General features: G+C 36.9%; 12 protein-coding genes, 1 non-coding gene and 5 pseudogenes across 16 annotated transcripts; 10 read left to right on the forward strand and 8 right to left on the reverse strand.

The window, feature by feature from the left end:
- Positions 1 to 1,318: 1,318 nt before the first annotated feature.
- LOC121250052 (filament-like plant protein 3) lies at positions 1,319 to 7,799 on the forward strand. Of its 3 annotated transcripts, none has more exons than XM_041148973.1 (6): positions 1,319 to 1,406; positions 1,926 to 2,086; positions 4,235 to 4,415; positions 5,202 to 6,556; positions 7,044 to 7,179; positions 7,652 to 7,799. In XM_041148973.1, exons 2-6 carry the CDS (start codon positions 1,976 to 1,978, stop codon positions 7,672 to 7,674), a joined length of 1,806 nt encoding a protein of 601 aa, XP_041004907.1. In that variant the 5' UTR covers positions 1,319 to 1,406; positions 1,926 to 1,975; the 3' UTR covers positions 7,675 to 7,799. The 3 variants fall into 3 exon arrangements, with proteins under 3 accessions (XP_041004907.1, XP_041004906.1, XP_041004908.1); XM_041148974.1 differs by lacking the exon at positions 1,319 to 1,406 and adding an exon at positions 1,455 to 1,837; XM_041148972.1 differs by lacking the exon at positions 7,652 to 7,799 and having other exon boundaries at positions 1,322 to 1,402; positions 7,044 to 7,604.
- Positions 7,800 to 8,986: 1,187 nt separating this feature from the next.
- TRNAQ-UUG lies at positions 8,987 to 9,058 on the forward strand. The gene has a single exon. It is a non-coding gene; the product is annotated as a tRNA-Gln (tRNA).
- Positions 9,059 to 9,826: 768 nt separating this feature from the next.
- LOC121248501 (fatty acid amide hydrolase-like) lies at positions 9,827 to 20,885 on the reverse strand. Its single transcript, XM_041146983.1, has 20 exons — positions 20,686 to 20,885; positions 20,050 to 20,159; positions 17,986 to 18,046; positions 17,669 to 17,862; positions 17,217 to 17,346; positions 16,824 to 16,901; positions 16,561 to 16,708; positions 15,741 to 15,853; positions 14,610 to 14,685; positions 14,432 to 14,503; positions 14,097 to 14,151; positions 13,598 to 13,669; positions 13,388 to 13,468; positions 13,042 to 13,145; positions 12,858 to 12,950; positions 11,317 to 11,385; positions 10,981 to 11,045; positions 10,766 to 10,827; positions 10,580 to 10,675; positions 9,827 to 10,142 (listed from the first exon to the last, which is right to left on the reverse strand). Exons 1-20 carry the CDS (start codon positions 20,783 to 20,785, stop codon positions 10,080 to 10,082), a joined length of 1,842 nt encoding a protein of 613 aa, XP_041002917.1. The 5' UTR covers positions 20,786 to 20,885; the 3' UTR covers positions 9,827 to 10,079.
- Positions 20,886 to 23,793: 2,908 nt separating this feature from the next.
- LOC121249811 (alternative NAD(P)H-ubiquinone oxidoreductase C1, chloroplastic/mitochondrial) lies at positions 23,794 to 30,997 on the reverse strand. The gene is given in 12 exon segments (XM_041148616.1): positions 23,794 to 24,107; positions 24,217 to 24,320; positions 25,679 to 25,755; positions 25,930 to 26,334; positions 26,672 to 26,697; positions 26,700 to 26,883; positions 27,008 to 27,101; positions 27,528 to 27,711; positions 27,822 to 27,888; positions 28,394 to 28,489; positions 30,166 to 30,359; positions 30,711 to 30,997. Coding segments are annotated over 12 exon segments (1,620 nt in total). The 5' UTR covers positions 30,760 to 30,997; the 3' UTR covers positions 23,794 to 23,967.
- An 8,722-nt stretch (positions 30,998 to 39,719) lies between these two features.
- Positions 39,720 to 41,801, reverse strand: LOC121249814 (annotated as a pseudogene).
- A 752-nt stretch (positions 41,802 to 42,553) lies between these two features.
- Positions 42,554 to 43,394, reverse strand: LOC121249248 (uncharacterized mitochondrial protein AtMg00810-like). Its single transcript, XM_041147963.1, has 2 exons — positions 43,094 to 43,394; positions 42,554 to 42,729 (listed from the first exon to the last, which is right to left on the reverse strand). The coding sequence occupies exons 1-2, from the start codon at positions 43,392 to 43,394 to the stop codon at positions 42,554 to 42,556; spliced, it is 477 nt and encodes a 158-aa protein (XP_041003897.1).
- A 455-nt stretch (positions 43,395 to 43,849) lies between these two features.
- On the reverse strand, positions 43,850 to 46,537 carry LOC121249249 (serine carboxypeptidase-like 45). Its single transcript, XM_041147964.1, has 7 exons — positions 46,324 to 46,537; positions 45,836 to 45,937; positions 45,471 to 45,566; positions 45,045 to 45,137; positions 44,533 to 44,603; positions 44,089 to 44,436; positions 43,850 to 43,996 (listed from the first exon to the last, which is right to left on the reverse strand). The coding sequence occupies exons 1-7, from the start codon at positions 46,535 to 46,537 to the stop codon at positions 43,865 to 43,867; spliced, it is 1,056 nt and encodes a 351-aa protein (XP_041003898.1). The 3' UTR covers positions 43,850 to 43,864.
- Positions 46,538 to 47,199: 662 nt separating this feature from the next.
- Positions 47,200 to 51,717, reverse strand: LOC121249813 (serine carboxypeptidase-like 45). The gene is made up of 10 exons (XM_041148617.1): positions 51,189 to 51,717; positions 50,873 to 50,974; positions 50,497 to 50,592; positions 50,071 to 50,163; positions 48,732 to 48,802; positions 48,287 to 48,634; positions 48,067 to 48,194; positions 47,864 to 47,956; positions 47,633 to 47,750; positions 47,200 to 47,527 (listed from the first exon to the last, which is right to left on the reverse strand). Exons 1-10 carry the CDS (start codon positions 51,439 to 51,441, stop codon positions 47,378 to 47,380), a joined length of 1,452 nt encoding a protein of 483 aa, XP_041004551.1. The 5' UTR covers positions 51,442 to 51,717; the 3' UTR covers positions 47,200 to 47,377.
- A 4,086-nt stretch (positions 51,718 to 55,803) lies between these two features.
- LOC121249250 lies at positions 55,804 to 70,142 on the forward strand (annotated as a pseudogene).
- A 1,038-nt stretch (positions 70,143 to 71,180) lies between these two features.
- On the forward strand, positions 71,181 to 72,176 carry LOC121250777 (annotated as a pseudogene).
- An 11,657-nt stretch (positions 72,177 to 83,833) lies between these two features.
- On the forward strand, positions 83,834 to 85,466 carry LOC121249251 (annotated as a pseudogene).
- Positions 85,467 to 89,997: 4,531 nt separating this feature from the next.
- On the forward strand, positions 89,998 to 91,596 carry LOC121249973 (protein DOG1-like 3). The gene has a single exon (XM_041148859.1). The coding sequence runs from the start codon at positions 90,507 to 90,509 to the stop codon at positions 91,368 to 91,370; it is 864 nt and encodes a 287-aa protein (XP_041004793.1). The 5' UTR covers positions 89,998 to 90,506; the 3' UTR covers positions 91,371 to 91,596.
- A 260-nt stretch (positions 91,597 to 91,856) lies between these two features.
- Positions 91,857 to 99,846, reverse strand: LOC121249252 (annotated as a pseudogene).
- A 1,079-nt stretch (positions 99,847 to 100,925) lies between these two features.
- Positions 100,926 to 103,888, forward strand: LOC121249968 (15-cis-zeta-carotene isomerase, chloroplastic). Its single transcript, XM_041148855.1, has 4 exons — positions 100,926 to 101,570; positions 102,427 to 102,573; positions 102,682 to 102,891; positions 103,401 to 103,888. Exons 1-4 carry the CDS (start codon positions 101,094 to 101,096, stop codon positions 103,734 to 103,736), a joined length of 1,170 nt encoding a protein of 389 aa, XP_041004789.1. The 5' UTR covers positions 100,926 to 101,093; the 3' UTR covers positions 103,737 to 103,888.
- A 2,017-nt stretch (positions 103,889 to 105,905) lies between these two features.
- Positions 105,906 to 113,767, forward strand: LOC121249969. The gene is made up of 4 exons (XM_041148856.1): positions 105,906 to 106,277; positions 108,688 to 109,604; positions 111,892 to 111,966; positions 113,423 to 113,767. Exons 2-4 carry the CDS (start codon positions 108,702 to 108,704, stop codon positions 113,537 to 113,539), a joined length of 1,095 nt encoding a protein of 364 aa, XP_041004790.1. The 5' UTR covers positions 105,906 to 106,277; positions 108,688 to 108,701; the 3' UTR covers positions 113,540 to 113,767.
- A 1,278-nt stretch (positions 113,768 to 115,045) lies between these two features.
- Positions 115,046 to 121,316, reverse strand: LOC121249970. Its single transcript, XM_041148857.1, has 2 exons — positions 120,196 to 121,316; positions 115,046 to 115,444 (listed from the first exon to the last, which is right to left on the reverse strand). Exon 1 carries the CDS (start codon positions 121,119 to 121,121, stop codon positions 120,201 to 120,203), a length of 921 nt encoding a protein of 306 aa, XP_041004791.1. The 5' UTR covers positions 121,122 to 121,316; the 3' UTR covers positions 115,046 to 115,444; positions 120,196 to 120,200.
- A 1,149-nt stretch (positions 121,317 to 122,465) lies between these two features.
- LOC121249966 (aldehyde dehydrogenase family 3 member H1-like) lies at positions 122,466 to 129,057 on the forward strand. 2 transcript variants are annotated; one of them, XM_041148852.1, is made up of 12 exons: positions 122,466 to 122,587; positions 123,343 to 123,444; positions 123,538 to 123,790; positions 123,993 to 124,061; positions 124,172 to 124,268; positions 126,208 to 126,414; positions 126,582 to 126,697; positions 126,780 to 126,884; positions 126,958 to 127,130; positions 127,232 to 127,322; positions 127,795 to 127,944; positions 128,490 to 129,057. In XM_041148852.1, the coding sequence occupies exons 1-12, from the start codon at positions 122,490 to 122,492 to the stop codon at positions 128,727 to 128,729; spliced, it is 1,701 nt and encodes a 566-aa protein (XP_041004786.1). In that variant the 5' UTR covers positions 122,466 to 122,489; the 3' UTR covers positions 128,730 to 129,057. The 2 variants fall into 2 exon arrangements, with proteins under 2 accessions (XP_041004786.1, XP_041004787.1); XM_041148853.1 differs by having other exon boundaries at positions 122,531 to 122,703.
- A 526-nt stretch (positions 129,058 to 129,583) lies between these two features.
- Positions 129,584 to 132,768, forward strand: LOC121249967 (aspartic proteinase Asp1-like). The gene is made up of 8 exons (XM_041148854.1): positions 129,584 to 130,110; positions 130,187 to 130,301; positions 130,755 to 130,981; positions 131,408 to 131,644; positions 131,838 to 131,976; positions 132,066 to 132,263; positions 132,394 to 132,463; positions 132,544 to 132,768. The coding sequence occupies exons 1-8, from the start codon at positions 129,866 to 129,868 to the stop codon at positions 132,651 to 132,653; spliced, it is 1,341 nt and encodes a 446-aa protein (XP_041004788.1). The 5' UTR covers positions 129,584 to 129,865; the 3' UTR covers positions 132,654 to 132,768.
- The last annotated feature ends 5,631 nt before the right edge of the window (positions 132,769 to 138,399 follow it).

The raw sequence follows: 138,399 nt of genomic DNA on the forward strand, positions 1-138,399 counted from the left end.
AACAAATAAAAAAAAAAAAAATCTATTTACAAGCTCACTTATCAACACACTCAATTCATTATTGATTCTTTTTTATAATTATAACGAGTTGCGCTATAAGTACGTGGTACATGAATAATCTGAATAAATACGTTTTTTCTAAACTTCGGTACACCGTTCCATGCAATGTATATTGCATATCAAATGATTGAGACAAAAAAAATCCAAGCAGAAATTGATAACTATCTAGAAGAAGTATTCTCTTGAAATAATTTGATAAGCCAATCTTAGAACATGTTTTTGAAAAGATATACAAAGCAAGTTGTGGGAACAATAAAAACAACATAGATATTTTTATGGAGATCGATGATTGATTAGTTTTCTAGTCAAGCTATAGATGATGGTACCCATGTAGTTGTGGAGAAACAGTTGCAGCCAAGTCCCATAATTCAAGGGCGGGAATCATGCAGGTTCCGTTTGAAAAAAGAAAAGAAAGCTCAATGCAATTATAAGCGTAGGAGTGGACTTTTGTAAGGCCCGCACTCCTCACTACACGTTCGCAATGGCCCTACAGAGAAGCAGGCTAAAACAACAAATACGGAGTACTATTATTCTGCACGCTTCCTTCTTCAATCCCTACGTTGCGCCCGACATTCCACAGGTCTGTGCACATTGTTTGGTGTTCTGTGTAATCCAACAGCTGGCTAATTTGGATGGTAGAATATTTTTATAATATTTAATTATTATTATTTAATTATTATTTATTATTTATTTATAATTATTTATAGAATATCTGAGATTATCTTACTGTATAAATATAACCGTAGGCTCTATTTAGAATTTGAATTGAATTGAAATTAATTTAATTTTAAACTGAATCTAATATTCAAATATCGAATTCTCAAATTACTAAACATATCTTAATTCAAAACTTCTTTATACGTAGAACTCATAGTTTTTTTTAATTCAATACCTTTTTACACGCAGATCCATAATCTTTTTTAATTTTTTATAAATACATCTATACTTATCTTAGTATCTAAACTATCTTAAATAATCTCTACAAAATTCATTTCATCGCCTCAATTTACTATTATTCGTAAAAAAAAACACCCAGCTCAACTCTGCTTAAAATGTTCTTTAATATTTCGGTTGCACCCCCTTTAATCGCGGGGCATCGCTTTTTGTTTAGTTTTTTTTAGATGGGACTCTGAATTATAAGCAAATTTGATATGGGTATTCTCTCTTTCTTACTTCTGCGTGATATTTTAGGTGGGTCTTGCTGTTTCCCAGTTTTCTTTCGGATGTATTGAAATGGGTATTGTCTATTTCACAGTACTGTGTGGTCCTCCCTCACTTTCTCTCCCGCTCGCACACAAGGCACTCGCGCACACATCGTATGGCTTAAAATTTAGAGCATTTGGTAGGTGCGGATTGACGCTTTGTTCTGATATGGTGTTTCAAGTAATTATCATAGAAATAATCTTCAAAGAAAATTTTAAATGCAACCTGTATTCAATTTATATTTTGATGTTGCATTTCAAAATACCCACTCCTTTCCGGCTTGGTTTAGAAAAGCTCAGGTTAATTAATTAATTAATTTTATGGAGGTTGGATTTGATGGGAGAGTGAATTGTAAGCAAAGCTAATAATTACCGCAATATCCATCCTTCTTTGTTTGAACAGTATACGGTTTCATCTATTTGCTTCTTTTGGTTTGTTTACGATGTTTGGAAGTCGTGAATTTCCCAAACGAACCAAACTCACTTGCTAGACACTACTGGGTTTATAGTTATGGATGATATAAGCGTTCCCAGATTTGAATCTTTCGATCTTCGTTAAGATTTCAAGCACAGAGGTTCAGATTTAGTTCTCCCTGGTATTGTTTTTTTGCAATGATATTTCTCGATGTAGCACTTATGGTTGGTGGCTTTATGAAATTGCAGATGAAGTCTCTGTGACAGGCCGCTGAGGTGCTGCTTTGTTGGGATTCAAAATGGACCGGCGGAGCTGGCTATGGCGAAGGAAGTCTTCAGAGAAGAGTCCCGGAGAGACCGAAAGCTCAGGATCGTTATCTTCTCATTCTGAAAGGTTCTCTGACGAGCAGGTAGGTGATAGTAGCATTGTGGTGTAGATGAATCCGTGCCATCCCTTTTGGTGAATTCGATTGCTGAGTTGAATGGAAAAATGGGATGATCTTATGCCGTAATAGACCGGATTTTGTAGTCCTCCAGTTACATAGATAATGATCTTTTCTTTTCCAATTCACTCTCTCTCTCTCTCTCTCGTTTGGTAATGACGGATTTTCTGCACAAATATATTCATGGTATCCTGTTGTACAAATGTCCCAATATTCATGCCCACCATAAATCAGCAAATCAGAAACCACTCTTTCTTCTTTTCTTTTTTTGATTGTCACTAGGTGTCTGGAACAAAGTCCCGACTAATCCCACGATGCATAAGCCATCGGCAAGGAGTTTTCCGTGAGTGCACCTAGGGTAACTCAAATGGAAATTCCCCCATCCGATGACCCCTATAAATTGTTTGGACCCAGCGGTTTGAACCTTAGGCCTGGAGGGAGCATACCACCAACACCAATGCATTTATCACTTGAGTCAAACCCCTAGGGCTCACTTCTTTCTTCTTTTCTTCACTGTCATATTATAGTAGGTCATTGAAGTTGCTGTGCAGAAGGTTTGTTAATGGCACTGATATTCCTTTTGTACTGTATTTTAATTTTAGTGTTCCCTTGGATATTCATAATGACTCTGGAAAGTTGGTGTAACTTGTGTACCAAATTTTTTTTTTCATTGGGTCAAATCATCTTCACCGGCCAGTGGCGTTTGATCCCACCAAGATATGTGTCCATAGTTTTTTCCCAGCATGGTGTGGTACTTGCGTTGATAGGAATTTTGTTCTGTCTGAGGCTAGCTGAAGTGAGTCAGAATATTAAGAAACCTTCTGAATTCATCAGAACCTGCAGCCTAATCTTGACTTGAGAGTATTTCCAGAACTAGGGCTTAAAGCAAAAGTACTTCCAGAACTAAGAGTTCGTGTGTTTCGTGGAAATTTAGAAAATATGGGGCTTGCCTGGAACACTTTCATGTGTGCGTGTGGGGGGTGCAAGTGTTATTGGAATATCTCTGTTGTGCATAGCGCTTTCCAATATTGTATGTCTATCTATGACTGTGATTATCCTATCATTTGATGTCTTTGTATTACTTGCCCACCTCCTTGAATACCACCTTAAGTCATGGTCAAGAATCAGTTAAAAACACTTTTTCTGTAACTGCCCAATTTCATTGGATGTTGATTTTTTTTATTTGACTGGTGAAGATGCTTTTGTATTCAAGATACACTGCTACATGAATTTTGTTAAATTTGGCAAAAGATACTCATAAAAGAATAATGTGTGGCCAAGAATAGGAGTCAGATTTGCTGTAATGCTGAGGTATGATGAAAACCTTAAAAGATAAGTTGATCAAGTTTTCTACTGGAATTCTGTAAGTTTATCCCGCTATTCCTAATCATGTGCCTGCTATGTAGTTTCTGGTCTCCTTTGCAATTGGATGGAGTTAAATTCCATTTTTTGAAAGCCTTATTACTCAATTCAGTATACCATAGTCAGCAATATAGATCATCTTCAGTGAATGGAAGAAGTGCATGAGTTTTATCTCCCTTATATTGGATGTTTCTCTGCGGTGTATGTTTTGTGATGGGTAAAACTGTCCAGGCCAAAGTGACAACAGAAGCAAATCTGGTGATTATAAAAGCAAGTTAATGTCTTGAGTTTGTCCAGGGTTTTCATCTGTATGGGTATATGAGGCAAGTTAAAAGATGGCAGTTTAGTAGTTGAAGTATAAACCAAGAAAAGAAAAACTGTAATCAGTGGGTTGGGGGGGGGGGGGGGGGGGGGGGGGGGGGGGCTTCATTCATACATCTATGAGTCTGCAACGAATTTGCTCTCTGGTTAATTGGTTCTAGGTGATTAGTTCTCATAATATTCAGTGCCCCGTTGGATTAATCTGTGGCATTGACTCTTAATTTTCCTCACAGTTGAGTTGTTCAGATTTGCTTATATGAAATATGTGGAGTTGTGTGCATCAGTTAATTTTCCTTTGAAGGATGATGACCTTTGTGATCTTAAACTGTTGCAATGTTCTGTTCCTTTTGCATGTTTTAGATTGGTTTTGTCCTCTGAATGATGTGGAAAGAGAAAATCTTATCTTCTTTTGAAATTATATTCTCATGAAAGGCATATCCATCTCAAAGTACCCAATCACCGGAAGTCACATCTAAATCTGCAAACAATGATGAAGAAGTTAACAATAGTGTGAAGACCTTAACGGAGAAATTATCTGCTGCTCTTCTAAACATTAGTGCCAAAGAAGAATTGGTAAAGCAGCATGCCAAAGTTGCAGAAGAAGCTGTCTCAGGTGTTCCATCTTGAACTGTAATTTTTCATGCAACCTTTTTTAGGCATTGTTAGCCAAAAAAATGATAGAAAACTTATAATGGGAATTAGGCTAAAGTATTTCATATGGTCACAAAAGATCGAACTTGTGTGAAAAATAGATCATTAGGGTCAGACCATTCTGAATGCCCAAAAAAAGGATTTTAGAGAAAGATTGCGTTAGAAAATATTTGAGGGAAGTGTGAGAGTAATGTATAAGCAATTAGAGATCTTTATGGCATCGTGTAATGATGTTTATTTCAAAGCTGCGTGTTTTGTCTCGTCTTTCTTATTAAATCATATGTCTAAGTTTTCATGAATTATTAACGCGTTATGACATAAAGTTTTTGCTACAAAATTTTGGGAGTCAATTTTTTAAAGTTGGAGGAGATATTTACCAATTTTAAATAGTTCTTCTAAGTCCAAGATTATGGGGAATCCTTTTTTAGGGTTCATACTTTTTTGGGCAATAATGTTATTCTGTTCCTCAGTCATTCACTCATTTCAGATTATAATTTTTCCATGTTGACCCTATGTCAGTCACGAGTACTTCAATTGTCAATTGACTCACAGGCATTATTGTTAACCTTTTAAATTGTTCAGGGAGTAAAAAAATCTTGTTAAATTTTCTTGGGGATGAGATTGAAACTTTGGCCAAATTCAGGGACCTAGCATATTTAGCCTTCATTTTGAGTTTATTTTCTCTTGCTACATTAGTTTACCAGTGCTTTACATACTAGTTTCTTCAATTACATTTATGCAATGCTAGGCTGGGAGAATGCTGAAAATGAAGTACTCTCTTTAAAGCAACAGCTTGAGGCTGCCAAGAAGAAAAACTCAGCTCTTGAAGATCGTGCCTGTCATCTTGATGGAGCACTGAAGGAATGTGTGAGGCAGCTTAGACAAGCGAGAGAAGAGCAAGAGCAGAAGATCAATGAAGTTGTTGCAAAGAAAACTCATGAATGGGAATCTGCAAAGTCTGAGCTTGAGAGACAGCTTGTTGAACTTCAGGTTCAACTTCAGGGTGCTAAAGCTGAAACTACTGCCTCAGTTGGTTCTGATCTTCGCCCAAAGCTTGAGGCTGCAGAAAAAGAGAACTCAGCCCTCCAACTTGAGCTCCTTTCTCGGCTGGAGGAGATAGAAATCAGGATTATGGAGAGAGACTTGAGCACGCAAGCTGCTGAAACAGCCAGCAAACAACATTTAGAAAGCATTAAGAAGGTGGCCAAGCTTGAAGCTGAGTGCCGCAGGCTAAAAGCCATGGCTCGTAAAGCTTCCCTTGGTAACGATCACAAGTCGTTTTCTGCCTCAAATTGTGTAGAATCTTTTGCAGATAGCCAGTCAGACTGTGGGGAAAGGCTACTGGCAGTTGAAACTGATATGTGCAAAATTAGTGGCTTGGATCCTAATGAATGTGAACCAAACCGTTCTGACTCATGGGCATTAACTCTAGTCTCGGAATTTGATCATTTGAAGAACGAGAAGGTTCTCAGAAGAAACCTTATGGTCCCTTCAATAGAAATAAATCTCATGGATGATTTCCTTGAAATGGAAAGGCTTGTGGCAATGCCAGATACAGAAAGTGGCAGCTATTGCCTTGAGACAGGGCTTGCTGTGGATCAAGTCAATGCTGGTGAAAGCCATATAAAAGCTGAACTCGAAGCCATGATTGACAGGACTGCTGAACTGGAGGAAAAGTTGGAGAAGTTAGTGGCAGAAAAAGAGGAATTTAAGATGGCTTTAGCTGAATGTCAAAAGCAGTTTGAGACATCACGGGGTCAGCTAAGAGAAGCAGAGCTGAAATTGGTGGAACTACAGACTCAGTTAGCTCTCGCGGACAAATTAAAGCAGGCTACAGATCAAGAAGTAAAGGCCACCCAAACAAAGCGGGAAACAGCAGAGTCGCAACTCAGAATTGTTGAAGCTGAGGTCAAATTCTTGCTTTTGAAAGTTAGTTCATCAGAAGAAGAGGTTGAGAAGGAGCGTGCTTTGTCTGCTGAAAATGTGGCCAAGTGTCAGAAATTGGAGGATGAACTTTTAAGAATCAAAAGAGAAGCTGAGATCTACCGTGATACAGAGCTGCGGTTAGTGAAAAGCAATGATGGTGAATTGAAGATGAAGCAGGTCAGTTTTCCAGGACAAAAATAATACATTTTCTTATTTAGCACGAAGTAATAATAAAACGATATCTCTGAAAATAAGTAATCTCAAGTTTTCAGTTTTCATATATTTTAATGTCTTGGGAAACAGGACCATGCCTATGAATGACTTTATTAGTTTGTGATTGGATTGACTTCTGATTCATTCGGCTGGCTATGACCTGTTCCAAATGTTATCAAAGGAAAGGAAGTTCAAGCTGCAGCCTCGATTATCTCTTGATTGAAGAGTACTTTTGAACGATAATTAAACTATTTTTCAGGAGTTATATCTAGATAGACCCTTAAAACTGCTAAATTGAATTGGGACCATGAGAAATGTGGGATCCCTGTCAAATCCATGTCTGTCTTTGATTGACTTGCAATTGGTTGCTGGGGGTAACAAATAAGCAATTTTGTATACAACAACTACTTTCCTCAATACATTGGTTTTGATGTCTTGAGGCTTGTGACAGGAGAAGGAGCTTGCTGTGGCTGCTAGTAAATTTGCAGAGTGCCAAAAAACGATAGCATCGCTAGGCCAGCAGCTGAGGTCTCTTGCAACACTGGAAGACTTCCTGACTGACTCTGAGAAGCCACTAGAACTCACAGGTGAGGGAACTAATGGTCTCAAAAACGGCAGAGAACCATTGAAATTGTAATTTGGCGACCTAAAGTTGCCAAAAAAAGATTCTAAATCGATAAAAATAGCCACTGATGATTCAAGTCTTTCAAAGAGTGGCAATGAAGGGGAGTCATCATTCTCAGTAGACCCAATTATTGCCTCGACCCGAAATGGGTTTGGAAAGTTTTTCCCTAGAAGTAAGAGTGTGAATCGAAATGAAAATCAGGGAGAATGATAAGCGAAAGAAATCAAAAGAAAAATAATAGGTTTGAGTTTTTCATTGTAAAGCTGCTTTATTTTTTCTTTACTACCAAACACTAGCAAATGCTTGTGATAAAACAAGATTTTATTTTCATAGAAGGTGATTCTTGGGAAACAGAAATTTCTCAATGAAGATATAGCTATACATAAATACGATTGTTTTTATCTACCTTTCGGCTCTTGGTTTCGATTTTTCAGTGTCTCAAATATCATTGATGTGAAGAATGGCTAGTGTCCCACACGATCAATTCTGGAAGGCTGACTGAGCTACATGGGTTTAGGGGTTTCAATTCTTACCATTTGCAAACCCAGAAAAACCAAGGAAAAGAATAATTGGAACTTAATATGCATTGGGGTTTGGTTCGTATGTTAGGAAATGTAAACCCTCTGCAACCTTAAGAACCAATTCAATAACTACCCCAGTGACTCCTATAAGAGCACTAGTAGTGGAATCAATAAAGTTTGGTCAAAATTTAGTTAGAAAATTCACTTTTATAAATTTAGTTAGTTATTTTTCAACGACAGCAAATAACAGACTCAACAAATTTATTACTATTCTATTAAAATATTAATTTTGATATTTTTATTTATTTTAATTCTAATTATAATTTAAATATTTATTCGTTATTTTATGGTTGTATTAATATTTATTGTTGCATTAATTTTTAGTCATAGATACAACAACTTGGTAAATATCTGACACATCAGCAACATCGAAAAAGAACAACTTCAAGCCCAAGCATATTAAATCATCTATGAGAAATTGGCAGTCTGGCTAATTCGTGCTTCAAGTGGAACATGCAAAACGAAAGCACGAGGGAGATGAATTTTTATATCAAAATAATATTTTGGCCAGCAGTTGGGCTCTTCAGATTTGACTAGTGAAATTGAAGAAAATTAAAAATACTGTAATTTTATTGAGTTCACTATAATCTATTTTTATGCAATCTAATTAAATTTTGATAAAATTTTAACTTCGTTGGTATTTACTTTAATATTCCATGACTTCCCAATTTAGTCCAGTGTCGTTTTAAGATTAAGGTTTCGTTTGGATTCGAAGATGAGTTAAGATGAGTTGAGATGGATTGTAAAAAGTAGTGAGATGAGTTGCAAATAATAATGAGATTTGTGAGTTAAAGTTGATAAATAGTAATGAATAGTAGTGAAATGAGTTGAAATGAATTGAAATGAGTTTAGATGGCTTACGAATACAAACCGGGCCCAAGAATAGTAGCACCTAATTAAGCAGTAGTTGAGCCGTATATTTCTAGTTGGGTAATGCTGTTTAATACGTTAGACCGGTTGGAGTTTGTGGATTATTTTTTTGTTCAAACCAATTGCACGTCTTCTTCTTAAAAGCTGTTTGAGGATTAATTTTAAGTTTTTGCAACTTCCCATACCAACTGTTTTCAATCTTTAATTCTTAAAATAATATGAAAAACGAACAACAAATAATAGTAGAGACAAGTTATTTCTTCGATTCATTAAATCTCTTTATTTAAATAAATAGACAACAGTTAAACCGACATCAAAGGTTCTATGGTGTAGTGGTTAGCACTCTGGACTTTGAATCCAGCGACCTGGGTTCGACTCCCGGTAGGACCTTTACATATTTCTAATTTTGTTTTTTTTTTTGTTTTTTTATATTAAAGTTGCCATTCTGTTTATTCTTTTTGGGTATGATCAAGGAAAACTGGTAAAAGTTTCCTCTTAAACGAGTTTTCCAAGCAAAATCTGAAACACCTGCATAATGGAAAATCATTCATTCTGATTGTTGCCATGGAAAAAAAGGGTTTGTCTATGATTCCACGACTTTCATGAATGTGATTTTTTTTTTATGGTAAAAGATTTTCGGAAGCTTTTGCTTGAACTTGAGGGTCTCAAATGAGACAGAGAAAGACGCATGAAGTACTGCATCAGCATTTTATTGTTCATGAGAAGAACCCACCATAATCAAAACAACAACCCATTATCACTAAGAGAGCACGTTCTAACCCAAATATGTTATCAAACACCCCATACAAAGTAGGTTAGAATCATTAACTGAAAGCGATGCCAAAGAATTAAACCGACCGATCTGGTTTTTGGTCCTCGAAAAATCTGTTATGCAACATTCAGATAGCAGTAATATTTGTAGTTTGAGTAGGTTTCTTTTCATCTATACATGATGGTTTTGCATTCTTCCTATGGTTACTTGGATTTTTCGGGGTTCAGTTTAAAAAGAAAAAACGGCGTCGCTACCATTCAAATGCAGAAGGCATAACAAGACCCTAACACATGAATTTGACAGTCTAATAGTTTAAGATTTGAACACAACGACATAGATATTCAGCTGTCATACGATTGCAAGCTCTTCAACCGAATAATGCTTACTTTTCGAATGATGTTGCATATTATTGTTAATTGTAAAAGTAATACGTACCTTTTGGGTAAATGCCACGTACTATGGTGATTTCATATTTAAAAACATAACAGCATAATAGAGAAGTTCAACAAGTGCTCGCAAAAAAAAAAAAAAAAAAAAAAAAAAGGAATGAAAGAGAAGTTCAGTGGACATCATTATCCAGTGTAGAGTTGCTCATGTGTGTGACCATCTGTAATCATGTTGTAGACATTCCCTACGCACTTAATCCCTATTGAGAAGATCATGGAAGACCTCTGGCTTTCTGTATTCTGACATGCAGAGGGCCTGCCATGAAATTAGCTCTACATGTTAGGACACTGAAAAAGTACTGTAGTCTTCCCCTTCATCAAAATGCATATAGAGTAATTCTACAAACAACCGTGAAGTGTGTAAACGCCGCGTAATTACTTTGAAAAAGAGTGGAGTCTACTATTAAAAAATTAATTTTTTTCATGTGGGTCTCATGTCTTATTCACTTTTTTCAAAACGATTATGTGATGGTTGCACAATTGACGGTTGCAAATGTCTTTTCTCATTCATATAATGCCTTTCACAGATGCTATACATAAGTAGAATCTAAAAAGGTTAGCAGCATGTGAATATTTTTTGAAAACTGAGTTATTCAATATCCTTGATCTGAGCATAAATAACAAAGGATAGAAGAAAAGCGAGAAACAGAAAGAAACTTCCAACTTCTTCACTGTAAATATTTGGTAATCTACCTGCATGGCAGATGCTATGTGAATTAATGTTGGTTCAGACCATGGCCTCCCAATAAACTGCATGCCAATTGGCAAACCAAATTTGTCATATCCCACCTGTTGATGAAGAGAATTGATCAAGCTTGCTACTAAGAATAGCATACCGGAAAAGATAGCAGAAAGACAAAAAGGATGATAAGATCAGACCGGAACAGTCACAGCTGGCAGTCCAAGAAAATTTCCTGCTATTGAATACCGAACTAGTGCAGCTGAAATGGTGGCAAACTTAATCAATTCCGTTTCTTATTTTTTGTCTTCCATAATTTAGTTAAATGTGCATGGATGCTGAAATGCTTCTCTTCAAATGCCAAACCTTGGTAGAATGGAAAATTTGAGAAACTAATTTAGTAGGCATTGAATACCTCCATTTATGTAGTCGAGTTCACCAGTCTCTACTGCATCATCCTTTATTGGGTATGCAGTTACACTGTCACATTAATCAGAGAAAGTAAACATTAGATATTACTGGAGGAACAGTGAGGTGAAAACTAAACTAAAAGGTGTCTTCTTTTTTCTTGTCAATATAATCTCTGTCATGCATCTTATGATTGGCTTAATATTTGCCTTAATTGAAGGCCATGGCTTAGAATGTACAAAAGCAATCAAGTGGGGAAAAATGAGTTGCTTCAAAGTTCTAACTTTAGATGACAGGTGACTTGGAGAAACGAACTAGATCTGACTAAAGCAGCAAAGAATACCCTGTTGTTGGTGAAACAATGACATCTGCCTGAGCAAATATCTTCATGTGAAACTGCATCTGGCGGTTCCTGTGGATAGTCAAACAAGCTAGTGTCCAGATAAGAATGAAATTAGAACAAAATGTTCAAATGCTGTAGTTCTAATCATGTGGATGCATACCTACGAAGTAAGGATAACTAAAATGTTTCAAAGCACCCAGCTTAGATGCAGTTTTAGTACATTTCTCAAATATCTGGAATGGAATAAGTGCAAGTGCATGTGCATTGAAAAAATTATCTAGTAGAATAAAGAGGAAAAACAAGAAGCACTACCTAACATGCGAGAATATTAGCATATGAACCAAAAAGATTTTCATCTTTCCTCGTATTACATATAATATAATCTGCATGTGTAGAATTTTTCTTAAAGCTTTTACAGAAGAATAAAAATGCTGTAAATATGAGCGTCAAATGATGATCATGCAATGACAGATAAATTTTCAATATGATCTCAAACATACATGCACTTTTCCTAAACTTCATGTCATGTAATCTGCAGACTCTCCTGGAAATTTTTTGAACTTTAGTTACTTCTTAAAGTTCGATATTTTGTTTCACCTGAGCACTCAAAACTCAAATAACTTTTAATTTTGGTTGCAACTTCAAAATCCAGCAATCCAGCCTGCGGGCTGTCTGATTAAAAATTTGACACTTTAATAAGCCTTTTACAGGGGGCCTGACAAGTATATTGGGAAATTAGCACTATCATTATAACTCTTATGGGTTTGAACCTGGTTTTTCCTTTGTTTCCCATACCATAAAGCTTCTTAATTCGTAAACCAGAATATAAGTCCAGTCATAAGTTATAGGCCCTAAAACCATGCCAATTTGCAACATGATCTTGGCAAATAATATGAATTGGAACCCTGATCCACCCCATGCCTATCGTGAACGGCTTGTTTGGATACAGAAATCACCTCACCTCATCTCATTATTACAACTTTCCCAAATTTTCACACAAAATATAATAAACAATTCAACTTTTTCAAATCCCAAAACAATAATAATATTAAAAAATAATATTCTAACAATATTTTATTCAACTCATCTAAAACCATTTCATCTCATCTCATTATCCAAACGCCTTTTTCTATGCACTTGGAAAGCTTTGGCAACTAATTTCGAGCCCTTGTGCCATTTCCACGAAAAATGAAGAATGTTGAAACTTGACATTAGTTTATTTACAAAGTAGACATGAGACAAAGATATAGAACATATCATCACTGATGCAATTAAGCAGATAGCTTCATTATCAGATATAATTTGTAAGCAGAGATGATGATATGTGAACTAGAAAACTTTAGCAGTCCAAAAAAGCAAATAATTGCCAGGAAGGTTCAGTAATTTTTATCTCCTTACTTCTATGATTCGTTGTTATTGGCAAATTGCAGCTTCAGATATTTGTATAGCTGATCAATTCTTTATGACTAACATGTTTTCCCACTTATGGTACCTTTTCATGTCATTTAAATTAATAAAAAAAATTAGGTAAAAAACACTACCTAATTTGCTGTGCCTTTATGTACTCCTTGCTGCTGAAAGCACCATATACGCCAAGTCCTACCCTTATATCCCATCCTGATTCTGCAGGATCCCTGTAATGTGTTTCTAATGTCAGCCTTTTTTTTTATTTCTCACTCTTTAAAAGACAACTGTGAAGAAAATGCAGTGCTGAAGACAACATACAGCTTTTCTAGATGAGAACTAAGGGAAGTGCTGCACTCAGATGCAATTGTAGAATAATGTGCCAGGCGCATCGATTCTATTTCTGGGATAGTCACGTCTACAACCTTACAGACGAGAACTTGTCAGTTTAGAATGAATGAATGACTATTGTATTAATCAACTATTTTATTGACAATAGTCGCCAAGACAAGTATAGAATTTAACTTTCTTGCAAAAAACCTATTCTACAATATGAATCTTTGTAAGAGGGAAGTTGACATTGGATAGGAAGGTGCAGACAGGGCATTACTCAGTAGCAGCATCTCAATAAATAATTATAAGATAGGGAGCATTTGATTGCTAATACCTTCCAACCATAGTGCTTCTTAAGCTTGTCAAGTGATTGAGAACAGCATATTCTTATATCGTCACTGCAATCATTAAACCACTAATTGTCCAATTAGTGGTTTGAGTTTAAGATTAAGAACAGAGATTCGATATAAATTAATGAATCATCAACTTTAATATTATCTATTATTGATTTTTATATTATAAGCTTGAGAAACAGGGTACTAACCTCCGCATACTTTGCCAATTTGACATCAGAGATAGGTTCAGTTGAGTTGAGCAATGGAAAATACACTTTTGGCTGGAAGGTTTTCCAAAAAGAAAAAGGTCAGAATTCAGATTCATTTGGGAAACCATCGTTAATTTAATGAAGGGAGGAATAACATAGAAAGAGAATTCTAGATAAAAACATAGATAGCAAAGCCAATATGGTAAAGATGCAATCTAAAACTTGAATTGTACGCTAATTGAATTGCCCCCACAATCACAGCTTTTTTTAGTAAAAAATAAGCAAAGAAAAAGGCATTGGCATTGTCCCGAACGTTTGAGAAATGTAAGCTCAATTAGATTATCTTTTAGTTTAGAAGTCCCCATTTGAGTCTATTCCTAATGAGTGTATGCATGTTTCTACATCAATTCGAAAGAAAGCATTATATGCAATATGTTTGGATAAATGCATAAAATATAAAAAGAATCTACATTGTCAAACGAATGCAACATGTTCTTACCTGTACAGAACTTGTGGGTTGATCCGATGGAAGTCGTCCACTCATAGCTGCATAACTGTAAATATTAAAAGTTAAAAAGAAATGCTTGGTCTACACGGAAATCTTACAAAGACAAACTTGCAAACTTACGCAGCTTGATATGGTACCTTAGATTGTAAAACATTTTATTGTAAAGCATATCTAACATATCACACTAAACGATATCATTTTATAATTTTGTTTTTGTAAAATCTTTATCCAGCACTTTTCTACCATCAAACCCATATAATTAAGGAACCAACAGAGGAAAAATAAAAAGCCACAGCCAAATGAACAAATAAATAAGAAATACTGACACAATAAATGCGTCCTCAATGGTGCCTGCTAGGATTCCAACCATCCCCACTGTCCAGTTTAGAGGAAAAACACTGAAAAAAAAAAGCATGTTCTTGAATGCTCATAGAACTTCCAAATCACATGAGAGAGAGAGAGAGAGAGAGAGAGAAGATAATTCATGTAAAAGTTTATATTCACCCAGAATGAGGTATGCGCCCAAAAGTTGGTTTCAAGCCAACAACACCACAGAGAGCTGCAGGCATTCGCACAGATCCTGGACAAAGACAGATGAAGAATTCAGTTATTTAATATTATTCACATGATATGCAGATCTGTGTCATACAGAATTTTAATGTCCAATGAGTTGTAGTTCACAAAGCACCTCCTCCACCTTAAAAGGCATGCAGGTTGTAGGGTGAGGTTGTGGGTTTCAGACAAGGCGGCACTCCTGAACTACATACACGTGATACTCTTATCCTTTCATAGGATCTCATGCCATGTCGTGATACTGACATAAGTAATTTTAATTATATGACATGTTGTGATAGGATATGAGCACCACGTCATCGTCATCCGTACTCCCAAAGTAGCTAATAATTTTCCATTCAAGACCCAATTGGTCCATCTGTAATTTACTAATAAATAAACTCTTAATTCACATAATAATAAATTTAAAACTGTTCATGAGAGGGTGAAAATCAGTTAGATTATGTCAGTAGTTGAGTTAGAAAATAGTGAAGTTAGCCATGATTGAGTCACAATAAGCATGAAGTTTATTGCCAATTCTAGTCAAAAACCAGGAAAAATATACCTAACACTGAACATCAAAATTAAACAGAATGGATCAGCCATTTTATGGTGGACTCCAGTCCAGAATAGATTATTTACTTAATTCTCTGCATTATTAATCACCATTTTTTCTATATTTTTCCTAGCTTCTTGGTATGTGTTTAGCCACTTACGACGATTACTGATCTTAAAGCCTAAAGGTCCAACCGTACCAACGAATATATATAATAGCATCCCAACAGTACTGTTTAATTGACGCATATACACGAAAATGGAAAATGGAATCCTGGTGTAAGAATCCACTACGAAGCCATTATCCATGTGAGTGGAGTTCAATGCAGTTTTGTTTAGCATAATTATTCCTGTAAAAGGGTGGAAAATTATCTATATGGATCATGGTTCTGCTATATATTAATTCTTAGAAAATAAACATTGACATGGAATCCACACAGATCAGAACAGCAAATGCGGGAAAGGGGAAACATGCATGCAGGAGTTTAATTTGCTTCTCAGTAAAGGATTTTGAAGTAGCTCATGTACCTCCCCCATCAACACCAAGGGCAGCAGGGCACAATCCTGAAGCCACTACAGCAGCAGATCCGCCAGAAGAACCTCCGGAGATCTTGCTGATATCATATGGATTTCTAGTAGCCCTACAGCAGTCATTAATCATGAAGTCAATGATTCTGAAATGAACAGGCTAAGGAATTCGATGCTGAAAAAGATCTTTATAGCTAGCCCCCTATTATGGAGCAAAGTATAAATGACTGACAAAGACTCTTTTATACCGAAACAATCAGTCACTGAAAAGCTAACTGTAAAATCAACATGAGTGCTGTTTGATAAAAAACAGTCTCGATCCATCTATCTCATTTTATTTTATTATTTTAAATTTTTAAATAAAATATAATAAATAATTTAAATTTTTAAAATTTTAAAATAATAATAATAATTAATAATATTTTATTCAATTCATTTAAAATCACCTCATTTCACTAACCAAATGACCATTTTGCAATATCAAGCTGCCTAGCTCAGTTTATAACATCGAAATTTAAATTTTTAAAAATTATAATTAAGTACTTTTGTCAACCTCAAATTAAAAGTTTAACGAATTGATTGATATGTGTAGTTTATATGTCACGTATCAGTCTTTGATTGGTTGACTTGGATATTATTGTTATGTGTCATTTAATTATAAAAAATTGACCCGTGACCTCCCATTAATTTTCTAACAATATATAGATTGACAAAGGTACCTAATCACAAATTTTTTTAAAATTTAGAAATTAATTTTGAGAGAGTACAAATTGAGGCATTTTGAATTGCAAAAAGGTGAAACACACGTGTACGTCCTTACCCATAGTGAGGATTTATCCCACTTGTTCCGGCCCCAAGTTCATGCATATTAGTTTTACCAACAAGTATGGCACCACACGATCTGAGGCGCTTAACACAGCATGCATCATCCGTACAAGATCGAACTTTGTGTAGCCACTTTGTTCCTCCTGGAAAAAACAACTTTTACTTTTATGAGAATATTAATTTACTTTTGGCTTGACTGACACACATACCTACCTAGTACTCTTACCCAAAAACTATATATATATAGCAGTAGTTTACCTGTAGTAGGATATGGAGAACAATCTATTTCATCCTTGATAGCAATCGGGATCCCATCTAGAAAGGATATTGGTTGTCCTGGAGATCATCATGACCATATATATATATAGATAATGAGATCAATGATCAGATGAAGAATAGATCATGCACTTCCTAATGTTATTATTCTGGTGAAGATGCATACATATATATATATATATATATAGTTTTGCTGCATGCATGCAGAGATATAAAACTTCAAGCATGTTCTATATATATGCAATAGTTCCTGAAAGCTGCAGCTAGCATTTCCAGTACTGTTCAAATACTATGGCAGTAGCTGGGGAGTCATGCTAATGAGCGCGCATTAATTCATCAAGTGTTGGAGTAATCATGATTCATTTTGGCGTATACCTCGTTCATAACGAAGTGTTGATTCAGTTGCTTGCTTTAGGATGTCTTCAACATTATAGTTGATAAAGAATGACATCTGCAATGGAGGACTAGAAGATTCACGTACAGCTTCTATAAACCGCTCTGCGACCTGTACAATCGTCGGAAAAGTCAATCCCTTTTGACTTTTGAGGGTACGTACGTAATATACAAGAATTCAGTAAGATGACACGAACGGCCTTAATTTATGCTAATTCGCAAATCTTCTGGGTCTGCGGTCTGCCAAAATATTTATTTTATAGGAAGGGCATGATGCATATACAGTTGCTAGCTACGGCCATGCACACATGCATGCATGCACAGGCACAGAAGAAGAAATTCATGACAGCATACGATCTCAAAACACTACTCTTTCCAGGATTTCATCAATTCATGTGTAATGTTGGTTTAGTTAAAGTTGGCGCGCAGCATACCATCCGAGGAGTTATTTCTCTAGATCTATAGGCTCTTGAATAGTCCAATATTGTCCAGCGATGGAAAGAATCTGATTTAACTGTACGATTTTCTGATGAATAACGAGGCAAACAATCCATTGCCTGCTGAACTTGTTCTGGAGGAGACAAATCAGAATCTATGCACTTGACTTCCTGTTGATCTTTTAGATGATCTGCAGTCATAAGTTAGCCGAGATTAGCTAGCAAAAAGATGGATCCTGCTTTCCCGAGAAAAACTCATTATATTTTTATTAGTTAAAAAATTTGTGGTTCATTGCTTTTTTTTTTTTGTTGACCTTCAAAAGGATGCGATGGAACGAAGAGAGGTGGCTCCTCTATCTCTGCATTTGTTATGAACTGCAAAAGTTGAAACACACTTTTTAAACGAATGGCACGTCATGAGATAATTCTGGCAAGGTGGAACTTTCACAAACGACTTCATACACATGACGACGTTACTTGGACATGATATATATACACACACACATATCATTACTCATATACACGCATAATAATTTTTTATATAATTATGTCTTAAAATGAGGATATTTATATAAAGTGATGATATTTTTATAAGTTATTTTATAAAAATATTTTCATGCAGCTTTGATCTCCTTTCTCAAGGCATTGCATCGATACTAAAAAAAAAAAAAAGTCATTGTATCGAAGGAACACTAAAACCCTATATCTACTCTCAGTACGGAACATTTTAATTAGCTACCATGGAAGATTTGTTTATCCGCCATGATACATGCACGTACGGAGAGGAGAACACTAAAAAAAATATGACAAAAATTATATATTTTCTTTATAAAATTTAGATTTCTTGGAGTTCTTGACTGAAATATATATATATATATAGAGAGAGAGAGAGAGAGAGAGAGAGAGAGAGAGTTGAGAGCGAATTAAAGAAAGGAATACACGAAGTGAACTTGTTCGAATGAATTGTTTGGCAGTATTAAATGCTTAAGAAATAATGCTAGCTATAGGTTGGGAGTAATGCTAGAAAATGATATAGAGTGTGCAAGTCCTTTGGAAAAAGCAATTAAGCTCTACTATTAAGAATTTTTTTTTTTTGTTTTCATATGAATTCTAAATTTATTTGTTTTTTTAAAAAGAGGGTGTCAAATTTATACATTTTAAAACTGTAAATATTATTTTTCATAGATTAAATATGATAAATACTAATCTCACAAATATTGAAACTTTAAAATGATTAATAGACTATTAAAATTAAAAAATAATGGTTAGGATTCAAAAATATTTATCATTAAAATTCTCTATATTATCGTGATCAAGGCCAATAGAGAAATTTTCTTCAAATGAAAAGCATTACTTTAAATTATTTTGCACTTTTTTTTTTTTTTTCTCAAAGCGTTGTACGTTCAATGTACATGCACCTAATTTTGTTTTGGCAGTAATACTTCCTTTAAAATTGGTCCCCGATCCCCGTACACTCTTTTCTGTTGTCAATAATAAATGGGGGAGGCCCAATTTGCAGGAGCCACTAGCCTTACCGATACAAACTAATGCCCGTTTGAAACTTTTATCGAGGTTCATATTAATTTAAAATTTTTTTATATTTTCACAATTTTTTTCAACTCAACATATTTTTACACGCGTAATTCACGATTTTTTTCAACTTCCCATAAATATGTTTAAGCTTATTTTAATATCTAAACATATCTAAACTCATCTTAAGTGGATCTTATAAAATTTATTCTACCATCTCAATTCGTTACTATTTATAAAGTACTCTACTTAGCTTATCGTTCAAACGAAACCTAATACTTTCATGATATAGGGATGGGTAAAAATAAAATGGAAGTTTTGGAAGTAATTTGAAAATAGAAATGTCAGCTATTCATATTCATTTATACATAAAAATAAATAATATGATAAAAATGATAAATTCAAAATTAAGGAAAAAAAGCATCACTCTCTTCAGTATAATCATTTTGGATAAGTAATTATAAAGATCTTCACATGTCAGTACCAAAGCACTAGGCCGGTTGGAACTAGAAAGTTAAAAAAAAAAAAAAAAAAAAAAAAAAAAAAAAAAAAAAGGATTTCGGGAGAGGGGGAATTATTTTTTGTAGAATTTACTTTATGAAAATACCTCAAAAGACCTAAAAAAAAAAAAAAAAAAAAAAAAAAAGGAAATTTTTGGGGGCTAGAGTTCCAAAGGGATACGTAGTTCGGCCTGATCTGCAAGAACATAATGCTTGGTCGACGTACAAAACTCATATGTTGGTTTGATATGCAGAGGAAGAAGATGAAGGGTTTCCCTCGAAATGCCAAAAACCTCAGAAACTGAAACTAGAAAGCCATGAAAGAGCAAGTTTATCGTACGTACTTACCTTGTGAATTAGATTGTTTTTCTTCAATATGTACATCAACAATGTCCCAAAGATCCTCGACTCCAGAAACCAGGCGAAGATCTTGACCAGAAGACCAGCCATTCTAGGAGCTATATATGTAGTAAAAGAGTCATGCACTTCAGTAGGAAATTTATGTGCAAATCATGTATATAACAGTAATTAATAAAAGCCTTGCCCCGGTGCATGGCATTTAACCTTTTGAGTTAGGAGGTTTCATGCATGGAATTCAGGCTCCAAAAATGGAACACCATGATTATGAACCGTCAAAGTTAATATGCAATTTAAGTTTGATCATCTGCAACTGCATGCCCTCTGATCAGGATTGTACTTTTGAATAAAAGAGAGAGAAATAAATTATCTGACAGAGAACACATGATGATTTTTTATAAGTGTCGCCAGAAAGCGGCCTCGATCTCTTTTGTTGCAGAGTCTTTGTTCTTCAAGATTCATCAACCCACAACACATATACTACTCCAGCTCATAATTAATACGATTTCAAGACGTTGGTATATAGAGAAAACAACACGAAGAGTTCTGAGAATCCAAGTACTTCATGATGGAAATAAATATGTGATAACAGATAAGAAGAAGAAGAAGAAGAAGATGATGATCGACCTTTGACGTTGGCTCGAACATAGATTTGATCACTGTGAGGACCAAGATCAACCTCTTCCACAGGCTTGTAAACGACGGTTTCCTCCTTGAGCAACCCCATAATTAACTAAGACAGAATTCTAAGATGTTCTTTTGGCTTACAACCTATACATGATGGCTAGCTGTTGTTATATAGACAGAAAGCAAAGATCAGAGACTGGGCGGAGGACGCAAAGAAAGATTTGGCTTCCCAACAATTAATAATAATAATAGATGCATACTATAATGGAACTCTTTAGGCTGATAGATGTGTGTACATTTAACAGCTAGACAATTTTAGGGCAGTTCAAAGCTACAGAGGAATACTTTATTTATAAATTGATGTGACTATATATAACATGTTAAATTATAAAATTACTTTTATTGTAAAATAAATTCAACGTATTATATGAAAACACGTCAATTTGTAGTAGTTCAAATACATATATATATATATATATATATAAATATATATATATAAAAGAGTGCAAGCTTACAATATTAGTGGAAGTTGTTCATGTTTTGGGAGGGGGGGCACTGTGGAATCGGTTGGAAAACATCATACAACTTTGTTGGCTAAATACTAAATATTAATCCTATTAACCCCCCCAATGTAACATTTAATATATATTCTTCTACCATAATTAATTGTCAATTGATGCGAAGAAAACAAAGGAAAAGAACGATCGAGTACGTACACAATTACTTTAAACTTTTTTGTTTTTTTGTTCCAAGCAAAACTAACTTTAATTACACTTAACGCACAATAACTGAGATATTACATGCTAGAAAGTGACAAGGGAAAACAAAAAATCGACTCTGATTTTATTAATAAAAAATTATAAAATAGGTATTTGGTGTGTTTTGTCGATCTTACTCGAAAACACCGTTTTGACTTAAAAGCTTTATCTTGTACTAATGGTTTTTTTTATTACAACTACCCGCTTTCACAGGTGTTAGAAAATAACAAGAGAAGTTTATAATTTTAAAGGAGTTTTAAACTGCCGTGCACGGTACATCAAATTTATTTTTCGTAAAGAAAAATTATACAATCTAATATATTATATCAAACTTATACATCGTTTTATTAATTTACTTTTATAGTTTATATTTATTCCTTAAACAACAAATTTATTCATGATTATCAGTTTCTTTTTTATCATCCTCTCATCATTTCATAACGTAGCATTAGATGATTAGATCCTCCCATCATTTGATGATGTATTATTATATTTTATTTGTAAACTAATTATCTAATATTACATTATGAGATGATGAGAAAGAGAATGATGAGTAGTATTAGTCTAATATCATATCAAATTTCCATATGATCTACCTCTAATTCTACTTGCTAAATTAATGGTAATGGACCTCCCTTCAAGCATGCATGTAACTTATATTGCTACTTATTTTAAACATATAGCTAGCTAGCTACAAAATAATTAACCGCCTACGCACACAACATTTATTTCAATTAGATGATAAGAGCTGGAAGCTTATTGAAAAGTGAAAAAGACGGCCGCCCCCAAGATCAGTAATTATATCAAGAACTAGCATATATATATATATATATATATATATATATATATATATATATATAAGAAACCTCCAGATCATGATGTTTGTTTGTTAAACTCCACGTACAATTTGCAAGTTTCCTTTGCAGGTTGGATCTAATCGTACGTGAAGATCAGGTATCAAGATTTTTAGACAATTATTAAGTATAGCCAATAATATATATAATTATTGGAAGCATTCCCGTCAAAATCATACGGCCTGATCTTCATATCTTCAACCAACCCTTCTCCATCAAAACTAATTCATGAGCTGTGTTTTTTAGTTCTGTTTGATCAAAAGAAAACGAATGATAATTGATGACATGATGATCTTTTATACTGGGTACGTGTTGACAAAGTGTCTCCTGAAACAGGCCCGAACCGCATGCATGCGCGCAGCAGAGTTTCTTAGGCGTATCAGTAGTGTATAACTTGCTGTAATTAGGTGATCAATGACGTTCGATCCAGTACTACTGGATGGCTTTACAATTTCGGCATTACCTTAATACAATCCTTTCTGCATATATATTTACAATATCTTTGAAAGTCTGGTCTACAAGTGAGAGGGAGTGTTAAGATATAAAATAAGTAAAAAAATCTACCTCTTCTCATTAGTTTAAGCTTTTAGGATAAGTGGTGATTTCACAGACTTGGAGGTTGTGCGCACAAGTTCAATAATGTTTCTTTCCCCTCTTTTTGGGCACAAGTTCAATGATTTGCAAGCATAGAATTTAATTCTTAGTTGGCGCCACACCATTATCACGTTTCATCGGTGTAGGACAGTTGGATCCAAAATTTAATGGAATATTGCATGTGAATAATTTAAACTTTTGGGAAGCTGAGAAGAGAATCTTGTATCAAAGCTTCTGTTTGTTTAGAATTCAGAATTATTGTAAAGAAAACCTTTAAGAAAAAGGAAAGGAAAAGAAAGATAAACCGGCCTAGGCGTGGAAATGCATGCTCAATGTACAGGAAGTAGTTTGGAACTTGGAAGACAGTAGTGTGGTCCTCAATGATAAGTGAACTCCGTGAAGAGCCTACGTCCATGCATTATTCTAACTCCTTTCATTAAAGTGAAGAGTAAGCCTTTAATATCTTGTCCTCAATAATTCTAAATACCTCTTTCCAGATATAGATTTGATGCATTAGCACGATTGGTCATGTGTATAGATATTTCTTCTTCAAAAAGGAAGAAATAGACATGAAATATATTAATTACGACTAGGTTTGGCGCATTGTAATATTGTCTTTAGACTATTTTGGCACTGATCAAAAGAAAAAGAAGTTTGGGGAGCAGGAACTGGAGAGGGATCCTGACTCCCTGCGTCCTGAACACTGGTCTTTTTTTTTGGTAACTTCCAATTGATTCGATGTCTCTTGAACCTATCTACAACCTTGCCTTTCATCTCATTGACGCACAACATCAAGACATAACCTCGAAGAGAGCAAAAAAAGAGAAAAAGGGAAGTTCCTAGTTTCATTGTGGAAGGCCAATTTCCAAGATTTCATTCATGTCATACTTGGGAATACCCAATTGATATAAGAAAATCGGTCAAATTTATGCTCCAGTACTGCTGCCAGGCAGAGATAGTATCCCAGCCATAAAACATTTGAATCCCATCTTATCCGGGAAATATGTAGTTTTATAAGTCATGTAACAAACCAAAAATATACTGTACAACCAGAAAGAGATGGACAACATTCTGGTCTATGAGCCGGAGAGAACCTTTGTTAGATTGTTTTGTAGCGAGGCAACTGATTCTATAGCAGATTTTGTAAGCCAGCTGAGTCCCACTTTAAGCCTATGCTCATCTGTTGGTAATCTGATCAAGTATGCTATTTTCCTTGCTGCAAAGACGGGGGGAGATCCAATGTTCTAAATATTACAGAGAGCAAAGAGGTGAAGGAGGCAAAAAAAGCCAGGAAGGCTGTAAGAAAAGCCAGGAAACGAAATTACCAGTATGACCTATAGGACCTTCTAAGGTAAGCCCCTCTATGAAACTTGGTGAAATAGCAGCATCATTTCTCCCCAGAGTCATCATCTCACCCAAATTCTGAAACCTGGTAGCAAATGTGGCAGGTTATATACATTTGATGTTTATATTAATAATTCTTCAAAACAAAAAACGAATTGGCGCTAGCATATGTAATACGGATAAGAGTACTAATACACCCAAGAAGCTTAACATCGTACAAAAAAAAATTACTATATTAGCAATACAACTATAGAAATGTTTTAAGATGATAGAACTGTATGGATGTCCACCTATCCTATTGAAATCAGGCATATTCCATGAAAACCAGACCCGGCATACTGGCATAACCCAAAGTCAAAATCCAGAGGATTGGGCATTTACCATGATACAGAATCGAATATGCCACACAGAACAAAAAATAAATGCTTGTGGTTCTAGCGTCGGATACTTTCCAATATCAATTAACAAAATTAACTCTCACCAGATTGATTAGACGATACATTAAGCATAAGCATGTAGTGAAGTTCTAATCAACTGCTAAGACATCTATAATCCTCATTCAAATGAAAATTAGTCACATTGTCTAAGGGTGGGGGAGCTTTAGGCTACACAAACATTGCTGAATCAAGCAACCATTTGCAAGGCAAACATGAGACTGAGAACTTGTGTAGTTCAACCAACATTTGCACGCTCGCTACTGCTTGATGTAGGAAAAAGGCTAATATTGAGCACTGCTCAGAAAATCTTGATAGGCTAGTGCAGTACATGGAGGGATAGGTAGAATTAAGGATTATGGACAGAATGAAGCACAGACTGGTTATGGTCTAGGAGTATTAACTTATAAAGTTTGTGGTAAAGGAGTCCGGGATGTGAATGGTTCAATAATTGGAAGGTTGCATCTTAAAGCTCGCGGAAGTGGAGAATAGTAAAGATGCTGAAAATAAAGAGAATAATGAAAAATTAAAGGAATCAAAACCAGAAGCTAAAGACTTTTTAGGAGTCGTGCTTAAAAGTACCAATGAAGTCCCAATTATTCTTTTGACAAGTAATCCAATGAAGTCCCTATTATTGCACAAAAATACAGAGATTGATTAAGATTTCTCTAGAATATAATATTTTCTAATTGTCTCTGCAGGACTACCTCATTTCCAAAGCATGACCAAGGAAAAAGAGAGATGCCCTAAAATTTCACTTCCCACTTAGACAAGTGAATCACCAACAGACCCTAAATATTGAATATTTGCTCTAAATCTTAGGTTGTTCAAACCAAATTATTGAGTATCACCCCCACAAAACAAGTTCCCTTGTCTGTAGACCCAATACCCATTAAACCCCACTCCCTATAATTGCCCTGATTTGCCAGTTTAGATCAATAGAATCTGAGAGAGAGAGAGAGAGAGCAAACTTGCGAGTATGATACTAGAAAGTGTATGGGCGGCCAACCTAAATGGCAAAAGAGGACGGTCATTGATTGCTGCCCACAGATTCCACCCAGTAAAGTCTGCTTGCTGAAATGCAACCTGCGAGGTGTTCGGAAGCAATTCACCAGATGTAAAAATAACATTAAGGGAGTATAACATCTACAAACCTTTCAGCTCAAACGTTAATTAATCCATTAGATTAGGAAATACCTATTAGAAAAGACTTATTATATCCATTAGATTAGGATATTAGAAAAGACTTATTTAGTACACCTGTGCTGTGGCTGGAAGAAGCTTTCCATTTGAGTCCCTTAAAGAAGAAGAGTCACCAAGGGCAAATATGCGAGGATGGCCCTTAACACGAAGAGTTTCATCTGTTTCTGCCTGTCCCCGGCCATTTAGGGGAAGCTCATGGGGTTTATCATGGGGTTCCAGCTGAGGAAGAGGAGGTTTAGATCCAACGGTCCATAATACTAAATCTGCCTCCAGGATTTGACTCTGTAATCCCCTTTGAGCAGGTTGAAGTTCCAATGTATATATCTCATGATCATGTTCAGCAGCAATGCCAGGAACTGCTCCACTTCCAGTCATATTTTCTGAAGCTTCCACATTGTCCACTCTCCGAATACAGCGGACAAAATAACCCAATAGCAGTTGAACTTCCCTGGAAGAAAGAACCTAGAACCAAAAAAATAAAAATGAAAAAAATAAAAAAAACAATGTCGAAATGTATATGTAATTTAACTGCATTATAATGCGAACCTTGCAAAAAAGATTGGAACACACTCAGAAATGAAAAATATGATCAACTATACCATCAGACAGAAAAGAGACAAGTTTGTCACTAACTGAAAAAGACGGATTCTCAGGAGTTCAGTTTGAAATTACTGAGCAAATATGTATCAGTCCCCATGACCAGGAAGATATTGCAGCTAAAAGGACTACTCTGAACCCGTTATTCAATGTTATACAAATGTACTCCAAAGAAACATGCGAACCAAACTCTATGACTTACTTTCAAAGCAGCTTCCCTATTTCCAGGGGGGCAGTTGGGCATATTGTGGTTTCCACATTGATTGCTTGCACAATTCCTCTACTCTGCAGCCTCTCCGCTACTGTGGCTGCTAACTCCACTCCAGAGTAACCACAACCAACAACAGCTACACGAATTGGAGAGAACTTACCAAAGTTCCTCCTCTCCAGTCTTCTTAACTTACTGTCAACCTTCTGCTCCACAAGGTTATTGTACATGTAAAGGCAGCAAACATCAATTTATTCCAACAAAGAAACCCCATCTGTTTGCGAAGGGATTTCAGAGAATGAAAATATTTCTTTTTAATCAAACACTCACGCGTGCATCCTCCAGGTTGGAGAATGGCAATGCAAATTCTGATGCTCCTGGTACAACATCAAGTTTAGATTCAGCTCCCAAAGCAAGAACCAGCCTGGCTGCCCAGGGTTATCAACAAAAAAAATGGTCAAATCAGCAGGGGCAAACTCCTTTAATTAAAAAAACACGAACAAAGTCTATCTACTTCATGCTAACAGAGAAATCCATATGTTCAAAACGAAGTATTTACATTCACACAGGCTTCTCATTCATATGTTTTTGGGACACTTAAGACCAAAATACATTGGATCCTACTCAGACTTACCCGACACCACAAATAGTACAGAGAGGCATTAAGGGACCTATTCAGTAAGGTCTCTCAGGGATCACAAAAAAACTAACAAACCAAGCAGGTCATGACAAAAAGCAACACCTATCATATGCCTTTCAGGGGAAGAATAAAGAAAACACGGTTAATAAACAAAATTAAAAAGTTTCCGGTAGAAACTGCCAAGAAGTTTGTCGAGTATAAGAAGTATACCAGTCATATTCAATAAGGAGACCACTTTCAAGAAGCACAGTTCCTCCAAAACTAGATCCAGAGGGCCCATTCATTCTAAAATGATCATACGGATGTAACAGCTTTACCCTGTCTTGGAAAAACTGCACACTTGTATTTGCCAGCAAATCCAAGAAACGAGGAGCAATTTCCCATGCATCCACTTCTGCATACAAGGAGATAATTATTTAAGAAACCATTTATAAGAACGTTTAAAATAATTATAGCTCAAATGAAAAGAAAATTACATATGCTTAGCCCAAACAAAATACGTACCTCCAGATAGAAGCTCATACAACATTGGCTTAAAAACAAATCGTTCAGACTGGTCAACCAGAAGCACCTAGTTCCATATCCAATGAATTTCAAAGGTGTTACCAAACAAATTGAATATCAGATGTTGTGATGGAAAAAGCAAAATTACAAAAGTCTTATATTATCTTTCTCTTTCTCCTTCCACTTAGTCTTAATACAGCGTGGGTGGGTAAAAGTATCCCATTATATTTTTCACAGAATAACAAGGAGCTAAATTTTGCTTCAACATAAGGGTATGCATAGTAACATTCTCAAAGCTTCAAGATTTGCCCCCCTCCCCCTCTTTTCTCCATAATTATGGACAGCAATATGTCCTCAATTCTCAGAAATTATTCATTTTTGTTTTATGAGGTTTAATCTGATACAATTAAAAATAAAATAAAATAAAAAAAAAAAAAAAAAACGAAATAGTAAGATTGAATAATAGAGCACAAGGAACTAGTTTCTTTTACTTTTAGGATCCAACTGCCATCAAGGTAAAGCAAACCATATCCAGTGATTAAATGTATTGTTGCCTTTTAATCACAACTTACCTGAGGTTTTTTGTCATCAGGCCATACAAGTGATTCTAGTCTCAAGGCAGTATATAAGCCTCCAAATCCACCACCTAGTATACACACCCTAGGCTTCTGTAAGCAAAAAAAAGGAAAAAAAAAATGTTACTAATGTTGTAACATCCAATCCAAACGCTTGAGGTAAAAAAGAAAGGTCAGAACTGAATAAATCATGGTCTACTTCAAATAGAGCATAAGAAATCCATCCAACAATGATGACAAAGTAACTTGAGAACGCATTGGGTAGTAGGCATCAAAACTGGATATTTATAGATGAGGATGAATAAGCATTGTTCGTAGAAGAGCTACAAATCCTTATGGACATGCTGGGCACCCCTTTTTGCCCTTCAAATAAATTTGAAGTGGGGGAAATGGATGTGATTTCACCTAAGTAATGTAGGAAAGGTCCAAAGCCAATCTTATGGAACAATGAGACTTTATAGGGTCTTTCTGAGACAGTGTCCGGACATAAATTTCAACTGATTAGAAAAATAGCCACTACTAAAATACAAAGATCCTATGGCTTCTAATTTTGTAAATCATCCATAACTGGGGTTTTGAAGCATGACCTCAATTCAGTTTGCCCCTCAATAACACAACCTAGGAAAACCAAAGGATAGATGATACAGACTTCAAACTGAAGGAAGCAGTTGGTTAGTGAGATTTATTAATGACCAATAAAAGATACAGAGGCTTAATCAAAGTAAATGGTGGGTATAACTTCACATTTATGTCCATCCTCAATGGATTAAGGAAAGGAACAAGGGCACTCTCCCTTGGTGCAAAAGCTACTGGTTCAGGTGTAGGGTATGGCACTGAAGGTCCTCAGACTTCCAGACAGTTTTTCTTTTGTACGGTTTTTCACCATGGGATCTTGCCATAACAGCCCCCTATAGTTTTGTTACTGCTATATCTTTCTTATTTGTGTATATATATTGTTCCCAGGGATTAAAAGTGTTAATTGACATCTTTAGTCCATAATCCCTAGTAACACATCAATAACTTGTCTCAGTATACTTGCAAAAAAATTTTGAACTTTTGACTACACTGAATGAACTTCGTGTTCACAGCTAAAATTTTTGTTTTGACAAGGTAATTGAGCTAGACCAATTTACTCACATTTCTCAACCATCCAAAATATCATCCAGACTTTTGGCTGAACCTCAGCAAAAACCAAATAGAAGCTCTCACTACTGTAGTCATATGCACTATTTACAAGTTACGACTACTGCACAGAATGCGCAAGTTAGGTTGACTAACTTAGAATAGACACAATATTTTTTGGGATAAAAGAGCTTTTAATTGATCTTCCAAGCTGTTGCAATAAGAAAACTTTGGTTGAAACACTAGCTCCAAGTGGCTAGAAAACTTGATGAACTAAATTACCATTCAGCATATTTTCAAAACCAAAACCAATCAATTGCAACATGACAGTGAAATCACCAACACGCTCAACTTTAATGGCACCCTGAACATCCATCTATGACATGCTTCCTTTCCCATTAAAAGGGAAAAATGGAAAAAAGAAAAAAAGAACCAAACTTAAAGAAACGAAAGTAATAAACTATATCCTTGCTGAAAATTTCCAAAGGAAGTTTAGACAGAGTTTAATACGATTAATTACTTACAACGACAATCGTCATCTCATGTTGTAACAAATACATTTTACACTTCATCAATATGGATTCAAGTAATGATAGGAACCTTTGTCTAAACTTTTTACAAAATAAAAATTCACACAACAGTGCAACCTTCTTATCTGGCCATACATAAGACCGCGGAGCTGTTTCACCGTCAGATATCTCCGGAACACCTCCATTCCTCCCTGTCGCATCCGAAGCCACAAATCTAACTCCTTTCTTCCGATAACTCATGAATAACGAGATGTTGGTCCCGTATCTTTTCGAGAACCTGGGAAATAGATTAGTCCATTGCTTTGCTCCACCTGATATTAACGAATGACTCAAAAAACATATCTCAAAATTGAAATTGACGGGAAAATGACACAGGATAATAATATTCCCATCAGCTTGGTTGCGAGAAATTGTAAAGAAACAAGAAGAGGAGGAAAAGTTTAAATCTTTAGGCATTTTCCTCCATTATTCGAGAACCCGAAAGCAAAAATCTAAAATCAGTCAAGCAAGTCCAACCATTTTGCATCAACGGACAATAATCTTCCATTCCTTTGAAAACTCAAAAGAACACAACAATAATTATGCATAGTTTTGGCATTCTCCTGTCATCAACGAGAAGAATTGATTACGCGACATCTTAAAAGGGAGAAGGAAAGAATTACGATTGAAGGGAAAGAGCGCAGCTGAAGTAGTTAAAGCAATCTGTGCCATCAGCGAAAAGAACAAAGGCAAGGCTTTCTGCTTGCAATAAGGGATTATCACTAGCCCCGGAGGACAGAGCTATTAAAGAGTGAGGGTGGAGGAAATGCAGTGGTATTTATTCTATGGCTGTTTTGGTTCCACGCCACAATCACCACGATTTGTTGTGCTATCGAGCTCTGGGAGTGGGCTTGTCCCCCTCTTAAGGGTGGTGCTAGAGCCACCGGCACCGAATTCGACAGTGTAATATGTTTTTTTTTTTTTTTTTAATATAATTAAACAAACACAAATCTTTAAAAAAAAAAAAAAAAAAAAAAAAAAAAAACTAATCAGTACCTATATGTAAAGAATGTGTTTCACACCACCAACCGTATAGATGACCTGCAGTAATGAAAAAGTGGCATTGGTTACCCTGGGTAGACTTCGATGCTTAAGTAAGTAACAATATGAGAATAAATATATGTAAAAATGAAGAAGATGATGTTTGTTACCTCTCGTAAGTTATTTATAGAAGGACCTGGACGTATCGAAATGATTACTGACTCTAATGCCTTCCTAATCAGGAGGAAAGATAACTCCTGCTTCATAGGGGTTATCTTCCTCAAGATAGTGACCTTCACTTGTGGATCAATATTCCAACCTCGTAGTAGTTATTTGCCATAAGATTATGCTTCTGGGCTTTCCAGACGCGGCCCTCTTAATCCCTAGGCCAAGGGCTCTGGGCTTGCTTCCCAGCCATGGGCTTGGGCAACCCAAATATCTCTTCCAGTTATCTCGCTAATTTTCTTTGTGCTGGCACATAGAAAATTAAACTCTTGAGTTATTATTATTTTTTACCCATTGTTTACCCCGCTAGTCCGTAGGCATTCATCTGTACTTTTTCCTTCTTTGGCTACGGTCCATACTAGGGGGTGTGCTCGAGCCTCCACCCTTTCTTTTTGGTAAAGACGTGGCTTACGTCAGTCATAACTGTTCCTGCTAACATAATGATTTTCAAAAGAAATGGTAACAGTTGGTGCAACCAACCTTTTGGATTCTCAAGAACCCTCATGATTACCTTCCCAGGTTTTGCCCGTACGTTACTTCTTCTCGTGTTTCCTCTCTTTGCCTTTTCTTCTTCTCCTTCGCTCATACTTCTTCTCTCTGTCTTCCTCGCATTTCTTTATTCTTTTTGTTTTCCTCATTTTCTATCTTTCAAGAAACCTACAATGGCTGGTCGTGGTTCTTCCAAAGTTTTCCCCAAATCAAAGGGTGAATCTTCCCTTGCCTGATATCCCACTTCTTGCACACCTTCCATTCTAGCCTTACACCTTCTTCTCCATAAGAACCAAGTAATTAGGCAAGGAATTAAACCAACTAACATACCTTTGATGGAAGATTTTTTTGCATAATAAAACCAGATCATAATTCTGCTTTTCAAAGGCCAATGTTTCATAAATGGGACTCCCATCATAGCACTTGCCTTTGACCAAGCCATCGAGGCCATATCTTCTAAAGATAGCAGGTGATCAGTTGTTTCGGTGTCTTTCTGTTCGCAGCAATCACAAGATGAAGCCAGATAGATACCCTTTCTTTGCACTCTGTCATTGACTAATTACTGCCTAATTTACAACTTATAGTCATGGTAATTTCTGCTATACAATTTTGGTAACTATACAATCTTGGTAATTACTGCTATATCTTTCTAATTTTCCAATAGTGCCCAACCCGATGATCAAGCGGGCAAGTGGGTTGGTGCCCAGGAAGATGAGACAGTGGGTGAGTAAAGTGGTGCCCAACTTGAAGGTGACTCATTTGCACCCGGTCTTGGGATCGCAACAACCCCAAACCTGAGTTTGGGGCAATTAGAGTGGGCGGAAGCTAATGCGATGGGAGATGCCAGTTGGGTGGAGGATGCTGGCCCCCGCTGCTCTCCGCCCCTATCTAAGGCAATCGTGGAGATGACCAAATGTCTGAAGAGAATGTTATCTCTGGTAAGGCTCTTTTCCACTACTTTTTGTATGTGGGTGCCTCATTCCTTTGTGCTTGTGCAGAATGTGGAGGTTTTGGCATATTGGATCGTGGATGAGAGGGTCTGCTTGAAGGAGGAGGTTCGTGAGCGGCGGAAGTTCTCTTATTTCGCCAAGCAAGAGAACGATCGCCTTAAAGCTGAGAGGGACTATTTACAAAGCTCTTGGAGCAGTCTGATGGCTATATTCAATCTCTAGAGGCCGATCTTGATTCTCTTTGTGAGGAGTCGTGCAACCTACGTTCTGAGCTCCTTCGTGTTGAGAATCTCCACGCCGGCAACAACTTTGCCTTGCATATGGCAGAAATGGAGAAAGCCACAACCAGGGCAAAGGTGATGGGCCTCAAGGGGGCATTTGACTCCTTTGAGTCATTTCGAGCTGATGCTGACAGAAAATATAAGGAGGCAGTTGTAGCCTTGGCTTCCTCCGAAGAGAAGCCCGAAAAAGTGGCCACAGAGTTGGCCCAAAGAAAAGAGGTCTTCTGGAAGGAGCGCCATGAGAAGGACACGAAGATATCCCAACTGCAAGGGGACCCGTTCAGGTGCATGCTCAATATGATAAGTATAGAAAGGAGTGTGAGAAAGTAGATGCCCTCCAAGACCAGACACTGAGGAATATGACCAGACTGAACACGCATGTGAGAGAGTTGCAGGAGGCAAGGGGGAGGGTGGAATCCTAGTTGATAGCTACGATCAATGAGATTGTTCGGTTCAGTTATTTGCTGCCAAGGCTGTTCAAGACCGGGCCTTCGGATATGGGTACATGGCAAGATTGGCGCACCTAAAAATGCACTTGTAGGCCAACCCTCAGGCTGCCTTAAGGAGCTTAAACTTGGAAGACTTCAAGTCGGATGCTAATTCCGTCCAGTATGTAGATTCTATGGGTCGTGATGTGATGCCTGACGTCTTCCCATGCCCCCCACCTCTAGACTGAATTTTCTTTTGTTTTTTATGATCGTTGGGCCCCTGTTTTGGGCTTTTTTGTGATTTTTGAATGTTGTACTTGAACACTTTGTATGTAATTTGTGTATATTTTTTGATGTGATTTTTGGCCCTCGAATTACCCTTACTATTTGTATGTAATTTGTGGGTTCAAATTGCATTGCGTGGTTACTTCATGTGGTTTAGTTTTTGCCTCTTGGTAGTCTAGTTTGTTTATGTAGACATTTATTATAGATGACCACTTGTTGAGGTGGCTAATCCACAACTGGCTGTGGGGTATTCTGGCTCTCACGCCTTTGGGCTCGCCTTTTGATTTATACTCAAGCCTAGTGGATACATGTTAGGAAGGCGTGAGGTCTTCTGACCCCATGCCTTTGTTGATTGCACCAGGTGTAACACCCAGGTCCGAGACGAAACTCGTGTTCGATTTTTTTTATTATGAATGGAAAGCCACCTAAGTTTTAACGAGTAATTTTTTTATTTTTTTTCGGGAATAGATTACGGGCCTCAAATTTTTGTAATGATGGATTATGGACTTTTCATTGGTCTTGATTATTTCATATTATTTTCTTCGGTAAAAAATATATATTTTTTTATGGAGCAAGTGGGTTTTATTTTTTGAGTTTTTGGCCCGACAAGTTATGGATCGGGTTAGGCTAGTATGGATGTAAGTCAAGGCACAAATATTTTTTAACGAGCCCTAAAGCCCCTGTGAGATCACGCCATGCACACATCTTCCTGTTTTTCCTAGGGTTTCAACAATCTATTTAGGCATATCTCATGCACGTATAACCTCCCACAAATAGTTCACGCTTGTTTCTCCACTCTTGCACTATTGCACGTCTCTCCCTTTTAATTCTCTAGGGTTTTTATTGGTTTTTTTTTCTATTTATTTTCACCTTCAATGCGTCCTCACACCCGCTTGAAGACCAGTAGCCGCATCTCCTAGTGTTAATCACGGGAACACCGTGGAACTGCCGCGCAGCATCCCAGCCACTACCACGATCGAGCCCAACCCGAAACACACGAACCACATCCCGCACGATGGAAACCACCGTGTGATAGCACTGCCCAAGCCCCACGAGAAACCGAACAACCACCACCGAAGGGCATCACTAGCCTGGAGCAAAACCAACCACTGCAAGCCTCCACTGGAAGCTGCACGACCCGCAGATAAACCCCAAAAGAAGTCGAAATTGCTCTATTTTTGCATCAAGAAACATAGTACTTCCATAGCCAGACCCTCTTTCCCAAGCACGCATTCAGCCACTGTCCTTGACAGAAACGGCCATAACCCAGTCTTGCTACACCCTGCACCACCTTGCTACACTGCCGTCGGCTCAAACCACCACCCTCCCTCTCGGTAACATATCTCTCCCTCACGCCGTAGCCCTCTTGATCTCTCTCTCTTCGTCTCGCTCACTCATCTCTCTCTCGCTTCCAGTGCCCCACCACCGTGATCTGCCACTGCCCCCAGTTGTGCTGCCGTAGACATCCACCCAAGCCACCGCTGCACATAGTTTCAGTATGCATGGCCCCTGTCACGTAAATTTTGATCCTAGGTTATTTTCTCAAAGAGTTATGATTTTTCTTTCCCAAAATGCCTTTGATTGGCTATGTACCGATCATGTTTTTATCATCTGCAATGCGTGGGATTTTATTAGCAGTATAAGAATTCATATTTACTGATAGAAGTTAAAATTACTAAATATATGAGTTTTAAAATATGATTAAGTTAATTACCTAAATGAATCTAAGTTGTGGTTGTTTAATTTTAAAATATTTTAGTATAAATATATTAGCTAGTATTAAATCTTATAATTTGATTTCATTAGTAAATAAGTTAGATTTTGTGTTTTAGTCGGACTAATTATTTAGGCATTGATGAATTGAGAAATGTGATGATATTTGAGGATTACATGAATTTAGTTTTTTGAGGAATTAAAATAGGTTATTTTAGCATCTTAGGCTTAAATGTAGAAATACGTGTTCGATTGGAAATTTACGAAAATTACGTGATTATTTTATAGGTGACGATTAATTATTGTTCGACATTTTTGAGAAAAATTCTGAAAAAGCTAAGAAGTCCATGTAAGCAGGGTTTCTATGCTAGACTTTGCATTAAAATAAAATAAGCTGAGGTTGACTTTTTGGAAAATATACATATTTGGTTATGAAAAGAAATTTGAACTACCTCAGTTATTTGTTTTACATTATTTATGAGATTATGTTTAAGAAGAAAGTATTTTCCATCATGACTGGTGCAGACATGAGCTTATTTTTCACATTCTATTTCTGATCTATGCAAAAAGAGCGAATATGAAAATTTGTGCATAATTATGTAAATATGCTTTGGATCTGCTTTGATTACGAAGATGATATGATTTTGTTCAGTACTCTATTTGGATAAGATGTGATTTCTAGAAACCTTTGGTATGACTCTTTGATTCTGAATTTGATTCTGTTTCCGCTCTGTTCAGTTACGGCCCTGCCACAGGTTATAATAGTGGATACGGCCTAACCACAGGTTACAATAGTGGATACGGCCCAACCACGGGTAATAATAGTGGATACGGCCCAACCACGAATTATAATAGTGGATACGGCTCTGCCACGAGTTATAGTAGTGGTCTCTATTTAGAATGCACACATTGGTGACAAAGTGATTTATGTTCTGCTTGGCTATCTGCAGATGTATAACCCTACCACGGGGTTATACATGGCTTCTATTCTGATACGATGTTCTGATGATGATGATGATCATTTATGCTATGCCAAAGGATATTTTTGAATGAAATTATTTCTAAATCTTCGCTCTGATATTTTGATAACATGTTCTGCTTCCACAATCTGAAAATGAAAATGTTTTGTTCTGCATTCTGGTCTCTGTAAATGTTCATGTTTACACACTGGTATATGTTCTTTGCTTACTGAGTTGTTGATAACTCACCCCTTATCTCTAAACATTTTTCAGATAATCTTGATGGTTCTATTGGAAAGTAAGAGTAGGCAGTATTATAGAGGTTTGACGTTCGACGAGGAATAAGTACCCGAGGGTACAAGTTTTTATTTGATAGTCTTAGTTAGTAATTTGGTTATTTTCAGTTATTTTGATTTGATGAGTTAAGAATATTTTCGAGTCTTTTGGAGAGTTTCAATTTATTTGATTAAGAATTTATGTATTGTCCTTATGAAATAACATAGATATTTGGTTTGGGTAAATGAATATTTTTATGGAGTTTCTGAATTATTTATAGTTGTGATTTTGAGTTGATATTTAGGTTACAAGAGCTAACTCTCTGGACCTCCGGGAACGAGGCGTTACACTAGGAGTGTGCCACTTGATCTTTGGTCGCTAATTGTCTAGAAGGTCGTGGGGTCTTCTGACCTCCGCGCCCGTTTTGGTTGCACTGCAAATATGTAACTCGACTTTCGGTGGCTAACTTGGCGAGGGGGTCGTGGGGTCTTCTGACATCCACGCCCGTTTTGGTTACACTGCGAGTATGTGACTCAACCTTTGGTGGCTAACTTGGAGAGGGGGTCGTGGGTCTTTTGACCTCCACGCCTATTTTGGTTGTACCGCGAGTATGTAACTCGACTTTCGGTGGTTAACTATTGAGAGGGTCGTGGGCCTTCTGACCTCCACACCCATTTTGGTTGCACCACGAGTATGTGACTTGACCTTTGGATGGCTAACTTGGAGAAGGGGTCGTGGGGCCTTTTGACCTTCACGCCCATTTTGGTTGCACCGCGAGTGTGTGACTCGACCTTTGGTGGCTAACTTGGAAAGGAGATCGTGGAGTCTTTTGACCTCCATGCCCATTTTGGTTGCACTACGAGTATGTAACTCGACTTTCTGTGACTAACTTGTAGAGGGGGTCATGAGGTATTTTGACCTCCATGCTCTTTTTGGTTGCACAGTAAGTATATAACTCGACTTTCAGTGGTTAACTTAGAGAGGGGGTCGTGGGGTCTTTTGACCTCCACGCCTGTTTTGAATGGCAATGGACTGAATACTTACCCGTTTTATTGCCTTGAGTTTCGTCAATATACATTCCAAAAAACAAAAAATAAAAAATTGTCTTTAAAATAACTACATAAGGAAATAAACTTTCTAAAGATAGAACCTTTTAGGTGTTCGGCATTCCACGGGTGCTATAACTCTCTTCCCTCGCTGTTTTTAAGCCATTATGATCCTGGACAGTTGCTGGCGACACAAACATGTTCAAGGCTGCTACCTTTCCTGCTAGGCATTGGGCGTCGTTGATAGTTTGAGGTGGCGCCATATTCAAAATTGACTCTATCTTCTCAGTATTGGCTTTTATCCCTATCTCTGAAACTATGAAGCCCATGAATTTGCCCGAGTTTACCCTGAACGCACACTTGGCCAGATTCAGCTTCATTTTGTATTTACAAAATACTACGAAGGATTCCCTGAGGTCTACTAAGTGCTGGGCGGCTTCCTTGTTCTTTACTAGTAAGTCGTCTACATATACCTCCATGGTCTTCCCAATTTGGTGTTTAAACATTCAATTAACCAGCATTTGGTATGTGGCTCCAGCGTTCTTCATCCCTAAAGGCATTACGCGATAACAATAGAGCCCTCTATCAGTTATGAATGTCGTCTTCTCTTCATCCGCCTTATTCATCCTAATTTGATTGTAACCGGAGTAGGCATCTATAAAGCTAAAAAATTTATGCTCGGCCTTGGAGTCCATGATGACGTCAATTCGGGAAGTGGGAAACTATCCTTGGGACAAGCTTTGTTGAGATCGGTGAAGTCCATGCATATCCTCCATTTGCCATTGGCTTTTTTGACAATCACTATGTTGGAGAGCCATTCAGGGTAGTGTGCTTCCCATATGAAGCCCGACACTAAAAGTCAATAGATCTCCTTAGCTATGGCTGCACACTTCTCTTTACTGAATGACCTCCTCTTCTGCCGCACTTTCTTAGCTCCAAGCAAATACGTCTATGTGTTCAATCAGCAACTGTTTCAAGGCCTCTCAGTACTCTGGTGGGAGCTTTGTACAAACCCTTGTTACGGCGGCTGGGCATTCTGGGTGCAACTGTACTATCTCTAAAGGTTCGTTAGCCTCGGCTTGGAGCATATTACTTTCATCCTTGGCTTCCATGTTTGGTTCTTCATTTACTGGAGGCGACGGTGGTAGGCATTCCTTTGAGCTACCTACTGAACATACTGTCGGCACTCCTGTCTTCAACTCCTGGACATAACACTCTCGGGTCAATATCTGCTCACCCCGGATTTCACCAACTCTCACCTCTTCATTTTAAGGTGGTACGTGGGGGTCACCACCTTCAAGTTATTAAGGGTTGGGCATCCCAATATAGCGTTGTAGGATGATGGGGCCTTGACCACTAGGAAATCCGTCATGCTGGTGACTGTGTGGGCACCTTGCCCTGCCGTAATCGGAAGCATGATGGCGTCAATAGGTTGAATGGTTTCTCCTGAGAAACCCTTGAGCAGGGAAGGTGATGGTCGTAACTTGTCGGGATTGATACTCATTCTAGTGAATGCGTCCCAAAATAGAATGTCGGCGAAGCTTCCATTATCGACCAAGACCCGTCTGGTCTTGTAGTTGGCTATCAACAACATAACTACCAAGGCGTCATCATGGGGTACATGACCCCCTCACAATCCTCTTCCCCGAATGAAATGGTCGGGGTTGCCTCCGTCTTGGGGTATTTATATTGTCTGTCTACTATATATACTTCATGATACCTTGCCCTGCGAGTGTGGGCTTTCTTGCCAAATGTTGTGGCACCGCCCCAACGAAGCGACCTGCTATTATGCAGATTTCCCTGAAGGGGGCCTGTTCTTAGTCTCTCCTGGGTCTTGAAGAGTTATTCTGCCTCTGCCCCTTCTGGTTTTGGCTCTTAGGGCTCCTGCCTCGTCTGTGCTCTCGTTTGCGATTCCCTTCCCTCTATGGCCTGATATAATCAGCTAACATCCTTTCCAGTTCCCTGCTCCTGAACATCTCTTCGACTTGCTTCTTTGAAATCAGTGGCGAATTCCAGAAGAGGATTCCCTACCTGCAGTAGTGTTCGTTCCAGATTAACAAAAATTCTCTCATTGTGAAAATCAGAGAATTAATCCGAGAAGTCATATTTCCATCATGTCTACTCACAGCGATCCCCTTCAATTTGAACTTCACATTGGACTGAACAATGAGATGTGCAAGTTGTGGAACATAATGACCTATTACCAATAACAAGGCCATTCAATTAAGGGAAATGATATTTATAATTTTAACAATTATAAATCTCGCGTAATTTTTTAAAATAAAAAAATTGAGATTCATATAAAAGGATTGTTTTTATAATAATTGATTCTATTTTTTTTTTGTCCAGAGGAAATGTCGGGACTTGCGCACCTTTATCTAACATTAATGGTTAATTAATCTCTCCTACACACAGGCTTATCAAAAGAGAATTATTTTACTTTCGAAAACAAGGCATGGCGTGGCAACCTAGTCATCATATCGTATTGAATGATCCATGTTAATTCTCAACATCTTATCTAAGACGTGCTCTCTATCGTACTTTTCTCACAGCAATTAATGCCCGCACGCACATGAACAATCATGCCGATGATAATGGATGGTCTTCATTAAAAGGGACAAACAAACAATAAAGGGAAGAAATTTACCGCCATAGCTCTCTCCTGCGATAAAAAAATCTCTGTTTTGGTATTCTGGAAACTTGGCAAACCAGAGTTTCAGGAACAAGAGACTGTCTTGTGCTGAAGAAAAGCAGACCCAAGTGTCAGTTTCGAAATGTCTATGCATGTCTAAGCTTGTTATTTGATAAACATCCTCTCGTAGCTGTAATTCTCGTGTAAAATATTCTAAATGTGGAAGGATAATCCTAGTTTTGTGTATCTTTATTATTATCAAATCAAAGCTATCATGTCTGTATTCTTTTTTTTAATAGATAATCTGTAAACATCAGAAACTGAAAGTATATGCATGTAAACTGTATCATTCGACATGAATAATCATCGAATAATGTCAGAACCAGACACTCAAAATAAATTCAGTAGCTAGAGATTTGTTAGATGATGAAAGAACATAAACCTGTTATCTCATCGTCCACATAGCTGTAAAATGATTTATTGGATGAGTAAGAAAAAACCAACTCCAGCTGGAGACTCCAGGTACAGCATATTTGCTTCTGTTAAACAAATAGGATGTACTTAAAAAGTGAGTAATCCTTTTATTTAGAATAAATAAATAAATAAACTCAACCAATTAGAGTAAAACATGAAACTATTTTCACGTGCTAAAAAGGACTGATGTGGATAAGACTTCGACTTATCCTCATTGCTTTGTCTAATCTGGTGAAATTTTCTTGGCAGACATGCTGTGGTTCCCGCACAAAGACAGAGGGGGGAAAAGGAAAGAAATTAAGCAAGAAAGAAGGAAAGAAATGGCCATTGTAAAGACCTTTATTCCAACTATACTCGTTCTTGACAAGATTATTTCCACTTGGTCTAAAGGGCCCGTGCTCAATAAAAGCTCCAGCTCCAATAGATGAACAACCAGGCCCTACGAAAGAGAGAAAAAAACAAACTCATTCACACACCAAAGGGAGTGTATCTAATCTAATATATATTTCTAATTTCATAGAACTCAGAAAGATCATATTTTTGTTTCAAAAGATTTAGGAAATGAAAAACAACTTATAGAGAGAAAGAAAGAGGTTATTTGAATGAGCTGGGCCCAGGTGATGAAAGTTAAAAAGAATCTAGGCTACCTCCAGTTAGCCAGAGAACAAGAGGCTTTGAAGCAGAGTTTCCTTCAGCTTCAACAAAGTAGTAAAAAAGAGCTCTCTGTTGCTGTTCATCAATGGTGATGAAGCCAGCAAATTGTTGGAAACTGACCTGTGGCTGGCCAGGCAGACTTTTGATTTTGTGAGCTACGGGAAGAGACTCCACTGGAATGAGAGTTTGGAAGAACGACGCACAGATTACGCCCATGACCATGATCCATTGCTGAAACTTCATGATCATGGAGAGAGACGGAAGAGTGAGATCAGAATCTGAGCTCGCCCGATCTTTAATTTGGTTTGAAACAGAATTGTTACTCGTCCTCTCAACGCAGTAACTGGGAGATGCTCGCAAGGGGGGGGGGGGGGGGATGGGGGGCGATCGAGTGGTGTGTGCCTCGTGGGGAGACTGGAGATTGGTCCTCGTCCAATTGATTAATCGAGGGAAACCACATATCGACGAAAATCAGATTAGCTGTCGTTGCATTCAACGTGGATTAGTAAGGCCGAAATCGGTGACAGACTATGCATAAAACAATAATTATAAACAATATAGTTGATTTCCAGTAATCGTATGGAGGCGTCCTGCCTTATATTTTATAAACAATATATGAATGATCCTTACTTATCCATATCTCTCTCAATATTTGAATTTACATATTGTATATCTCTAGAAGTGATCTTCTCTGATTTATGTTTATCTTTGTGTTTGACTTGGTCCAGAGCATTATCACTTACAACACCCTCCCCTCCCCCCGCCCCCCCCCCCCCCCCCCCCCCCCCCCCCCCCCCCCCCCCCAAGCAAAGCGGGGCAGTAGCCACATGAAGCTTGTCTTTGAGCAAAGTAAACTGCGGTGAAGGTAGAGACCTCGTCAACACATCTGCCACTTGATCCTTCCCAGAGATGAATCGGACATCCAACAACTTCTTTGACACTTGTTCACGTACAAAATGATAGTTCAGCTCTATATGTTTGGTACAGGCATCTAAAACTGAATTAGCTGTCAAATAGGTGGCGCCAATATTATCACACCAGAGAATAGGAGAATGGGGCTTAGAGATGCCAAGCTAATGGCAAAGAGATTGTAACCATATGAGCTCAGCTGTAGTATTTGTAATGGCTCGATACTCAACTTCTGTACTAGATCGTGCCACCGTGGTTTGTTTCTTGAAACTCCAAATCACAATATTATGACCAAAAAAGATGCAATAGCCATTGGTTGATCGCCGATCTTCAAGGGAACCTGCCCAACCCATAATCGAATAGGCTATAAGTTGTGAGGTATGACTTGGTCAGATAAGGATGCCATGATCAACTGTTTGTTTCAGATAACGCAATATACGTTTTACTGCTGTCCAATGAACTGTCGTTGATCGATACATAAATTGACAGACTCAGTTGACGGCAAATGAAATGTCGGCTCTTGTTAACAATAGATACTAAAGTGCTCCAACTGTGCTTCTGTACAGTGTTTCATCTTCAATGGTATCTCATTAAATATGGTCAGATTATAGCAGTGGACATTGGAGAGACAACTGGTTTAGCATGAGTCATGTTTATATGGTGCATGAGATTTATAATATATTTGTATTGAGAGAGGAAGAGACCTTCGGGTACACGGTGAGCCTTAACACTAAGAAAATAATGAAGATTTCCAAGATCTTTGAGAGCAAATTCCATGCCAAGAGACCGAATGACTGAGGACACTGTAAGTGGAGAAGAGTCGGTGATTAATATGTCGTCCACATAGACCAGAATGTAGATCATTATTTGAGCATTCTGATAAACAAAAAGTGAAGCATTTGACTTTGCATTGATAAAATCGAGAGATAGAAGCTTATCACTAAGGCGTGAATACAAGCCCTGGGTGCCTGTTTTAGTCCAGGACCTTATAAAGCCTACAGACATGATCGGGAAATTGAGAATATATAAAGCCAAGAGGTTGTTGCATATATACCTCCTCATTAAGAAATCCATGGAGGAAGGCGTTGGTGATGTCAAGCTGTTTGATGCACCATTGTTAACTCACGGCATGAGACAACACTAGGCATATAGTAGTGGGTTTGACCACGAGACTAAATGTGTCTTGAAAATCTAGTCCTTCTAGATAGGCTTTATATCGATCAATTGTGCCGTCCGGCTTCCTTTTGATTTTATAGACGCGGCGACATCCCACCACATTCATGTTGTTGTGTGGTTTAACAAGTGACAAAGTGCCGTTTTTAAGCAATGCATTGAACTCGGTATTCATGGCCTGCCGCCACTCTACATGTTTAGAAGCATGAGTAAGGAGGTTGGTTCAACCTAATTTTCAAGAACTGATTGCAATAACCCATTTCATGCATGTTATAATTAATTACTAACAGATGTGCAAGTTATTACTTGCTGCATAAAACCCATTTTGGGACTCCAACGAGCCGGGCATGGAGAGCCTGCTGCACATCTTTCCTGTTCAAATACTTGTCTGTATTTTCTTGAGCACAGACATCTTCCTTGCTCTGCCTAAGTGGCTGTAATTAGCAGAGGGAGAAATGAAAAGACTGTTTGGAATCGAAACAAGATCATATAAAAATGCAATCTTTTGGGGAACTAATTCATTCACCTGTTGACTGGAAGCATCTGAGAGTGAATGAAAAGATGACAAAGTCTCCAATCTATATTTTAGAGGGTGATACAGGGTCTCCACATGAGATTGACCAGATGACTGTACACAAACATCACCAATGACATAGTATCGATCGATTGACGGAGAAAGTTCTCTGAAAAGTTGGGTAAATACAGCAGTACAGGCGGGAGAAAGAAAGCCATTTATGGCCTCTCGCATTATCTGAGAACTGTTGCAATGTTTATTGAGAAGGCTATAAACAGCATCAGATATCAAGCCATGAGACCAGTAATACACGTCCGGCGCATTGAAATCAGTGGCGAATTCCAGAAGAGGATTCCCTATCTACAGTAGTATTCGTTACAGATTAACAAAAAAATTTCTCATTGTGAAAACCAGAGAATTAATTCGAGAAGTCATATTTCCATCATGTCTACTCACAGCGATCCCCTTCAATTTGAACTTCACATTGGACTGAACAATGAGATGTGCAAGTTGTGGAACATAATGACCTATTACCAACAATAAGGCCATTGAATTAAGAGAAATATTTATGTAAACTCGCACATTTTTTTAAAAAAAAAAAGTAAATAAATTTGATATTCATATAAAAAGAATTTTTTTAATAATGGATTTTTCTTTTTTTTTTCTTTTTTTTTTTTCCGGAGGAAATGGCCGGGCTTCCACACCTTCATCTAACATTAATGGTTAATTAATCTCTCTCTTACACACAGGCTTTTTAAAAGAGAATTATTTCACTTTCGAAAACTAGGCATAGCGTGCCAACCCATTCATCATATCGTATTGAATGATCCACATCTTATGTACGACGTGCTCTCGATCTTACTTTTCTCATAGCAATTAATGCCCGCACGCACATGAACAATCATGCCGATGATAATGGATGGTCTTCATTAAATGGGACAAACAAAAAATAAAGGGAAGAAATTTACCGCCATAGCTCTCTCCTGCGATAAAAAAATCTCTGTTTTGGTATTCTGGAAACTTGGCAAACCAGAGTTTCAGGAACAAGAGACTGTCTTGTGCTGAAGAAAAGCAGACCCAAGTGTCAGTTTCGAAATGTCTATGCATGTCTAAGCTTGTTATTTGAAAAACATCCTCTCGTAGCTGTAATTCTCGTGTAAAATATTCTAAATGTGAAAGGAAAATCCTAGTTTTGTGTATCTTTATTATTATCAAATCAAAGCTATTATGTCTGTATTCTGTTTTTGATAGATAATCTGTAAACATCAGAAACTGAAAGTATATGCATGTAAACTGTATTATTCGACATGAATAATCATCGAATAATGTCAGAACCAGACACTCAAAACAAACTCAGTAGCTAGAGATTTATTAGATGATGAAAGAACATAAACCTGTAATCTCATCGTCCACATAGCTGTAAAATGATTTATTAGATGAGTAAGAAAAACAAACTCCAGCTGGAGACTCCAGGTACAGCATATTTGCTTCTGTTAAACAAATAGGATGTACATAAAAAGTGAGTAATCCTTTTATTTAGAATAAATAAACTCAACCAATTAGAGTAAATCATGAAACTATTTTCACGTGCTAAAAAGGACTGATGTGGATAAGACTTCGACTTATCCTCATTGAGTCATTGCTTTGTCTAATCTGGTGAGATTTTCTTGGCAGACATGCTGTGGTTCCCGCACAAAGACGGGGGAAAAAAGAATGAAATTAAGCAAGAAAGAAGGAAAGAAATGGCCATTGTAAAGACCTTTATTCCAACTATACTCGTTCTTGACAAGATTATTTCCACTTGGTCTAAAGGGTCCGTGCTCAGTAAAAGCTCCATCTCCAATAGATGAACAATCAGGCCGTACGAAAGAGAGAAAAAAACAAACTCATTCACAGACCAAAGGGAGTGTATCTAATATAAGTAATTTTATGTACAATTATAAAGTATGTAAATGTCGCGTAATTATTTTGAAAGAGAGTTAAGTCCGCTATTAAAAAATTAATCTTTTTTATGTAGGTTTCAAATTTTATTCACTTTTTTTAAAGTAATTACGCGACGATTACATAATTTACGGTTACAAATATATTTTCTAATATAATATATATTTCTAATTTCATAAAACTCAGAAAGATCAAATTTTTGTATCAAAACATTTAGGAAATGAAAAACAACTTATAGAGAGAGAGAAAGAGGTTCTGTCAATGAGCTGGGCCAAGGTGATGAAAGTTAAAAAGAATCTAGGCTACCTCCATTTAGCCAGAGAACAAGAGGCTTTGAAGCAGGGTTTCCTTCAGCTTCAACAAAGTAGTAAAAAAGAGCTCTCTGTTTCTGTTCATCAATGGTGATGAAGCCAGCAAATTGTTGGAAACTTACCTGTGGCTGGCCAGGCAGACTTTTGATTTTGTGAGCTACGGGAAGAGATTCCACTGGAATGACCATGATCCATTGACCATGATCCATTGCTGAAACTTCATGATCATGGAGAGAGATGGAAGAGTGAGATCAGAATCTGAGCTCGCCCGATCTTTAATTTGGTTTGAAACAGAATTGCTATTCTTATGGAGCTGGGGGGTATTAAGGAAGATTGCCAAAATCAAGCACAAGTCAAACATCGAATCTAGCCTAAAATCAAGCTGTCAATAATTTCCTGATCTGTTGCAAATAAAAAATCATTGTATAGTCAATAGCCAAGATTTCTGTAATGTTTAAATGTCTTTGTAAATGCTGTATTTATTTCCTTAAATAGCTTTGTAAAGCTCCTGTATAAATAACGCATATTCATTAGTTAATTTTGAAAATACAAAGTTTTATTCCTAAGTATGAAGGAATATTGCAAAAATAAAGTAATTACGAATCCAACTTGGGCTATAAAAAAAATTATGAATGTCATTATCCTTTCATTTTTATAAGACTTCAACTGATAGTGGATTTGCGAATAAATGCTGCATCCATAGAAGAATTTCAAATTAATAGTAATGCAGTGATGCTACATGCACCAGTAGAATCTACCGATGGATGCTACCGACAAGGCCGAATAGTTTTTTTTATTTTTTTCTCTATTCATCTTTTTTATACATTTTTTTTAATACCATTCAACATCTAAAAACAAGTTCACAACATCATTAAAAACACTTTTTTAATCATTAAATAAAATATAATAATAATAAAAACCATCGCGGTGGACTAAGCATTTCTCAATAGTAATATTACATGCATCCGCCATATAACAAGAATGATCAGCTCTTATTAGAACTTAATATAAATATTAGTGAGAGTAAAGATGTCTCTATTAGTACTTGATCATGTTGCTGGCAGTGCTTTGCCTGCAATAAACCCCTTAAAGAGCGTTAATGATCTCTCTGGTTGAGAGGCAGGAGCTGTGTGAGAAGCTCCTCTTATGCTGGCAAAGGATAGCTCCATCTTTCCATATACCTGTGTCCAACCACCAACCTGCCATAATAATAAATCAGGAAATTATTATAAGAACACCATTCATTTGGCAACACTACTCTTTAGAAAGTTTGAATTTTGAGATATAGACATGAACACTTTCACCTGTTTTCCTTCAAACCAAGCTCTGTAAGGTACAGTTGTTTTCAGTCCCAACTCCATTGCCAATCCATGCACGAGTGTCCGAGTCCCGGTAAATGGGATAACTGAATCCTGATCTCCACTGTCAAATATTATCCAAATCACATCCATTATAGATAAGCGGGACAAGCATATGGAGTACGACAATAAGGAGCTCGAAATTCGATCGTTTAAGAACTTATTAAAGATCGATACCTGTAAACCAAAGCCCGGATGCCAGACCTGACAAGTGATCCTACGACAGGAATCGTAGGTATCTCTCGGTCTCTCGCATCATAGTTTGGAACCCTGAAATTAAAAAAAAAAAAAAGTAGAGCAGATCAGCATCTAAGAACTGGTTGCAATAACCCATTTCATGCATGTTATAATTAATTACCAACAGATGTGCATGTTATTACTTGCTGCATAAAACCCATTTTGGGACTCCAACGAGCCGGGCATGGAGAGCCTGCTGCACATCTTTCCTGTTCAAATACTTGGCTGTATTTTCTTGAGCGCAGACATCTTCCTTGCTCTGCCTAACTGGCTGTAATTAGCAGAGGGAGAAATGAAAAGACTGTTTGAAATCGAAACAAGATCATATAAAAATGCAAACTTTTGGGGAACTAATTCATTCACCTGTTGACTGGAAGCATCTGAGAGTGAATGAAAAGATGATAAAGTCTCAAATCTAGATTTTAGAGGGTGAGACAGAGTCTCCACTTGAGATTGACCAGGTGACTGCACACAAACATCACCAATGACATAGTATGGATCGATTGACCGAGAAAGTTCTCTTGAACGTTGGGTATATACAGCAGCACAGGCGGGAGAAAGAAAGCCATTTATGGCCTCTCGCATTATCTGAGAACTGTTGCAATATTTACTGAGAAGGCTATAAACAGCATCAGATATCAAGCCATGAGACCAGTAATATTCGTCTGGAGCATTGAAATCAGTGGCGAATTCCAGAAGAGGATTCCCTATCTGCGCAGTAGTGTTCGTTACAGATTAACAAAAATTTTCTCATTGTGAAAATCAGAGAATTAATTCGAGAAGTCATATTTCCATCATGTCTACTCACAGCGATCCCCTTCAATTTGAACTTCACATTGGACCGAACAATGAGATGTGCAAGTTGTGGAACATAATGACCTATTACCAACAACAAGGCCATTGAATTAAAAGAAATGATATTTATAATCATAAGAATTAAGAAAAATTTAAGATAGGTAAATCTCAATATTTTTTTAAAAATAAATAAATTTGATATCCATATAAAAAAATTATTTTTTTAAAAATATATTCTATTTTCTTTTCCAGAGTAAACGTTGGGACTTGCACATCTTTATCTGACATTAATGGTTAATTAATCTCTCTCTTACACACAGGCTTATCAAAAGAGAATTATTTCCTCTCTAACAAACGCTTGCCTTTTAGAAAGAGAAAGTCTCACTTCTCTTTATAAAACTCAATCATTTTGAGTGTTTTTGTAGGAGAGGAGGGTATGTTTATTGTATATGCTTTTATGGTAGTATTTTTTTTTCCTCCTCCCCTCCACCGTTTTGGGTTTGGTTAGATCAACGGCTCTCCGGCTACCACCTGTCAACACGTATCCCATCACGTAACACTACAGTCGCCGATCTACTGAAATGTCGTTGCGTGACCACCGCATGGCACTCACGTGCCGCCGCGCCCCACAGAGTTTGCTAGCTATACGCGCCACACCATCAAATTCCCCACCTCGAGATCTTTCAAATCTGCTCCACCTCACCTCTCAACCATCGGCGCATGGTCTCCACGCACCACCACAAAGGCGTGGGCCAGCCAGAAATTAATCCATCTGATGCCGGTCTTGAAAAAGGGACTATTATGTTATCGCTTTCTCTAACCGATGATCTTTAAAAGGGACTAAGGATCTCTCTAAAAAATATATCAAGACAATAAACTGCAGTGCACCCACAGCTTACACCGCCTCCAGCGGTTGCTTGCTTAAAAACCATCTTTTAAGATGACGCCTTCTTTGTAGAGCATGAGTGAGGACCAAGAAATTGGTCCCAAAATCTATTTTAATTTTCTTTTTTCTAGCACTTTGGCACTATAATTATTGTATTGGGATGTTTGTTGGAAAGTCCCACATCCTTCTCATGTATAATCTTTTTATTTTTTAATAAGATTTGCTTGCTTAGAAAAAAAGAAAAAAAAAATTATTTCACTTTCGAAATCTAGGCACATTGTGGCAACCCAGTCATCATATCGTATTGAATGATCCATGTTAATTCTCAACATCTTATCTACGACGTGCATTCCATCGTACTTTTCTTACAGCAATTAATGCCCGCACGCACATGAACAATCATGCCGATGATAATGGATGGTCTTCATTAAATGGGACAAACAAAAAATAAAGGGAAGAAATTTACCGCCATAGCTCTCTCCTGCGATAAAAAAATCTCTGTTTTGGTATTCTGGAAACTTGGCAAACCAGAGTTTCAGGAACAAGAGACTGTCTTGTGCTGAAGAAAAGCAGACCCAAGTGTCAGTTTCGAAATGTCTATGCATGTCTAAGCTTGTTATTTGAAAAACATCCTCTCGTAGCTGTAATTCTCGTGTAAAATATTCTAAATGTGAAAGGATAATCCTAGTTTTGTGTATCTTTATTATTATCAAATCAAAGCTATTATGTCTGTATTCTGTTTTTGATAGATAATCTGTAAACATCAGAAACTGAAAGTATATGCATGTAAACTGTATTATTCGACATGAATAATCATCGAATAATGTTAGAACCAGACACTCAAAACAAATTCAGTAGCTAGAGATTTATTAGATGATGGAAGAACATAAACCTGTTATCTCATCGTCCACATAGCTGTAAAATGATTTATTAGATGAGTAAGAAAAACCAACTCCAGCTGGTGACTCCAGGTACAGCATATTTGCTTCTGTTAAACAAATAGGATGTACTTAAAAAGTGAGTAATTCTTTCATTTAGAATAAATAAATAAATAAACTCATCCAATTAGAGTAAAACATGAAACTATTTTCACGTTCTAAAAAGGACTGATGTGGATAAGACTTCGACTTATCCTCATTGAGTCATTGCTTTGTCTAATCTCATGAGATTTTCTTGGCAGACATGCTGTGGTTCCCGCACAAAGACAGAGGGGGAAAAAAGAAAGAAATTAAGCAAGAAAGAAGGAAAGAAATGGCCATTGTAAAGACCTTTATTCCAACTATACTCGTTCTTGACAAGATTATTTCCACTTGGTCTAAAGGGTCCGTGCTCAATAAAAGCTCCAGCTCCAATAGATGAACAACCAGGCCCTACGAAAGAGAGAGAGAGAAAAAAGCAAGCTCATTCACACACCGAAGGGAGTGTATCTAATCTAATATATATTTCTAATTTCATAAAACTCAGAAAGATCAGATTTTTGTTTCAAAACATTTTGGAAATGAAAAACAACTTAAAGAGAGAAAGAAAGAGGTTCTTTCAATGAGCTGGGCCCAGGTGATGAAAGTTAAAAAGAATGTAGGCTACCTCCATTTAGCCAGAGAACAAGAGGCTTTGAAGCAGGGTTTCCTTCAGCTTCAACAAAGTAGTAAAAAAGAGCTCTCTGTTGCTGTTCATCAATGGTGATGAAGCCAGCAAATTGTTGGAAACTGACCTGTGGCTGGCCAGGCAGACTTTTGATTTTGTGAGCTACGGGAAGAGACTCCACTGGAATGAGGGTTTGGAAGAACGACGTACAGATTACGCCCATGACCATCCATTGCTGAAACTTCATGGTCATGGAGAGAGATGGAAGAGTGAGATCAGATTCTGAGCTCGCCCGATCCTTAATTTGGCTTGAAACAGAATTGTTATTCTTATAGAGCTGGGGGGGCGATCGAGTGGTGTGTGCCTCGTGGGGAGAGGGAGAGTCGGAGACTGGAGATTGGTCCTCGTCCAAATGATTGATCGAGAGAAACCACGTATCGACAAAAGTCAGAATAGCTATCGTTGCATCCAACGCGGATTAGTCCGGCCAATATCGGTGACAGACTGTGTGCATCGTGATGATCGAAATAAAGCGCAAGTACTAAGCTTATCTCATTTAAAAGAAACAAAAATATATTTGTAAATCAAGCAGAAGTTTTCATTGATATAATTCTCAATCTCTAAAATGGAAGTCTGACTTCGAAACTTCTAAATGTATAAAAAAAAAAATATATATATATATATATATATATATCAAACTGACAAAGCACCCTTCAAACTGTTGATTGATGCATCAAGACTTGCTTTAAAAAGAACTTAGATTTTCCAAATTAAACATTATGGTTATATACAATATGGTTTTAAAAGTAATCAAATTAATTATTTGCTGTTTTTTTTAGAAATATATACATATATATATTACAAGGTTTTTTTAAAAAAATAAAAAATATTAAATTAAAAAACATAAAATTAACCTTTCAGCACGTAAATGGCAAATAAAGTAGTCATAATGGAAGAATCAAGCAAGTTTCTTTCTTTGTTTTTTTGTATGGAACCAATTAATAAGATGTGGATTGATTGTCACGTGTGTGCCACTAGTCTACAATTTCCATCTCTCTCTTCCTCATATCAAAAGACATTGTCTTGTCCAAAACATAAACGGCTCTGTGGGGATGCTTAAAGTAAAGATAAGGATTGCTTGGTAGGCTTCCCTTTTTACCTCTTTGGTATTTTCCTTTTTCTTTTGGGTTAAGTAGATATATGGGTATTTAAAATTATTATTTTGTAAAGAAGGCAGGCAAATGGGCTGCGAAATTTTAAAAAAAAAAAAATGTTATCTTTGAAAGAAAAAGACAAGTGGAACCGCACAATCGGTCAATTAATTGACCAATGATGAATACATGTTGTTATATATTTATAGCAACTAGTTCTCATTGTCATGTTGTAAAGTTTAGATTCTGAATGCGAAAGAATGAGAAAGAATAGGTGAGACCATAAGGTGCGGTTTGGATAATAAAATGAGACGAGATAGTTTTAAATAAAAGTTAAAAGTTAAAAATTAAATAAAATATTGTTAGAATATTTTTTTTAATTTTATTATTATTTTAATATTTAAAAAAAGTTAAATTATTTATTTTATTTTATATAAAAATTATAATAATGAGATAAGATAAATTGAGATTGTTTTATTTTTCAAACCTAGCCGCCTATGATGCAATGCGCACTAAAAAAATGTCTTCTTTTTTAGCTTTTTTGTGTTGGAAAATGATGTGGTCCGGACACATTGTTCTGACTTTTTTTTTTTTAATTTAATAATTCAAAAATTTTTTTTTGAATAATGTTGTAAATTTTTTAAAAAAACAATACATAAAAAAAAAAATACACTTCTCGAAACACATTTTCGGTGGTGGGCCTGGCTGATCCAATTTGGGTTTTGGATCCCAGCTGAGCTACAGTGAGTTTGACAGCCCCAAGAAGACCCAAATGCTGAGGTTAACGTCAAAGACGATATCTCCAAAAAAAAAACCGAAGAAGGTCCTGTTTCTTGTTTTCCAGACCATAACACCTCTCTAATTATGGTCATATTTAAATTTTGATTATTAGCTGCTTAGCAAATTGACATGATTTGGTGTTTACAAGGATGGTTAAGAGTACAACTCCTAACTAGTGCCTGCTCCATTATATATATAAATATATATATATATATATATAAATTTTAAATTTTAAAAATTTCATCCCTTGAACGTCAGGTATATCGTATAACATAGAACGTCAACATGACAAGTATCTTTCGCAATTACTAGTTGTTTCTTCTGCCAGATAAGATCACAACACTCCCATCAACCCAATGCCAAAATAATATTACCAAAAAAAAAAAAGGAATAACTTTCATGCACTTCTCTATTTTTGGATTCTATCTCAATATAGAACATGAGGGATCTCTTCTATCCACTAGCTCCTAAGTTTACTAGGTCCTAGCGTTTCTCGTTCAAATCCTTTCCAGCATAGATATTTACACCCATCAATGCCTATTGTGATGATAAACATTTATTTTGGTGCCAGGAAAACAATTAAAGATCACCCCCACTTCTCGCCCCAAAGTTCTTATGAAATACAAAAACAAATACAACAAAATGAATGAAGGAAAGGGAAAAAATAAGAGAATGAGCCGTCAACCACATTCTGAAATAAAGTTTTGGGTATTCTATGCTTAGCTGATCAAGAACTCAAACTAGAACTGAGATTCAGTTTGTCCCACTTGGCAAATGAGCATGAATGACCATGTCATGAAGCCTAGCAAAAGCATTGCAAGAATGTAGTGGAAGCAACTAATCTATTTAGATTATATAACCATACTGTAAAGCAGCATTGAGTATGAGGGTTAAAAAGCTCACAAATGTTAGAAATATCCATGCAGCTTTTATAGAAATTCCATGCAAATCAAGAATGGGAATGTGAACACAAATTCTTCTAGTCTGTCCCACACCTTGAGCACCATAGTTCGGTCTTGGAATCGCTTATTCATGCTATCTGCATTTAGGAAATAACAATTATATTGAATGCTAAAAAACCAAAGCAAATCAATGCATAAGATAAGGTTATACTCCCATTCAACAAACCAAATCTTTTGACATAAACAAGATCAAAATAATGAACTAGCACATGTGAATTAAACTCACCGACTTCACATTCTTTGCCAACTCCAAACTATCACTTCAAAACACATATAAAATCTTATAACTGCATACAATTTAGCATACAACATCCCAATCAGCCCGAGTACAATTTAGAAAACATACACAAACAATCCACACAAAAGGAATACTTTTTTGCACAATTCCTCAATTCAAATACAACTTAAGCCTACCATCCTTCCAAGACCTATTAAATGAAAAGCAAACATACCGACAATGCAAAACCCAAACTCCTAATTCCAAATACATTAGAGCAATATCAGGAGTTGAGTTTTTTGTACTCGTTAATTCCTCTGAGTTAGTAAATTAAGTAACTACAAAATGAACTCCAAACTAAAGCATCCACTTAATAAATCACAAATGTTATCCATAAATTAGGCATTGCAAACTTGTTACAAATCTGAAAATCAAATCTTATGCTGATCTATTCTAAATCCGAGCAAGCTCACTACGATCCACATACAAATGACGTACCTTCGACACCACTTTGAATGTGTCAAGCAAAGGCTTCAAGGTCTCTCTTGCAAATGTGGCCTTCGACATCTGATTCAACTCATTTTTGAGAGGCAAGAGCGAGCAATCCACGAAACCCCTTTGTGGTCGATCTTTTCTTGGAGCTTGACCAGTGGAGCCCACATCTGCACCACTGAATTAAACCTTCCTTGTTGTGTTTGGCTACAGAGAAAATTGACTTCCTCTTTGAATATAGGGAGAAAAATGAAATTAAAATTTGTACATTTGAATGTAATTGAATTAAGGGCAAGAAGTAGTGTGCAAAACCTCGGTAAGAAAATATTGGTACGCAATAAAGTTTGAATAGCTCTTGGTGCATCTCTTGAGAGCAACAATAAGGTTTTAGAATGTTTACCTCAACTGGACAATGAAATGCTTGAACTGGAGTCTTGCAAAATTAAAGCAAAAGAAAGCAAACCGATGGGTGATGGAATCGACGAGTACAAATAACTCAGAGGAGAAAGGGAGATGGTGCTAAACAAACCAGGGACAAAAATGAAATAAGCTAAACCTTCCCATAAGAGAAAAAATAACAAGAGGAGAGAGAAATTAATTAAAAATTATTTACATTTGTGAACAGTGCACCATGCATGATTAAAGATGAAAACAAGCATCCATTTCCATTGGATAGGCTTCTTGAGCTAAATTCTTCAAATTTTACAGATAGATAATGTACCGTTGGAAATGCTCTTAATACCATTTTGATGTAGAAAACTTGAGATTTTACGGGTGGTGAGGCGAGAGACATTGGGCTGAAATTAATTGACTATGGTTATTTGGTTGTGTTTTTAATATTGAATTTTTATTTTATTTTTTGACGAGTTTTGTAGTGCTCTATAGTAATTTTTGGAAGAATGGGGTTGCTCTGCTCTCTCTCACCGTCATTGCATCCCTTTGGCGCGCGCAACCACACACCCACTCCACCCACAATGTCATAGTCATAGTGTGCTAGCCGTAGCAACATCAAAATGGGAGATGGCAACGCCACCACCAACAGAGGGCTTTTAATCAACAACAACAACAACAACAAGCCAAAGTGGCTGCAATAGTATGATCTTATAAGGAAGACCGAGGAGGGCACCTACGGGCTTGTCTTCTTGGCTAGGATTAAGTCTCCCACCACCAATCACAAAAAGTCCATCGCCATCAAGAAGTTCAACCAATCTAAGGACAGGGACGACGTCGGCCCTACCGCCATCTGCGAAATCATGGTCCCCTTTTTCCTTCCCTCCTTTTCTTTTTCTCAAAGTTTAATTCATCTCCAGCAAAGACCAACTTGCGGACATATTCACCAAGTCTCTATCTACTGCTCGATTTAATTTTCTTCAATCAAACCTCACAATCTCTCCAGTAACGCTTGACTTGAGTGGAGATATTAAGATAGAAAATTTTAAAGAGACAGTTGTGGTAGCAGAGGAAATTTCTCAAGAGATAATTGCGATAGTAGAGTCCTCACACAAGCATGAGTAGTGAACAAAGGCATTACCAGACTCGAAGCTTCCAAAAGTTGAAACCTTGCAAGTAACAAAGTCACACGTGTCCTAACTCTAGAAGATTCTCTCATAACAGAATGAATAATTGTGAACCGTATGATCTAATTTTGTATGATTTGATTTGTCTTTGCATAACATGTATAAATATAGTTTAGGAAATGTATACAAGATGGAAGAGAACATATGAAAGAAAATACGAATCAAAGAGGATTCTATCAGTGGCATTTCCTTGAGCACTTTATGTGCACCATCAGTCTTTCTTCTCAAATAGCATAGCTTCTTTATGGTATCCAGAGCTATATAAGGAATAACATACATTCTTCATTTTGCAAATTTTCATAGGGAAATCTATGGCCAATCCAAAATCTCCAGAAATCATCTATTCTTCTCTCCCGCCCACCATCAACCCTTCTATCATCAACTCTTCCACACACTTTATCACAATCAAACTCACAATTGACAATTACCTCCTGTGGAAAGCACAGATTGTCCCATTTCTTAAGGGTCATCGTCTATTTGGGTTTGTTGATGGTTCTCATCTGAAGCCCCGACCACGATTGATGGTTTGGAAAATCATGATTATTCAAACTGGATTTTGCAAGATCAACTCCTTATTTCTACTATTAATGCTTTTCTTTCAAACAGTGTTCTTGCTCAAGTCTTAAAGTGCTCTACCTTATATGATCTTTGGAACACTCTTCACATTTCAGTTAGCCACCTTAAAAAAAGGGTCTGATTCCATCACAGAATACTTCAATAAAGTCACCTCTCTAGCTGCGATTTTAAGAGCTGCTGGACAACCCCTTTCATCCACTAAATTTGTCATATACTTACTTGCTAGTCTTGGAAGTGATTATGTGTCTATTATCACCTCCTTAACTACTCAGCCTAAGCCTTTTTCCACTCCTCAAGTGTTTAGTTATTTACTGAATCATGAGTCAAGAATTGCTCATCAAACTAACTCTCTACTTTTAGGAACTTCTCTTGTAGCTCATAACACCACTCGGAAGTCCAGCTCTAGCTCTATCTCCGGCAGAGGTAGGGGCAATTTTTATCGTGGTCGATGAGGTTGTGGAGGCTTTGCGGCTGCACCGCCTCTTTTTTCCAACCAATCTCCTAGTCGACCCGTATGCCAAGTTTGCCAAAAACCTGATCACACAGCCACAGCTTGTTATCACATGTTCAATTAGGCTTACCAAGCCCCTACACCGACTTCTCTAGCTGCTTATTACACAGTTGCACCCTCTCATGCTTCTAACTCCAATGCACGGTTCCTAGATATAGCTGCTACGAACCATTTTACTGCGGACTTTGCCAATTTAAATTTGAATGTTGCGTCTTATCAAATATCCAACCAAGTCAGCATTGGTGGTGGATCCACACTCCCAATTCAAAACATTGGATCCACTCACTTACACTCTTCTTCCGGCGAATTCTACTCCATAAACTCCTTTATGTTCCTTCCATTACTCGCAATTTACTTTTCATTTGTCAATTTTGTCTTAATAATTCAGTATTTTTTGAATTTCACTCCAATTATTTTTTTGTGAAGGATTTGCACACCCGGACAACTCTTCTTCAGGGCCACATTAGGAATGGGCTTTATGAATTACCTACAGATGTTTCTACAAAACCGGCTCCTGTTCATTCTAGTTCCTTTCGGCCATAAGCATTAATTAGTAAACATACATCTACTCAAACTTGGCACTCCTGTCTTGGCCATCCAAGCCCATGCACAACTACCTTTACAATAAAAAAAATTTCAACTTCCTATTACTAGCCATACCCGAATGCCCCCTTGTTTTGCATGTCTTCAAGCAAAATCACATACTCTACCTCACCCTCCCACCACCTTTAGATCAACCAAACCTTTTAATCTTTTGTTTATTGATGTTTGGGGACCGAGGCATGTGCCTCCTCCACTGGTTGTCAGTTTTATTTGTCTATAATTGACAACTTTTCTAAATATATTTGGCTTTTTCCATTTCAATCCAAATCAGATGCTAACGACAATTTCTTTAGCTTTTCACAAATATGTTAATGATTTCTTTTCATTAAATGTTGCGTCTGTCCAAACAGATTGGGGAGGAGAATTTTGACCTTTACACAATTTTTTTCAATCTATTGGAATTAGTCATCATGTGACGTGTCCTTATTCACATGCCCAAAATGAGACCGTTGAACAAAGACATCGTTACATTATGGAAACCGAGCTCTCCCTTCTTGCCCATGCTTTTGTCCCACAAAAATTTTAGGCCGAAGCCTTTTTAACGGTTGTATTTCTTATAAATCGAATGTCCACACCAATCCTTAATCACAAATCTCCATTTCAACTTCTTTTTCATCATCCCCTAGATTATAATTTTCTACGGACTTTTAGGTGTCAATGTAGGCCCAATTTATGTCCTTTCAATCACCACAAACTAGACCTTAGGTCCAAACCTTATGTTTTCATGGGCTATAGCCCAGACCATAAGGGGTATTGCTATCTTCACATCCCTATAGGTCGAATCTATATCTCCTGTGATGTTCAATTTCATGAAAATATTTTTCCATTTGCACCAATTCCTCAACCTTCCTCTGATAACAACTCGGCAAGTCCATCTACGGGCCTGTTACTAATGTTCATCTCTCCCTCTCCACCTTTTCATGAGACTCCAAACATAATATCTTCACCTGGGCTTCTCTCAATATCTCAACCCACCTCTTTAACTCATCTCATCCCATTGCCCCAACCACACCAAACCGTCCCTCACGCCTCTCTTCAAACCTCTAGGTCTTCTTCCTTACAAACACCTTCAATTGAGCCACAACCCTCCTCTGTTCAAACCTATGATCTGCTCCAAACCCTTCTATACAACTCCCACCCACTTCGACACACCTTATGATAACTCGTTCCTAGAACCACATCCATCGTCCCCTTCATCGATCTGATGGTATCATCCCCTGGCCACCTCCAAAACCTTCCCTCCATCTCACGGCCTCTACCTCATCCCTCATCCCAAAAGAAGCCACCTCCTTCATGGAGGCCTCCAAGTATCCTGAGTGGCGTGCTGCCATGGCTTCCGAATTCGAAGCACTTCTCCTTAACCAGACATGGGATTTAATCCCTTAATTTTCCTCCCTTAATATTTTCGAGTCCAAGTGGGTCCTCAAATCCAAATAGCGTGTCGATGACACCCTTGAGCGACACAAGGCCCACCTTGTAGCGAAAGAGTTTGATCAGCATACTAGGGTTGATTTTATCGAGACTTATAGCCCCGTTGTCAAACCTGTAATCGTTCGCCTTCTCCTCTCTATTGCAATTTCCTCTTCATGGCCATTACATTAGTTGGATATTCAAAATGCTTTCCTACATGGTGACTTGGAGGAGTTACATGCATCAACCCCCGAGGTTTGCAAATCCAGATTACCCTACTCATATTTGCAAGCTGCGTAAGTCTCTCTACGGACTCAAACAAGCCCCTCAGGCTTGGTTCTCAAAATTAATCAATAAATTATTGTCTATTGGTTTTCATGCTTTTAAATCCAATTCATCCTTGTTTATTTTCTGCAATGCTACTGATTTAGTTGATGTGTTAATCTATGTGAATGACATTATTGTTACCGGTTCTAGTCATGCACTTATTTATGATTTTCTTACTGCATTGCGTGCTTCATTTCCAGTTAAAGACAAGGTCAATGCAATATTTTTTATAAATCGAGGTCCATAGAACTTCTCATGGCTTTTTTTATGTCTCAAACCAATATGTCACTGATTTGCTTACAAATACAAATATGCAGAACTCTAAGTCAGTATCGACTCCTATGTCCATATCTGTCAAACTCATTGCCTTGGAGAGTTCCTCCTTTGAGGACCCTCAACTTTACCGCAACATTGTTGGGAGTCTCCAGTATCTTACCTTTACACGACCCGACATCTCCTTTACCGTTAATAAAGTTTGCCAATTTATGCACTATCCTAGAGTCTGTCACTGGCAAGCTGTTAAACGCATTCTTAAGTACTTACGTCTCACCTCTAACTTTGGTTTGCATTTTTCCATTTCCTCTCCTTTTACCATATCTGCCTTCTCTAACGCTAACTGGACCAGTTGCCCTGATAATAGCAAATCCACTGATGGATTTTGTGTGTATTTTGATTCACATCTGATATCTTAAGGATCTAAGAAGCAACCTACCATCGCTCGATCTTACACTGAAGCTGAGTACAAAGTTGTTGCTAACACCACTTGTGAATTACTTTGGCTACAATCATTACCTGTGAACTTGGTATATATATATTTTTTTTATCAATCTACATTTTGTTGTGATAATCTGGGTGCAACATATTTATCTGTTAATCCTATTTTACATTCACATACAAAATATGTTGATCTTGACTATCACTTTGTGCGAGGGCGTGTGACTGTCAAAGCACTCAAAATATCATTCATCTCCAGCAAAGACCAACTTGCGCACATATTCACCAAGCCTCTATCTACTGTCTGATTTAATTTTCTTTGATCAAGTCTCACCATCTCTCCAGTGCTGCTTGGCTCACGGGGGATATTAAGATAAAAAATTCTCAAGAGACAGTTGTGGCTGCAGAGGAAATTTCTCAAGAGACGGTTGCGACAACAAAGTCCTCACACAAGCTAGAGCAGTGCACGAAGACATTACAGACTTGAAGCTTCCAGAAGTTGAAACTTGCAAATAACATAATTATACTTCACCCTTTCAAACTTTCACTCAATTCACAATGTCCCTCCAAAATTACTAATTGCATCAAAGTGGATTCTCAAACTTTCAAGACTTCCCAATCCTCTCATTCTGTCTACCAAAAACATTAAATCTAATGGAAATTCATTGTAAATATGTAATTTTCATCTAATTTATTATTATTGACAATATAAAATATAAAATAATATATGCTATGAATTAATAATAAGTCATTAATCATTAACCATATATAAAATTATTTTATACCTAAGTTACAAGCAAGTATGAATAATCTATGTACACGATGAAATTATTTGATATTCATTAACCATATATAAATTAATAAAAAAATTATTTAATGATTTATAATTTATTATTAATTGATAGCATATATTATTTTATATTTTATATGGTCAATGATAATAAATTAAATGAAAATTATATCTTTGCATTGAATTTTATGCACATGAGCAGCACGTGTAGTGAATTTCTATTAGATTTAACGTTGATGGTAGACAAAAGGGGGAATTGGGAAGTTTTGAAAGTTTGAAAGTCCACTTTGATGCAATTAGTAGTTTCGGAAGTACATTATGAATTGAGTGAAAGTTCGAGGGGGCAAAGTGTAATTAACCCAAATAACAAAGTCACACGTGTCCTAGCTCTAGAAGATTCTCTCATAACGGAATGCGTGATTGTGAACCGTATGATCTAATTTTGTATGATCTGATTTGTCTTTGCATAACTTGTATAAATACAGCTTAGGAAATGTATGTAAGATGGAAGAGAATATATGAAAAAAAATACGAATCAAAGAGGATTATATTGGTGGCATTTCCTTGAGCACTTTCTGTGCACCATCAATATTTCTTCTCAAATAGCATAGCTTCTTTACTCATGAATGTTCACATCAACCACACAGACATGTCACTGTATCTGGCTTTCGACTACGCCGAACAATGAATTTTATGTCACTGTGTCGTTCAGAAATTTAGAGCATTTCTTATGTAGTTTTTCAACTTTTTGTGACGTGATGTTTATCTCTGCCCTTGTCATGCCGGGAATCAGTTTTTGTAAAAGAATTAGTTTATATCACTTGATTCTCATTATTGTGAAGAGCAGCTTACATTTCCTAGATTATGCATTTTAGAAGGATACGATTCGGTTTTCCTTACAATTCAGTTGGACATTTTAGATGATGCATTTTAGAAGGATGTAATTCACTTGATTCACTTGGACATTTGAAAACTTAGAAGGATACGATTCAGTTTTCCTTACAATCCATTACATGGTCTTGTGAGATGAGAATTTTGTGAATAATAGTAAGATAGTTTGTGAGAGGGATAATACTACGCCCACCACTCGGACATCTCACTCCCACTTCCTGCTTGACGTGGCTTGCCACATTGTACGCCTTTAAAAATTAAAAAATAAAGCCTCCATTTCATCTTCAAGCTTCGTCTTCAAGCTAAAAAAACTCATTTGGTCTTCAAGCCTCCATCTGCCCACCAAAGAGAAACCAGTTCGCATTTCATCTCCAAGCCAAGCCTCCATTTCATCTTCAAGCCTTCAAAGAAACCCATTTGGCTTCACAAAAGCCATCTGTCCTCAAACACGATTTTCCAATTCACAAAACTAAACCGTTACTGATTGTCCAAAGTTACTTGTTCTCACTACATGCCAACTGCTCTATACACAACTTACATATAAAAGTAAAGGGCTATTAAATTTTCTCAACATGAAAAGGTTACCAACTTACCTTAAAGATTACAACTATATAAGTTCCATCTTCGTACCTCTCAATATTTATACGCAGATTACAATTTGCTTAATCTATTATTGCTGAGAAATACAATTATGGAAGTAAAATCAAGGCCTCGTATTCAGTTTGTGCTCCTGGTCTACTCAGAACACAAGGCCACCAAGTTCAAATTATTCTCAATTTCAGCACCTCACATGCCAGCATCTCATCTGTCTTAGATCTCATTCTTTGCTTGTTTTGTGTCTTCTTTTGCCGCTCCACCACTACTCCCAATTATTTGAGATAACCTCAACCTCACATCCATTGATATTGGCAATGCAGGAATTGCATCTGTCTCTGTCCCTGGTGCAATCTTTGCCACGAACTCTACCGTGCTCTCTATCACATGCATCATAGGTTTTTCATTCAAAATAAACTAGAGTTTGTCCCAATATCACATAACACTAACACTAATTAGCTAAGAGTACTAAAGGTTGTGGCCATGGCTAAATGCCCACGCAGTCAATCACAAATCCCAAAAGACGGAAAAAATGAGGGAAATGTACCACTCGGATTGGAGGTCGGGCAAAGGAGAGCTGAAAAACGGCACTGGAAATGTATCTCTTGCTGCGCGAACTAGATGCCTGTGGACATTTGACGGAGGAGTCGGAGGAAATGAAGGTAGGCTTTCGGGGGTTGGGGATTTTCGATTCCTGAAGAGGAAATGAGGAGGGGGGATGTTGGGCTGGAGACATACTTTGCCTCATTTTTTTTTTTTTTTAAGAATTATAAAACACGTGGCATGCCACGTAAAGCGGGAAAGCAAATTGGTAAAACTTAGTGGTAACTGTAGCATTACCCTCGTGAGAGATATTTTGAATTAATATTTTATAGGGTTTTGGGAAAGGAGAGAGAAAAAGTTGAATAAAAAATATTATAAAATTAAAATATTGTTATAATATAATTTTTTAATATAATTTTTATTTTGGAGATTTAAAAAAGTTGATTTTTTTTAAAGTTTGAGAAAATTGTAATGATTAGTTTGAAAATGTTGTAATAATTAATTTGAAATATTTGTGTTTGAGTGATGTTTGTGAAGGAGATGAGATAAAACTTTTTCCAAACAAGCCCTAATATCTTATGCTAGTCTGGTGAAGCAGCAAGATTACTTTAAAAAATATATATATCTGAGGATCTTTATGCAGAATAAAAGTATCAGCTCCATTTAGTTCACATTTTTATCTATATAAAAACACCATTTATGTACACTGCATAAAAGGAAATTATTAGACATCATAGGGACAAGGTTAACCATGCCATTAGCCCCTACACAGTTAAATCGTTACTCTGGCAGCTGCTCAATGGACTGAACTAACTCCGCAGGTAAGTTCTATTTGTGCGACACTGATTATTTTGTTTAGTTCCATTGCGATGTCATCATCGTGGAAGGATTTATGCTGTGGAACTTTCTGCAGTAATTGGATCATACATCGAGATTTGAAGCCATCGAATATCTTGGTGATGTTCTGATCACTTTTCTCTGTTATGTGATGAATAACTTTACATCCTAAAGTTGTCATTTCTTTGTGAACTGAGCTTCTATGTGCATATATTAGCCTTTATACATGCTGCCAAATTTACATGAATCTTTTGTGAACAGGTTATGGGTGAGGGAGACGAGCAAGGAGTTGTAAAAATTGCTGATTTAGGACTTGCAAACTCCTTTGAAGCCATTATCTGACAATTGGGTAGGAAGCTTCTTTTGAGTCCTTTAGCACTACATTGTTTGTATTTTCATGTAATGTTCTCATATCTATTATAATGAAATGAAATTTCATCAAAATGAATAAATAGGCAGACCTCTTTCATGCACTGTGCAAGCATGATGAAGCTAATACAGTTCATGAAAATAAAAAGTCTCAAATGTAGATAAGCAAAATGTTATGTATGTTTTCCTCAGTCTACAAGAATAAAGAGGGTCATGGGAAGGGAAGCTCTGATTAGCCTGGACAAACAAAGCCACATATCCTAGAGCCTAACACATTTAAGAAGACTCTTTAGAGGTAGTAATAGTGAGCTTGGGGCTAACAATGCTTCATAGGAGGAATCTACATCTTTCATGATCTCTCTGATAGAAAATCCTTTGTGGTGTGCGTCTGTTGAGGAATTCTGAGCTACATGGAACTTGTTGGAAGAAACCAGGCATTCCATTTATGAATTTTGAAAATTTAGCTGGAAATTTATACGACAATGGATGTATCTCGCCAGACCCCATATTCTTCCACTGCACTTTCTCATGTATTAGTGCTGTCAGCCCTCTTGGAGCAAGCCTCATGTGATGATTGTCATATGCATTTGACTGTTTGTAATTTATATGTTGCTAGTGTTTTCTTTTCAAGCTGAAAATGCTGGAAGCAAGTGGTGCTTATTGAAGCTTTCAGCTTCTTGGGTCTGACTGCATTTGCAGAAATTATGATCTGCAAAATGTGGTTGTTTCTTCAGTGTGTGCACACACATACGAAAAATAAAAAGGATTCTTCACTGGTAATTTGAAATTTGAGTGTTTGGAACTAAGGTGCTTTCCCAGTCCCCATTAAGTCAGTTGTTTAAAAAGTCATTTTTTATGTTCTTATTATTCTTTAGTTTCCTGCAAGCTTATTTATTAATTATTTCTAACAGCTCGTGGTAACTATTTGGTATCGTGCACCTGAGTTGCTCCTTGGGGCGAAGCACTATACAAGTGCTCTTGGTATCCTTGACAGCATATTTCACCTTCTACTTTTTGCAAGCCCATATAGTATGCTCGAGCAAAGCTGCCAAGAGATATTTACATATGCTCAACTTTTTCCACAATAACTCAGAGCTTTTTTATGTTGTATGCGTCTCAAGTTTGAGTTTGGTTAGAATGATACTTGATGATGTTTGAGGTGATGCGCTTCTTTTCTTGTGCATACTTGCACCAGAAATGATCATTTATACTATTGTTGATTGCATGGCATGGTAGGATATTTATTATTATTATTATTATTATTATGTCGGGGAACCTCTCCAAAGCAGAGCCCTTCAAACCCATCCCTGCAAAGTAAATTCCGGTCCCATGCACCGCATCCTCAGAAGTTTCCCTACATAGAACTGGTTAAATTGCTGGTTTTTCACCCGGAGGTATTGAACTTTGGACGTTGAAGGAAATGATACCTAAGACCGAGGCTTTCACCACTTGGATCAACCCCTTTGGATTTGTTAGGATATGTTACATCATTCTTTGACTTAAAGTGCAAGGGATTGTACTACACGGGTCATCAAGATTGACTTGGAAGGAAGTACAGAACTAATACACCATAAATGAAGTGAACGATGAAACTGCTTAGAAAGAATTCTATTATAAGCTTTTTGCCATATTGATGCTGCCTAATGATTATAGAAAATTAAGGAAGCAGTAAATCCTTAATATTGTAACTAGATATGTGGGCCATTGGATGCATATTTGCTGAGCTTGTGACTTTGAAGCCACTTTTTCAAGGTGTAGAAGTCAAGGCCACATCAAATCCTTTCCAGGTATAATGTGTTGATGCCTTATCCTTTCAAAGTTTAGCTTTCCTTAACTGACTTTTCATATCCAAGTTGTAATTTCCTATTCTGTACTGGATACCCTGTATTTTTCCACTCGTGAAGCTTGATCAACTTGACAAGATATTCAAGGTCTTAGGTATTTGTTCTCTTTACTTTCATGTTGGGACTGTTTTCTCCTTTTCTATGTTGCTAATCTATATTACAATTCATGGTTGTTTCATAAGGCCATCCCACACAAGAGAAGTGGTCAACACTTGCAAATCTTCCACATTGGCAACAAGATGTGCAGCATATACAAGGCACAAGTAGTAAGTTTTTCCCCCGCTTCTCGCCTATATATATATATATATATATATATATATATATATAAACATTTTGAAATTTCGTCTATTTATCTATTACTTATCTATTGGCTTAGCTATCGAGTATTTGGTCTTGCTTTTAGTTAAATCCATAAGAGTTTTGAGAGGTTTTAGTTAAATTTGTGAGATTGCATTAGTGTTTCAATGTCACTTTTAAGTGTTGACTGAGGCAATTGCATGGCACAAAATTAGCTGTGGCACATGCCAAATTAATAAGCTGACATTGAGGTATGCCACATCAGGCACATATAAACCACTCATCAAATTACTGTTGTTTCTTTAACAATATTTATGGTGATGTTAAAAATTAAATTAAAAGCGAGAATAAAATCAACAACAACAACAGCAATATAATGAACAAAACTCAGGCACCCACCTCCATCTGCCATGGCATCTGAAATCTAGATCTTACACCCCAAGATCTTATCTCTTTCTCTCTCTCTGAATCTGCCACGTGTTTTGCATGATGACTTTGATGAAGAGCTACGATGGCCTCTAAATTAAAGGGACTGATGCATCAACAATATATTGGGTATAAATTCTAAAAAAAAAAAAAAAGATTATTTTCCTGAAATGTTTATTTACATGGTAAATGTGCATTTCTGTGAAGTGATTGTATGCGTGGCATGAATCAGATTAAGGCGTTCAATCTGTACAGGAAAAACCCTCAATACTATAAATTTTGCTGTATTGTCTGTGGATCTGATTTTGCATCACTTTTGTCCATATAATTCTACTCAATTCAGCTATTTCTTAATCAACATGCATGTCTTTATAAGCAGATATGATCCTTGGAAGCGATGGCTCTCTCTCTGCGCGTGAGCGTGCGGGCATATGTATGGGACTAGTTATGTTACTTGTTATGCCATAAGTTTAAAAGCTACTTTTTTTTTATCAGTAAATAAGAATTTTATTAAAATATGAGAAGCCAAGTACATGAGACATATACAAGAGCAGTACCAATGCATGAGTGTCTAAAGATACAAGGAAATCATGTACGTTCATGACATTAAAGTATATTACAATCGACCAATGGAATAAAGTAAGAAGAAATAAAGTTCTAATCTCATCTATTGGTCGTTCATGATTCTCAAAACTTCGACCATTCCTCGCCATCCATATGCACCACCATATATAGATCGGTATCATCTTTCACATAACTGCAATTTGAAAGTTACTTCGGATGCCTTGCCAGCTGGCAAAAAAATCCACAACCATTTGTGGCATCACCGAATGGAGCACCACTCTAGCAAAAAGATGTTGTTCCACAAACTCATGGTTACGTCACAATGCAGTAATAGATGATCCATAAACTCTCCACTTTTCTTGCATATATAACACCAATCCAATACAATAAGTCAAGATTTTCTTACATTATCTGAGAATCTTCCCTAATGAAGATATTCATACAAAAAAAGAAGCTTTTAAGGGGGTCTTAGTCCTCCTTCTTCCTTGAGAACATTCTTGTAGAGTGTTTCGTAAGGGACTTATAGTACTATACAGTAAATCTCCACTTCTTGGACAGTAACCACAAAATCATATCAGCTCCTTCATTCGCTCTACAATTATACATAAAATTGAAAAAATTTGTAAATGTGTCAATTTCTCAATCTTGGGCAACTCTAAGGAAAATGATATTCTATTGGGAAGAGCCACTAGAGAGATCCATGAGTTCTACTACCAAAGCCTCTTGTCTTTGTCCGATGCCCTATATTGTTGAAAAGGGTGAATTTCATAATTCAATTAATTCTCAACACTCTTACATGTTGGCTAAACTTCCCATTAACAAATGGACCCAATACGTGGAACTGATATGGGGTAAAGGGCTAAGGAAAAGAAAGGACATGGGGTAAAGAGTAGAGTGAAAAGAATTCAAGATCACTACTTTAATACAATACTAAATCATCAGTCGTCTCAAAAGTATAAGCTAATTTGAATAAAAAAATTAGATCATTTAATTAATATCTGAACAATTTACAATATTTTGTATACCCCCTACTTGCAGTGGGGAGGGTTGTTCGGGTTAGTTTCTCTTCTGTTTCACTACAATCGTTGGGATACGGTCCACTTAGGACCATCCCAGGTTTGACACGGTTCAACAATTGTCCAGTGTGGGAAGGGATCGTACATGCCAGGGGACCAGTCAGGAGAAAGCTCCTTGCGCTGTGTTTAATTTTTTTCCTTTTTTTTTTTAAACACTGTTGGAGGCTAACTGTGGAAAGCTATGCAATTGGATAATGGAGTTATAGCTTATACATTCTACTTTTTTTTAAGAAAAGAAAAGCTTATATATTCTGGAAAATGATAGTTACAGTTGTGAATATGCAAGCGCCGTGTAATCATTTTGAAAAAAATAAATAAATACGGGACCCTCATGAAAAAAAATTAATTTTTTAATTATAGACTTCACTCTTTTTCAAAAAAATTACGTAACGCTTGCACACTCCACAACTGCCCGTAACATTACTCATATATTCTACTTGATGCCACGTTCTAAATGTAGTTTATGTTTTGCTGCTAGGTATTTTTGGATTGAACCTCTCCCAGGGCCCTTTAAAAAAAAAATTATTTTTCTCTAGTATTGTTACAGTCTACCAATGGAATGCTTGGGCCGAGCTTGGGCCAAGTCTAATAGGGTTTGATTTACTTAATTGTTATCATGTTAGGGAGTGGGCCGCAGAGTAGCTGGGCCTTAGTTAGTTTGTTTTCTTTTGTTAAGTTTGCTTAGTTAGTCATGGACTCATAGGTCATGTTGGAGCAAAGCTGAACCCTTTATCCAGTGTTTGCATTTTAGCATATAAGGGTATTGTAGTTACTGAAAAGAATTATCCAGAATCATTAATGAAAATATTTTTATATTCTGTTTTCTCTCTTTTACTTAAAGACTAGGTCAATCTTGAATTTGACTTTTTTTTTTTTTACATTTTTTCTCATATTTTCTAGTCATCCAAATACTAACCATCATTCGGATATTTTCACCAAATGGTGGATATGAAGGTTTTATCTTCCAATGTTCCAGAATCTTGCATCACAACAAATGAAAAAAGATTAAATAAATGATAAATGAAGCGTCTTGCTCAACATATGGGTCAGACAAGCAAAACTTCTTGTAAATTTGATGTTGAAGGCATATGGTACACCTATATTTTGTTTGTTTTGAAAGATATGTCACATCAATTTCAGTGCACTGGTATGCCAAACTCGAGAGAAAGTTAACTATCCTACTTGCCCAGTGGACACAAGTACAGATTTTGAAGGGACGACTAGTTTCCAACCTTCGCAACCAGTATATGAGTGCTAGTGTGTCTTTTATGCTTGTGCTCTGGATGATGTGTGCTTACTACTAGTTCGCTGTTTCATTGGACTAGGTATCATCCGGAAATGCAGTTTCTGGGAGCATGGCTGCTCATGGAGGGACAATAGATCTGTACCTCGGCAGATGGTAGATGGCATGCAAAGGATGCAACCTCAGGGCTTGCCTGCTTATAATCTAACATCCCAGGGAGGATGGGTGGTGGAATGAATCCTGGCCTCCTCTTAAAAAAAAAAAAAAAAAAAAAATTTATACAATATTTTTTACAATACATTATTTTATAAAAATACTCTTATTTTATAATATTATTATAAAATATATTATAAAAATGTATTATGTGGGTCAATATTCCTATAGAAAAGCTGCCCTCACTAGATTCGAAAACAGCCCTCCATTCACGTACTAAAGTAAACTGGATAATCAATAACTCGATCGGTGCATATAAAAAGCGGTTGGCGTGTATTAAATTTTGAAGACTACCCACCAATTCCATTTTTGGAAATCGAAATCAGCTGCAATTTCACAAAACCGCAACTCCAGTCTGGACTCTGATTACCAGTACTCAAAGAAACCTACTCAATATTCGAGACGAAGACAAAATGTCTTTTCCAAGACATATATACGTGCAGCCTTGTAAATGTATATGTTTGTTGTATCATGATCCTGGATGCAGACAAGAGTACATGAGGACAAACCAATGGATATATATTTCCTTCCTTCAAACTAATGCTATATGAGAAATTTTACTTCCAACCGCCTCTTGCGTAACCCCATGCAACTAGTGTCCCTTTTTATGAAAAAATTTATTTTTTTAACATTTTCGTTTCGTCTTCTTATAATATCATTCCCTCTCTATTTCTCTATCAATTTTTTTAACATTCTTCTTCCTCCCTCTATATTTTCAGCACTTGAACTTTCTGAGAGTTGAACCCTGCGCATAGTCTCCACTACATCTTTTTTTAGCTTTTTCATGCCTCTCAGCCTCTTGAAAAGCTTCACGTCTAGCCTTCACAGCCTCTACCATGACTAAAGTTGGGAGGGAATCTAGAAGTTTCTAAGCTCTTGGTAATCCACCGACTCACCTCACCATACGTAACTTCTAGAAATCACCCGAAGACACCAACCTTCCAATATACATTCTCCTGCGAGCCAATTCAGCAGCAGCGAGTGTTTTGCATTATATCGATTAACGTCCTCTTTGGTTTCTGCTTTGTCCAGACAAATTCACAAGCACTAGTGCAATGGCTGAAGACGGCGTCGTCAAGGTTTACAATGGCAGCGCCATCACTGACTCCAAGAAGAACCCATTTTCGCTCAAAGCTGGACTAACCCAGATGCTGCACGGCGGGGCTATTCTCGAACTCACAAACGACGATCAAGCCAAGATCGCCGAGGAAGCTGGCACTTGCTATCTTATTGTATTGGAGCCTTTCCACCGAGGTATTTCCCGCATGCCCGACCCGTCCCTGATCAAGGAAATCAAACACACCGTCTCGATCCCTGTAATGGCCAGAGCCCGTGTTGGTCATTTTGTCGAAGCCTAGATCCTCGAATCCATTGGGGTCGATTACATCGAAGAGAGCGAAGCTCTTACTCTTGCAGACGAGGAAAACTCCATTAATAAGCATAACTTTCGCTGCCCATTTGTTTGTGGATGTCAGAATCTTGGAGAAATGTTAAGGAGAATAAGATAAGGGGCAGCGATGATCAGGACTCAAGGGGATTTATTAGGATCTGGAAATATAGCAAAGACTATGAAGAACTTGAGAACAATAATGGGTGAGGTAAGGATTTTGAATAACATGGATGAAGATGAAGTATTCGCCTTTTCGAAGAAGATAATGGCGCCGTATGATCTCGTGGCGCAAACCAAGCTGTTAGGCACTATAATGATCCACATGTCCTGGTGGAGACTAGCTGCGGGTTGGAGAATAGCATGGCTGGTCTGAATCTCGGCGAGGATAGGATCGAACAGTTTGCAAATGAAGGTGCTTAATGGTTCAAGAATCACTGGAATGTCTGTCTCTTATCTGTTATTAGGCATATGGTTGTGTTTTGGTCAATTTAGGTTGTTGAGCATATGAGACTCTTCTTTTCTTCTTCTTCAACATGATAATGTAGATGGTATAAGACTATATAAGTGTTCCGTCTTGTCGTTATGCTCATTTTACCATGAATCTGATACCAATTTGGTCCGTGTTGAATCTGATTTTTGGGGAGTACAGAAAAGGAACTTGAATAAATTTGTGAAATCTCGAGAACAATAATGTGGCAACTTGCATCTGCACAATAAACCAAATAGTCACTTCTGGATGAAGAACCCAGTTGTTGTTTACCATTAAGTGGTTTGTATAATTCAGTTTGAGAGGAGAATCCGTGTTATTTGGTGCCAAAATTCCCATACTTCACTTGTAATGCATCGTTGTGATATGATTATGTTTCTTAAAATGGATATTCTTATATTTGTGGAAATACATTGTACTCGACAAAAATCATGCATATGCATTGTGTTCGATTGCCTATTCCCGTTTCTCTTTTCCATGTATTTTTTTTCCTACTCTGTTAGCTCTAGAGCGCAGAAACTTCTGGATTCCCTCCCAACATTAGCCATGATAGAGGTTGGAAAGGCTAGACGAGAAGCTTTTCAAGAGGCTGAGAGGCATGGAAAAGCTAAAAAAAGATGTAGTGGAGACTATGCGCAGGGCTCAACCCTCAAAAAGCTCAAGTGCTGAAAATGTAGAGGGAGGAAGAAGAAGGTCAAAAAAATTGATAGAGAAACAAAGAGGGAACAAAATGATAAGAAGACGAGACGGAAATTTTAAAAAAATAATTTTTTTTCATGAAAATAGGTGCCGGTTGCATGGAGTTATGCAAGGGGTGGTTGTAAGTAGAATTTCTCATGCTATATACCCCTCATATGTATGCATGTATGTACGAGTCTCTGAAAAACCATTTTAGCCCATATAACTAATGGCTCGTTTGTTTTTACAGATGAATAAGATAAGATGAGTTGAGATTAAAATTAAAAAATTGAATAAAATATTGTTAGAATATATTTTTTAATATTATTTTTATTTTAAAATTTGAAAAAATTGTATTGTTTATTTTATTTTGTATTAAAAGTTAAGAAAATTATGATTATTAGATGAAATGAAATGATATATTTTTTAAAAGCAAACTAAGCCTGAAACAATGCCCAATAGCATGTCGCCATACATGCTAGCTGCAGCTTTTTAGCAATAGACCGCGGATTATTGTGGAAGTCTCAAATATGTCATCCTGAGGAGGAGATATGTTTTGTCATTTGTGGATATCTCCCCAATTCTCCCCATTCAATCTATTAAATAGGTCTGAAAAAAAAATAGAAAATCCGTAAACCGGACTTAACAGGTCCGGTGTATAACCGGTTTAATCCGTTCTAATTTTACAAAATCGGTTCAAAACAAGTTCGAATCAGTTTTACTTTTAATAACACCAACCGGATCGGTTCATATATATAATTTTTTTATAATTTTATATATTATATATATTATATGCTAAATTGTTAATCAATATAACATCAAATTGTAAAATCTTATTATTCATGTCTAATAATCTAATAACATAAAATTAATATAACATTTAATATAATATAAAATTAATTTTATAAATCTTAATATAAGTTATAACATTTGATATAACATATAAATTTTAATTTTAGAATATAAACAATAATATTCTTATAATATATATGAATAATTCTGGGTGCAGTCCAAAATAAAGCCTCCCCACGCACGACTAAATGAAACGGAAAGTTTTAATTAATTAAACGTTATCATTTCAAAACCTCCCCAAAGAACTACTACGTCTTGTCTCCCTCAAACCCACCCCCCAAATGACCTGACCCTCCCTCTTTGCTCTTTGTTCTCGCTCGTCTTCCCCATTAACAAAACAATATGAGAGATTGCATATCCATCCACATTGGGCAGGCCGGTATCCAAGTGGGTAATGCTTGTTAGGTAATGCATCAAAAATCTGATTAAAGAATATGATGAAATTCCCTCTTACAACCTTTGCGATATTATATAGAGCATCACAAGCATAATAGCGAACTCTGCTATCTTGGTCAGAAAAAGACTTGAGCACAGGTGGCACAATTTGCTCAAGATGTTGAGCTGCTTCACTAGTCAACCCAACTGTCGCAGCAACTAATCCTATCAATCCTTCCTTCTGATGATTCGCTTGTGGCGAATATGTAAATTCGGAGGCCAACAAATGGATCACCACCGAAATCTTGTCGAGATCCCCAGCTGCCGCAAGCTGCTTCACAATTCCTTCAACCTCAAGAGCGGCATTCTTGCGCTTCTCGTAGAGCTTGTCCGAGAGATTTCGAAGCACGAAGGCGGGAATCACATAGAACACGTCGACCATAGTTTTTCCTTAAAGTTTTTCAATGTCGTTTACGGATCTTCTCCTGCTCGAATCAGAACATTTCTCTCTCAAGGGTCCTTAAAGTTTTTCCTTATTCCAAAGATCCCGAAATCGACAAAACTAATAATGGAATCGGAATTGTAACTTTGGGTTCTGACCCATTGACATCTTCATTTAAAATTTGCATGAAGATGGTGGAGGAGAAGCTGACGTCGACTGTAGCGGGCGGAGCTCGAAGGTGGCCTACGACGTTGGAGTTGTCTCTGTGAATGGAGGGATGAGATGTTTGTCGAGAGGGATAATTGCTGGATCCTAGAGGGAATTTACTAAAAGGGGCAGTTTTGATATTTCACCACATGAACTTGAGAGTAATTTACTGAAAACCCAATCGTCCACACGCAGTCCTCCCAACGTGGACTGTACCTAACCACGTTATTAATATAATATAAGTTAAGTTATTCATATAACATAAACAATAAAATCTTAGACATCAACAATAATATTAAGTTATTAATATAAGCCTACTTTTGATATATATATATATATATATATATATATATAAAAGATAAATACATTTTATGGCACAATGAATTATAATATATAAATTCTTTCTCACCAAAAGGTGACGTGGTTAAGGGATATCCCACTTAGGGGTGGATAGCGGGGGCCCGCCCCCTGCTACCCCACCCCCGCATGGGCGGGTGGGCTACCCCGCACCACACATGTGGGGGCGGGGACCCCCGCCCGGCATGAAGAAGCACTAGCAGGGGCGGGGGTGGGCTGACCCCAACGAGGCCCAGTCCCGCACCCCGCTCCACACCATCCCAAATTATAATAAAAAATAATTTTTTATATTTATATAAATAGATATTGTATATAAATATATACAATTTATTAAAAACTTGAATTCAAGTTAATGGATTGCTTTGGTCTCCTAGGCCAACCATTATATGGGAGGCCAAGGCAATACAATAGTCATTCTTAAACAATGACTATTGTATTGCATTGGCCTCCCATATAATGGTTGGCCTAGAAGGCCAATGCAATCCAAAATACAACTTTAATGAGTTTATATTTTTTCAAATAAAATTTATAGTTATATTATATTATAATTTGGGTCTAAAAAAAATTTTAGACCCAAAAAAAATATAGATCCAGTGAATCACTGGATTGAGCGGGGGGCGGGGGGCGAGTTTGAAACCGCTTCCCTCGCATGGTGCGGGGAGGGGGGCAGGGAGGGGATGCCCCCGCCCTGCACCATGCGGGTAGCACCCCTAATCCCACTAGCCTGATACTTAAAGGTTAAAACGGTCGAGGGATCTCTCGTTAACACCTTCTCGCCAAAAGGGGACGTGGTCGAGAGATATCCCACTAGTCTCATACTTAAAGGTTAAAATGGTCGAGGGATCTCCCGTTAACACATTCTCGCCAAAAGGTAACATGGTCGAGGGATCTTCCACTAGCCTCATACTTAAAGGTTAAAATGGTTGAAGGTTAACACCTTCTCGACAAAAGGTGATGTGGTCAAGGAATCTCCCGTTAACACATTCTCGCCAAAAGGTGACGTGATTGAGGGATCTTCCACTAGCCTAAAACTTAAAGGTTAAAACGGTCTAAGGATTTCCCGTTAACACATTCTCGCCAAAAGGTGACGTGGTCAAGGGATCTCCCACTAGCCTTATACTTAAAGATTAAAACGGCCGAGGGATCTCCTGTTAACACCTTCTCGCCAAAAGATGACGTGGTCAAGGGATCTCCCGTTAACACCTTCTCGCCAAAAGGTGACGTGGTTGAGGGATCTCTCACTAGCCTAAAACTTAAAGGTTAAAACGGTCGAGGGATCTCTCATTAACACCTTCTCGCCAAAAGGCGACGTGGTCGAGGGATCTCCCACTAGCCTCATACTTAAAGGTTAAAACAGTCGAGGGATCTCCCGTTAACACATTCTCGCCAAAAGGTGGTCGAGTGATCTCCCACTAGCCTAAAGGTTAAAATGGTCGAGAGATCTTCCGTTAACACCTTCTCGCCAAAAGGTGACGTGGTCAAGTGATTTCCTACTAGCCTTATACTTAAAGGTTAAAATGGTTGAGGGATCTCCCGTTAACACCTTCTTACCAAAAGATGACGTGGTCGATGGATCTCCCACTAGCCTCATACTTAAAGGTTAAAACGGTTGAGGGATCTCCCGTTAACACCTTCTCACCAAAAGGTGACGTGGTCGAGGGATCTCCCACTAGCCTAAAGGTTAAAACGTGATCTCTTGTTAACACCTTCTCGCCAAAAGGCGACGTGGTCGAGAGATCTCCCACTAGCCTTATACTTAAAGGTTAGAACAGTTGAGGGATCTCCCATTAACACTTTTTTGCCAAAAGGCAACGTGGTCAAGGGATCTCCCATTAACACCTTATCGCCAAAAGGCGACGTGGTCGAAGGATCTCCCACTAGCCTCATACTTAAAGGTTAAAATGGTCGAAAGATCTCCTGTTAACACCTTATCGCCAAAAGGCGACGTGGTCGAGGGATCTCCCACTAGCCTGATACTTAGAGGTTAAAACAGTCGAGAGATCTCTCGTTAACCCATTCTCCTGCTACACTCACATCGGAGTGTCTCCATTCGCCACAACCGCCGCCAGCAGGTTACATTCGGGAACGAGCCTCTAAGCTCCGCAACCACCTTACGCGGGTATCCTTCGGGAACGAGTCGACAGACTCAACAACCGTCTAAGATGAATCTAGGGGGTCGACAGGCACCCTGACCACTTAAGCGCAGATTACTATAAACCAACTCTTACATCCACATCAAAACGAAAAAATACCAACAAAAAATACAGCACGGGGCAAAATCCACTGAGACCACCAAAAAGGATCACCGAGCACGAAAATATACTCACTTTACTAATGATAAACATTCACATACAATCACTATGCAAACGTTCTTGTAAACAAACTTCACAAAGGCTCATCCTCTAAGGCCTTTACTACAAATTTTACAATTTATTCTTGAAGACCACTCATGGAGATCTCCATTGCATAACAGTGAAAAACTACGAACCAGCTACCAGAATTTCTTTTTCTGCAGGTTACCTTCATCACGGTTGACTTGAAGATTCTCAAGGCATTCTTAATAAACAAGTTGGCCTTAAGAATCGAGGGCATCTGTTAGGGACTAAATTGATTGGGTCAAACCCTTTGGAAACCTATCACTAAGGGAAGAGATAAAGCCAAGAGATAAGGCAAAGAAATTAGCTCAAACTTCTAAAAGGAAAAGGTTTCACAAGGCAAATTGGACTCCATCGTTCTAAGGAAATAACTTTTATAAATAGCCTACAAGAGGTAACAAAGAGGGGGGATTTTTTTTGTCTACTTTATACATTTACTCTTATACTATTATTGACTTAGGTATCGGAGGCATTCCCTCAAACCCCCAAGCCACTTTATTCTTTGGTTGCAAGCAACTGTTTGGTGGTGGCGGTAAAACACGTCCTCAACAATACTAGTATCTTTCTTTGCTCTAGAAAACTTTGTGAGGTTTTCACTTTTCATCATTAAAATTACACTAAAAAAATCGGATTGATACCAGTAAAATCAGAAGTTTCAATTTCGATGATGAATCGGTCCGATATCGATTTTTCAATTTCAAAACTGGCGTATAGTGACTCGCTTTTAAAATATGTTCAAAATCGAACTAAACAAGACCGATTACACCTACTGTGGTTCTCTTGGGATCATTGCCACTCCAAAAGATATCTCAATCTCATTTGGGAGTGACTGCTTTATGCAGTCACCCCACCAAAATTAAAGAGTATCCTGATCCCCTCTATTGAGAGGGAGGAGAAGAAAGTTTTTATTTGTGTTTTAAACTTAATTTCTTATTTTTCAATTATTTAGGGCTTGTTTGTTTTCAGAGATGAGATGAGATAAGATGAGTTGAGATTAAAGTTAAAAAGTTGAATAAAATATTGTTAGAATATATTTTTTAATATTATTTTTGTTCTGAGATTTGAAAAAGTTGAATTGTTTATTTTATTTTGTGTGGGGATTTATAAAAGTTATAATGATGAGATGAGATGAGATGAGATATTTCCTAAAAACAAATGAGGCTTTAGTTTACTTATATTTTGTAATTCCTTTTTTTTATTGTGACACGTGATATATTTCTATTGATAATGATGTGATTTACGAATCATAAAAAAATGACTTCTATATGACGAAGACTTAAAACTAAATTCAAAATATGGGTGAAAAAAAATTCAAAATTAAAAGTAAAAAGAATGATTTATCTAGCTCACTAATGCATTACAAATTAATTTCATAAGGATAATGTTAGATATAATTTAAAGTGTGTAATCTTCTCATATATTGTTTTAAAATAAATAAAATATACTATTAAAAAATAAAATTTTTATATAAATTTTAAATTTATTTAACTTTTTTATAAAATTAAACCAGTTAAAACTATAAATATCATTTCTATCGCACAAGTATTTTTTTTATCCGGTAATTTTTACGTACTCCTTGCACATTCTACTGATTTTACATAATCCTTACGTATTTTATTGATATGATTGATTGCATAATTTATTTTTAATATAAAATACCTGTCCATATCAATAAGTGCACAAAAAAAATACGAAAAAAATGAGTGTAAGTAGCAATTTTCGTACCCTTTTGTTGGCCTTCATTGGTTACCATAGAAATCCAGAAGCAGTTTCTTGCTAACAAAGAAAAAGACACCCACAAGCAGGACAAAAGCTCTGGTTTCTGCCATTAAATTTTGGATCGGACCAAAAGCCACCATGTCCGCACTCCCACACAGTTCTACATTCCTTGCACATGCCATAACGAATGACACTTACGAGGTCGAGGGCTTCAGCAAGTTCTTCGATTCCTGGCTTTCCGAACAAGACCAATACCTCCAAGAACTTGTAACACCCCCTGGGGTAGAAGGTTGTATAAGCTCACTCAGAGAATGAGCATTCTCTTGAGAAGGGGAAATACTAGAAAACTTATGCATTCATTACTTGCCTTACAGAAGAAAATAACCATGTATATGGACAGAGCCCGTAACAACTCTGCGCACTCATGGAGAATATTCTCTGACAGTACCATAACAACTTAACGGAATAAAGCAAGGAAATACAATAACCAATATTTGATTAATTCTGAATATACTAGACTTAATACTGAACTGGGCCACGGCCCACTTATTAATAAAACCCATTGCAGCGTAGGCTTCAGCCTCTTTGTGATCCAGCCCATTCTCGAACTCAAGTCAACTTAGTATTCACAACAACACTTCAGTTTTACTTCAGACTTCTCTTCTCACTTATCTTCTCCTGAGCTCCCTAGGGTTTCACCGTAACAATGCCCCACGATTTTTAACACCTTGCCCACAAGGTATGGGTAGGCCTCTTTCAAACGATGATAGGGTTCCCAAGTGGCATCCTCTGCCGATTGACCCTGCCAGCGCGTCAGCACTTCCACGACGGCTCGTCGGTTGACCTGACGGAGATGTCTTTCCAAAATTTCTTCGGGTTCTGGTTTAAGTACTCCTCGAGAGTCCACTGGCGGTAGTTGAATCATCGGGGCCACAAATCTGTCGAGCTTCTTCTTCAACAACGAGACATGGAAGACGGGGTGAATGGCTGCTGATTCCGAAAGTTTCAGATGGTATGCGACAGTTCCAATGCGCTCTGTGACTGGAAAGGGTCCATAAAATCGTGGAGAAAGCTTGGCATCCCGCCGTTGTGCCACTGAGAGTTGACGGCATGGTTGCAGTCGGAGGTAGACCAAATCTCCTACCATAAATTCCCTCTCTTTTCTTTTCAGATCAGCATACTTCCTCATCCGATCTTGTGCCTTTTGAAGGTTCTGTTTAAGGAGTTGCTTGATCTGCTCTCGGGTGCAGAGGGAGGAATCCACTGCTTCCACTGGTGAAGAGCTTGGTAAATAGCTTAGTAAACGGGGTAGGGGGTAACCGTAGAGGGCCTCGAATGGGGTCATCTGTGTTGAGGAGTGCCTAGTGGTATTGTACCACCACTCCGCCAGTGGGATCCACGAGACCCAGTCCTTGGGATGTTCACCCACAAAGCACCTTAAGTAATTTTTTAGGGTCTTATTGACTGCCTTGGATTGACCATTTGTCTGGGGATGGTAGGCTGTGCTGAAGGCCAGTTCGACTCTCTGCTGCTTGAAAATCTCCCCACAGAACCTGCTGGTGAAGCTCTTATCTCTGTCAGATACTATTGAGTTGGGCATGCCATGTAACCTGAAAATGTTTTTGAGGAAGGTTTGGGCTAGGGTAGAGGCAGTGTAGGGATGGGAAAGTGGAGTGAAATGTGAGTATTTGGTTAGGCGATCAACTACAACCCATAAGCAGTTGTATGAGTGGGAAGAGGGAAGGCCATCAATGAAGTCCATTGTTATATGGGTCCATGGTTTAGAGGGTATGGGCAAGGGATTTAGAATGCCACCAGGAAGAGAATTCTCAGGTTTTACTCACTGGCATATGTCACAATTTCTTACATACTCACATACTGCAGCTCTTAGCCGTGGCCAATAGACTTCTCTTTTAACCCTGTGTAAGGTTTTATCTAACCCTGAATGGCCACTAGTAGGGCTATCATGGAAAAGGTGAAGTAATTTAGACTTGAGTTCTGGGTTGTTGGGTATGTAAAGTCTGTTTTTGTAGTATAGGCACCCTTCCCTTACTGACACCTTGTCTTTTATTTCTCCACTCTCCACCTTCTGGAATAGTAGTTGCATTTCAGGATCCTCTCGCTCTCTTGTTTCACTTCTGCCAGCAAGTCCCAAGTGGGAACTGAAATAATGGAGAGTACTATAGGACTCTTGCCTTCGTCCTTCCTAGATAGGGCATCTGCTGCCCTATTTTCAAAGCCTCTTTTGTATTCCACCAGAAAATCATACCTTAGAAGTTTGCTGATCCACTTCTGTTGCATAGTAGTGCCAACCTTCTGGTCTAATAAAAACTTCAAACTCTGATGGTCTGTCTTCACTATGAAGGGCCTGCCCAAGAGGTAATGCCTCCATCTTTGCACTGCAGAAACCAGTGCAAAGAGCTCCTTCTCATAGGTTGACATATTCAAGGCTCTACCCTTCAAAGCCTGGCTATAAAATGCAATCGGATGTCCCTTTTGCATCAAGACCGCCCCCACAGCCTTTCCCGAAGCATCACACTCACTTTCGAATGGAAGTGAAAAATTGGGAAGAGCTAGAACTGGAGGTTTAGTCACTGCCTCCTTGAGTGCATGGAATGTTGTTTCTGCAGTAGCTGTCCACTTAAACCCATCTTTTTTCAGCAACTCTGTAAGGGGGTAGCTACTCCTCCATACCCTTGGATGAACCTTTTGTAATATCCAGTTAGCCCCAAAAAGCCTCTTAAAGACCTCACAATAGTTGGTATGGGCCATAACTCCATGGCCTTAAGCTTCTCGGGGTTGGCTTTGACTCCTTGAGATGAGATTAAATGCCCTAGGTAAGCCACTTCTGAGCAACCAAACATGCACTTGGAGCCCTTGGCAAAGAGTTGATGTTGTTGGAGTATCTGTAGTGTAATCTCCAAATGCTGTCCATGTTCCTCCTCGCTTTTGCTATAGATTAAAATGTCATCAAAAAACACAAGTATGAAATGTCTTAGAAAGGGTCTAAAAATATGGTTCGTCAAACTTGGGAATGTTGATGGGTCATTAGTCAAGCCAAAGGGCATGACTAAAAATTCATAGTGGCCTTCGTGGGTACGAAAGGCTGTTTTTGAAATATCTTCAGCCTTGACTCTGATCTGATGATAACCCGATCGAAGATCCAACTTAGAAAAAATAGTAGAGCCACAAAGTTCATCCAATAGTTCTTCCACCACAGGTATGGGGTATTGGTCCTTCACTGTGACCTTGTTTAAGGCCCTGTAATCCACACAAAGGCACCAAGACCCATCAGCCTTTCTTACCAACAACACTGGTAAGGAATATGGGCTTTGACTTGGCTGAATAACCCCTGTACCCAGCAGTTCCTTTACTATCTTTTCTATCTCGTCTTTTTGGTAGTAGGGATACCTATAGGATCTTACTGAAATTGGGCTTGTTCCAGGATGTAGGGGAATGGAATGGTCATGGGATCTTTGTGGTGGAAGTTCTCTAGGTTCAGCGAAAATCTCTGGGAACTGGTTTATTATGTTTAAAAGGAAGGTTAGGGTTTTTGGTGTTGCTGGCTCAAGTTCTAAATACTGCAATAATACCCCTTTGCTGCCCATGCTGCTAGGGTTAGGTAAACTGCCCTCTTCCACCAATTTAGAGCTGGTCAAGCCTCTAAGTAGCACTTGCTGCCCTTTCATTGAAAATTGCATTTTTAACTCTTTGAAATTCCACAAGATAGATCCTAAGGTTTGGAGCCAGACCACTCCTAAGACCATATCACACCCTGCCAACGACAACACATAGGCTTCAATCATACAGGGAACATTCTGAATTACGAGTGGTATGTCTTTCACTTTCCCCACACTAGAGACTACTTCCCCAATTGCCACTTTAACCTGGACTGTTTCCTCCCTATTGACTCGCATTCTGGTCTTATGAACTACTGCAGGGTCAACAAAGTTATGGGTGCTGCCAGAGTCAATGAGAATGACTATCCAGCAGTCTCCAATTTTGCCTTTGACTCGCATGGTCTTAGTATTGATTGAACCAGTGATAGCATGGAGTGATATTTCTGGCCCCCCCTTCTAGTTTAAGTACTTCCACCAGCCTCTGTTTTGGTTCCTTTCCCTTCTCAAGCAAATCCCCCATCACAGCCCCTTCCTCATCAGGCACCTCACAAATCTCCTCAATCAAGTATAGTCTAGGCTTTTGACACTTATGCCCCAGTGACCATCTTGCCTCACAGTAATAACATAGACCCTTATCCCTACGGTCCTTCATTTGTGTTTGGCTAATTTTTTGTACTGGTAAGGTGAGTTTTGGGTAGTTTTTCTAGTTCTCAGATGGTGGTTGGTTAATTCTGGGTAGGGTGGTTTTGGTAGAATAGGAAGTGAAGGGTTTATAGGTTTTTCTAGTGAGGGACAAGTTTTCCTCCTGGATTTTGGCCAAACTATATGCTGAAATAAGGGATGTCGGATTGAACATGCGTACTAGAAGACGAATGTCATCCCTAAGCCCACTCAAAAAACAACTTAGTTTGTAGTTATCAGATAGCCCCTCAGCCTATTAGAGAGAGACTCAAATTGAGTTTTGTAGTCCTCTACTGAACCAGATTGCCTAAGCCTGGTTAAGGCCTCCATAGGATCATCATAACAACTTGGACCAAACCTAATAAGTAAGGCCCTCACAAACCACTCCCAATCAACCAACTGCCTAGTCTCATCCATCTCCTGGAACCACACCAAAGCCCTACCCTCCATATGAAATGACGCTAACCGTAATTTGTGTTGTGGCAGAGTATTGTGAAACTTAAAGAATTGATGTACCTTGTACAACTAGCTTGTTGGATCATCGCCAGTAAATACTGGAAAATAAAGTCTTACCAAACGGGTCTGCACTTCTCCCACCTGAACCATTTGGAGTTCTTGCTGTCCTTTTGGTGCATGGGAAGATTCAGCTTCCTCTTGATTCTTCTTCTACAACTCCACTGTGAGCAAGGAAAGTTGTCTCTTCAAGTCCAGCATTTCTGTTTCCAAACTCTTGAACTGGGATTCCGAAGTTTTCTTCAGAGAGGTGAAACTCTCCTGTAGCTGTGATAGACGAGTGCCTTCTGCCATTAGTATATTTTTGTAAGAAGGGGATGGGGGTATCTCTGATACCAATTCTGTAACACCCCCTGGGGTAGAAGGTTGTATAAGCTCATTCAGAGAATGAGCATTCTCTCAAGAAGGGGAAATACTAGAAAACTTATGCATTCATTACTTGCCTTACAGAAGAAAACAACCATGTATATGGACAGAGCCCGTAACAACTCTGCGCACTCATGGAGAATATTCTTTGACAGTACCATAACAACTTAACAGAATAAAGCAAGGAAATACAATAACCAATATTTGATTAATTCTAAATATACTAGACTTAATACTAAACTGGGCCAAGGCCCACTTATTAATAAAACCCATTGCAGCGCAGGCTTCAGCCTCTTCGTGATTCAGCCCATTCCAGAACTCAAGTCAACTTAGTCTTCACGACAACACTTCAGTTTTACTTCAGACTTCTCTTCTCACTTATCTTCTCCTAAGTTCCCTAGGGTTTCACCGTAACAGAACTCATCTCTGTTTCCAAGAAATACAACCAAAACGCCGACCCCGGTGACCTCCACAGCCGAGTCGTCGACTCATGACTAGGTTGTGCACGAGCCTGTCTTGTGCCTACTCATCAACCGAGTCATCCAGCATTACTAACATTACTATGGAGCCAAGTCGAAGTGGGCCAAGCAGGACGTGCCAGCCATGTTGTCTCCCTCTTGGCTAAGCTCGCTCGAGGACGCGTTCCTTTGGATAGGCGGGTGGCGACCCAGTATGGCTTTTCATTTGCTCTACTCCAAGTCCGGGTTGCAACTGGAGGAACATCTCGCTGATTTGATCCGCGGGCTTAGTACCGGAGATTTGGGAGATCTCTCGCCGAGTCAAATCAACTGGGTGGATGCATTGCAAAGGAGGAGGATTGTGGAGGAGAAGGAGCTTACGGAGAAGTTGGCAAAGCATCAGGAAACGGTAGCCGACTCTTCGATGGTGGAGTTGTCGCACAAGGTGACGGAGTTGTTGATCAGGGGAAGGGAGGCGGGCGGGGATGGTACTGGACTCGACGAGGACCGAGTCGACTCGGCTCTGGCACCGAAGGAGGAGGGATTGGTGGACATCTTGCAGACAGCAGATGATCTACAGCTGAGAACTCTGAAAGGAATCCTTGACGTTTTGACTCCATTCCAGGCCGTCCATTTCTTGATCGCTGCTGCTGAGTTGCACCTGAGGCTTCATGATTGGGGGTATAAGAGGGATGAAAAGGCTAGGCAACACCATGGGAGTAATGGGAGTCATGATCACCCACATTCATGAACAAAATTCCAATTCACTGTTACAACTATGCAGCTACAAGGAGAAGAGAGTGCATGCAGCTGAGGTATTAGTTTAGAATTAAAGTTACAGTTATAAGATTCCAGATGGGGATGTGTGTCTGGTTGTTAAGTTTTGAGTATCTGATCTTAGCTTCTTGTGAGTTAGGACAAAGTTTTTGAGGTGATATATGTCCTGCACATCTACGCAGGAAGAAGAATATTGAATTAGTAATGTTCTAAATTCTACGTTGTTATTGATTGCACACTTTTTCATGCACAAGCCTGAAATTGCCAAGTCAACCAAAAAATACTTCAAAATGTCAATTCAAGTAAATAAACAAGTAGAATAATCCAAGGAGAAAAAGATACAAGTTAAGCAAACCCGTTTGAATTCGGAATATGTTTCATCTCATCTTATTTTATTTTATTATTATAATTTTTTTAAATTTTTATACAAAATATAATAAACAATTCAATTTTTTTAAATTTTAATTGAACTTTTTATTACAAAATAATATTATAACAATATTTTTTTCAACTTCCATCTTTCATCTAAAATCATCTCATCTCATCCTTAAATCTAAATCACTCCTATATGTAAATAGACACTCTAGATCCACATATCTGGACAATAACATCCAGGCTGAAGTCAAAAGAGAATGCACCCTCCATCGGTGAAAGCAAGGATTGCCCAAACAATTCAAGGTTGGTGAGGATTGAGGAAGTCATCCTCCATATTATGGAGTTTTTGAAAAGTTGAGGAAAGTTGCTCCTTAGACAGCCTTTCTGATACAACCACTGGAGGAGCCTTTGGTTTTTTACCATAAAATTCACTCGCAGTTGTTGATATGCCCACAGCCCAGGCATGCAAAGACAATCCCATGATTGTTGACACGGTCATGGTGGACGAGGAATCATGACTCGTTGCCTCAAATGGAATTCATAGATTGTAGCTGATGATGATATGATTTAGGTTCCGTTTGGATGTTAAGCTAAGTTGATATGAGTTGAATTTTTTATAAATAGTAGTGAGTAGACATGGTGGCCAAAGTGAGTTTTGTGGAGTCCACCTAAAATGAGTTTAGATGTATTTATGAGAAATTAAAAAAGGTTGTAGATCCTACGTGTAATACATGAGGTGTTGAGTTGAAAAAAATTGTGAATCTCACATCTAAAGAATTTTTAACTTGAGATAAATTTAATGATTTGAGAGTTGAATAGTTAGATGTTAAATTTAATTTAAAATTAGATTGATCTCAGTCTAAGTTACAAACGGGACCCGTTTAAGGAAATTGGCAGCAGAGGACTCTTGTAAAGTAGCAAGTGAGCCAGTGAGGAGAAGATGTTCTAGTGTATCCAAGTTACATGCTATATATACAATACTCCAATTGAGGATTTTACGTCAAAGTGTTGTGAAAGTTTGCTTTCTAAATGGTGGTCCATCTCTGGTGAGGATCTTTGGAGATATAATCTTTGGTACATGCAGATACAAGTGAAAATTCAAGTTTTTTTCTTTGTTTTGGGCTCAGGATTTGTTTTCTGTAGTTTTTTTGGTTCAGTTTTGGCCCAAAACCTGTTTCTCACTTCAAATTTTCATATATTAATAACAAATTTAAAAATCTAAAATATATAAAATTAAATCTTATCTCTTAATGTAAATAAACCTAATAAAGTTGTTAACTAATAATTCTAACCTAATACTAAGTAGTATAAACTATAAACTATTACACATTAATCTAAAATTATTACAAACTAATCTAAAAATATTACAAATTGTCAAATAGCTTGAATGAATAACAATGTTATAACAATTGAAATACATTAAATAAAAAAAGAAATAAAGATAACAACATAAGAAATCATTTGCCAACTCCCTCTAACTCCAATTGACATCATACAACCTGAAACGATAAAAAAGAAAAAATGAGGATATGAATCGTATGATGTCTCAGAAAGAAAATAACGTCAATTAGAAAAAAATAATAACATAAGTACAAACTACAAAGAATTAATTAATAAATCAAGGGTGTATCAAAGTCAAGCTATCAATATGCGGCCGATATAGATTGAGATTGAGCCTCTTTTCTCGAAGTTCTCCCTACAACAATTGAATTTAAAATAAATTTTGTCAAATAAATATAATACAATCTCTTATAAGCAAAATCAAAATATGAATTAAGAGAAATTACAGCAAACAAAAACCACACAATCTAGTTTCGGGTTTCAATTTTGAAACCCCAAAATAGATTAGTTTAGAGGTTTTGAACCAAAACCCTAAACTAATTTATGAGTTCAATCTGAAGCCTTAAATTAAGTTAGGGGTTTGGATTGAACCCATAGATTATTTAGGGTCTCGAAATTCAAATCCTTAAAATCATTTAGGAATTCAATTCGAACTCCTAAACTAATTTAGGGTTTTGGATTGAAATCCTAAATTTCCTCCCAAAATCAATCCGAAAATCTAACGTAACCACACAATCCAACTCCACAACATCCAAAATACAACCTCATTCTCCATTTAAGACAATCCAATCCTCTATTGAAAATATAGAACAATTTGGATTTCGAAATTTGAAACTTAGGGCTTTGAGATACTTACAATGTGAGATAGAGAGATAATGAACTTTGCGACGACGAGGAGAATCGATTAGAGAGAGAGAGAGAAAGAGAGAGAGACGCGGGAGATGATTAAACCTAAAACGAAACGATGTCGTTTCATTATAAAACTTATTTTTTTTAATATATATATATATGGACCTGATGGGTGAAACACAGGCGGGCCTAAAGCCCAACCCGACACCCACCACACACTTTTGTACATGGGCAACCTCCCGCCTTCCCCTCTACCCAACCAAGCAGATCGAGTATGGGTACTCGACACAGGCCTAATGTCAAAAACTGTTATGCAATTTAAAATTTTAAATATTGGAAACACTCCACTAGTTTCTTATAGAACTATATGTCTTACTCTCTCTCTATATATAATTTATTATAATTGATAATAAAAAAGACTACGTTCAAATTATTCCATAATCAACTATGCATCGCGTGGGCGCATACTTTTTTTTTATTAAATTTAATACTAGAGTTGTGTTAGGAATCTAGATAACCACATTTGACTTATACACCGTTTAGTAGTGCTGTAAAAAAAATCAAAAAACCGGTGAACTGGACTGAGTTGGTGTGGTACCAGTTCCTATTTAGCTAAACTGGTTGAAAATTGGTCCTGTTCTGATTTTGGATTTTAGAACACCGGTTTGAAACGAATCGAACCGATACATATATATTAATTTTAATTTTTTATATTATATATAAAATATTTTTTATATGATTTTTATATTATATACAATTTTTTATATTATATTGTAAATTGCTAATTAATATAACAGATTTTAAAATCTTATTTTTCATGTCTATTAATCTTACAACATAAAATTAATATAATATTTGATATAACATAAAATTAATTTTATAAATCTTAATATAACATTTGATTATGATATAACATAAATTAATCTTTTAATTTTTAATATAATATTTAAATTTTAATATAACATATAAATTTTAATTTTATAACAAAAAATTAATATAACATAAAATGCGGGATACTGATCATCACTTGCTAAAGTATTGTTAAAGTACGATTTTGTTTATTTGTAAAATCGAAAAAATTAGACCGAATCTGACTGAAATTGGAAAAGCCGAAAATTCTGATTTTAATGGTGAATCAATCCGTTATCAATTCTTAAATTTTCCTTAAATTTTCAAAACCGATATATATCAATTCAATTATAAAAAAATAAGTGTCCAAAATAAGACCGCTTACACCCCTACAGTTAAGTTTTGCTAGGTATTGTGGCGTTACACTTGAATATATACAAATTATTGCTTACACCCAATTAGTTCCAACACTTTCTAACTTAATCGGGAGGATATCCAATTCAAAATGAGTTTTATATCTCAACCATTTCCGTGTTCCGGTTTTCTTAAAAAAATATATAAAAATATCTATTTTAGAAGTAGAATATCAGGAACACTTTAATCCATCTTTAAACCAATTATTGATGGATCTATTATTTTTTTAACTTGTCATAAAAAATTAAAATCATTTCAATCTATTTCATAAATTTAAACACATATTTCAACTTATTTATGCCTTATTTAGATTCAAAATTTACCCCAACTCATTTCATCTCATTATTATAATTTTTTTAAATTATCACACAAAATATAATAAACAATTCAAAATTTTTAAATATCAAAATAATAATAATATTTAAAAATAATATTTTAATAATATTTTATTCAACTCATCTAAAACCATCTCAACTCATCTATTAAAAATTCAAACGATCTATAAAATAATATTATTTATAAATCAGTCAATTCTCAACGCCTACAGACAACCTTAATCTTAGACAGCTGTAGAACCAGCTCATCCTCGAACTTTGTTTTCCGAAGGAGATGAAGATATCGGAACGTGGGCCAGACAAATTAGGAGACTGCTAACCTTTTTTTGTTTTGATTTTTTTCTGTACATTGAACGTGGGCCAGTGATGATGGTACGAACGAAAGCCATTCCAGTTTCGATATCGGAACTCGTAAGCAAAATCTAATAAAGCCAGCCAAGTCTACTGTCATGTGAAGAGTAGGCGACGTGTCCCTTAGGAGCAATAGAAAATCATAAAAACTGAGCATGTCGGTTTAGGAAAGTGGATACCACCTTGATACTGATGAACTCAGCCCTCGTTTTGGGATCACTTCCACCAAAAAACTTGATATATATAAATAATATTTGTATTTTTATAACCCTACCAAAAAAACTGGGGTGCTCAAACTTTGGGTAGACTTCCAAACTAAGCAAACGCAAAAAACCCAGCCATGCAAGTTGGCTTTTTTTTGGTTGGATCGACCCTCCCAACCCAATCCATCCATGCAAACCCTCTTTTGGCAAATCTTCCTTCTATAAAACCAGAAGCAGATAACCCCCAATGTACTTGCATAGACGGTTCTCTCCCCTAAAGTGAAAACCACACCCAGCATGTCCGTACTCCCAGATGGCAATAATGATGGCCAAAGCTTCCATAGATTTTTCGAGCACTGGATTGTGGAGCAAAATAAATACCTCCAGGACCTCACATCTGCCTCCAAACAGCACAAACGAGCAAAAACTAACACCACCATCGCAGCTGAATCAACCCAAACTGAGGAGACTCGGGTCCCAGACAAGCCTCACTTAGGCCCCCTCATTAACAGAGTCCTTCTGAATTACGAGAAATACTATCAGGCCAAGTCAAGGTGCGCCAAGCAAGATGCGGTAGTCATGCTGACACCCCCATGGACAAGCGCTCTCGAGAACGCATTCATGTGGATAGGAGGGTGGCGACCCAGTATGGCTTTTCAGTTGCTCTACTCCAAGTCCGGGCTGCAACTTGAGGACCAACTATTCAGTTTCATTCAAGGGTTGAGTATAGGCGATTTGGGCGATCTCTCACCGAGGCAACTCGTCCAGATTGACGAGCTGCAGGAGAGGACCATTAGGGAGGAGAGAAAGATCACGGAGAAAATGGCGAAGCATCAGGAAACGGTAGCGGACCAGTCGATGGTGCAGTTGTCGCACTTGGTGACGGACTTGATGAGGAACGAGGAGGAGGAAGGGAGTACTGGTGGGGGTGGACTTGAGGAGAGAGTTGGGTCCGTTCTGGAGTTGAAGGCGGTGGGCTTGGAGAAGATCTTGCTGAAGGCTGATGATCTACGTCTGAGAACTCTCAAAGCCATTCTTGATATTCTCACTCCAATCCAGGCTGTCCATTTCTTGATTGCTGCTGCAGAGTTACACCTGAGGTTTCATGAGTGGGGCCAGAAGAAGGATGCGAGTCAACATGTTACTGGTGGGGGGAACTGATCGCTTGGAATTTTCTAGCAGTTAAGTGAACGTTTTCTTGGGACCAACACATTCCCCGACCAAATTTAAGATTTTGTTATCCATGACAAAAAAAGAAAAAAGAAAAGAAAAACACCTCTTCACCTAGTGATGGAACTGGGGAAAGGTTTTAGGTAGGTGCTGTATGCTTTTCCCACTATCAGTAGTTTCGGTTCTAATCTGAGAGAATAAAATGATATATTTGTGGAAGTATGTTGGCAAAGTAACGAATCACAGTCAAGGATTAGTACTGCTGCTCAATCCGTATGAGTGGCAATAGTTTAAAGAACTTTCTGTATATATTAATTGGTTCGGCTGCAAAATCACTATTAGGCAGACGAGTCTTAAAAATGGAATAGGAGAGGCCGATTTAAGGACACCGATTTTAAGCAATCCTACCTATCACCTATGTACGGTGTGCCTTTTATATGTGCATGTGTGAGCTGAGAGATGATTTGCAACAAGGGCTAAACGGCTCTAAAATATATATTTGGAGAACAAGTACGTACAAGATGTCACTGCAAAGGAAACTATCTGCAAAACTGAACTACAAGCACCACATGAGACTGTCAATCATCTCTTATTTTGATCCAGCAGTTAAAAAGATTATAAAGGCTTTCAATTTTCTCGGGTAAAATCCTCCATACCAAGCATCTTGATTGTTTGGAGGCACTACTGCAGACATTTGACAAGAAAAGGCAAATCAATTTATCGATGCTTATCTATTAGAAAACAAATCTTGGACTCAGGTTAGAAAACAGAGCAGATCACAACTTTTCCAAGCCACTAGCGTTTACATCCAATGTCAAATCCATTCAACGACCCATTTATCTTTCACCCCAGAACGTTTAAATGAACTTAAACTAACTTTTTAGTTAATGCCTTCAGGCACCTACTTTCTAAGCATCCCATCGCAACCATGATATCAAATCTCCCTGAACATGTTTTAGGCTTTTTGCTCTTTTCCTTGTGAAAACTACTAAAACATATCACATATGAATGAATCCTCCAAGGGAGTTGCTTTCAAGCGCATAATAATCTTATCACATAGGCAGCAATAAACATTGAACTAGACCCTTGGTGCACGTACAATTATAGTTCCCTATAAAAGCAATACAACTTCAATGGGTTTATGCCTTGTCTCTTGTTTTAATTTTAACTATTCGTGTTGAAAATCAATTATTGATAAGTTAGGGTCCAGAAGTAAATTCAGCAGCCAATATATTTCAAGGGGCAAAAGGAAAAGAATAATTGCACCCAGAATTAACAACCTTCATCTTAAGAGACCAATAACTAATCGGATAATTTGTAGCACATGAAAAGGTACTTACCATAATCACAGTTCATCCTTCACCGTCTCTGGTTGGATAGTGTTCTCGCGATTATTCCGAATAAAATCAATGATGTCCTCCTTTGATCCATTCCCATCATACTTAACAAATTTGCCACTGGCAGATTTAAAGTACAAAGTTGGGTAACCACGTACCTCAAAGCTATGAGTTGGGATGTCATTTGCAGTTGCATCCTAGACAATAATAAGATTCAAAAGAAATCACTACCAAAACCAATTAAGGATCTATATGAGGCTAAGTCAGATTTACCAATTTGAAAGTGATAATGAATGCAACAGAAGTCTTTAACATTCTAGTGTTACTTATGCTTTGACTTTAAACTGTAAGTTCATGCTGGATTAGCAAGAAAGGCAAATGGTCTAGACATAAGTCAAGCTACAACATGTAGATTCAATATCTGGTTTTTATTGATTCTTGCTCTTGAAACTAAATGTCAGTCCTACATTAACTACTTCTCAAGGTTTTGCTCCAATGCTCTTTGCTTGAGGCCCAGCTTGTCAGCCTTAAAAACCCTTCAAAATCTACTTGGCCTAATTTACGGCGCTCGGAAAAAATATAGTAGTTAGTGGCACAACCTATAGTAGTAGTTATGTACAATTAGGCCAATGAGCTGTCTTTGGAGTTCCTGACTGTTTGGAAAAAGATTCTTACCAGTTTTGCAATGATAATGTCGGCATCATTTTCAAATGAGACTGCAACTTCATCCAAAATTGGAGCCAGTTTCTCACAGTCTCCACACCAAGGCGCATAAAACTCTAGCAGAACTGTGAGCAAAAACCATTATTTTTATGCAGGGAAAAGAGTTAGCATGAGCAGCAAAAGAACCGTTGAGGGGGGAAAGGTGACGACTTATCTAGATAACAAGAATGTAGCATTTACTTGTTTATCAATATGTTTGCTTATATGTGGATTCCTTTTTGTCCTAGCTAGACAAACTAGTGTGGAGCATCCATTATCTGGTTGCATAACATCATATTGATTTTTTATATGACTTTAAAGCTCTTACAACGAGACGGTATGTCGGGGGAACTTAACTTTCAATGTCAAACGAATTTTTGCTACAACTGCAAGCTCAATCAATATCTGACTATAAAAGCTACCTCATATTGGATAAGAGCAATGAGATGATCAGTTTAATACCTCTGATTTTTCAATCATCTAATGACAAAGTTTAAAGCACTGAATGCCATGCAAATCCAATAAGATTTATAGCAAGAGAGAACTTTGTTATGATGGCAGAGAATCATGAAAGGTTCATTTCTTTAACTAAACAAATAGGTGCAGAATGTTCATGGAGGAGTTACTGCATGGTCAAATTAGTTATTCATGCCATTCTGATTAAGGGCCCCATTTGTAAGAGCAAGATTGCATAAGAATCGTAAGAAATTCTAGCTGCATGGGCACAAAGCAGTTATCACGATTATTAGTGACCTGCACTCCTTTGAGAAATAGAACTTGCCAAAGCAAAAACGAACCAGATACCACTATTATTAGTTGGAAACTCTTCTAGGCCCGATTCATATGTAGAGATCTTAACTTTCCAATCGGTTATTAGAAGTGGGTAGTGGCACTGGGATGGACAGTTTACCCACCCTTAAGTGGTATTGCAAACTATTCTGGAGGAGCAGTTGATTCAGCAACTTCCAGACTTTGTCTATCTTGTGTTTCATCCATTTTAAAATTTTATGAATTTTATAACAATTATCAACAACATATGTGGACCTGGAATGATTATGCATATATTACCCCTATCTGTGCTGTCAGTTACAATGATCTCATTCCCACTTTTATTATTACTTCCGAAACTTAAAGTTGTAATCTAACAACTACAGGAAGAAAATATGAATGATGCAACTAATAAAATGGTACTAAAGACAGACCATTCTTTCCAGAGTTAATAACCAGGTCATGGAGGCTATCAGCAACAATCACCTTCACAGGTTCATTATTAGTTTCGGGAATGGGCTCTGAGTAAATGGTTGTAAGTTTCCACCCTAAAACATGAACACAATGAAACCTCAGAAAGTCAATTCAATTTACAATTACAGGCAAGAAAAAAGCTAAAATAACTATGGTTTATGAGATTAATGAACAAAAATACTTAGATTCATGACAAAAAATGGACAAATTAAATCTGCAATTTAGAAGGAATGCAGCAGCCATTTGAATTGATATCCACGGCAAAAGAAGTGGGAGCCCTACCTTATATTCCTTCAACCAAGGTCCAATATGGTCAGGCTCCAAGTTTGATTTAAGGTATTTCGGACCATCATTGTTTAATATGAAGATAAGAGGTACCTGTTCATCTTTGAGTCTAAAGTACTGCCCGTCCAGTCCAAATACAAATTAAACATGTCAAAATAGTATGCCCTACAAATACAAATAAAATTGGGTTGGGTGGAAAAGGTAATTACCTGGAAGGGCCCTTGGCTTGCCTCAATGTCACCAATTAGAAAGCTTATGCCATTACCTTTGTAGTGCACAGCCAAATCATAAAATTTTGACTTAAAACCATCAGCAAGTTCACTACTGAAATTCAAAAACAGCATCGCCTAACCGGACAAAAAAAAAAAAAAAAAAAGTATTATCATGCCTATTGTGGAGACCAAAAGAATAAAAAATAATAATAATAAAAAAAAAATAAAAAAAAAAAGGGCAAAGAAAAGAAGAATCAGTAAATCAGTAACAACATAAAACAAAAAACCGTGACAGTGAATTCGTCCACATAAATGCATTCTTCTAGACCAAAGCAAAGAAAGAGAAAACAAGGGAGTTTCTTAACACTAGACATTCTGACCAAATAAATTAAAGAATAAAATGAATGAAAGGTCATGGCACTTTGGGAAATGGAACCACCAGATCTTTATTAAATAATGAAATCATTTGTGTTCAAGTAAATGGTATTCAACCAAAATGGTTTCTGATTTGTTTTGATGTAAAATGTTTTTAGAAAAATGTTCTCAGCATGCTTTCTATTGTTCACACGCAGCTGGTCATTGAGGAAAGCTTAAAAAGTCTGCTTTGTGGTGCACTGATCGGGCAGATTTGGTAAAATTTCGTTCTTTTGTGAAAAACCTACTCCGGTAGATCCTCCCCTATGTTCTTAGACCTGCTGCTCGGGATGATCTTTTGATTTGTTTTTTCTCCTATTAAAAAAAATGTTTTCTGCATGTATTTCCACGCTGCAACCCTTCCCCCTCCTTTTATTCCCTATTATTTTCCTCTAATAGATTTTATTCGTGCTTTCTTGGTGTTTTGTGTGGTTCCATCTGATTGTCCAAACTCCTCTCTCCATGGGCTGATTGGTTTGTCAGTTTAATCATATATTTTTCTGGATTGTGTGCAATCATGGTTTAATCCTTATATTTCACAATTTTCTGACCTTGGCATTAGGGCTGTTGAAGAACTTGATAAGAAATGGATGGTTACTTGGGTCCTTGTTGAAAAGAGTCACAGTAGGCACACTGGCTTCTTCAACAAACTTCTCCAAAGCATCCACATGAAAATCCTGAAAACATAAAGAGAAAGAAACCAGGCATCATACTTGAAAAAATAACAGAACAAGTGCAATAAGATCTATATGATCAGTAGCAGCTTTCCAAAGTACCTGGAAATCAACAGAACGCTCATCAAATGGCTTTAGTAATCTCACTGTTGGTCCATTCACTGAAGATTCCCCTCTTGGCAGGAGTTTGGGATCCAAAGTGTGACCAAAATCAAAGTCAGAACGCAATTTTTCTGCTAGGGCTGTGAAGTTATCGAATTCCTCCCCAGAGAATTCTGTAAAGATTCCAACCTGTTGAATTGGACAAATAAATTAGCATTAAAAGGTGGGAAGAAAACAGAAGTTGAAAATAAAGCCCAAAAGTACTTACTATGGAGATCTTGTTTTCATCAATAACACTAGTAGCTTCTTCCATAGATTTTATTTCAGCTGAAGCAGGAGCAACTTCCTTTTCTAAGTAAGCTACTATACCATCAGCTTCACGAGGCCCTTTGTATTCTTGCAAATTCTTTCCTCCCTTTCTTAAAATCTTGAGTGTAGGGATATGCGTGATCTCGTATTCACTTGCAAGTTCCTCATTTGCTTCATGACTTGCATCTACTTTTGCCAAAATGACAGGAGGGTCATGGCTACTCAAAATGGAAGCGGCTTTTTCATACTATACATTTGACAAATTTGAGTTTGAAATAAATATCATTCGATTAAGAATGCACTACGCATGCATGACAGAAGACCCGAGACAACTCCCTATTCAACCAAATGAGAAGACAAATTAAATTACCTCAGGGGAAAGCTTCATACAAGGGCCACACCTGTCACAGGGAAAGGAAAAGCAGTATTAGACTGAAGAATGAACCAGCCAAAACACACGGGAAAATAAAAATTTGAACTTTTGGGGAAGCACAGAGTGCATAGTGTAAACAAGTTGATAACTCCTAGTAAACACAGTAGTAAGCCAAACACAAACTCAAACTAAAGCATGGTTTTAACCATGTTCAAGGAAGTTTTTAATGGGCAACTCATCAAGCATAATCAGTCGAATAATTATTTATTTGAAAAACAGTGGGATTATAAATGATAATTCATCAATGTAACTTGAACTGGAAGCTTTACATGAAGGGCAAAACACAAGGTCACATCGACTTTAATCGCTAAGAATGCCCAGATTGGCCAGGAGTTTAACCCTATTTGTTGAGTGAATCAGCCTAAACAACCATTCACCAATTCTATAGAAGTACCTCAGTATATCACTGGCTGTGGGCTGCTTGAAACAGGACTTTTATATCGCTAGCCGGGGACAAGTGAATCGGCATTACTATGGTTGCCAATATCAAAATCGGAGGGTAAACTCTACTTTAAAACTCAGATTTCGCTTTAAAAACAGAGCTTCCCAAAAACCAAGCCATCCTCTTCTCAGTAAAGGAACAAAATAGCAACATGCATAAAAACCTATAAAATTTAACAACCGAAAATATCATGTAGACTTAAAAAAAAAAAAACCTAAAATTTCACCAAGCAAATATGCATTCCTTCTTTGCTGTTGAATTTTGAGATAAAATTCCCAACATGTTGATTATGTTTGATAAAAGAAAAATATTTCAAGCACCATAGATTTGATAAAAATAAACTTACAAATTAACCTGATTTGGCATGGTAAGTGAGATTATAAAATTATTTTATCGATCATTTTATATATCAAAGACATTTGCAAATTTCTTTTATAAAATTTCTTTATACTACTGTAATAAAAGGACCGAGTCGGTAACTCCAGTACTTGGCTGGTTTGAAAAGCCAGTTTTAATTTCTCAGTTCCCACACTAGAGGAGACCTAGTATTCAAAACTTTGATTAGGAAAGAAGAAAGCGAAAAACAGCAAGTAGATTTACGGGCACACCATGGAGCATAGAACTCAACGACAATGAAATTATGTTTGGAGACAGTTTCAGTGAAGTTTGAGTGAGCACGTGCTCTCCGGCAGAGACCAATGTAGCATTGCACAGAAAGGGCACCAGCATGAAGAACAAGCAGGCCCAAAACCTAGAATCCATGCTCGCAGCTCTCTGGTATTATAGTCACTGTTGTGTGCCGTGTACGCTATTTCTCGTGGTACATAGAATAAATCGACGAGTAGTCCGTGTGCATGAGATCAGCAAAGTTGATAAGCAGATATAAGCATGGCAGGTGTTGCTGTCAGGGACGCGATGCGATTTCCCATCGTACACGCGCTGAAAGCCATTAACAACGTTGTTGAGATTTCGATGGCCAATGTTACGAGGCACTGTCGTTCTGGGTTCTCTTATTTCGACTTGTATATATCTACGTGAATTATATTTTTATGAATTACTCTTTTTATTTTTTTTTTAGTCATTGCATAAGATTCATGTCAACCAAAGTAATTTGACGTAGGTACCCCAAAAAAAAGGCAGCTGATTTTAAGCACTTTATAGAAGACTTTTGGAGGATCCTTAAATGCTATTTTTGGATCTCAAGCATGTTTTAATAGATCTCAAATCAATTATCGATGACGGAAATGCATCTTTGAGGTAAACACGTGATCTTTACTGTCAATTCGTGTGTATTAGTGTTTGCAAATGGATTAAAGAGAGTAGGGCTGATTTTAGGGGTGTCAAATTGTGTTAACAGGTCCTATTCGTGTCGTGTCAAGACGTGTATATTATATTATATAAGTCAACCCTAACCCGACCCGTTAAACTTATCGTGTCAAGATCTCAAACCCTAACACGACCTATTAACATAACGGGTCGTGTTGTGTCAATCTGTTTTGATCCGTTTATGTAAATGGATTGAACAGACTCAAAATTAACCCATTGGTTTAGTTAATTTTAGCATAATTTTATATAAATATTAAAATCACTGTATCTATAAAAAATATAAAACTAACTACAAGTCCAAAATTACAATCTAAACAATAAAAATATCAAAATTAAAAGATTAAAAATTTTATTTTTTAGGTATAAGGGTATAATTGTAACTTTAATTTTATTAACAGGTTATAACAGGTTGACCCGTTATCAACCTGTTAAGCTATCGTGTCTTAACGGATCAACCCGTTTTGACTCGAACTCGTTAAAGTTAAACCCTAACCCGCTTTTATAGTGTTATGTTCGTGTTGGGTTAAAGGGTCGTGTCATATATTACCACCCCTAATTGGTTTGGTATCAAACTATCTCATTTCATATAATTATTATAATTTTTTTAAATTTTTATATAAAATATAATAAATAATTTAACTTTTTTAAATCTTAAAATAATAATAATAATAATATATTTTAATAATATTTTATTTAAATTTTAACAAAATATTTCAACAAAACGAGACTAACAGTCTAACTTGCAAGCGGATCTCTGGCGCATTTAATATGAGAACAGGTTTGCTTAATTCTTTCAATCTTTGTCCGCAACTGTCCACCAAAGAATATTATGTCATGTTGTTAGCAGTTTCCGGAACTTATAAATTGAAGCCAATTGTAAGGATCGAACATCAAATGCTTAAAATCATTTATTTAGAGAAATGGGCAACCAAATTATGGTTAAGTGGACATAGGCTTGATGAGTGAAGCTCATCCTTGTCATAATCCATTATGGCAAGTTGAGATTGTATGGCAGATTCTTTTATGCTTTTGGCCAATTCATGATTTATAATTAGACACCAACGTTTGACACTGTGTACAAAGTTGGACAACAAACACCAAAGCACTACTGGTGCTTGTCTTCAAATTTTCATAAATTAAATATTATCAGATATTATAACATCCATCGCATTCCGTAAAGAAATGATTTATATAGTTTTAAAGTATGTAAGTCTGAATAATGTTATTGTAAGATATTTATACCACACAATGCTTATGTGGCGTAAGTTGATTTGAAAAATAAATTTTAAAATTTAAATCTTATAAAATGATTTAATCTAGGTGACATGAATATATCTAACTTAGTGTATATTTGGGATTGCAGTGAAAAATATAACTTATAATTTTAAGACTTATAACTTATAGCTTAAGTAATAAGTTATACTGTTAAAAAATTATTTACTATTTAATAACTATATGTTTAAAGCACTATCAAACATATTACATTTCTTCGTAAATAAATTAAAAAATTACTTTTAAGGTAGCAATGACCATATCTTTAAAAAATTAAAAGTTGTATAGGTATTTTCGCCTATTAATTTTTTTTTAAAAAAAAAATTTGAACTACATTTCAGATCATCTAAAAAAAGCATGTTTGAAGAAAATACTTTTCATAAATGATTTTTTTTCTCAAACGTAATTTTTAACTTATTTAAAATAAAAAATACTTTAATAACCAAATAACCTAGCTTTTTCCTTACAAAACTTTTAAAACTATTTAAATTCTGTTCAAGACACCTAACATAACCCCTCTAAATTAGAATTTATACTATATCTTACCTGACTTTGTTTTTCTAACAGTTAGGGTTTCGTTTGAAATATAAACTTATCTCAATTTATTATTATAATTTTTTTAAATTTTAATATAAAATATAATAAATAATTTAATTTTTTTAAATTTTAAAATATTAATAATATTAAAAAATAATATTTTATTATTTAAATTTAACTTAATTCAAAGTCTAAACGCAATCATAATCCTAAGATTAGGACAAAATGCGTTGGATATGAGGTGCCGACTGCCGAGGTCCTAAATCCTAAGCATTTCCTCCTGCTCTCGGCCACTCCACCGAAAACAATATTAAAAAGCACAGAAAATCCAAAATCCACAACCGAGAGCACAACACCCTTCAGATGCTCTTTTCTTTGGGTGTTTTCTCCTATCTACTTTCCTCTTTCACCTCCCCACTCCGTTGCAATGGCTACTACTCTTCTCGTCTCAAACCCCTTCTCTCCCTTACCTCACCGCCCCTTTGGCAATAAGCGGTCGACCCACCTACTCAGACGGCCAGCCTTTACCCTCAAAACTCTGCTCTTACCCTCTTTCAAGGAATCCTTCCAAAGTTCACCATTTGCTTCCAATTCCAATTCTAATTCCAATTCCCTCCCATTATTCACCCGGAGGTTTCAGCTGGCCGCCCGAATTTCCACGGGTGATACGGAGACAAAGATATCCGATGATGATGATGATGATGATGAGTCTTCGGCAGTGTTGTTGATGGGCGAGGACTCCGCCTCGTTCGACTTGGCCCAGCAGAAGATATCTTCTTGGATATATTTCTCTCTTATTCTTGGAGTGGTTCTGTTTGTGCTTGACTTTGTTTGGATTGATAACTCGACTGGCCTCGGCAAGGCCTTCGTCGACGCTGTTTCGGGACTTTCGGGCAGCCATGAGGTGATCTCTTTATCTATTTTGTGGCTGCGGGGAGGGAGTTCTATGATGATAGTAATTGATGCATTCTTTCAGTTTTCACGCTTACCATCTGTTTGCTTACTGAGAAAAGGTGTGGGTGGGTAACCGTTGATCATCCTTGTGTCACTCGACATAGTCCAACATATCCCCCATAAGCTTTGCTACCATCTACGGATTGCTCTCTCTCGTAACAACTTTCTTCTTACGTGATAATCAACTTTCAAGAAAGACAATTACATGTGGCAACCTCGTAGCTTAGAGATGTTACTTTTGTATAATTAAGTGAATAAGCATAATTGCTCACTTTTTTTTGGTTAAAAAAAAAAGAATGCTTTGTAGTCGGACGAATCTGATTTTACGTCAAGACAAGCCATGGAACCAAAAAGCTAGGCTAAAATCCACAATACCTCCTCCTTTCGTCCCTTAGCTCCCCCTTCTCACTCTTCTCTTGTCAGAATCTTCAATTAATTATGGTCAAGACTCAAGACATCTCTCTTCAATGTCCAAGAAGTTCAACCGTGTAAGCATTTCTTCTTAACGGGTGTCCATCAGTCTACTTAGTGAGCGAATGCTAGTGTTTTAGTCTTTAGTCTTTACTGGTCATAAGTTTTGCAGGGAGTGCTAAAATTTTCATAAAGCTTGGTTCATCCCATTGGACAAAAATTTTGTCTGTCCAACATGTGATTCGTAAGACATGCTACCCAAACATTAAATAAATTAAATAAAAAAAAATAGCATGAAAAATTGTTATTCTCACTCAATTTTCTTTTAGTTTTACAGAGCTCTTGATAAAAAACATTGTATGCTAATGGGCTATGGAACTTTCTATTTTCTGCAGGTTGTGATGTTGACCCTCATTCTCATTTTTGCCGTTGTCCACAGTGGCTTGGCTAGTCTCCGAGATGTGGGTGAAAAACTCATAGGAGAACGTGCTTTCCGTGTTCTGTTTGCAGGGACATCTCTACCGTTGGCTGTTAGTACTATTGTGAGTTCTCTATTTGAAGCACGGGAGCTTCTTCCTCCAAGTTAGCTTGATGTGTTGCCTTTTCTTTTGTTTCATTCTTGCCTTATATCATTTTTGGCTTTGATGCAGGTGTATTTTATCAACCACAGATATGATGGACAACAATTATGGCAGCTCCAGAGTGTTCCTGGGCTTCACCAATTCGTGTGGCTCTCTTCTTTTATCTCTTTCTTTTTCCTCTATCCTTCAACCTTTAATTTGTTGGAGGTAGCGGCAGTTGAGAAGCCTAAAATGCATCTTTGGGAGACTGGGATCATGAGAATCACGAGGCACCCACAGGTATAAGACCCACCATCTTGCTTTCAATTAAAGATGTGTTTATTAAGAATTGGAAGACGAAGGGCATTGGGATAAATGCTGGTTTTGTCTTTGGTGGTCTTGACTGCCTACAATCAACTTCAACCTCTGATCCTACTCCTTCAATCAATAAGTCATTCAACCACTGCTTTCCATATGTTCACAAAATCACTATAAGATGCTTTGCACAGAAAAGATGCGTGATGGTGTTTGGACAGAAGTAATTAAATCTGTTTCATTATAGAAGACGCCATTTTCCTTCATTTAGGGTGCTGAGAAAACTGAAATTGTTTATACATCTCTAATGGACTGCCAACATAACAATACCAGAGACGCCTTCTCCCTTCATATGTTCCTTTTCTTTTTTGGTGTTCAATTTGGGTCAATAGGCCTGAATGTAAGTTAACACCGCACACATACACATGAATAGAAAAGCATAGCTGGCCACATGAACATTTTACTAACCAATTTAAGGTTGTGTTTATTTTCAGATGGTTGGGCAGGTAGTCTGGTGCCTGGCTCACACCCTTTGGATTGGAAACTCGGTGGCTGTAGCAGCCTCTGTTGGATTGATTGGACACCATCTATTTGGTGTTTGGAATGGAGATAGGAGGTTAGCTATACGGTATGGTGAGGATTTCGAATCTGTGAATAGGCGAACAAGTGTAATTCCATTTGCAGCCATTCTTGAAGGCCGTCAAAAGTTGCCAAAAGAATACTACAAAGAATTTATTCGAGTTCCATATTTGACAATCACAGCATTGACATTAGGTGCATATTTTGCACACCCACTAATGCAGGCAGCTAGTTTCGGTCTTCATTGGTAGAATACAGATTCATTCATCTGCTGTTGTATCGGATGACACGCGATTTTGGTTTTTGGATTTGTATATAATCGATATACCAAAACACTTGCTTTTGTCCCGTGCACACACTACAAGTTCTACCATTCAGGAATAATGGATTTTTCGTTCAGATATTTATGGGGATTATAGACTTGGTTCTCTTTAACAAAGAGGACTTGCTTGAGGATTTGACACAAGCTATAACTATGAGCTGTCTTAAAATCATTTTAAGAAATAATAAAATAACAAAGCCATTTACTAGAAGACCACAACAAGGAGTAGCTTTTGTATTAGGCATTTCATCAAACAATTGGTCTACACTGGGTGAAGCCGACAATCAACCGTTGCCAGGGGCGTTGGAGTCATCATCTGCCAAAAGGATTACCAGTTTGAAGTGAATAAGAAAACACAACTTTAGATAAGAGAAGGGGAAAATTATATCAAGAAGAGAATGGATACCGAACAGTGTGTATTAGGGGAAGGAAAAATATAGGAATTAAGAAGTTACGGGTGATGGATGATGCAAAAATGAGTATGGAATGCCTTGTACTTTCACTGTATAACAGTATCTCGTGTACTTAAAATTCTTATATTAATAATAACTTTAAATGATATTTGCAGTCAACTGCATAAATTTAAAAAAACAAAAAGGTAAATATGAGATTATATAAAAAAATTAATTTTTTAACGGTAAATTTTACAATTTTTTAAAAGGAGTACGTGACATTTGTACAATCTATAATTACATTTATATTTAAGAGATGGGATGGAATGAAAATTACTCATAAAAAATTTGTATTTTATAAAAATATTATAGTTATAGCTAGATGTGTCAAAAATTTATACACAGTGTGAGGAGATAAAATACACCAGTTCAAAATGATTCTCAAGGTCCAGCCCATCAAAAGCTCATCACTAGAAGACAAAATAAGAGAGAGAGAAAGGGGACAAGAAAGAACAAGGGGGTAAGGGTGTCATGAGGCAGAGAGATGTCAGAAGAAAGTAGGAAAAAGAGAGACAGTCAGAAACACAAAGCAGACATCCATTACCACTATTAAGGTCATGCACAAAGATAGTCAGATAAAAGGGACAGGATGTCTGCGGTTTTATGGACTTTTTCTTTTGAATGCTTGGGGGTCTTCTTCGACTTCTTCTTCAACCACTAAATATAGAGCTCTATGGGAATATCTTTTTCAGTAAATAGATCTCCAGTTTCCATTGTATAGGAAGAAATGAAAGGCTATGAGAGACTGTAAATAAATATAGTATAATAGAATCTCTCCTCCCCAAATCTCTGTAGACGTAGGTCCAGTACTGAACCACGTAAATTTGTGTGTCTATTTCTCTTTATTTTCTCAACATTTAAATATTGTTCACCGTCATGAATGTACGCACGGGCATTATACAACTGCACCAAGGGCCCCACACCTCACCAATCGAGGCCCTGCCCACTTCAGCACATCTGAAAATAAATCTTTCTTCCCTTCCGGACTTCGCCTTTTTCGGAGGTAAACACAATTTTGACAGATTTCTAATGACACAGTAATGGAATGATTGGTTTGATCAAAGTAAAAAAATCTAGGGAGTAAAAATGCCAAAATTACAGTTCATGAATTAACATGTGTAATTGACCAAATCGCAATGACTATTTTAATATTTAACGCTAATCTATCTATAAATTCAAGCTAATGAATTTTGAAATATTTTTTTTTTTACCTTTTATACATATTCATATATAAATACATATACAAAGGTTAAAAACTATAACTCTGTGAAAAATTATTTGTATATATTTTTTTTTATTAGGTCTCATTTTTTTTTAGAAGGCATATACGCCAAGTCTTTTATCTAACAATTCTCTTATTCCACACCTCCAAAAATATTATTCATATACATATATATATATAAGAATAAATATATATAATATATCTTAAAATATCTTTTTTAAATATATATTATATATATAATACCTCAAAAAATCTTATTCTTATATATATATATATTATTTTTTAAATATATATATTTTTATTACTTTATTGGCTGTGACCCCAACGTAACATTTTTTTTTTTTTTTTTATACAATTAGACCCCTAACTCGTCTCTACCTTAGTCGCTGAATATACACTAATTTATATGTTAAATGCACCCAACTAATGTCAGAAGAATTGTGTGGTGAGCAAGAACGCAGGAACTACCAGGTTGGTGAGACTGTGGACTAAATTCACTGTAATGTTGTACAGTACCTACGTTGAGAACTCTGATGAAAAAGGTATGGACTATTGGCGAGTAGGATGGAAAAAGGTCAAAACATCTGTAAACGTAGCGAGTGTGCTTTAGGTAAATATGCGACACTTTTTGTGTTCTTTGATGAGTAGGGACATCCACTGCTCAAGAGTATAGAGACAGTGAGAGAATATTGAGGCTGGAAGTTGCTTCAGTTATGATTGATTTTAGTGCTCGATCTCGGGGTATCTGATGCCCATCTCTCCTCCTCCCAAGCTAAGTGCGCGTGTTAAGAGAGAGGTTAGTTTTTCTTTCACTTTCGTTTGTTTCCGTTCTCTACCGACAAATTTCATCCTGTTGATAATGGGTTTGAGTTCATTTCATGATTTGTGGTTCTGGGTTTTGTTCACGACCGTGATCCATCGCTTTGTTGAATTTTTTTTTTAAAGAAATATATTGCGCACTGGTCAATTGCCGCCTGCTTATTTCAATTCTCTAAGAATATTGCCTGATTCTCGAGGAATTTGATCCGATGGATTAACTGGTATGCATTTAAAGATGCAAGTATTGTTTCTGAGAGAGGGTGGAGGGGGGTTCACTGGGTCAGTGTGCTAGATTGGGATGGGGATCTTTTCAAGAGTTTGAATCAGGTTTGAGAATCTACCGGCGCAATACTTCAATTCAAAGATGTAATTTCAATTCAGAAGATTTTCGTATTTCTTTTCGTTCTGAATTTTTTCTACGGTATAAGTGAAATTGTTAAGATTTATCTTGAGCCCCTCTTTTATACAGAACTCAAGAACTAAGGTTTGATACCAAAAATACACTGACAGATCCAACAAGACTGAGAAATAATACAAATCGCAAAAAACAGAATAAGAAATATCATGAATATAAAGCAATAATCAAAGAAAACAAGAATGTTAAGAAAGTAAAGAAACAACACAACCGATTTACGTGGTTCGACCCTAATGGTCTATGTCCGCGGCAGGAATGGCCTCAGCGCTTTATTGATGATCAATATCCTTCACAGAGAAGCCTTAGAACAACTAGATTTACAAAGCCCTCTCTCACAAACTAGAAAATCACACAGATTTTCTCTCCCAGTGAAAACCTAAGCAAACCCTAGTTTCGCCCCTCTCTATGCTCTCTCTCTCTTGAAGTCTCTCTATTACGCAGAATGAAAAATGAATAAAATGAATTAGGGTTTCACATATCTGATGGCTTATACATATATATGAACAAACAGATGCCAACACGTGTAATGATCCTGCGGCTCAAACTTGGTCTTTCTCTGATGCAGCTTACGAGTCACGTGCAGGTCACGTGATCAACCAACTCAGCACATCACACTTCAAAGGATCCAGATTTAGCCACTTGTCCATCATTCACTTATTAACATAAGAAGAATATCAGAAAAAGAAAACAACAAATCAATAAATGTATTGACATACCATTTACAGAAATGATACTTCTGACATTCCCAGATGAATTAGAGTTTTAACAAGCTATGCTTGGTGTTCATCAGAACATTTCGAGTCTCTACATTATTTGATTCAAGACATTAACAATGGCTTACGAGAGGTTTTCTTACATACATGCCATCTTAGGTTTGTATTCAGGTCCTTCCTTCAATGGAATAAGATTTTAATGTTGTATTTTGCAGAAATTGACGACCAAGAACAAAATCTTTTTTAATTTTTATATAAGAACAAATTTTAAAATTAAAAAAGGAAATCATTATTTCAGATTGTGAATGCCATTGGTGTTCAATGTTAGAGATGAAATGATTCATGGGCGAACATTCTGTGACTCATTACTTGACATGCTTTTATTATTAGTGAAACTGCCATTAATGCATTTTGAAGTGTTACAGCGATACGGTATAACTTATCCTAGTTTAAAGAGGTTATGTAGGTAAAATAAGATGATGTGAAGTCCATTGCTTAACATACTTATTCTGGTAAGGTGAAATTTTTTTATGTGGCCAATTTCTTGCATTGTCTAAGTCGGGAAACTCATAACTAGGCTCCTAACAAGGATGATCTTGATGTGTATGATTGTTGTACCAAAATAAAAGATTGTAACAATTAAATTGATGAAGAGTGAGAGTTCTGTAGTCTAATTCAATTTAGTGGAATAAGTACTTATTAAAAAAAACTATTTTAGCAGAATAAGACGGTAAATAAAGAAATTTTCACTGACATGAGTATTATTCTTGAAATATAATCATATTTGTTTTTTGTTTGGGGGCGGGGGGAAGTTTAGTACATCTTTTGGATGGTTTCGCACTTAATTCCTAATTGAGTTATTGTTTTAACACGTCAGTGCATTTACCGAAGTGTTTAATAAAGGTGCTTTAGAGAGTGATGTGCCTCAAGTCATTGTAAAATGAATTTTTTTGTCAAATTTTTACTTACAAAATAATGAATTTTCATTACATCATATTTCTGAAATAGGAATTTGGAGATCTTTCTTTTTTTTATTTGCACCACAGCCTTAAGTTATACTAAAAGGTTTGGTTTTCTTTCACAATTGGAACAAAAGTTTTATGTGCTTGTTAGTTTATGGTGCACTGCTAGCCACTTGTTGTCTTCACCATAGAAGCACACAATGGGGACATTGGCCTCCTGAACTTCGGTTAACTGAAATTTATTGAAGCCAAATGGTACAATAATCTGAAGTGCAACTTGCTTGTTTGAATCCATAGATTCTTTTAATTCAATGGGAAAGGAAAATGTGTCACATACAATGAAGGATGGAGTCACCAATGAGGATTGCTCTTCTATCGAGAGTGAAGAATCAGGGTCTCACCCATGTCATAGTTTTGACAAGGAGGCAGGCCTGCCAAGTTGTCGTGTGTGCCAATGTACTGAATCTGACAAAATGGGGGATGCTGTTTTAGGATTTTTGGGCATCTCTCTTCCATCACAAGATGCAAGTAAAAGCTATGGGAAGGTTCAGCCTGATAGGAAGGAAGTAATCAAAGATGTTGAAAATAATTTTTCTCTAAAAAAGAATGGTGGAAGAGAACGTGGGCTTGTGGAGTTTATTGGCCCTGATGGGGAGGTTTTCATTTGTAATACAGATTTGGAGATGGGTTCGTGTCACCACCAAGACACATTGGTAGAGCTTGGTTGTTCTTGCAAAAATGACCTTGCTTTAGTACACTATGCTTGTGCTTTAAAATGGTTCGTTAACCATGGATCCACAGTTTGTGAAATCTGTGGATGTGTTGCAAAAAATATTAGAACTGCAGACTTCAAAAAGGTTGTGGGTTCTTTAAAGGAATTTGAAGCATTGAGAGAAAGGACTGCTAGTGGAGAACCCAGTCCTGCACCATTGCGTACAAATCAAGGTGTAGATCCCGATGCTGTTGCTGCCATCCGAAGGCAACGGCTTAGTGAGATTTCATTGTGGTTTATTCCACATAATAATAGTAACTATAATAATTCTGCTGCAGTTTCACAGGTTGTTTCTGAACAACCTTTGAATACTGTCTCAGAAGATGTTGTCCCTGATGAAAATCCTGCAACCAAGTGGGCCGTGGAAGGTACTGGGATTCTGCTTGCTACAGGACTTCTTACTGTTACTCTTGCATGGCTCATTGCACCTCGTGTTGGGAAGGTATGTTCTTCTTCCTAAGCATTGGGAAGGTATGGTAGATTAAGCATTCTTTTAGTGTATTAGACAGGGAACTTTGCATTGGCAGTTATTAGCTCATCTTATGTGTATAGGTATTTAACTCTTTTGGTTTGCACTAAGTACATGCACAAGTATAGGCAACTTGTGCCATTCAAGAAGATCATGACATTGTTTGTAACGGACTTAATGTCCGTGATTTTCTACTTTCAGTTGTAAACTATAGTTAGGTAATTCTCATGTATACTCCCTGTGTACTTGGGCTTTGCCTATTATTATGAATACAATTTCTTGATTACCAATAAAAAAAGAAGAAGATCATGGCAGATGATGAAAATGATAGGAAATTGACAGAATATTATTCCCCCAACCCCTCTCCCCCACACCCCACTTTTTGATAAAGAAAAGAATAGTTTCTCTGTCTATAACTGTGTATTTGTGCATTATCATGTTAATTCCTAGTCCTGCTGTTGGCCTGGGGTTGCCACATGCTACTGACTTGACAAATCTTGTGCCAACTATCATTTTCTGTCCGATAGTTTATTGTGAATTCAATGTCCTCTTTTACTTTTTTTTTTTTTAGAGTTTTGCTATGTACAAGCAAGTTTGCATACCAATCTGCGTACTAATGTTGTTGCCTTCATATTCTAAATTCAAATTAGCACTGTTTTCAATAGAATCTACTTTCTGACCAATCATATTGAATGGATGCGCGTATTAGTGCGCAGAATCGCTTACAATTAGATTTTTCCTTTTTTTTTTTTTATAAGTAATGTCCTCTCTTACTTATCAAAAAAAGAATTCAATGTTCCTCTCTTTTCTCCTCAGTTGGCAGAATTTCTTTGAAGTATCAAATGGTATGTTTGGTGATTATCTTCAAGACACAAATATACATTAAGACCACATTTGGTTTTCCTCTCAGTCACACTAGAATTTACTCTCCAGCCTAGGAGAGATCTAGAGAGAGAGAACATTAGGTGTTAGGAGAAGAAGATGCTTAAACTTTTTTTTTTTCTTTTCCTTAATTTCCCTCCACTTTCTTTTTATTTCCAAAAAAGTGAACAATTCTCATTTTTCCTCTCTGCTCCTTTTCTTCAGTATTTTTGTTCTTGATAATGTACCAAATGGAGTGTAATATAATTGCTTGTATAACCACTTTTACGAGGAAGTCATGCCAGATCTATGCTATCTACAGTCTACACAAATACATTTTACTTGCATGCATTTGTTTCAAATTATCTACATGCATACTGATGAGGAGGAATCCATGTCCAGAAGATATGGAATCAATATGTTTAACATATGCCCCTAAAACTCAAGATGCCTCAAAGGATAAATATGAAGCACAGATCCCAAGTGTCAGAATCTCACATTGGTGGGAACTTCATAAGAGCCATGATTTGAAGCTCTAAAGGAATTGTCTAGCATCAAACCCTATAGAATAAATGGTGAACAAAATGCCCCAAGTGATTAAGGCTGCTCCAATATATTTCGTTGCTCATCAAACACGTCATTGTGTGTTATTTTGATTTTGCAGTCTTATTGTAACAAAAGAGCATGGTAGGCCCAGAAAGAGTGACTCCAATATCTTTTAACCATTTGCAACAAAATAATCTCTTGTGGATATCGGCAAGAGCTCTTAACTCTGCTTCAAAAAAGACACTGGCTGCTCGCTTTAGTGTTAACCATTAGCATATGCTCATACTACTAAAGTACCCTGCATGTATGTGTTCATACAAAATGAACCTTTGCATGGTTTTCTTTGGGGAGAATTCTTGCATCAGTTTTGTGAGCTTTTGAGTCTAGAGGAACTAGAATATTTACAGCTGTATGAGCTGGGTGGCTCCTGTCCTGGACATCAGTTTTGTGAAGTATCTCAAGTGCTGGAATGCATGTCTTTCTTGGCTTCATTATGTTTTTTCTGGTTTTTTAGTGATGAGCTAATGTCTTAACTTTGTGTGCTTTGATGGTTAAGGAGTTGAGGGTGGAATTTCTGTAATGCAGCATTGGTGCATTTTTGCTTTCTTGTGTGTGACCCATGGCAAGAGAACGTGTAAAATAGTCAATGAAACTAGGAATCTGACCATATAGACTGCTAACAATTTTGATTAGAAGGTGTTGCTTTTAACTCCAAAGAAATGCTTCCATATTGGTTTTGAGATTGCTTCTTGTGTTTATCATTTAAATCACCATGTCTTTTTATTTTATTTTATGAGTAAGTCGCAATGTCTTTATTGTACGCTATATTTGATAGATTCCACTTGTTGTGCAGAAAACTGCCAGAAGTGGCCTTCATATTCTCCTTGGAGGCATTTGTGCTCTAACAATTGTGGTTTTCTTTCGCTTTGTAAGTGGATTACTATTTGTGAACATGCTTCTGGTCCTCCATTTACTATGATCATTTGCATTTGGTTTAATGTATTGACAGATGTTTGACTTTCTTGATGAGCAATGGTTCCCAGAATACATTAGATTATAGAACTTCGATCCTCTATCGCTATGGTTCTGTTCAAAGACGTTAACCATGTTGTTTTTTTATGTGAGAGACGTAAGGATAATAAAAGTAAAAAACAGGATCCTAAGACAGTTATTCTATCTGTTGAATAAAAAAACAATGCCATATATTTCCTTAATGCGCATTGAAGGTCTATTGCAAGGAAGAGATTAGATAAGAGTTCTTTTTTAACAGATAAGAGTTATTCCTTATCTGTTAGTTGTGGTCTTCTAGACTTGGTTCACCTTTGACAACAAAATTTTGCTAATTCTCGTCAAATCTTTGTTAGAATAGGGTCTACTATAGTTTAAAGCTAGGTTTTGAAGCAAAAACCTTAGATTCCACTCAATAATATATAAGAGAAACTTAGGCCTCGTTTGGTTACATAGATGAGATGAGATGAGATGGAAAATTTGTGAATGGTATGAGATAATTTGTAAATAGTAGTGAAATATGGTTTGAGTTAAGAATTTTATGGGGTTTTGGGAAAGGAGAGAGAAAAAGTTGAACAGAAAAATTATGAAGTTCAAAGAGAGTTAGAATATAATTTTTTAATATAATTTTTGTTTTGGGATTTGAAAAAATTGATTTTTTTTTTTTTTTGGAATTTTGGGAAAGTTGTAATGATTAGGTAATGATTAGATGAAAAAGTTGAAAATTTGAAATTGAAAAATGTTTGTGTTTGAATGATGTTTGGATGTTGACATGAGATAAGATGAGATGGTTTGATAGGTTTGTGAACATGCAACCTTTTCACTATTGCTAATGGATAAAAGCTGTGGGTATCTTTCTATATAAAGGTATCCATTATTGAACAGAAGAGGCTTTTTACATCTGCAGGTGTTTATTATTATTGAGGAAAGAAAACTAATAAAAAAAATTATTGAGGGAAAGAGAAGAAGAAATGTAATATATATGCCAGATTTTTGCTCACCTTTGAGATGTAGCCTGAAACTGTAACATAGATTTTTCTTGCTTCGTATTTATTTATTTATTTATTTTCTTTTTCTTCTCCCCATATACCATTGATTATAGGGTTGGAACTGCCTTTTTGAAGTTATCAAACCTGATTTTAGGACTAATTCAGAGTGGTTTGCATCTGGGTTTGTATATAGCATTCAACAGAAAGCTTGTCTTTTCTCTCTACTCTTAAGTTTTATGTAGATGGAATCTTTCTGTGAGTTCATTGAAACATCTTAGAACAGTGAAACTATTTTCTAATTGAATACCAAGTGGAATATGCAATGGTAGACTTTTTTCTGTCTGTATACTAATCTGGGTCTGAGAGTTTTTCGTATGAATTATGCAGTTTGTGCTTACCAGAATCAAGTATGGACCTGCACGCTACTGGGCAATCTTGTTCGTCTTTTGGTTTCTTGTCTTTGGTATATGGGCTTCGCGGACTCATGGCACTCATTCAGCATGATTATGTCAGCATAATGTTTATCCATGTCAATCACCCCTTTTTTTTTTGCCATTGTAGAACTGCATTTTATTTCATAGATGTCTCCAATGCACGAACAAAAAATGAGTAATGTCTTAAAATGTATAAGCCCATTATTGTAAAGTAGCTCTTTTGTGGGCAATGTTGTTCCGGTGCAACATTTCTATGTTTGTCAACAGCAGGTCTCTGGCTTTACCCTTGCATGGTAAATACTAAATATTGAGTTTTTAGAGTTTCTGAGTTGTGTAGGTCACACACCCAGAACACGCTCTTTGAGGTTGGAAGTAATATTGGGAGTTAAACCGAGTACCATTTGGTTCTCATGGGATTTCTGCTGTCTTCTTTTCTATCATAAATGTTTTTAAATATAGAAGGGCGTCGTCTATAGGCTATGAGAAGGGCCTTGTATATATGCTGCCAGAAATGGTATGGCTCCAACCTTTGGTATGATGGTCCTACTCTCGAGTATGGATGTTTTTTTTTATGTTCTGTGACCAAAGAGTCCCCAAATGTGTTGATACAGCAAAATCTTTAATACATTGTCTTCTTCACCTGCCAAGTATGTAATGTAAAAATTGTTGTGAGAGTGGAGATCAGTTAGGCTTAGAAGTCTTAAGTCCTTAGTTATGTTTGGTACCAGACGTATTACCTAGATCATGAGTTGTACAAGGTTGATCTTGTTCACGTGTAAAACCGTAAAAGCCTATGTTCAGCTTGGTTTGGTTTAAAAAAAGAGAGCTGCTGCATCTTTTTCGATGGACTGAAAATGGTTCCTCGTCTTGAAACACACTGTCCTGACGTGAAGGGTGGATTTTGGGGTAAGCTTGTAAGAAATCTAATTCGAAGTAATCCCCAGAACTAGACTTCGGGAGGAGCTCACTGTCATCAATGGTGATGATGGTACAAGCAGAATCTGACCTTGGACGTCTCAGTTTGTCCAGAACTTTAAAAACTGCTTTTACCCGACTTACTCGGGAAGATCAACATATTTTTCCGCTACTATTTCCCGTGTGGAATAACCATCTGGTAAGGCTTTCAACAGGAAAGAATACTGGCAGTTATTCAAAGAACTAAAGAAGTGCCATAGGTGAGGGACAAGTGGGAAAAAAAACAGTGCATGTTCTGCTCAGGGTGGAAAGCAACTACAGATTCTGCTGGGGGAGATGGTCCAGTGATTGCAGTGTGTTTTTTTATTTTTTGAACAACCAATGCTCAATGCTGACACAGTCAAAGTCCCATAACAGTCATCGAGTTAACTCTAAAATGCCTAGATGAACTGTTAAATTGAGGTCAACCTGTGGGAATCACTAGTTGGGAATTGGGATTACCAATTATAAAGAATGAACTGCTCCTCTCTCTGGTAAACTTTGAATCTCTCCTAGAGAAAGAAAGGGCCAAACAAAGAATGAAAAAAAATAAAAAAAACAGAGAAGAAAAAGGCATGAGAAGGAGCTTCACTACCCTTAATCAAATCAAACATTTTCAGAGTAATATCTAAAGATATTATAGCTGTCTGTAATTGGTAGTTGTATATTGTGTATATATATAACGAACTCCTCAACAACAAGAGGAAAAAGATGAAGAAACGGTAAGAAGAAAAAGTAGATACATGGTACAAGTATGGATGTAATACAAAAGTTAGTCTAAAGCTGGTGAAGCCCAGCGGCATGAGAAGCCATTAGATAAAAACCCAGTCATTATCATGAACAAAATGGGGAAACTATACAGAAAACAAGGGAAAAGAGATCAAATTTGATATTTGTTAGTTACTCAAGTTCACGCTAGAAGGAGGAACAAAATGACTCCAAATTTCGGATAGACCCAAATTTTCTTCTCCACTCTGCCTTCTTCACTCCTCTACATATCAAATTCTCTGAGAACCAAACCCTGCAATGCAGATGCCAGACAAAATCAATCGTTACTACTTTCATATTTAGAGAAAGAAGATGGGCCTGATATTTGACAATAAAGATACTAAACAACGAATTCTTGAACCAATTCTAAATTTGTCAATGACAAAGACAAGGTAAACAAAGAGAGAAAAGACAAAGATGCAAAACCTGCTCATGCACTAAAATAACACTCAGACAACTGTACTGCTAACACACACTCACACATCCTTCATAAGGTAATCCTACAGAAGCAAACTTGGCATTATGGACATCTAAATCTGTACTGAAAATAAAAACTCTATCTTGAAAAAAACTTCTACACATTGGCACATCAAAAACTTGCGTGTTGGCAAAGCAGCAAAAAGAAAGTATAAGAAAACTTCTGAGTTGGCAAAGCAGCAAATATGAGCATAGACGCCAGGAAGGAGAAGATATGTGAGAGGCAATAATGTCACAGAATAAACTTGTTAGTATACTGTGCCTATGAGATGTACTTCATCCAACACACCCATACTATAATTGTCTCACCAGTACACTTTTTCTGTAGTACCATATATTTCTTACAAAATCCCTCTTGTAATATACAAGAGAAAACCTAATGAAAAATTAAGATGTAATTCTTTATTATCCATTTTTACGAAAATGGAAAAGCAAATGCTTTTGAACTGCAACAATTGATTATCAGTTACTGTTGGTAACCACAAAGAAGATTGTAGAAAGATGCCAGATTATACTCAAATAATAGCTACAGAAACAAAGAAACAAGCTTCTCCGAGTATTTGCTTAATCTGCTTGTTCACTAACTTGGGAAGTTTTAATATATTATCAGAGCTGAGTTCTTAAAACCTAAAACATTTTCCCCAAAGCGTCGGTAACTTTTTAACCAAAATCCAGTGTCCTTGTGGGTCATGCGCTTGACTAATAACCTCTACCAATGTCCATCTATACTATGCCCACAAGATGTTGATCTTCGACCATGCATCTCTTAAAGCCTTTTGCTCATGACCACACAGGCTGCACAGCCTCCTGCTGTTTCTCCAGCCACCAGCACCATTAACGAGTTTAGAGGTTGCTGATTTCTTGAATCAATGAATTCTACCCCACCAGGTCTGCAACACGTGCACGTTAGTTGTAGTTACCGCTGCCACCAAACATGCTTCACACACTCTATGTGAGATAAGCCTTGTTATGCTTGCATACTCCACACGCTTCACATAGATGTACTCCTTACACACAAGCACGTGCTTTACATGGGCACGTGACATTGATACTCCAATCACCCAACAGGCCTGAGTCCTGACATGCCTCACCCACACACACAGATCGCAATCTGACTCCAACCTGTTTCCTACATGGTCTTGCCAAACCTTGGTTCTGATCATTCAATACTTGTATCCAGTCAACAAGGTCCATATCAAATCTATCCTTGTTTTTATAAGTGGTATTGTCTGAACTTAGCCCACTCAACTTACCTAGCTCTTCCATCTCACCTAGTCCAAGGTTGGAAAAAAAACAAAAACCTACACATTTGACACTCATGCTATCCATGTTTGGACCTACCAATACACAAACAACATATGCCTACATACAGTTCCCATATGCCTTCACATGGTTTGATAAGCCTCTGATTTAAACCTTGAGTTTGAAGGAGTATGTTAATGTACTCCAGCTACCATATATACTTCAACTACCATACCACTACTGCAACTATAGAACCTGTATCAAACTTGTATTTCTCTAGTACTACATCTAATATAAACCTCTCTGGTAATATGTAACAGAAAATCAAGTCAACGGTAAAGATGTAGCCCCTTGGACTTTACAAGCCGTGAATGTAAGCTTTTAGGCCAAACCACATTCATCCCTTGTTTTCTTTCATTTCTATATCCTTCTAGTTTCTCTTTACTTTCTTCTTCCATTATTTTAAAAAGTCTAACGAGAGTGGTGATGAGGGGAAGCCATGGAGCATACAGATATGGCAAGATAATGATTACATATGAGGGTGATATGTACATACCCATGTCTCTGGCAATTGAGGCCACTTTGTGTCTCTGTATAACTACGGAAATGGTGAAACTTGATCTGTACAATTCAGAACAGATGTCCAAAAGCCTATCACTAAAATTAAGGTTCATTGATGACAATGTCCAAATTTTAAAAGCAAGGCTAAAAATCATGAGCATGCATGACACCTATACAGCCTTTCTGGTACATATTTTTTCGCGACAACAATTTCAATTTATATTGTCACATGCCTTCTAGCTCCCTTTCCAGATCAACAAGCACTGAATCATACTTTCTCACTTAATCTTTAAACTAAATTCAAAGAAATTTAACAGCATTACTGAGCTTGTTTATTTTTCCACTGTAAGTTAGAGATATTTGGGAAATGTCTGGTTTAGTTGATTGACATCTCTATTCTTCCAACTTATCAAAAAAAAAAAAAAAAAAAACATCTCTCTATCCTTCCAATCTGTGGAATCAAGAATCAGATCTCAAAGTTTAACCAGTCATATGGCATATCCTTGCAACATTACTTCCATCCTCTATATTGATATTAATCATTGAAATTTATGATAGATTGTTATTTACTCCTCAAGCTTCCAATGATGGAGGCTAGAACATCATGCCACAAACCTTCATTATTTAAACACAGATCAGGAATTAAAAGATACAATGGGCAACAGCAATTAAATATATGAGAAAACCTTAGGACTGGTTGGGCTGATAACCTACAAATAACAGCCCTCAAATAATTGGTTGCCATGTAGGCTTCACAACTTAGTGATGGTGTGACCACACTTCACCTGATTCCTCGCCATCCACTTCGCCCCTCTCGCACAAAAGCTCTTTGTTCACTTACAGTAAAGTACAAATTATTTTCAGTTTTTGTTACTCAAAAACATTCAAATCATTAAACTTAAATTTATCCTTCTCTTTTCCTCAGTTTCTGAGATACCAAAAAGAGATTAACAAAGATGAAAGAAGCAAACAAAACCCAGTACCTTGACCGTAAAATCGGATATGGATTTGGAAGAATCTTCAGCCATACTCTGAGGAGGAGAAGGAGCAGATGGGTTTCCATAGAAGTACAAGAAAGCGATACCCAGAAAGAGAACAGAGACCCAGTTGGTGAATTTCAACAATTGCAGTGCCTCTCCTCGCCGAAGCAAGCTCAAGCCCGTCTCTCTCTCTCCCCACCCCCACCCCCCCACCCCCTTCTTATCTCTCCTTCTGAAGCATTAAAATTAAAGATATGCGGCCGGAGACTCTTCAAGGGAGCTTCGAAAGGAAAAAAGAAGTTCTGAAAACGAAACCTTTGCTTTTTCTGAAGCCCCCTGAAAAACTAGGATAAAAAGGATGTTAACTTCCTCTCCAAAATACAGTCTTCTTTTATTTTTTTTTTTGGAAGCCGTGGAATTTTTACGGATTGAGCTTTGCATAATTTTTCTTGAGGCGGATGCCTAAGACCATTCCTCCGTTTCCAAGCAGTTTCACGGCGAAACCTCGGAGAGCAGACACAGTTTCTTTGGGAGCCCAAAAGGAAACAACAGCTGACTCGCCAGGAAATGAAGAACTTTGGTAACAACTTGCGGTAAACCTTTTTTAACTGTTTGCCTGAACAAAAAAGCTGGGAGGAGGGTGGGTTTCGTGGGATGCATGCAAAATTCAAATGGGAAGAGGAGAAAAACAACGATGATGCACAATGCTTGAAAATAAATAAATAAATAAATTCCACATCGGTGTGCGATGGTGAGTTTGGAATCGAATTGAGACGGAAGGGAGGGGCTCTGGTTAACTAGGTTTGTGATTCGCTGTGGGTGCATCTATTCTCTATTTGGTATGATATCTGATGTGGCAACTCATAATAGGAGGGCTGCTTCTCTAGTAAAAACAGCAGACTGCTCCAAAGCGGCTTTGTAAATATATTGGTTAGTTTAGGATTCTTAATGTTCAGCCAAAGCCATACAAGCGGCTTCAACTTATTTATCAAAGTCTACACCAGATGGCACACCTATTTGTAAAAATCATCCAGGGGATCAAGCACTCAAGTAAATTTTATGTGTTGATAACAGAAATACAGATCAATAATAGCAATGCATTACACAATGGACTTTCAATGTCATAAACTATTGAGGTTACTATAATCAATTGAATCCACAGTGGGATTAAAAATTCAGAATAAAATATTTCCAACTTCCCTTCTATCTGTCTTGATCACTCTCGATCCGCACCAAAAATCCTAATCCTAACTCGGCACCAAAATTACAGACTAAAGGGGAAAACGCTTCATTATTTTCTCTTTTTCATCATAACTCCTTTGAGCAAAGTTGCACTAAGAGATTTTAGGCATTGCTCTGCATGCAGTTTTTTTTTTTTTTTTTTTTTTTTTTGGGGGGTTTTTTCATAGAAGCATTTTCCTTTTCCTTTTGGGGTATTGGAGTTCATCACTCCGCAAAACTATTATATTAAAGTAGAACAATGACCAACCAAAGACTGCCATTTGACACATTTGCCCAAAAGAGCCCACCTAAAACAACAAAATCACAAGCTTCAACTCCAATTTATACCTACCAACATCAACAAACACGGAAAGGAGAAAACAGAACAAAGACAAAAACTTGATAAAAAACAGCCATCTGAAACCATGAGACTTCAAATCAAATTTTCACATAACAATACAAGAAGGGCAAATAAAGTAACAGAAAGAAAACCAACAAACCAATATTCAAATAATATAATTACCAGTATCAAGCTAGATAGAAGATATCATCGGTCATTAGAAGAATGTACTGCAAAATCCTCAAAGGGGCATTCCCAAAATCCAATGGGGGCAACCTCAACTCCCTAATTCTGCACTCTCCACCACTCCCACCATCTCCATTTACCCGCCCTAACCGAACCCGGCTGGACCCGACCTTCCTGAACAAATACACCAAATTCCCACCAGAAACTCGCCCATCCCCGGAATCCGAAGATGGGTTTTGATTGGTCTTGAAAAGGGTCCAACCCATTCCTGCCAGAGACCGAGAAAAGCCATCCATGGTGTCTATTCGATTGCCTGTAAGCCGGGAGAAGAGAGAGAGTGAGCAACAATCCCAGTTACTCGTGGTGTCGGCGGCTGCTTTGCTAGGGGAATGGGTGGCGTTGATAAAGGCTAGTTTGAAGAGGCCTTTGGAAAGTGTCACAAAGGAACGGAGGTGGGTAAGAGAGGCCGTAGTAAGTGAAGGAAATGGGAGGGGAACGGCATCATTTGGTAAGTAGGAGGATGAGAGCGATGAGGATGACCACGATATGGGGTATGGTGATGATGAGGAGGAGGTCGATGGGGATGAGGAGGATGACGATGATGATGGGTATGAGAAAATGATGTGAGAGAGAGACGGAGTGGGGTACAAGTCCATGCCCATGTCTCTGGCTATGGTGGCGAGTCTGTATGTGTCTGTGATGAGCTCTTTTGTTGGGAGGAATAGGAGTAGTGGGGATTTTATTCTGGTGATTTTGTCAGCGCTGGTTTTGATTCTCCTTCTCCTTCTCTGCTTGTGACGGGAAAGGACATCATTGGCATCTCGAGCAAGATGGTCATTGTCATCGTGGTCACAGGATTGCTGCAAAGGGTTGTTAATGGTTTCTCCCAAGACCAGAGCGCGTACCAGCTTTAGTGGGAGCATCTTCGCTTTTCCTTTCTCTCTCTCATATGGGAAGGCATTTCCTTATCTCTATTAGTGACAGACTGAATATCTTGAACAATCTTGAACAGCCAGCCGTATCCCCTTTGCTTCTTGAACAAAGAGACAAGGTAGGATGGTATTTCTTCATTTTTGACTATATGTCCATCTTGCTTTCCTAAACTTTCTCTACCAAGTCATATGCAAGGAATAAGGTCTCATTAACGCCTGTCCAAACTTTAAGATAGGAAGAAGGTACACATTAATTTATAGAAAAATTCTATTTATCATCTCCACATATTATATATTAATTTTTTTTTTTTTTTTACCAAATATGTGGTATATTGATAATGAATAGAAGAATTTAATTAGTTTAAGAAAAATAAAAATAATTTTTTTTTTTTAAAACTATGGTGTGTAGATCGATAAATAATAAATATCTACTTTTATCTTGGTGAAGAGGCTAAAAATGTCTTCAATTTTTTGTTTGAATTTAATGACGTTTAGTGAAAATTCTGAAAATCCTAAAAAACTGTCTAATCCAAATTATTTTGTTGCCAATAATATTGAGTAAACAAGCAGACCAAGCATGGGCTCAAGTATATTATCATTTTATCATAAAATATTATATAATTAAAACCGCTTATATCCTCTTTAACTTTTAACGTAACGGTAAAAGGTTAAAACATTAACTTTCACTAAAATAATTGACTAAGGTATATGATTGGTACAATCTTGCAAGCAAAAGCCACCTCTATAACCTATTCTGCCGTATGGGTGAAGTTGCATTGACCCATAAAGTAAAATGTATCTATACTTGCAATTTTACTTACATAATCATATGTAAGTATGTGCTAGTAATTGAAAATAGTGAAAATTTTAAAATTCGAAACTTGAAATTTAAATTAAAACAGAAAATACTGAAAAATGAGGTTGCTATTTAGTACGTATAATATTGTGAAGAAAATAAAATTGTGGGTACATATAACATTTCTCTAAAACAAAACAACTTCGTTAAAAAAAATAATAAATAAATAAAAAGATTAGAGAGAGAGAGAGAGAGAGAGCTCCTCACATTACAAGGCATTGAATTTTTAAGGTTAGAAATAAATTTCATTCCACTTATTTACAATTTCACTACATGGTCATGTTCGTTCCTTTATGCTTGATTTTGAGCCAACTAGTAACTTTAGCTGTCTTCTTTCTGTAGCCCCTTAAACGGAATCTCAAAGTGGGTGACCACTGACCGAAAAGCACCACCATGGTTTCATGGGGACCGGTTGATGGTAATGTTAGAAACAGTCCCAAAAGGGCCAAAACTGTACTGCATCAACCAATGCCAAGAATCTTTAACGTTATCTCCATGTTTCAATGGCTGAGAAATCATTGTCTGCATTAGGTTGTCATGTTTATACAGAACAACGTTTTCCATGCAAATGTTTTTCCCAAGCTCAAAAGGCATTATTTAGGTATGCTTTCTGTGCCCATTTCTAGGAGGATACTCCACAATCTGTCTTTCAATCTTTCTCTCTTTCTCTCTTTCCATCATGAAGAACATCTCTATTAAGCTATTGTGGCACTGCAGGTAATTATTCTCACCTTCTTACATGTGTCACTTCATCAACGAAATTAGATATGAATATCGATCTGATCCATACAACTTGTATATTACATGGAACTATGGAGTTTCTGAAGAAGGGCATGGCTTTCTAATTTCTGCAATTATTTCCTTCTTCTTTTCTGTTTTCCTTGATGAATAACGTCTTGTTTCACATGACTTTAGATGCAGTATAATTTAGAAATTGTAGACTATCATATACAACGCACAGACAAGGCAAGAAAAAGATATACTCTACACTCTACAATGGTTACTTTTCACCGCTCACTCCAAAAAAGTGCTAGATCTCTTAACATTTCCACTGATCATGGGTCCATCTTCTTCATTTTTCTTTTGCTTTGTTACCTTTCCTTTTTGCTCAGATTTCCCGTGCTTTATATATAGATATATAGTCTCCTGTACATGTGATGATCAGTACTTACTTTAAGTTTGGTAACAAAATAATTATTATAAAATGCTACGTGCCATTGAAATTGAGCAGTACTTCAAATTCCATGAACAAGCTAGCAAAGAGACCCTTTCGCATTAAGCGCTTGTGAGAAGAAAACATATAAACGCAAGCAGAACTGATCATGTGACTGTGCTTTGTCTTATACATACATACAGTGCAGGTAGTGCTGGCGTTAACAGAGCATTCCCTTACCGTTTTACAAGAAAGAGCAATCAAATACGACTTTCTTTCCCCAACCTTCCAAGAACTTCCTACCGGTAGCCTAATTTCTTTCCATCTTTGCGCATATTTTCTTGGTGTCCTCGATTCTCTCAATACTCATTTCCTTCGTGTATATATGTGTGTTTTAGGTTTAAAAGTTGTTCAGCAACTTTGTCATTAATGGTGGAGATGGAAGAGAACCCAAAGTTTGACGCAGACAAAGCAGCTTCACTCGTTAAGGAGCTCAGGAAGAGCTTTAACTCCGGCAGGACAAGGAGCTATGAATGGAGAGTGTCGCAGTTGAAGAGCATCGAGAAGATGGTTGAAGAAAAGGAGAAAGAAATCACCGAAGCACTTCATAAGGACCTCTCAAAGCCTGCCTTCGAAGCCTTTATTTCCGAGGTACTCGTTATCTTCTTCTTTGGTTTATAGCTATTGTGGTCGCTCATTTTATTCCTTCCTTCCGTAGAATTTCTCTGAAGCATATCTCTCAACTGCTATTTGTACCATGTCATACTATATATAAATATCTCAGTTTTTTTCCCACCTATTTACTCCATGTTATTGTTAGATAATTAACATTTATGCTTGATGTTTGATGCAGATTTCTCAGGTAAAATCATCGTGTAAGTCGGCTCTAAAAGAGCTGAGCGGTTGGATGATTCCAGAAAAGGTGATTAACAGTGCCTACTTTTATGGTTGAGAACAACTGTAATGGGTAATGTTTTGGCTGTCTCCTCAAATTTGTACAATCGCAAGCATAAATTTGTCAACACTTTTCAGGTCAAAACTTCACTTACAACATATCCATCATCAGCAGAAATCGTGTCAGAACCGTTAGGAGTTGTGTTGGTCATCTCGACATGGAACTTCCCTTTCTGTAAGTAAAAGATCAGAATCTGGTTTCTTGCAATCTGACATTGGTTCACAACATAATGTTCACACTTCAGAGTTCAGAGTTATCATCCCAACAAATCCCTTTAGTAGCTATACATAATAACTTTCTATTAGGGCTATAGCATCAGTACTGTTCTTCTTTCCTTTTGTCACTTCGTTCTTTCTTTCTTTTCTTGGCTTATCTACTCGCTTCCATGTCATCATCATATATAGCTTTAAAATGAATGGAAGCATGCATATCTATATCGCATTCTACAGACTGCAACACCTGCAATGTAATCTTGTTCTCCGCTGTTATTTTATCATGTATGTTATCTTTGACTGTAAGTACTGTCAGGAGCAGAACTAGAATTTGGTGGCTGGAGGGTGATCGGCAAAGTATGCAATATATGTCAACATAAATAATATGTACTTTTTATACGTGATTATATAAAAAATAATCATACGTTATAAAGTTATATAATTTTCTCGATTTACTCATATTTTTCTAAATTTTAAGAAAAATTTATAGATTAAAAATAAACCTAAAAAAATATCTAATAATATAAAAGTCATTAAATTTTTTATTGTATAATTGTACTATTATTAATAAGTGAACAAAAAAAATGCATATGAATAACTAATAAATTCTTCACAAAAGAAAATAAATTCTCCACATACTCTCTACCTCTCTAGAAACGTCTCATCAATCATCGAGCTAGATAAATTTGCTACCTCTCATATGCAAGAATCTTCCAGATTTATTTTAACTATTAGATAAACTCTCTTGAAACTTCTAGCTAGTTAACTAATTAATATGTGGTTAAAAACATCTCAAAGGTTGTAAATAAAGATTATATACAAGTGATAGGCAAGAAATTTAATGAAGTCGAGAATGACCAAAATGAAAAAAAAAAAAAAAAAATCGTGTAACTATATATGTAAGCTCAGAAAGACAAAAAAAACTTATATAATATCATTGATATAAAACTAAACAAACCGCACAATGCACACTAAAAACAAATAAAGAGAAATAAAGATGTCAAATTAAAACTATTATGTTAATGGATTTAAAGATATTTGAGTGATATATCGTGTGTTTGAGTGTTGGGGGGCAATCTTAAATATTTTAAGAATATTTATACTTAAAATGATAATTATATAATATATATGACTAGTTTTTAAAATTTTTGACCTACAAGATAAGTTCCGCCCCTGAGTACTGTACTCTCAAATTTCCAGTATCTCTAACTTGAGTCCTAATATTTTGTAGCTCCCCTGCATAGGGGCGACAAAAGTTGTTCCTTCACGCATCTTTCAAAAGTTCCCACTTATTCATTGTGGAGACATTGACTTCAAAACTTCAAAATTAAAGTTAAGTCTTTTTAGTACTGCTGAGCAATGATGTTCCTCTGACTCTTTATGCATACCATATCTAAAGCATAAAGAACTGTTGTCGGAAACCCAAAGTTGTTCCTAGACCTTTGTAAAGCACGTATTGGAATTTCATAATGTGCCAGGAATGTGAGCATGGCCAAGCATGTCATACATAGACACGAAAGCATGTTTTGCTGCTGAATTCCCATCTGGTTGGTTTCATTGAATTGTGTAAAACAGCATCCCACTGTTCTACAACAGGGAATCTTAAGAACATGTAATCAGCTTCACAAATCAGCGGGTACCCTGTTTTCCTCTCTCTCAAATTTGTTAACTTGTAGTGATCTATGCAACATTGTGAAATAAATATCGCTCTCTTTGTTATAATTTCATTGAGATTTTTTTATGGTATCTCGTGCACTGTTGACGTTATAAGTTTAATTCAAATTTTAAAATTTATCTTTCAAATCAAATTCTGTAATGTTGACTGCGTAGAAGCTTATAATAGAGTTATTCATTACACTATCCACAGACAAAAAATAACGTATAATGTGTTTATTTTCTAGCGTTATCTCTCGATCCGGTCATTGGAGCTATCTCAGCTGGAAACGCTGTGGTTCTAAAACCATCAGAAATTTCCCCTGCCACATCATTATTGCTCTCTAAATTAGTGGAGGAATATTTAGACAAATCTGCAATAAGAGTTGTTGAAGGGGCTGTTGATGAAACTACTTCACTACTTGAGCAGAAGTGGGATAAGATACTCTACACAGGTTTTTTTCAAGCATTTTATTACTTTTCGTAATTTCTTCCGACATCCTAAGGTTTTTGAAACGTCCATTGTTACATGTGTAAGCAGCAGTAGCATTTAAATTTCCCCCAGCATGCCTGACTTTCTTATATTTAATACTTATGAAGTAATTGTTGAGTTTTTCTTCAGGCAGTGCAAGGGTTGGGCGCATCGTGATGGCTGCGGCTGCAAAGCACCTTACACCTGTGACTCTGGAACTCGGAGGGAAATGCCCAGCTGTTGTTGATTCAAACATCGACTTACAAGTAAGAATTGCTCTTCTGCTGGAGTTTGAATCGTGTTTCCCCTCGTAGTTTCTGAAATGGATTAAATTTTTGCATGTATAAGGTCGCCGTTAGGAGGATAATTGCTGGCAAGTGGGCACTCAATAATGGGCAAGCATGTATTGGTGTTGACTATATTATAACAACAAAAGACTTGGCTCCAAAGTTGGTAAGGCCGCTTCTTGGAAGACAGAAATGGTATACTTGAAATGCATATTTCTTAATATATGGCTGCTCTACAGATAAATTCTTTAAAATATGAATTGGAGCAATTTTTTGGGAAAGATCCACTGCAATCCAAAGATATGTCCCGCATTGTGAGCTCATCCCAGTTTGCTCGTCTGGTAAAGATGTTGGATGAGGACAAGGTATCTGATAAAGTTGTCTTTGGAGGCCAAAGGGATGAGAGTCAATTGTGAGTACGGTAGTTCATTACTTGTTTGATTTAGCTTGTTGACAGTCCTATCTAAGTTAGATGAACCATCATTACAACAATTGGCTAAATTTTGTTTTCAGAAGGATAGCTCCAGCCATCTTGTTGGATGTCCCAGAGGACTCCCAGATAATGCAGGAGGAGATATTTGGGCCTTTAATGCCTATTCTCACTGTGAGTACTATGTTTAGAATTAAGGAGTGCATCTTCCTTTCTAAAGAGATATTGTCATGATTTGATGAAGATGGAAACTGTATTCTCGCTCCATTCATCTTCTGAGAAAGAAGAAGTGTCTTTGTTAATCTACCCTGCTTCATTATGCCCAAGTGACAGAGACCAACTCCAAACTAGACATATGAATTGTCGATACAGCAATGCTCTCTCTCTCTCTCTCTCTCTCTCTATATATATATATATATATATATCTAATTTTCTTTTTAAAAATTGATGGTGGTTAAAACCATTGCTCTTCTTCATGTCAATGGAACACTTTCTTCCCTTTCTTCCTGAAAAATTGTTGCTACACATTTCCCAGATCTGTGCACAGCAGTGGATTCTAAAAGAAGTTATGTTTGCAGCTCCTATAGTGGGACAGAGTCACAGAAGTATGTAGAAATGTTTCAATTTTTCTTCTGTTTTTTTACAGGTTGAGAACTTGGAAGACAGTTTTGAGGTGATCAACTCAAAACCGAAGCCCCTTGCTGCATATCTCTTCACTAATGATGAGCAGCTGAAGAAGGACTTTGTGCAGAAGATATCTTCAGGAGGAATGCTCATCAATGATACCATTCTACATGTGAATATTCTCATCCTGAAATTGATACAGAAAAGAAAGATATGCCAAATTTATTCCATTTTGATCTTATTTCATAAATCCAGTCATAGTTGGGTTCCAATATCAATACGAACCAAAAATGATGATTTCATCATCCGTTTAGTTTGGTTGGAATAATTGGCATCTATGTAGACATTTTCAAACCTTTTGATGGCTAAATAAGCAACTGTGCAAGACCATTGTTAGCGCATCAACATTCCTCAGTGGTCTCTATTGCTAATTTAGTTAATCTTCTTAGTGAAAGAGCAAACTAGTGAATTTGAGGAACTCAACAGATCAACGATGAAGTTTTGGATTTAAGGTTGACAGATATTTGTGTTATAGATGTGGTGTACAGATTCCAACTCTGTATGACATGAAACTTGATTGCCCTCTGCCTTCAGAATTATCTTCAAAGCGCTCTATGACATGAGACCATGTGACATTTGGACATACCATCTTTTATTACCTGCGTTCGAAGATCTAATTGATCATTTTTTTTTTCTGTCACCAACTTCACAATGCAGGTTGCAGTAGACGGTTTACCTTTTGGTGGAGTTGGGGAGAGTGGAATGGGAGCATACCATGGCAAATTCTCTTTCGATGCTTTTAGCCATAAGAAGGCAGTTCTATACAGAAGTTTTACTGGAGATGCGTCTGTTAGGTACCCACCATACACGCCTGGAAAACAAAGACTGCTGAAGGCCCTGATCAGTGGAAACATAATTTCCATAATACTTGCTTTGATTGGATGGTCTAAAGATTGAAAAGATAGATGGGGATGAGTCACTTTGAAGATCTGTTTAATTTGATCTCCAGACGTTATTCTTTTAGGAATGTTTTTTTTTTCCTTCAAATAATCAATGGCCAGGTATATTCTCTGCATAATGAATACAGTCTGAAGTTCTCTGGCCTGTCAAATACTTTTTAGGACTAGGTTTAATTTTCAAGCTTCAGTTTTATGCAAGGTCAGTGTCTTCTAATCACTGGCAATTTGTGGAATTCATGGCGCTCGATCGTCCTTCTTGTAGTGTGCCATCAACTACCTATTCCAGGTTGTAGCATATATACAAGAACATTGAAACAAGGATTTTAGCATCTATTATTTTTGTTGTTGGTAGACTATTCAAATGCGTTCAACATTGTAAAAGAGTATCAAATTCTTTATACATGCATGATTAATTAGATCAGGTACGTACGCGCGTATATATAGAAAGTTACTCATGGATGGATGGAAGCTTCCCTATTAATTGTCTTGCATACATGTGTTAGACTGGGAGTTTGGAACGACAAAAGAGATAGAGATAAAGTAAGTTTCTGCACAAAGAAGTTTCCAAGAAATTCCCCATATTTCAACTGGGACTCTGGGAGTGCTTTTTCTCTTCACTCAAACCAACATTCATGGCTTTTGGGTTTTGTGGCTGTGAATCAGCCTGTGATCATCTTTTTCTCATATCTCTATTTATATCTTTTATTTTGTTATTTGTAAGAGAATAATTTTCAAAAGCTAGCCCTCCAATGTTAATAGCAATACAATCCATAGATCTCAATGGAGGGAAGGAATAACCATTGTTAGAAGAAACCTCATCTTCTTCTTCTTCTTCTTTTCGTACATTAAGCCTAACAGTACAGAGAAGGGAAAGAATGGCAATTAGAGAGGATTAAAGAAGCAAGCAATACTTATTCATCCTTCGCTCAGAAGTGATACTAACGTACTTAAATGCCAACCCACTTTATCACATGCACCCACCCATGCCCGTACGTACGTACTTCTTGTCTCCCTGCATGCCATTTTATTGGACATGGACTAGTACTTAATTAGCGCAGTCATTATATGCAACTCGTTCATTCAATTTGCTAATTGAGGGAAAGAAAAAACTGAAGAGATCTTAGAGATGAGATCATGATCAAGGAAGTGGATCAGGTGGGAGTGATGTTGCTACTGCAGGTGCTGCAGCTGGTGTTGTTGCTGAGTTTATGTGAGTTGTCATCGTCATCCTCAGCTTCTAATTATGTTGATTATCAGCACCAGCAAAATGGGAGGAAGTCTGTGCAACCAACTACTGAAGCGATCTCCTCACTGCTGCTCAACCGAGATAATAAATCCTCCATCGTGTTCCCCATTGACGGGAACGTGTATCCTATTGGGTTCGTACTCTAAGATTTCTATATAAGAAGCGATCGATCTGTTGAATTTAAAGCTTTGTTGCATCATAATTTGCAGGTTCTACAACGTTACCCTCCACGTAGGCGAGCCATCAAAGCCATATTTTCTTGATCCTGATACAGGTAGTGACCTCACATGGCTCCAGTGCGAACCCTGTTCTGCATGCACCGAGGTAATTAATTCAAATGGTCATGACAATGAATTCTACATAGCTTTTCCGTCGAGCATGCCTGAGTTTTTTTTTTTTTTTTTACTGTACGTCATGATCAGGGCTAGCTAGCTCTAAGTGGCCGGAGTACTGGAGATTTTCTAGGCAGGCACAATTTCTTGTTGCTAATTTATGGAAATAAAAGAGGGGAGGATATAGTCATATCGTGAAATAACCTGTGAATAACACCCAAAATGAGTGCAAATATGGATACTTGTTCTTGATTAGTACTCATACGATTCGAAATACTTCATTACCATCATGTATTGCTAGCTTCTGCCAACCGACCGGCCTCGAATATTATACTCTGATTCTTTGAAACTTCCGTACATAGTTTCATGCGCCAAAGTTCTGCCATTCATTGTGACTACGGCCTTCTGATCTACTCTTTTTTTTTTTTTTTTTTTTTTTTTGCAGGCTCCTCATCCACCTTACAAGCACAATAACGATTACTTGGTACCCTCTGAGGACCCTCTTTGTAAATCCTTGCAACCACCCGGTGTCTACAAATGCAAAACCCCATCTCGATGTGACTATGAAATAAAGTATGTAGATGGCCTTTCCTCCCGTGGTTTCCTTGTCAAGGACCTTTTTTCCCTCAACTTCACAGGTGGAAAAAGACCCAAACCTCTTCTAGCCCTTGGGTTGGTGACTTTGCTTGCTAATTTCTTCTTCTCAATTACTCTTGCCCATTCTTAATTTTCAATTTCTTGATGCAATATTCTTAGAGAATCATGCATGCATGCCTTCGATTAAATAGAATTGCATGCCGACTTTCGTAATTAAGTTCCTCTTCGTTTTTTCCTGGCAATGTCACCAATCAAAATGGATCAGGTTTTCATAATTGAATCGAGACATCATGGGAGTCCATCTTCATGTTGTAATATGGATACTAGATTATAATTTGTGTCATCTCTCTGAACTTGATCTGTACGTACCCGATACGTCTTCCAGTGCAGTACCCATGATCTACATATGATTGATCATTAATTAATAAGCGATCCTGACATGCATGCATGTAATTTTGATTGTTTTGTATTTTAATTTCCTGGATGTCTACGTACATACAGCTGTGGTTATCACCAAAGTACTCCTGGACCTGGTCCTTATCATCATCATCCCTCTGACGGAATGCTCGGCCTTGGCAAAGGAAAGTCCAGCATTTTATCGCAGCTTAGTGAGCAGGGTTATGTGCGAAATGTCGTTGGGCATTGTTTCAAAGGTCAAGGCGGAGGATATCTCTTCTTTGGGGATGACCTTTATAATCATTCACGTCAGTCTTGGACACGAATGTCACCTAAACATCCGTAATCTGCTTCTCCTCTAATCAATTTATTTGCAAACTTGTTTATTGACATCTTAAACACATGATCACCGCTATAAAAGCCTCCGGCATGATCAGCTAACGACATGAAAAAAAAATGATCCTAAAATAAACAGTGCTTCTTAGTATTTTTGTCTTCTTAAATTTTAACAAACTCATGTTGTAATATATGTCAGCGAACATTACTCACCTGGGGATGCAGAACTGATATTTGGAGGGAGGACTACAGGAATTAAAAAACTACGCACGATTTTTGATAGCGGTAGCTCCTACACCTACCTGGATTCTCATGCTTACGGAACTCTGACTGATTTGGTAAGTGAAAAGCCGCAATCCAATTTACAGTGCCAAAAATATAGCAGCAATAACCAGCAATAATCATGATGTACGTATATATTTTGTAGGTGAAGAAAGAAGCAAGTGAGAAGGAATTAACAGTAGCAGAGAATGACCATACACTCTCACTCTGCTGGGAGGGTCCATTCGAAAGCCTACAAGAGGCAAGTAAATACTTCAAGCCCATAGCATTGAGCTTCAACAGTACTGATGGGAAAGATAGAATTGAGTATGAACTCCCCCCGGATGCTTATCTCATACTCTCAGTAAGTTTCATATATATATATATATATATATATGCACCTAATTATTCATATTCTCTCATTCTAATCTTTGCGAAAAGCAATTAATTAAGACACTTTGTATTAAAATTTTAATTACTATAGTATATTATAGGCTTCCAAAAATGTTTGCTTGGGTGTTCTAAATGGAACAGAAGAAGGGGCAACTTTTAACATCATTGGAGGTAACACTAATATATCCCAATTGATCATATTCTCTTCAATTAATTAGTCGGGGTTTCTATCTTTGTTTTATCTTTTACAGACATATCGATGCAAGGAAAGATGGTAATCTTTGACAACGATAATCAATTGATTGGGTGGCACTCTGACAAATGTGATCCATTTCCAAAATCTAAAGCCGTTAGCATTTGATGATAATAATTCTTATTCGTTTTCTCATCGTACTTTGTCTATTCATCTCGAGTATCATTAAGATTTCGTTACCTATGATCTATTTGTAAATGGAAAATGCTGGTTACCCCTTGGAGTATACTGCTCAAAGTTATCATTAGTATATTTTATTTTTATATTTTTGTACTTTTTTAATGTTTAACAAAGTTACTATTATTGAATTTGTGTTTTTGTTTTTTGTTTTTAAATGAACTAGCAGTCACATCCAGCAATAAGAGCTGGGTGGCCGACTAGCATTACCCTTTACAAATAATGTTTTGCACTCCTTCATATATCCAATAGAGAAATGATATTTGTATTTGTAGAGTGTGTAAGTGTCGTGCAATTCCTTTAAAAATAGTAAGTAAATATTGAACCCAAATGAAAAAAAAAAAAAAAGTAATAATAGATCAGTACCTCACTCTTTTTCAAAAGGGTTACACGGCGCTTGCGTAGTCTATGACTATATATAACATTACTCTAAACTTTTTATTTTATAATTTATCAATTAGGCTCAGTTTGGTTTCACAAATTATCTCAACATATCTTATCTCATCTCAACATTCAAACACAAATACTTTTTAATTTCAAATTTTTAATTTTTAACTTTTTAATCTGATCATTACCTAATCTTATAACTTCTTTAAACTTCCAAACAAAATACAAAGAACAATTCAAAATTTTCAAATTTCAAAGCAAAAATTATATTATAATAATATTTTTATTCAACATTTTCTCTCTCATTTCTCAAAACCTCATCAAATATCTTAACTCAAACCATTCAAATACTATTTATAAATTATCTCATTACTATTAACAGATTTCTCATATCATCTTATTTTATCTGTGTAACCAAATGAGGCTTTAGTCCAACCCAAAAACCCAAATCTTCAATTTAATTCTCACCCAAATATATAATTGGATCGTTCTAAATTCTAATCATGGCGCTCATGTACTCCTATTATTGTTGTTCGAATGTCAAATGCGGACACTTAGGCTTTGTTTGGTTACACAGATGAAATGAGATGAGAAATCTGTGAATAGTAGTGATATAATTTGTAGTAGTGAAATGATTTGAATTAAGATTTATATGGATTTTGAGGATTATAAAGTTAAAAAGGATTATAATATAATTTTTTAATATGATTTTTGTTTTGATATTTGAAAAAATTAAATTATCATTTGTGTTTTATTTGAAAGTTTTAAAAAGTTATAATGATTAAATAAAAATGTTGTGAATGAGGATTTTAATTTCTGTGTTCAGAATTGCGGATTACTGGTGATGTGTTTCAAAGGACCGATGATGACTTGGTGTAATGGCCAAGGCGGTTTGGCTAGAAGCTGGGCAATGTTAGATAGATGCTTTATTGATTCTAATTTTCTTACTTGTTTTTTGAATATTTTTTATCAGGTTCTGACACGCACTACCTTAGATCACTCTCCTTTGTTGATACAAATGAGAGAGGACTCGTTCAGGTTTGGACCTAGCCCCTTTATATTTCAATTCATGTGGACATATCATGTGAATTTTCTTAATTTTATGGAGGGAGTGTGGATGCAGGAATGTATTGTCATTGTGATTCATAAGCTGTCTATTAAATTGAAAAGGGCCAAGGTGGCTTTAAGGGAGCGGAATCAGAGTGTTTTTTATAGAACCAATATCATTATTCAGGAATTAGAACAACGTATTGAAAGATTAGAAAATCGTCTTCAAGGCTACATTAACTCTGAGGATGATAATGATCTCATGGTAGCTAAGTAGGAACTTTTGACTTGGATGGGTAAGAGGAGACGAGACTTGCTCACATAGCAAAAAAGAGCTAGTTGAAAGATGGTTCAAAATTCTTTCATACTATCTTGAATGCTAAGAAATAGAACCGGGTTAATTATATGTGCTTGGCTGATGGTACTCTATTAAGTACCCCGGTTGATATTCACAGTGCTTCTATTGAGTATTTTCACCAATTTTTGGGGAATAGCAGTGGTCGTGAGTTGCCTAGTTTAATCAACTTGATCTCTCTTGTGATAACCGATGTGGATAATTTGTTCATTTGTAAAGATCCTTCCCTTGAAGAAATTAAAGATGCCCTTTTAGTATACCCATTGAGAGTATCCCTAGTCCAGATGGTTTTGGTTCCAATTTCTTTCGATTTTGCTGGGATTTAGTTAAGGAGGATTTATTGGAAGCCACCTCGGAGTTTTTTCAAACAAATTCTATCCCCAGGTTCTTCATTGCGTCCTATATTGTTTTGATCCCTAAGGTGGAGAACCGTACTAGGTTTGAGGAATTTAGGTAAATTAGTCTATGTTCAGTTTTTTATAAGATATGTTCTAAGATTATTTTGGCCCGTGTGACAAACATGCTTTCTAAGATTATTTCCTAAGAGCAAGGGGCCTTTATTCTTGATTGTAGTATTTTTGAGAATATCAGTCTCACCCAGGAACTCGTTCATTCTATTCACAAAAAATCGAACGGGGGTATTGTTTTGATAAAACTAGACATGTCTAAAGCCTATGATAGAGTGTATTGGAATTTTCTGTTACATGTCTTGGAGGCTTTTGGTTTTTTCCGCCCAAGTGAGTGCTTTGGTTCAAATGTGTATTTCTTCACCGTAGTTTTCTGTTATGATGAATGGCACTCCTCTGGGTTTCTTTAAAGGTGAACGTGGCATGCGGCAAGGTAACCCCCTCTTGCACTATCTATTCATTGTTATGCAAGAGATCCTCTCTCGCCTGCTTAAGAAATCTTTCGAGAATAAAAAAATTAGGCAGTTCACTCAAGCTTGAGGTAGTCCTCTTGTTTCTCATCTTATATATGATGATGATATTGTTATTTTTGTTAATGGTGGTCAGAGGTCTATGAATGCTTTGATGCAAATTTTGAATTGTTACGAAACATGGACAGGTCAAGTTCTCAATAAGGATAAAAGTGCTATTTATTTTTCTAAACATATCTCTGTCTCTAGAAAATGCTCTATTCTTCGTTTTACAAGTTTTTCTGAAGGGTCCTTTCCTTTTAAATACTTGGGACTACCTATTGTGGTTGGTAGACTGAAAACGTGCGTCTGATGACCTAATTGGCAATTTTAAAAGAAAATTACAGGTTGAAAGATGAAAGTGCTTTTTGTTGGTGGTAGAATAATTTTGTTGTGGCATATTTTGTCTAGTATGGCCACTCACCTTCTAGCTATGTTACACATTTCTAATGTCGTGATTAAGTCGTTGAATAGGCTCTTGAGTTCTTTCTTTTGGGAAGAAACTGAAGGAAAATGCAAAAGGAAATAGGTGGCTTGGACTAATATTTGTAAACCTATGGAAGAAGGCAGTCTGGTCATTCGAGATTTTGGGGATATTCAACGAGCCTTACACAAGAAACTTGCTTAATGCTTGATCTCGGGCAAATCTTTGTGGGCGGATTATTTTAGAAGTAAGTATGTTAAGGGTAATCATTTAACCCTCTTGGAGCCTAATTAGGGTACTCGGTTCTGAAAGTCTATTGTTAAATATATTCGGAAAGTCTTAGATCATTCAAAGTGACTAGTGCGTGAGGGTAATATTTTTTTTGGTATGACAATTGGGAAGAGGGTGGACCCATAAAAGATCAGTACCCGTTTACAGAGTATCCCTCGATTAAGATTAAAGAATGTCGCATTGAGAATGAGTGGGATATCGCATTATTGGAGAAGTTAGTGAGCCCTCAAAAAGCTAATGATTTGTGTCAATTTTTGGCTAAGCGTAAGGATAGTCAGGATGTTCTTATTAAGAATAAAGAAAGTGATGGAAATTTCACTACTAAAAGTGCTTGGGGATTATATTAGGGTTCAGGCCCCTCCTTTATCTTGGGCCCATTGCATTTGGTTCCCAAGAAAATTTCTATTATGATGTGGAAAGCTACTAATAATTTTGAGTGTGGATACTAAGATTTAAAAGGGTTGGTATCCCTATAGCGTCCAAATGTAATTGTTGCTCTTCGAGACATATTGAGGACCTCAATCATGTGCTTTGTACAGGTGATATGGCTAGACATATCTAGCACCTGGCGTTGGTTCAGTTAGGTGTGCATATGGGCTTCTTCCATACTTGGCAAGAGTAAGTGAATTTTTTAGTTTCGTCGTGCTGGAAATTCTACTCAAGTCCGGGCTGTCTTTGGTCTTCTTCCTTCTATTGTCTCCTAGAAACTTTAGGACTAGCGCTGTAAAGCCAAGTATGAAGGAAAATGTGATATGGTGAATTCGATTCGACATGCATTTAAATTATGGATTTGCAGTATTATGCAGTTGACCAAGAAAACTAGGAAATTCCATACATCTAACAGGGTTATTTTAAAGAGGTTGGATATCCCGATGCTTTTACCTAAATCCAAGAAGGTATCAGTGGTGAAATGAATTCGGCCACAACAGAATTGGGTGAAACTTAATACAGATGGTAGCAGTTTGGGTAATCCATAACCGGCAGAAGCTGGGGGTGTTATACGTGATGATGGTGGAAGATTCCGAGCGACTTTTGCAGTATGCTTAAGCCATGGTTCTAACAACTTTGTCGAAATAAGAAGTCTGCTAAAAGGAGTTAGATGGTGCTATCAACTAGAGTTTCATCAAGTCCGCATTGAGACAGACTCTCAAATTCTTGTTAGATGGCTTACTAGAGGAGAATGTAATATTTGGTGTCTTGAGGATTATTTGGATGAGCTTCAGACCTGCTTGGAAAACATGGTTTATAGAGTGAGTCATGTGTTTCGTGAAGGAAATGTTGTAACTGATTTTTTAGCTAAGCAGAGAGTTGAGGGTGTGAACATGGACTGGATTGAAGACAGAGATCCTTTACTCTGCAAGTTGAGGGGTCTTCTTCACATGGACAGAATTGGAATTTCTTATTTGCAAATTTCGTAGTGAGGTATGTGTTACTTTGCACCTATTTTCTTTGCTATTATTCTTATCAATGTGAGCTGAAGTTTATCTGCAAGATTGTCGTACTTTTTAGTTTTTTAAGGTTTGCTTTAATGTTGATTAACCTGTAACCTTGGATATTTGTCTATTGTTGTTCTATATTAAATCCTTTTGATGCCTGTGTTTTGGTCATTTATGATTATCTGTAACTCCAAGTTTCTGTATGTAATCATAATTTTTTCTCATCATAAATGAAGGTTATCAATAAATTTAGATTACTATTTTCTTTTTAAAAGAAATATTAGATAAAAATGTTAATTAATTAATAAATATTTATATTTAAATGATATTTAAATTTTGAAATAAGAAATAGAATGGATGAGAAATGGTTCGAATTAGTGAAATGAAACCAGCCGTAGACGTCATAAGATAAGAAGCATGCATCAATCCCAATAAAGAGGAGATAAGAATCATAAGGGCAGGTTTGGGATGGAATTAGATACAAAATTCTCATCTCATCTTATCTTATCATTATATATTTTTTAAATCTCTATATAAAATATAATAAAAAATTCAACTTTTTTAAATCTCAACGCAATAATAATACTAAAACATAATATTTTAAACACTGAACTCCATTTGGAACTATAACTCATCTCAATTCATTATTATAATTTTTCCAAATTTCAATACAAAATATAATAAACAATTCAACTTTCTCAAATTCTAAAATAATAATAATATTAAAAAAAAATTCTAACAATATTTTATCATCTCAACTCACTCCAACATCCAAACACAACCTAAAATAAAATATAAAATTCTCACCTCACCCTCAAATT

The sequence above is a fragment of the Juglans microcarpa x Juglans regia genome, chromosome 2D (genome assembly GCF_004785595.1).
Source record: "Juglans microcarpa x Juglans regia isolate MS1-56 chromosome 2D, Jm3101_v1.0, whole genome shotgun sequence".
NCBI lineage: Eukaryota > Viridiplantae > Streptophyta > Magnoliopsida > Fagales > Juglandaceae > Juglans > Juglans microcarpa x Juglans regia.

Excerpts from the sequence above, each read along its gene's own strand:
- LOC121250052 (XM_041148972.1), top strand. The coding sequence starts at position 1,976 with ATGGACCGGCGGAGCTGGCTATGGCGAAGGAAGTCTTCAGAGAAGAGT. Across the intron at positions 2,087-4,234 it reads AAAGGTTCTCTGACGAGCAG|GCATATCCATCTCAAAGTAC; the intron begins GTAGGTGATAGT and ends TTCTCATGAAAG. Across the intron at positions 4,416-5,201 it reads TGCAGAAGAAGCTGTCTCAG|GCTGGGAGAATGCTGAAAAT; the intron begins GTGTTCCATCTT and ends ATGCAATGCTAG.
- LOC121248501 (XM_041146983.1), bottom strand. The coding sequence starts at position 20,785 with ATGGGGTTGCTCAAGGAGGAAACCGTCGTTTACAAGCCTGTGGAAGAG. Across the intron at positions 13,146-13,387 it reads AGAAGCACTATGGTTGGAAG|GTTGTAGACGTGACTATCCC; the intron begins GTATTAGCAATC and ends CTCGTCTGTAAG. Across the intron at positions 11,386-12,857 it reads ATAAAGGCACAGCAAATTAG|GAACCGCCAGATGCAGTTTC; the intron begins GTAGTGTTTTTT and ends GACTATCCACAG.
- LOC121249248 (XM_041147963.1), bottom strand. The coding sequence starts at position 43,394 with ATGTCTGTAGGCTTTATAAGGTCCTGGACTAAAACAGGCACCCAGGGC. Across the intron at positions 42,730-43,093 it reads GGCTCACCGTGTACCCGAAG|GTTCCCTTGAAGATCGGCGA; the intron begins GTCTCTTCCTCT and ends TGGGTTGGGCAG.
- LOC121249249 (XM_041147964.1), bottom strand. The coding sequence starts at position 46,537 with ATGGATCATGGTCAATGGATCATGGTCATTCCAGTGGAATCTCTTCCC. Across the intron at positions 44,604-45,044 it reads CGCAGGAGAGAGCTATGGCG|GTCATTATGTTCCACAACTT; the intron begins GTAAATTTCTTC and ends TGTTGGTAATAG. Across the intron at positions 43,997-44,088 it reads CAGATGCTTCCAGTCAACAG|CCACTTAGGCAGAGCAAGGA; the intron begins GTGAATGAATTA and ends TGCTAATTACAG.
- LOC121249813 (XM_041148617.1), bottom strand. The coding sequence starts at position 51,441 with ATGACCATGAAGTTTCAGCAATGGATGGTCATGGGCGTAATCTGTACG. Across the intron at positions 50,975-51,188 it reads TGTTCTCTGGCTAAATGGAG|GGCCTGGTTGTTCATCTATT; the intron begins GTAGCCTACATT and ends TCTCTTTCGTAG. Across the intron at positions 47,751-47,863 it reads ATCCGGGCTTTGGTTTACAG|TGGAGATCAGGATTCAGTTA; the intron begins GTATCGATCTTT and ends AATATTTGACAG.
- LOC121249973 (XM_041148859.1), top strand. The coding sequence starts at position 90,507 with ATGTCCGTACTCCCAGATGGCAATAATGATGGCCAAAGCTTCCATAGA.
- LOC121249968 (XM_041148855.1), top strand. The coding sequence starts at position 101,094 with ATGGCTACTACTCTTCTCGTCTCAAACCCCTTCTCTCCCTTACCTCAC. Across the intron at positions 101,571-102,426 it reads GACTTTCGGGCAGCCATGAG|GTTGTGATGTTGACCCTCAT; the intron begins GTGATCTCTTTA and ends TATTTTCTGCAG. Across the intron at positions 102,892-103,400 it reads GAATCACGAGGCACCCACAG|ATGGTTGGGCAGGTAGTCTG; the intron begins GTATAAGACCCA and ends GTTTATTTTCAG.
- LOC121249969 (XM_041148856.1), top strand. The coding sequence starts at position 108,702 with ATGGGAAAGGAAAATGTGTCACATACAATGAAGGATGGAGTCACCAAT. Across the intron at positions 109,605-111,891 it reads TTGCACCTCGTGTTGGGAAG|AAAACTGCCAGAAGTGGCCT; the intron begins GTATGTTCTTCT and ends CTTGTTGTGCAG. Across the intron at positions 111,967-113,422 it reads TTGTGGTTTTCTTTCGCTTT|TTTGTGCTTACCAGAATCAA; the intron begins GTAAGTGGATTA and ends TGAATTATGCAG.
- LOC121249970 (XM_041148857.1), bottom strand. The coding sequence starts at position 121,121 with ATGCTCCCACTAAAGCTGGTACGCGCTCTGGTCTTGGGAGAAACCATT.
- LOC121249966 (XM_041148852.1), top strand. The coding sequence starts at position 122,490 with ATGGCTGAGAAATCATTGTCTGCATTAGGTTGTCATGTTTATACAGAA. Across the intron at positions 123,445-123,537 it reads CTTCCAAGAACTTCCTACCG|GTTTAAAAGTTGTTCAGCAA; the intron begins GTAGCCTAATTT and ends TGTGTGTTTTAG. Across the intron at positions 127,131-127,231 it reads CAAAGGGATGAGAGTCAATT|AAGGATAGCTCCAGCCATCT; the intron begins GTGAGTACGGTA and ends TTTTGTTTTCAG.
- LOC121249967 (XM_041148854.1), top strand. The coding sequence starts at position 129,866 with ATGATCAAGGAAGTGGATCAGGTGGGAGTGATGTTGCTACTGCAGGTG. Across the intron at positions 131,977-132,065 it reads ACGGAACTCTGACTGATTTG|GTGAAGAAAGAAGCAAGTGA; the intron begins GTAAGTGAAAAG and ends TATATTTTGTAG. Across the intron at positions 132,264-132,393 it reads ATGCTTATCTCATACTCTCA|GCTTCCAAAAATGTTTGCTT; the intron begins GTAAGTTTCATA and ends AGTATATTATAG.